The following is a 139,090-nucleotide window of genomic DNA, read 5'->3' on the forward strand; positions in this document are numbered from 1 at the left end:
AGTAGTTCATTAATTTTTACTCACCCCTAGCTATTTTTTCCGAAGACTATATCCAATAGCCATCATGTATGTCCCTTGGATATGAATAATTAACTAACTTTGGGCCTTTGTCTACATTCATCCACGTCACTATATTATGTCATTTAATGATTATTGATATTTAGTCATCATCAATACTACAATTCTTTTATTTTTTCTTTTAATGATATTTTATACTAATACATCACCTCACAATTAGTACCACGTGATCATCAAATCAATAAATTGTAACATTCTACGTACCCTCAATAAGTCAATAATAATGACCACCCAAATATTCACAAATATTTTATTATCTACTCCCTCCGTCCCACATAATTTGGGACACTTTGACCGGGCACGGAAGAAATGTAATAAAAAGTGAGTTGAAAAAGTTAGTGGAATGTGGGTCCTACTTTTATATATTAATTTTATAATTAAATGTGAGTAGGAATGAGTTAGTGGAATGTGGGGTCCATTATCAAAAATGGTAAAAGTGAAATGGGTCAAATTATGTGGGACGGTCCAAAATAGAAAACTGGGTCAAATTATGTGGGACGGAGGGAGTATCTATTTCACTCGTTACACGTCACTTTCTTAACTTTCATGACAAAAAAAAACGTGAACTAGAGCGGCGAAAGGATTGCAATATAGCTGAATATTTTGTACGGACATCATAACGTATACATAACATATTTGCATGATACAATTTTTCTCTCTTTTTTTTGTGGACGAATAATTATTGATGTTAATGGCTAACTGAAGTGAAAAAAACGTAGCTTTCATACAAAATCTATCACATATAGTTTATCATCGAAAAGATTCTAAACTGCACGAGTTCCCAATTTTCGTTAAAATCTTTTTCTTTTTTTAATTACTCAATCATTTTTTTTTGGAAATGTTTTGAGGATTACTAATAGTTTCAGAATTCCATATTTTCGTTTGCTAGAGTCATTTGGTAATGTTTTAAGAAATTATGTGCAATTTCAGTATATATTTATAAAATCATCCAATATCAATTATGCAATGTTTGATTGCAAACTTATACTATTAACAAATTATGGAATATTAGATATTGATCATAATGTCTTAAAGAGATTAAATTAAGTCACTTGTAACTTTTTTTAAAGAGCTAATAATTAAAACACAAGGACAACTTTATTTACTAGTAAAATATAGTCTCTCCATCTCCTAAAAATAAGATATTTTGAAACGACACACGTTTTAATGTAAAATTAAAGTAAGAGAGAGATAAATTAAAAGGCGTGTTTATAAAAAAAAAGGAAGTAATGAGTTTCTATCTCCCATTGATTTTGAATTTATGATCTTTAAACACAACTATTCACACTTTCAATAATATTTATTGTTTATTTCTTCCGTTCATTTGTATGCTATTTTGGTATACAGAATAGTCAATTTTTACTTATAAGTACTTATATTATCTTTAAACACCTATTTAAAGAGTATTACACTTTATACCCTTTCTCTACTCTGTTGATAAAATCAACTAATTTTATTAAAATTCATATGGCATATTTCTTGGACTATTTCTCATGGATGCATAATTAATTACATGTACTTTTCTCTTCCCAATCCTTTTAGTCAGTATATAGATGTCAACCCAACTACACTTGAATATTTAAGAGCATCCAAAGGGGGAGGACGGCTCGGAGGGGGCGACGAGGGGGCGATCTATAGTGGCTGGAACGTCCGCCCCGGGGCGGACGAGGTAGCGGCGGGAAGGGGGCGAGGACGGGGCGGTGGGGGATAGGCGCGCCGGTCTATAGTGGGTCGACGGCCTGCGCGCTTTAGCCCCCTCGAATTAAATTTTTTTTTCCGCAAAATTTCTCCTATAAATACCACTCCTCCACCATCCATTTTCACCATTTTTTATTTGTATTTTTTATAGGAGGAATCGGACTCCGCCACCGATTAGACGGTGGCGGCGTTTTTATTTGTATTTTTTTTTGGACGTTCGTTGTATAATTTTACATTTGCCAATACAACGAATATTCGGTCCCAATTACCTCGTTTTATAATTATTTCAATTCCGTTGATTTAAAAACGAAATGAAAAAATTAAAATGAAAATTGGTTATAAAATTTCGGAGCTATTGGAAGTATCCGCTTATAGTGGTGGAAACAAAAAATTGGGGCCGTGGACAAAAAATTGGGGCTATGGACAAAAAAAGGGGTGGAGCTATTGGGGAAGGCCGCCTATAGTGGATGCTCTAATTCAACACTGAATCAACACAACGATAACATGATTTTATAGTAAAATCCAAGAAGTATATGTCAGAAATAGACAAACCCCCAAACTTACACATTTCAAAGTTTTCATTTATTTATTTTCATATTTCAGTGATTGTGACTTGATACAATGTGGGCCAAAAAGTGTGGACAAGAAAATGACAGAAAATTAAGCTACGATTAAGTCATATTCTCGACTCAACCTAAACATCTCCCAAAGTTGGTGCGCTAAAAAGGCAAAAACTATGTGACCGCGATATACTCATATGAATGGTTCCCTTCTTTTTTTATTCCCTCTTCCTCGTGTTGCTCAATGCCAACGAGGCGGATAATATATATATATATATATATATATATATATATATATATATATATATATGGTCATGATCTATGGCAAACACCTCTTAACCATATAACTAGAGAACAAATAATAGCCACAAGATCAAAAAAATCAAGGGCAAGTATAATTTTTGAATTTAAGGAGAAATTAGTTCCCTCAATTACAAATTTACTCTACAATAACAAAGCGGGGGTATAATAGTCATTGACGGCCAAAATAAGGTTATGTTGCAAATTTCAATCTCTAAGGTGGATAGGATAATGCGGAGGTTTCGTCCAATCGCTCCGAAGCCGGCTTCCACCAACGGATCTGTTTCCGGCGGCTGAAGCTCCAGCTCTGCCTCGCCGGAGAGAAGCGGAGCGGCTTCTGTGAAGACCGGCCGCCGCAAGGGGAGGCATGCCGCTGTGAGCTGTGGTCGGAAGAAGAGGAGGTGTTTAGAAGATATGAAACAAGCAATTCAGCTGTCAACTCCAAATTTAGAAGAAGTGGGACATCAAATCACAAAACAATCGTAAATCTGCTAAAGAAGAAAGTCTAATATGTGTACTTAGCTGAATGTGATAATATAACATTAATTTTGATGACATTGGCTTCGAATTCATTAGAATAAGACATGATATAAAATATTACTAACAAAGATTTCCATTATATCATGTTAATTATATAAAAGGGGTTACAATCTCTAGAAAAAAAAGAAAGTGAGGACAATACTTGGTGGGTTTTAAAGCTTAAACGGTCATCAAATGGGTCTTGATTTTGAACTTCAAGCCCACCACCATTACTTCACTATTGTTCACAAAACACATCACTCTTACTCAGATTTTACTTCACTCTTGTTCACAAAACACATCACTCTTACTCAGATTTTACTTCACTCTTGTTCATAAAACACATCACTCTTACTCAGATTTTACTTCACTCTTGTTCACAAAACACATCACTCGTAGCATGACTTTACTTCACTCTTGTTTACAAAACACATCACTTTTATTGTGATTTTACTTCACTCTTGTTTACAAAACACATCACTCTTATTCTGATTTTTACTTCACTCTTGTTTACAAAATACATCACTCTTAGCATGATTTTACGTCACTCTTTTTTACAAATACATCACTCTTATTCTGATTTTACTTCACTCTTGTTTACAAAACACATCACTCTTACTGTGATTTTACTTCACTCTTGTTTACAAAACACATCACTCTTATTCTGATTTTACTTCACTCTTGTTAACAAAACACATCACTCTTAGTTTGATTTTACTTCACTCTTGTTTACAAAACACATCACTCTTAGTCTGATTTTACTTCACTCTTGTTTACAAAACACATCACTCTTAGTCTGATTTTTACTTCACTTGATTAACGAAGAGGTGGCAGCCGAGTCGTGGTTGGATGAACTAGGTTTTTTGAGCTTGCCGTTTTTCAATAGCTTCATTTTTTCCATGAGAGCGTAGGATCTGAGCGGGAGATCATCGAGAGCTGCTTGAATCGAAAGCCACCGCAACCGTCGTCTTCATCATCACCGACGGAGAACGAGAGGGTCGTGATCGGTTTTTGTTTGGATTGCTGAAAACTGCGAATGCTTTTGAATACAATGGAGAAGAAGATCTGTACATTCCGAGCTACTCGTAATTGATAGATACTCTGTATTATGTTGGAGAGGCTTTTAAGCTATTTTCTGGATTGAATGGAAAACAGACCTGCAATTAGTTATAGAGAGAAAAGCAAAGTAACGCCATTGATTTCATCAGAGCTTTATCAACACATGGACCTCCTCCTCCCCCCACCTCATTTCCTCCACCATTTCCATTCGTCACTCTCTTTAATAACTCCAACTCTCAACTATGGTTAAAAATCAAATCTTTGAATTTCACCATGAATGAAGCTCGCACAAGTGTCGTGGCTGCCCGCACCATCCTTGCTAAATTTAGAACATTTCCTCCCTTTATAAGATCCCCACCTCTCCTTCACCATTATATTCCCTCTCTCTACAAAACCAAAAAAGGAGAGAGATTTAATTTTCATGGAGAGAAACGGCAATGCGGCTAAGGAAGGAAGCAGAGAGATTTCCTAAAATACCCCAATACAGTTTTTATTAACTAAAAATGTTTACTTATTTTGGTCATTGGATTAAGATAATGAGTGGCTGAGATTTGTTCTCTAGTTATACACTTAAAATTAGTTATATCTTGATCACTACCCTATATATATATATATATATATATATATATATATATATATATATATATATATATAGGGTTTTGATCTATGCAAAACTAGATTTAAATACAGAAACGCAGAACAATATCATAATTAGGACACTTTTAGGTCATAATTAGGTAATTTTTAGGTCATGCTAACAAAGCATGACCTAAAACGATCTTAGCATGACATTAAACCTAAATATTATAATATGACCTAAAATTGCTTAATTATGACCTTCCGTGTTTTTGGTTAATTATTGACCATTAGATCATCTAATCCTAGGGCCAAGATTTGGTCTGCATTTCTGGATTTAAACACATACTTATTTTGATCATCTCCCTATATATATATATATATATATATATATATATATATATATATAACCCTATAAGGAAAATGATCAATACAAAACTTGATCTCAATACAAAATCCAGACCAAATCCTGACCATGAGATTTGACAATCCAATGGTCAATAATTAAACAAAAACACGGAGGGTCATTGTAAAGCAGTTTTAGGTCATATTATAAACTTTGGGTTTGAGGTCATGTTAAGATCATTTCATGTCATCCTTACTATATATATATATATATGGGTGTGTTAAGGTCCTTCGCAGCTTTTCAGTCCAAGCTTCTTTTTAATCACAACACTGGATCCTTGAATTGGATGGTTGTGATGATCTGCATTATTATACTATAATGGTGCATTATTAATCGGTATGCATTATTCAACTGAAAATCTGCATTATTACACTATAATGGTGCATTATTAGTCGGTGTGCATTATTCAACTAAAAATCTGCATTATTAAATGACACGTGGCATCAATCTAACCGTCGGATAACAAAATCGTGGGGCTGTGAAAGCGTATGAAAGTAACAGAGAGGCTCTTTCGTACGTATGCACAGAAATTGATCAATGCAAGCGCTCGGTCAAGACACCATGCTTCTTAAGTCCACTGGAGCACAGGGTCCAGGAACTCAAGAGAACATACAGTGCTTTAGTCGTTGGGCACTCTCAACTCCCCTTTCAAAAAATAATATAAATCCCTCAACCCGAATACTATGAATTAGTATAGGGAAGTGGGGTCGATCCCACAGAGATGGACTCGCAAAGTAGTGCTCAGAGGCTTTGGACAAACAAATGGCTGCTGCCACGCAAAAGGGTTGAGAATTTTAAACTAACTCTAGACCTAGGCAGGAAATGTAAATGCTAGACCTAGGACATATTAAACTTGTAAATTCAGACTTCAACAGCAAGAAACATAACCACTTCCTAGACAGTGTAAACAACTACCTAATCTAGCTAAACAGAAGATAACTGAAAGTGGGGACCATAATTCCAAAAGTGGCAAGTACGGAAAAAACTGCAGATAACAAACTCTGACGCTAGCTCGCAGCGAAATGTATCCTCTCAACCGAATTAAACTTGCAGATGAACAAAACAGAGCACAAAGCGAGATTCGAACAGAATATAGAAATTTGGTCGTCGGAAACTTGCCACAAAACGGAAACACATCAGATCTGCGTACACTAGACAGAATGAAAGAAAAACTCGTAAACTAAGCATGAAAATCAGATCGAAACTACTCAGATTCACGTCAGAATACTTGATCCACTCCGGATCCAAGACATCCGAACCCAACAACCAACAAATCCAGCAAATCCAACCAAAGTTCTTCCACAATCCAACTCCAACTTCCCAGATCTGACCATTAACCTATAATAACTCAGAAAATAGCTGCGAAACGCATCCAACTCAGACAATTTAAAACACCAAAATCTCAATAAACGAAGCAATCAAACTAGAAATCAACACAATCACCATAACGGAAAATCAAACTTGCATTTAAACCAGAAACTATTTGGTGAAAACAGAGAACCGAGCTTCGAACAACGAAGCTCGGCAGAGTAAGTAAAATACGGAAAGCGGAAAATAAATTGTTTCTTCGCTCCTAACAAGAGCGGTGTTACACCATATCGGAAGCTAAGATGAAACCCGAACGTGTGAACTGAGATCTCCTCAAACTAGTACCAAGTGTGTGTATGGAAAAATGAACTAAGCAATAGGCTGTGGTGTGGTCTCCACCGAGAAGATCCCTCCAGCTTGCATGCTTCTGCCTTTTATAGATGCGGACATAGCCCTTGAGTCTTCGTAGAAATCCCTATTCTACCCTTCAACTCTAGAGCTTCCTCCGTCGAGCAATTCTCTTCATAATCGTTCACTAAATCGCCAGTTCCTCGACCTTGTGATTTTTTGGTCTTCTTTCTTAGACCTGGCGAATTCCTTTACACACCTGGCTTAAAAAGTGCGTTAGCCCCAGTAAAATCACGAATTAAATCCCTAGACCCATGCATGAAATTAGCCTTATCAAACTGCTCACACTTAAACCATGCTTGTCCTCAAGTATGAAAGACAAGAAAAAGAAATAAGGCGAATTTCAATGCACGGTCCCCCCAAGTACTATTCCACAAACAAAACAGGCTCCTAGACCTAGACAACTACAACACGAAACACATAAAAATCACAAAAGAAAAGAAAACACATAAGCGCATAAACTGGTATTTTCCTAGCAGCCATCCCCACAAGTTTAAGGTCAATCCAAGCGTTTACAGCCTCAGATTCCTCCCCCTCCCTTCTTCTGTCTAGTCAAGTTGTCAGTTCGTCAAGATAGCCTTTTGACTTCCCAATTGTTAGAATCACTCGATCACTCATTCCTCACCAGGGATGTTAGGATCGAATCGTTCTTAAGTTAAAGTTACACCACTGATGCGTCGGGTTATGAGAGTTTCTCCTTCCTACAATCCTCCTTGTACTTTTATTTCCTGGGTCAGGTTACTACTGCTTCCTGCCCCTTAAATTTTTTTTTTTTTTTTTTCTCTGGACTTCGTCCAGCTTATACCTCCTTTTCCTGGACTTCGTCCAGCTTATACCTCCAGAACCCTATTCCCAATTTTTTCTCCTTCGGACTCTTCTCCCTAAACATCCAGTGGCGGCCCCCTTTTTATACATGTTAGCTCAAAGTGTTTTGGCTTATAACTCACTTTTATAGTAGGGCTGCACAACTAGGTTATCTAAGGCATCCTTTATCGTTCTTACTTCATCCAACTGACTTTGATTTATTAAGAGAAAAGGATTCACAATTTAGCATGTATTTTCTCTTCAATTACTCTCCCTAAGGGGCTTTTGCTATTTATTATACCAGTTATGCAAACACAGAACCTAAAAAAAAAAAACTGCAAACTCCTAGGCCTAACAGAATATGTACAAGACACTAACTACACTAACTGTTTCCCCCCCTCCCACTTCATCCATGCTTGACCCCAAGCAATCCCAATGAAGTGGAAAATAGGACAGTTAGTGGCGACATGAAACGAACACAACAAAACACAAACTTCTCACACTCAGACCAAGCATTGGGCTGAGTGGGAGAAGGGACAACATACAACACGAAACATGTTATGACATACAACCCCTTCTCACACTTAGACCAAAGATTGGGCTAAGTGTGGAAGGGTTCAACACGTATATACAGAACCTAGCATGCTGGCAGGTATAAACAGAAATAAAAACGAAAGCACTTTGAAAGAAAAGAAAAGAAAAAGTTACTTGGGTTTGAGGGGAAATTCAATTCGGTGTCTGGCCCCCGCGGGAGCCAAACTTTGGTGGCACCGTCGGCTGGGTCACCTTTGCTTTCTTACTGGCCGGCATCTCCGGCTTCTCTGGTCTGTCATCAGTGGGTCGGGGTATGGCTGTTCTCAGGATCACGGGTCTAGCAGAAGAGGGGGTGGTGTGAGGCCTCGGGCCTTGCGATGGCTTCTGCGCGGATACACTTCCTGGACTCGGCGTTGTAATGTTGCCGCTAGACCCAGGAATAATTTCTGATGTATCCGGGAACTTTTTGTGCAGCCATTTCAGCATTGTCGTCATTAAAGCAACACCCTCCGCCATCTTGTTGGTTTGCTTAGTTGACGAAGCCACCCAATCGGTGATACGTCCCCTCAGGACTGCGGCCTCTTCCCTGCTTCTTCCGAATTCCCTTCGGATCTCGGTCATTTCCTTGCGTACCCCGTCGATTCCTTTCCTTACCTCCTCAACTTCTTTCTGCACTCCCTGAACCATTAGCCTGACTTCGTCCTCAGCGGCTTGATCCTTTACCTCCACACCATCGGGTTCCTGCTTAATTTGTGCCTCTGACTTACCGACCTCATAAAAACACACCTCCTTCCCTCGGGCGATCAGCAACCCCTTGTTGAAAAAGAAGTCGAAATTGAAGACTTCCGGAGCTGAGCACATTTTTACTTCACGGCAGGCCTTGCTGATTTTGATTACAACGTTGCGCTGCAAATAGGCCCCGAGAAGATGGCACGTGTACAGATGCCTGGACGGGTTGGAGGTGACTTGATGGCAGGCCTGGGCTAACCAATAACCCAGATGAACTCGTACTCCTGTAGCCATGCACCACGTAAAATATAGGTCGGCGGTCGTCAGGGCGTTGTTGGCAGTGCCCATCAAGTTGTAGCTGACAAAAGTTTGGGCGAATCGCAGGACCCGATTCTCTATATGGTGTGCCTTCGAAAAACTTGTTTTAAATTGACCCACTCTTGAGTGAGTCAAGAACTCCCACGCGCCTTGTGCCTGAAATCCTGGCGTCAACTTCGGCGGACCAACCATTCTGTCGTTCCACAGGCCCTCATCATCTTCTGTTCTCGTTAGCAAGCCCATCCGCAAGGTCCACTCCCGGATACTCATCCTATGTTCTTCATTAAAAAGCCTGAAAGTTATGGATTCCGTATCCAAGTCGGCAGTGGATTTGAACCGGAATGTGGAAAAGAATTCACGGGCCGCGTCGAATGGAACTTCGAAAGTGCTGTGCTTTAGTAACCAATCAAAACCGATTGCATCTATAAACCCCCTGAACTCATCGTTAGAGCTAATATGTTTGAGCTCCGCCGGGTGGTACATCTTACCGGACTTCGCAACCTTTCCCTCAGCACTCTTTTCCTTGTATACGGCCACACGTTTTGGATCGTCAAATTTTCTCATATCGTCTAGCAGCTCCCTTGTAACCCAAATTTCCGTCGGCTCAAAGTTCAGAACATCTTCTTCTTGCTCCTCCTCTGAATCACTGGACCTGGCAGGACTCTCGGGCTCTGTGGCGTATGGTACCTTGGCGGGTGGAGGAAGTGGAGATTCAGTAGATTTCCCCCTCGCCTTCTTGGTCGAGGAGGAAGCAATTTGTTTCCCCTTCCTCTTCTTAGCCGTCGCGCGGCGCCCTTCCTCTTCACTCTTCCTACCACTCGGTCTGGGAGAGTCTTCCTGCTCAGACACGGCTGTCGCTAGGTCCAGCGTTTCCTTATCCTTTTGTTGTGCGGATTCGTCAATGTCATCAAGTATACTTCGACGTGTCCGTCTCCTTGTTCCCCTTAGATTTAGCTGCGAATCGGCCTCCTCAGGGACCTCAGTTAGATCCACTATCATGTTGAGTCCTGCATCAACAGTTTCTTGAGCATCCTCAGAATCGAGTGCTCCACCTTCCTCTGCTAATAATGGGGTTGCCCCCGCGATATAAACAGGGGTTTCCAACCCCTTAAGATTTCCTTCAGGTTGGGCATCAGTGCCCACAGACTTGTCGGGAGTCCTTCCCGCAACAACATCTTCCTCAGCAATTTGGGCTTCATCGCCCTCAACTATTTCTAGGGTTTCCCCTTCCACATCCTTCTCAGAAATTAGGGCGGCTTCGCCCACTTGAACATCATCACCATCAACAACGGCATCCTTCTCAACAGACGCCTCAAGAACAGGGGTTCCCCCCTCAACATCCTTACTAACAGTGATAGCGGTGTCCTCAACTACCGCCACAAGAACATTTACCCCCTCAACAACACTCTCCACTAAGCCCACATCAGAAATATCATCACCTCCATCCTTTAAAACGGGGATTTCCCTCTGAGAAGCAGAAACTAACCTGGGTTCACTTACGGCCAATAAATTCAGTCCCGCGGCCAGATCTGTCTCTACTTCGCGAATTTCCGCAATGGAAGGTTCTGGAACGGCGGGTACTGTAATGTCCTCCGGCCTGGTGGTGGTTTCTGGGACTGTGTCCTGTGCAGAGGTGGTTTCTTCTGGAATAATGGTAGCAGCCTCCGGTGCGGTTTCTTGTACAGCAGTGGGCGGTGTCTCGACAGCTTCCGGTTGTGTCACGGTGGTTGTTGGACCAGCTGGCATGGTTTGTCCCATTGCGAACATCGCGAACGCCTGCATCGCTTTATCGGCCCCTCCGAACTTCTGAAATAGTTCATTCATAAACTCCGCCGCACTCTTCTCGGCGGATCCAGAGGCGCTGCTAGCTTCTTGTTTGTTATCCATGGTATTCTGCAGAAATTTTTGAAAAGAAATTTGTGCGAAATTTTGCAGATTAGGGTTAGAAAGAGAGAGAGCGAAATTTGGGGTTTTTTTATTTGAGAGAGAGAATATTTGGAGAGAGAATGAGTAAAGAGAAGATAAGAATGCCAAAACCATTTATAGTGTAGGCATGGGAGAGGACATCTTTCTTTTGCAGGCGGTGGCAGGTGGTGACGCTAGCGACCGTACGCCTCCCCATAAAGTGCCATGTGAAATCCGAACCGGTGCCAATTCCCTCCAAAACTCCTTTACCCCACAATTCCTTGCTCAAGTAAATCCCTACTGCCAAAACACACTAAAAGAAAACATCAAACTAAAAAGAATGAAACGCCAAACTCCCCGGGCCTAGGATATGACAGCATCAAAATCATTCCCGATGGGTCTGGTGTTTCGAAAATATTTTTGAATTTTTTTTTTTTTTTAAAGAAAGCAATTAAATATTTACAAAATTTGTTTTTAAGTGTTCTCAAAATTTCCTGGATCAGGGTATGGTCAAACTTTTAAGTGCTAGACCCAGGAAATATTCTAAGAACACTTCTTTCCTAGACTGGTTAGGTGATATCAAAGAGTGCGCGTAGTGGCACTTCGTCCACTACACACAACTCCGAGCTATCCCTAAAGACCTTTATCCTATGTCCATTGACAAGAAAGGGTATGGAATTTGGTGCACTTCCCTGGATTTCAACTGCTCCGTTTGCTCGAAGTCCCACGATGATGTAAGGCCCAATCCATTTAGACTTTAACTTTCCAGGCATCAACTTGAGCTTGGATTGAAACAAAAGGACTTTCTGTCCTACCCTGAGTTCCTTGCCCCGGAGATTTTTATCATGCCAAAGCTTAGTTTTTTCCTTATACCACATGGCAGATTCATAAGACTCAAGCCGTAACTCTTCCAGTTCCTGGAGCTGCATCTTCCTCTCTTCTTCACAAGCCTGCGGGTTCATGTTGATCTCTTTGACCGCCCAGTATGCTCTGTGTTCGATTCCCACGGGCAAGTGGCACATTTTTCCGAATACCAACCTATATGGTGACATACCAATAGGTGTCTTATAAGCTGTCCTATAAGCCCATAATGCATCATCCAGTCTCTTACTCCAATCCTTCCTAGACGGGTTCACCGTTTTTTCGAGAATGGCCTTTATCTCCCTATTTGATATTTCTGCCTGGCCGTTGGACTGAGGATGATAAGGTGTAGACAACCTATGGTGGACTCCGTATTTCTTCATGAGAGCCTCTATTGTACGGTTCTTAAAATGGGTTCCTTGGTCTGAGATGACAGCCCTAGGGATTCCGTACCTGTTGAAAATGTTAGATCGCAGAAATTTGGCTACTTCTACAGCTTCGCAGGAGGTCGTAGCTTTTGCCTCTATCCATTTCGAAACGTAGTCCACCGCCACAAGTATGTATGTATTCCCATATGAAGATGGAAATGGACCCATAAAGTCCATACCCCAAACATCGAAAATCTCACAAACAATCACCGGGACTTGTGGCATTTCGTCCCTTCTAGAAATTCCTCCGGTCTGCTGACACCTTTCGCAATTCTGGCAGAATTCGAATGCATCCTTGTGTAATGTCGGCCAGTAGAGACCACTGTCTAAAACCTTCCTTGCAGTCTTCCTAGGTCCAAAGTGACCCCCACAAGCTAGAGCATGGCAATGATTCAGCACATCCCTTTGCTCCCACTCCGGAATGCATCTCCTAATTACCTGGTCAGCTCCCATTTTCCACAAATACGGATCGTCCCAAAAGTAGTATTTGGCTTCACTTTTTAATTTCATCTTCTGGGCCCGGGAAATTTCGTCGGAGCTGGGCACTTATTTAGTGACCAAGTAATTTGCTAGGTCAGCGAACCATGGTTCTGCATTCGTCTGGCATTTCCCTTTTTCAGCACCTCCTGGACCTGTCGCTGCCATTACTTCTTCAAAATCGATAGGTCTAGGAGAATCGTTAAGATAATAAAGATGTTCTTCCGGGAACGCATCAGGTATTGCTTCATCCGTCTCACCTTGGTGAATGCGACTCAAGTGATCAGCCACCTTGTTCTCCGTTCCCTTCTTGTCTCTGACTTCCCAGTTAAACTCCTGTAACAGTAACACCCAACGGATCAACCTTGGCTTAGACTCCTTCTTTGCCAGTAAGTACTTTATCGCAGCGTGATCTGTGAAGACTATCACCCTTGACCCGAGCAGATATGGTCGGAATTTTCCAAAAGAGTACACGACTGCCAACATTTCCTTCTCCGTGGTGTCGTAATTTTTCTGGGCTTGATTTAGCATTTTTGACGCATAGAAAATCACGTAACTTTTTCCGTCAACTCTTTGACCTAGCACCGCCCCTACTGCATAGTCACTCGCATCGCACATGATTTCAAACGGCAAACCCCAATCAGGTGCTCTGATGATGGGGGCAGATACTAATCTGTCCTTCAGCAGCTGAAAAGCCTTAATGCACTCCTCATTAAAAACAAACTCAACATCGTTGTGCAACAGATGAGTGAGTGGCTGAGCAATTTTGGCAAAATCCTTTATGAATCTCCTGTAGAATCCTGCGTGACCTAGGAATCCCCTTACCTCCTTTTGATTTGTCGGGTGGGGCAGTTTTGATATCACGTCCACTTTTGCTTGGTCCACCTGTATACCCTTTTCCGATACTACATGCCCTAGGACAATTCCTTCAGGGACCATGAAGTGGCATTTCTCGAAATTCAAGACCAAGTGCTTCTCTTGACATCTTTTCAGTACTACATCCAAGCTCGCCAGACATGAATCAAATGAATCCCCGTATACAGTGAAGTCATCCATAAAGATTTCAATGCAATCTTCCAGCAGGTCTGAGAAAATACTCATCATACACCGTTGAAAAGTGTCTGGTGCATTGCAAAGGCCAAACGGCATTCTCCGATATGCATACGTTCCGAACGGACACGTGAAAGTTGTCTTCTCCTGGTCCTCGGGGTCCACGTAAATTTGGAAATACCCACTGTATCCGTCCAAGAAACAGAAATATTGCTTGTCTGCTAATCTCTCCAGCATCTGGTCAATGAACGGAAGGGGAAAATGGTCTTTCTTGGTTGCCTCGTTCAATTTTCTGTAGTCAATGCACATCCTCCAACCGGTGACTAGCCTGGTCGGTACCAACTCATTCTTGTCGTTCCTAACAACCTGGATTCCCGACTTTTTGGGTACCATATGTACTGGGCTAACCCATTCACTGTCTGGTATGGAATAAATGATTCCTAGGGATAGCAGCTTCAATACTTCCTTCAATACCTCTTCCCTCATATTGGGATTCAATTTGCGTTGAGGGTCTCTGCAGGGTTTCGCTCCTTCATTTAGTCGAATGTGATGCATGCACAGATCAGGGCTAATCCCCACCAAGTCAGAAAGTGTCCAACCAATAGCGTTCTTGTTCCTTCGGATGACTTTCAGCAGCTCCTCTTCCTGTTCCTTGATCAAGTTGCTGTTGATAATCACCGGAAAAGTCTCATTCGCCTCAAGGTAAGCATACTTTAGGCCTGGCGGAAGTGTTTTCAACTCCTTCTTGGGAACATCTTTTTCCTGAGGCAAGGGGTTCTTTTCTGCTGCTCCAGTCGTCGTCCCCTTAGTCGACCCAGGAAGATCTTCCTTGCTTGCCCCATAAAGTGTCTCCCTCGATCTGGTTAGCTCGGGCTTGGTGCAAAACTCCAGAATTGCTTCTGCTAGCTCTTCATCCGACAACTTGCTCGTATTCATTGCTTGGCACCAACTGGCCACTTCCCTATCAACAGCATGACTCATCTCTGAGTTCTCAATCTGTCCCTGCATTAATTCAGTCTCGAGGTATTCCTGGACCAAGGGGTTAATGACATCTACGGAATGCAAATTTTCAACATCAAGTGGCTTCTTCATTGCCTCATCTATGCTGAATGTATATTTATCCCCATTGTAATCGAGACAGATAGTACCATCAAAGACATCAATGATAGTCTTAGCGGTTCGCAAGAAAGGTCTCCCCAATAATACTCCGCCAGACTCTTCAGACTCATTATCGCTCATCTTAATCACATGGAAGTCAGTCGGGTACAGGAAGTCGTGTACCTTGACTATTACGTTCTCGAGCACTCCTTCAGGGCAGATGCATGACCTGTCCGCCAATTGGATCACAACCTTCGTATCCACCATACCTACTCCCACTAACCTCTTGTATATGGACAGGGGTAACACATTTATGGATGCTCCCAAGTCACACATAGCATGCTCAATTTTTACATCGCCGATAGAAATGGGCAAAGTGAACATACCCGGGTCATTGCATTTCGAGGGCATCCTCCGCTTCTGAATCACCGCGGACACATTCTCGCCTATCAAGATTTTTCCACTAGGTCGAGCCTTCCCAGCTATAAACTCCTTGATGAATTTGCTGAAAACTGGCATTTTCAAAGCCTGTAAGAAGGGTAGATTTATCTCCAGTTTCCCGAAAATATCCATAAGATCCACTGGCTCATCCCTCTTTTTCTTTGCCTCTCCTCGGTTCGGGAAAGGTTTTGGTCGTTTCCCGGTTCCGGAACATTCACCTGCTGAAGATTTATCAACTCCTCTGTTCTCTACCAATTCCGGCTCTGGATCTAGGAAAAAGGGTTCGATTGTCCTGGGCAACTGTTTCTCTAAATCTCCTGCCCGAAGTTCATCTCTAACCGCAGGGTTGCTCTCAACCGAGTCCCTTGATTCAGTGGTTGTATCCTCTATTCCCTTATCCTTAATGGGGGTCGTGACCTCTCCGTACCTCATGACCGGCCCTTCGTACTCCTTCCCAGATCTTAGTGTGATCTGGCTAATATTGGCTCTGTCAGGTGGTCTTACTGATGCAGGAATCTTGCCCTCGTTTCCCCGCATATCACTCAAGGAAGTAGCTATTTGAGACAACTGTTTGGCCAACATATCCATTGCTGCCTTCTGTTCTTGCTGCGCATCCTGAAGTTTGTGGACCACATCATTGTTCGACTGTAAATTGTTCTGAATGTGCTGCTGGGAACTGACGAGGTCGTGAACCATCTCATCAAGGTTCCTTGGTCTAGAGCTTGGCTGACTGGGACCTGGCCCTATATTCTGGATTGTTCCACTTCCTTGGCCTGGGCGAATGTGCCCTTGACCTCCTGGATTGTTGTTGAAATTACTTCCTTGACCTGGGTAAGGTGCTTTGGCATTCCTTTGATGTGGTGGTACATAAGAGTTCCCTTGATAATTCTGATTCTTGTCTCCCCAGGTCGAGTGATCTCCTTGGTTACGGTTATTCCAATTTCCTTGCCCCTCATGATTTCTCCAGTTACCCTGCCTCTCGGGCTGCGGTGCGGACTGTATACTCAATTGGGGTGCTGGCTGGCTTTGCTCATTTTCAGACCATCTAAAGTTCGGGTGATTTCTCCAGGGTGCATCTCTTTGTCTTCCTTGGTTCCAACTTCCATCAGGATTCCAACTTCCCATCGCGTTCGCCTGGGCCTGGTAATCACCTTCCTGAGGTCCGTAATATTGCTGGAGTTGATTATCTCCTGGACCTAACATCTTAGCCGTTTCCTTTAGTGCGGCTGTATTAGTCCTTTCGATAGCATTCAGCAAGGCTTTCTCCAGCCTATCAATCCTTGCTTCAACTTTGTCATCCTCCAGCTCCCTCAATGCATTCGCAGAGCCTCTTCTCACAGCATTCCTCGTGCTGTCATACGCCTTCTTGGCGTCGATTAATCTTCCCAAAATCTCTCTTGCCTCGCTTCCTCTCTTCCTTGTAAAATTCCCCCCGCTCGAGGAGTTCATCAAATCCTTAGACTCGGGAGTTGCCCCTTCATAAAACAGAGAGTATGTCTCCGCCTCTATCATCCGATGATTCGGGCACGCGTCCAGCAATCCCTTGAACCTTGACCAGTATTGGCTCAATGACTCATCGTAATCCTGCTTGCATTCCACTATCTCCTTCTTCAGAGCGTTCGTCTTGTTGGATAGAAAGAAGTAATCTAGGAATTCCAATTTAAAGTCCCTCCAGGTGCGGATAGAATCAGGGGGTAATCTCAACAACCATGTATTTGCCTCCCCCTTTAGAGTGAAAGGAATCGCGCGCAAGCGATAGTCCTCCTCTGTCGCATCATTAGGCCTCTTTTGAATGCCACACAACTTGCTAAACTCGTTCAAAAACTCGTACGGGCATTCACTCCTTCGCCCAGAAAATGTTGGCAAGACGCCTAACACATTCGTTTTGATCTCAATAGATTTCTGACGTGGGTTCATCACTATTGCATGCGCTGGCTCTCCATCGAGATGAGCCGTTAGTGACCCTATTTCTGGATCTGGGTCTGCTACGTGCGCCATCTCAACTTTCTCTTCCTCCCCTGTTTCCGACTCTGTTTCTGATTCTGGTGGGGACTCCGGATCCTTTCGTCCTGAAGATTCCCAGGATTCGTCACTCAAAAACTCAGTCGGGAACAGATCTCCCGTCGTGAACCCTGATCTGGTAGTTACGGTGGAGGCTGTATCCTTGATCTTCCAAACGGACTGACCGTGTTTCCAACCAGACGAGTTACTCCGGTAGAAGCTCCTGCTCATGCACTAAAAGAAAACGAAAAAAAACAGTAAATTAAAATTATTCGTACCAACTACTCTAAGCACTAACACAAAGTACGCCATCCATCCCCGGCAACGGCGCCATTTGAAAGCGTATGAAAGTAACAGAGAGGCTCTTTCGTATGTATGCACAGAAATTGATCAATGCAAGCGCTCGGTCAAGACACCATGCTTCTTAAGTCCACTGGAGCACAGGGTCCAGGAACTCAAGGGAACATACAGTGCTTTAGTCGTTGGGCACTCTCAACTCCCATTTCAAAAAATAATATAAATCCCTCAACCCGAATACTATGAATTAGTATAGGGAAGTGGGGTCGATCCCACAGAGATGGACTCGCAAAGTAGTGCTCAGAGGCTTTGGACAAACAAATGGCTGCTGCCACGCAAAAGGGTTGAGAATTTTAAACTAACTCTAGACCTAGGCAGGAAATGTAAATGCTAGACCTAGGACATATTAAACTTGTAAATTCAGACTTCAACAGCAAGAAACATAACCACTTCCTAGACAGTGTAAACAACTACCTAATCTAGCTAAACAGAAGATAACTGAAAGTGGGGACCATAATTCCAAAAGTGGCAAGTACGGAAAAAACTGCAGATAACAAACTCTGACGCTAGCTCGCAGCGAAATGTATCCTCTCAACCGAATTAAACTTGCAGATGAACAAAACAGAGCACAAAGCGAGATTCGACAGAATATAGAAATTTGGTCGTCGGAAACTTGCCACAAAACGGAAACACATCAGATCTGCGTACACTAGACAGAATGAAAGAAAAACTCGTAAACTAAGCATGAAAATCAGATCGAAACTACTCAGATTCACGTCAGAATACTTGATCCACTCCGGATCCAAGACATCCGAACCCAACAACCAACAAATCCAGCAAATCCAACCAAAGTTCTTCCACAATCCAACTCCAACTTCCCAGATCTGACCATTAACCTATAATAACTCAGAAAACAGCTGCGAAACGCATCCAACTCAGACAATTTAAAACACCAAAATCTCAATAAACGAAGCAATCAAACTAGAAATCAACACAATCACCATAACGGAAAATCAAACTTGCATTTAAACCAGAAACTATTTGGTGAAAACAGAGAACCGAGCTTCGAACAACGAAGCTCGGCAGAGTAAGTAAAATACGGAAAGCGGAAAATAAATTGTTTCTTCGCTCCTAACAAGAGCGGTGTTACACCATATCGGAAGCTAAGATGAAACCCGAACGTGTGAACTGAGATCTCCTCAAACTAGTACCAAGTGTGTGTATGGAAAAATGAACTAAGCAACAGGCTGTGGTGTGGTCTCCACCGAGAAGATCCCTCCAGCTTGCATGCTTCTGCCTTTTATAGATGCGGACATAGCCCTTGAGTCTTCGTAGAAATCCCTATTCTACCCTTCAACTCTAGAGCTTCCTCCGTCGAGCAATTCTCTTCATAATCGTTCACTAAATCGCCAGTTCCTCGACCTTGTGATTTTTTGGTCTTCTTTCTTGGACCTGGCGAATTCCTTTACACACCTGGCTTAAAACGTGCGTTAGCCCCAGTAAAATCACGAATTAAATCCCTAGACCCATGCATGAAATTAGCCTTATCAGGCTGAGATTAAAAAAATAGTAAAACAAAAGATACAAAAAGGAAATGAATACATCCATTGACATTTATACAAAAAGTATAAATATATATATATATATATATATATATATATATATATATATATATATATAATGATTGCTCCTCTTCATTTAATAAAAAAAAAATTACTTGCCCCTCCATTGACATTCACACCGGCTTAAACCATTATAGAGTAATAGTTAATAAAATATGGGAGTCTCAAAGCCCAAATTTAAATATACAACCAACTATAAAGCCCTAGAAAATAAAAAAAGATTTAAAAAATTTTGTAGACAGTGACGGATGCCTTCTCTCTCGCGCATGATCCAAATTTATTGGAGTATAATAGTATATACATAGAGAGTCTTAAGTGGAGATCTTTTTAGCTTAATTGATAATTGAGATGCATTTTTAGCCATTCATCCACAATATTTTCGAAATGTCAATGGTAAGTAGATTATGTCAATTCGGGGGTATTATCATCAATAGCCTACACATCAAGTGTCAATAGTCTGCACATCAAATGTCAACAACTTATAGTTGACCTGAATTGTAGATGTAGTTGACATTATATGTATGTAGTTGACATGAATTATATATGTAGTTGACATCGATTGTATATGCAGTTTACATTATATTTTTGTAGTTGACATGAATTGTAGATGTGGTTGATATTATATTTGTGTAGTTGACATGGATTGTATATGTAGTTGACATTATATGTGTGTAGTTGACATAGATTATATATGTAGTTGCCATTATAGGTGCGTACTTGACATTAAAAAGGGAGATAGATAAATCTTGAATCTAACTCTTAACAACTAATTCCCAACTGGGGAATATCACCAAACAGCTAGAGTGCATTATGATTAAGCTTGATTCCTCAATCCAGCTCACGGTAATCCAAACCCTAAAACTTCCAATTCCGTAAACGAATCAATAATTAAGCTGGCAAAAAGTTCAAGTCCTATAACAATCGATTCTATCCCAAACTTGAAGAACCATATGAGAACAGGACTCAGCAATCTGAGAAGCAGCACCGGTGATGAGGATATTTTTGGGAGTAAAGGGTCGACGTTTTTCATTCTGCTGCAAATTAAAATACACAAATCAACCTGAAAACTAAATGTTCACTTAAGCCGTAGACAAAATCAAGTTTAGTTAGGAATTAAATTACATGATTTTGATTCGAAATCAAGCAAAACGAAGCTAAGGCAGTGAATTCTCCAACAGATCTAGCAAATTGGATCAGAAACGAAGCAAATGAAAGCAAAACTTACATATTGGAGTTGATCAGAAACAGAAACGAAGCAAATGAAAGCATCTGCACCAGCAGCTTCAGCGCGCACGAGCTCGCCTTGCTGCAGATCTCGTCGGAGACGATCTCCAGCAGCGATTTGAGCGGAGATGAAGGAGGCAGCGGAGACGCCGAGCTTGTCCTGGAGGTACTCGACGAGCTTTTGAGCGTCGGCGAGGGTGAGGTTCGAGATCTGGTCGCCGAGCTCGACGACTTTCTCCGGAGCATCGACGGCGGCGAGGGGGCGGAGGTGTGTGGTGCGGCGGCGGAGGTGTGGGGGGAGGTTTTGAGGGGGAATTTGATGGTGTGGCGGGGAAATGTGGGGGCAGGGTGAGCGGTGGAGGGAGTGGGGCAAGAGGGGGTGCGGAGGGTTACAGAGGAGAGCGCTGAAGCCATTACCGATGTTTCCAGCAACACTGCTGTCGGAGGTGGGGAGCATTGTGACTATCTGGAAAGTGTGCTTTCAACGGAGGTCTAGCTTAGAGACAGAAATGGATGCACTTGATCATGCCGCGTCTAGTGAATCTCGTCCTTCTTCTATTGCTCTGCTTTGTGATAATCGTGGAGTTGAGGAGGATAGAGATGCAAGCCTCGACAACCGACAAGTTCCATCTTTTGAGGAAATATATACATTGTGCGGCTCTGATGCTTTCTTGCCGGTTATCGAAAGGGATTTCAAGGTTTTGCTTCAAGGAAATGTATATGATAGCTTAGATATTTTGAAGTTGAGGAAGATGATGAACTCTTCTTTGTTAAAAGAGGACAGAAATGGTTTCTATGTGGATTTGCATATCAGTACTATTGCAAGTATGAATTATCGTCCAACATTGCTCGACGCAGATGCACGGTTAATCCCTCCACGGATGGACACGCGTTGTTTGAGCATTCATGGTCGCGTTGACGAGATCCTTGTTTTAGCGTTGAATTATCACGAGCCCACCTTGGTGATTTTTTGTGGAGATAATGAAGGGAGACGCTCAGCTGTTCAATGCGTGTTTGATCCAGGAGGAGATAGATCTCGTCAAGCTTATGTTATCAACGACCCTCTTCTTTGCTTCTTCGTGTTCCCACCTTGAGGACAAGGTGGATTTTAACCGTGGGGAGTTGATACGAGATATCTCCATATCTTTATATTTCGTTTTTTTCAAAAAAATTTCCACATTTTTCCACTTTCATCCGTACCAACGTATTTGTAAAATTTCACTTTTTTACCATTTTTTGTAGTGGACCGCATATTCCACTAACTCATTTCCATTCACATTTTATTATAAAACTAATACCCCATCCTTCCCACAAGAATATGTATTTTATAAATTTGTAACTTTTTTCTTTCTAATGATCTATTCTTTATTAATAATACTTTAATTGTTTTTTCTTTCTACTTCTTTCTTATTTTAACAATTGTACATTAAAATTCGTGTCCAACTAAAAATGCATACTCCCTCCGTCCATGAAAAATAGAGCACATTTGCTATTTTTGGTTGTCCATGAAAAATAGCACACATTTAAAAAAGAAAAATTTTCAACAACTTCTCTCTTACTTTTTATCCCTTCTTTCTTACTTTACCAATTCCATATTAAAACTCGTGTCTTCACAATATGTCATATTTTTCGTGGACGGAGGGAGTATTATTTTAGAATAGAGGGAATATATAAAAATAGAATCCATATTTCACTAACTTTTTCAACTAACTTTTCATTCCATTTCTTAAAACTCGTGCTCAGTCAAAGTGTGACAAAATTTATTAGACGAAAAGAGTATTTTATTCTCTCCACTTAACATAGTAGTACAAAATACGAGTAATGTTTTATAAAATCTCTTGTCAAAGAAATGGGTCATCTTCTTTGGAATGAGGGTGTAGTAATGGGTTTCTCTGTGCTCATTTTAATGTATAGCCCATGAAAAAAACTAATTTCTCAACTCTGCTAATAAAATCAACTAAATTTATTAAAATTTATATGGCATATTTATTGGACTATTTCTCATGGATGCATAATTACATGTACTTTTTCTCATCCCAGTCTTTTTATTCAACACACAGATGTCAACACAACTACATTTGAATATTTAATAGAACTCTGAATCAACACAACTATAACAATCATATAGTAAAATCAAGAAGTATATGTCAGAAATTAGACCCAAAAAAAAGGAACCATTACAACAAGAAATAAAAAGAGTGATGACAAGAATACATGAGAGTAGAGAGAAATGAGTAAGAATATACAATGGCAAATATACAATCGACACCAAAGAGAAGTACTTAATCAGACCCAGTTGCTAAAAGATCACCAAGCCACTGCGCGTCGATCGCTAAAGAATATGCCTACTCGTACACATATCACACACCGATGCCAATAATCCATCTGATACTAACCTATAACAAAATTGTACCCGTCTCGGCTGGGAGGGACATGATCAGCTAGGTGGCTCAGCAAGGAGAAGGGTGTGCCACCACCCACATGCCACGTTTCTCGCCACATGTCCATCCATCGCTACTTGAGAGGGAGTATTCCGATCAATCACGTCACCCAAACCAAGCTACCTCAACCAAAAACTTAATTAGTACTCAAGAATTCAATAGTTTGGAGGTTAATGGACAAAATAAGTACTATGTAAATGATGGTACCTGCCCATATTTGTTCCATCCCCAGCAAAATGTTTTGCCATCCTCTTTCATCAACAAAGCGAATGAAAACAATTAGTTTAGCATACACAAAACCACCATTTCTTTATGTTGAAACATATCAAAGCAGAAAATGACTATCAAGTAGCACAACTACTACTTTATTTTGATATCAAATCATTTACTAGTCCTTTCAGTGAGCCCTACTATATTACTTTGCAATTAACCGTATTGAAGTTGAGGTACTTGAGAAACAAGTTGACTCGCTAACTCAAGACTACTTTTTGTCTACTTCATATTGCTGCTATCATGTCTTAGGAAATGGAAGAAAATAATGTTGCATCAAATAGAACTCTTAGTTGTAAATTGTAATGCAAAGATTGACACACCTGTCACAACTGCACTATGGCGGGCCCCACAGGACACTGCTTTTGCATTGACGTTTTCCAGACTTGTAGCATCAAGGAGTCGAGGCAGAGTCTGTTAGCAATTCCGCAAGAACACAATGTTATTTAGGGTTGTAATTTTATAATATATGTGCAGGTTATAGAAGCACCAGAAGATTTTAACTTCCAGCCACCGAATCACACTTACTTTGTTAAAAAAAAAAATTCTAATGATATGGCATGCCAAGAAAACTGAAGTCCAGCAATTGGAAAGTGAAAGCTATTGTGCATACCTCAGCTTGATCACCACCGGTTCCCAACTGACCGAACTGGTTTCCGCCAAAAGCATAAACATCTCCATCAGCAGAAATGCAGATTGTATGCCAAAGTCCTGCGGCTACACCATCTATCTTGATCCCAAGTAATGAAGACACACAAGTAGGACTAAGCTCATCGTCTGTACTTCCTTTGCCACACTATATATCAAGGACAACGGAGAAACAACATCTATATGAGCTAAAGAGACACTACAGTCTAGATCGGGAAAAGCAGTTTGGCCAGGGGAAGCAAAAATATAAGGCTTGGTGCTAACAAAAGAAAATGCATCAAATTATTACACACATTTGTTGGAAATCTAGATGGAAGACTCAAGTCTAGAGGTAAAAAAATTATACTAACTTGCAAGTACTGCTCTAAGGAATGGATGCAGATAATTAATATCATCAATGGAATGGTCTTCCTTAACATTTACTTCAAGAATCTTGGAGCAACAACGTCTAATATATATCAACATTGAAATCTAACACTCAGGAGTAACCATAAATAACTTATACTCTCAAGTCTCACCTGCCCATATAATCCCCAACCAAAAGTTAGCAGTGCACCAGCATCTGTTGCAACAACAATTTACATCAGTCAACCATTGTCAATTTTAATACTGCACCTAAATGGAGTATTCTAGTATTTGAAATACCTGTGATGACTGCACTATGTCTACCTCCACAAGCGATTGCTTTTACATAGTTTCCGGGAACTCGAAATCCCTGGTTATCTGAACCCATGTTTCCACCAGAAAGGCCCAGAGAACGACCCTTGTTGAAGGATGAATCAATGCATGGTACAGGATGAGGAGAGGATACCATTCTAATTCGTGATCCCAAACCCAACTGCCCCTCACCTCCATAGCCCCAACCCCACACTTGTCCCACATCTGTAACTTTGACAAGCAAGACAAAATAACATCTCTGCTGATAAAGAAGCACTATATTGAAATTAAACAATGAACAAAGTGGGTACCTGACAATGCTAAGGTGTGTCGACCACCAGCAGCAACAGATGCAATCCTCATACCTGGGTTAAGAGCCACTAAACAAGGGAAAGCTGAAAGAGTTTCATCACAAGATGAGCTCTCAGCTGAATGCCTAGCTGGTGAAACACGTCTTCTTTTAGAAGTCTCATCAGCCCCTCTACCATCACTGGATTTCAGTCCATGAGAACGAGGACTTGCTGTAATAGAGTACTCTGCAATAAGTCAGTATGTGTAACTTGAATTCAGGAATTTGTACATCACTGGCCCAGAGACCATAAAGCAATACCTTGATCAGTCATTTGTGATTCCTTCTCTGTGTTTAAACCAGTGGAATTATCCCCAATGACCTTGCCAGAAGGTACACATTCTTTCCATCCCCAAGTGTAAACCTCCCCAATGACTGCATTCAACCATTCAATCATCAAGGAATTGATAAAAAAAAGTACAAAGTACATGGCTTACAAAACATCTGAATCATGAATACATGCCATGCTCTAGGAATAGGTATCCGTTTCTCCTTACTACTGAGTAAAATATTTTTAACATCCACTACTGTATAACTGCATTTGCTAGCTCAATAAGCTAAGGCTCATATAGGACACTGGATCTCCCTAAGTAGGCTAGTTAAGTTCTCTTTTCACATAAACACTTCATTTCTCTTTTTACATAAACACTTCATCTATACCTGTTGCAGAAACACAATGCGCCCAACCAGCAGCCGCTTTTGCTATTATGGCCTCTTCAGGAAGTGGGAAAGGCTCTGGCATTTCCTTAACAATATCGATGAACATAGCAGGTTATAGACAAGGTAATTGCAAAATCCAAACTGCAAGTAGAAAAAGGTATGTAACTTTCCATTACCCCATGCTTCCCAGATGTCACATAGCTTTGTCCCAAGTCATCAGTCGATCCCCATGTAATGAGTTTCCCTGAGTCTGGAAAAGGCAATGAACTTATGAGTGCTTCTTTTAATCATATGAATAAGGCAACTTTGATCAAGAAGCAAAACAAATCTTCAATACTGTTTTTCCAAAGATAAAAATTGGCATAATTTCACCAAGGAGTCCTTCATCCGCCACAAACTAATTACTAGTACAAAAAATGCTAAGCCGAAATTACCAAGAATTGAGAATTTCATTTATTTGAAAAAGAAAACAAAATTGAAAAGTAACAGAACTCTCAAACAGAAGTCAACCAATAGACCATAAAACTTTCGATGCAAAACTAACACATGAGATTAGGAAGGAAACTTCAAATCCAGAATTCAAACGGAGAAAGATAAAGTTTATTGCAGAAACAAAAGCTCCAAATCACCTGAAATAGCCATGGCGAAACCACAGCCCCCGCCACAAACATCCTTCCACGCATTCTCGCCGGACGGAAGCCGGACCACCACCGGCGACAAAATAGGCGCTCTCTGCGGCAATGCTCCTGGCAAATACCCACACATATACACCAACTTCTCCTCCATTTTCAGACCTTCACCTCCTTCCCCATCAACATTCATTCCTTTACGGCTTTACTTCTTCGGACTTGAATTGAATAAATTAATCTTCCTAATTTCAGCAAACAGCAACAAGTAGAGAAAACCAAAATCGTTGAGACTACAGAGAAATGACAAAGCTCAGCTAAGTTGAGAGGGAAAAGTGCCCTAAAGCAATGGCGAAAAAAAAAGGGAAAATGGAAAAGAAAAAAGAAAAATGGAGCATATCAATTTCGGGCAGGCAATGGTGACACGTCGGATACTATCGTGGCCTACATTCCACGTGGCTGACTGTGAGCCGCGAGATGCCTGAGCCATTCTCCTCCAGGAGTTGCAGGAAGTTTCTGGAAGGTTGGAAAGGATTTATAAGCGTCCACTTTATGAGATTAATTGAACATTCCATATTAAATATCACTCGCTCGTTTCATAATACATGACACACTTGGATAATAGTAAGAGCATTAGCAAAGGGTTACCCTACGGGACGCTCTAAACCTCGCCCTATGCACCGCCAAGTCAGTATTTTATCCTCCTACCCTTCCACCTGCAGTGGGGCGCCCTAAAGGCGGTCCTATAGGTTTCACTATTGTTTTGTTAATTAATTTAAATGTTTTCAAATATTTCAATGCAAAATAATTTTAAAATACCACGATTAATTAAAACGGTAAATCATACATTGATTAAAAAAAAATTTACACGAGTTAGAAATGAAAAAAAAAGTTACTACTCTACAAAAGTCCCAACATGCGGCGCAACTCATCGATCATCCCCTGGAGGAATTCGGCTTTGGTCGGGTCCTGACATTAAATGAGGGCGTTGTGCGTGTCCAACAACGTCCTCCGGTTGGCAACCGCTGCCAACTCCGCGTAGGCAAGTGCCGCCGGGGTCGGGATCGGCGATGGGGGGCGGCCGCGGCTTGCGAGGAGGATGTCGCCTTTGCCTTCCCCTTGTTCTTCGCAGCCTTGACGCCAATGGGACGTCGGGAAGACACCGGTGTGCCGGAACTCTCCTCCTCCCCGTACATCGTCCGGTTGAGGTCCACCGGATATGCGCCACTTTCGCTGCTTGTGTAAGCACCTGCTTCGGTGGTCCTCGTCCTCTTTGGCGCAACCGATGGCAGAATCCCGCCCTGGAACTTCTGCTTGTCCTTCAAGAGCGCCCAGATGTTGAAATGCTTGAAGTCGTCGTACATTAACTGGTACGACAACAGCGCTCTATCGCGCACATCGCTCAAGGTCTCACCGCTTCCCTGCTCCCTCGAGCACTTCTCGTACTCCGCCGAGAACAAGTTGACTTGCTTCTTCACCTGATCTCAGTGCTTGTGGAGCTGCTCCCTATGGCACTTGTACGCGCTCGCCGGTTTCGCTTCATTGTAGCGCTCGACGATGCGCTCCCAGTACGCAACCTGTTTTTTGTTGTTCGCGAATACCAGGTCCTCCGAAATATCCACCCAACACCTCGCCAAGACGAGGGTTTCATGCGGTTGGTAGTTCATCCTCCCGGGGGCGTACTCTTCATTCGTTTCTGGAGGTGGCACCTTGTACTCCCGGTGCCGGTTCCGCTTCTTTCTGGCGGGGCGGCGGCGGCGGAGGGGGCGGCGAGAAGGTACGGCGGGGCGAGTTGGAGACGGCTCCATGTCAGACAGACCGTACAAATCCGTACTGAATTCGGGATCGTACTGCGTGTTGGAGTTGAACGACCGATATTCGTCAGGGTCTGTACCCGGCCAACGTGCACCACCCTAAACATCGGACTATTCGGACTTGGGTATTCACTGAAATCTATTTATAGTGTAATTTGAGTGTGGAAAAGTGAATGGAAAGGTTACAAATGAAGGTGGGGTATGGGGTATTTATATAAATAATTTTTTCCGAATTAAAAAAAAAAACAAAACAAAAACGCGTTGCATCGTCCGCGCCATCGTCCGCGTCGCCCACAGTGGGCGGACGATGGCACGGACGATGCCCTATCGTCCGCGGACGATCTATAGGGCGCGGACGATGCATCGTGCATCGTCCGAGCACCCACAGTGGGCGGACGATGGCGCGCCCGAGGCATCGGGCGGCCAATCGTCCGCCCCATTGCGGATGCTCTAACACATAAATTTAGGAGATGTTGTTTTGTGTTAAGTGTTGAGAATGAGAGAGAACTTTTTCTAAATATAGAAATGTGACATCTTTTGTGGGATAAACTAGACAAACTAAAAAGGAAAGTGTAACATCCATCATGGAATGAAGAGAATTTTTTTTTTCATAAAAAACATTTCATTTATTTGAAAGATATAAAAAAATAAATAATTACAAAATCTAATTGAAGTTTGCTTAAGTGTTCAATGTATTCCATTTGTTCGCTATTAATCGCCATAATTTACCATTTTTGACTATTTTTAAATAGGTGTCTCACTTATTTTTTTATAACTAGTAATATTTTTGTAATGAACCCAAAAGTCAACTAATTTCTATCTTATTTATATTTTACTATGAAGGTCAGTTTTTGCCCTAACTATATGACACAATTACAAATCAGATTCAAAATATTTAATTTTTGAAAAACAAGTCCATAACAAATGAAATCCTTGTTAGAGTGGTCTTTTTTTTACGGTTCCGTCAAATAACTAACGGTTATGCCACTGTACAATTAGCGTTGACGGTTAGTTTTTTGACGGAGCTGTAAAAAACTACTATAGTAACATTTTCATTTGTTATTGACTCATTTTTTAAAAATGAATATTTTGGATCAAATTAGTATTTTTGTCATATATATAAAACCAAATCACTTTATATTTGATCATAAAAGTAATAATATTATAAAATAAGATCGCCTTCTATTATTTTTATAGTCAACTTTTTTACTTATATTTTTTAAAAGTCGAGCTAGTTCAAGTGAGCCTCTTGTTTGAAGGATGGAATGAGTAATTAATTTACTTAAAATATATGAACCCATCAGAGCATCTGTAACGCAAGTGGGCGGGCCGCATCTCGCGAGTCCCGGCCCGTCCCGAGCGTTGCACGGAGGAGAGTCACGGCCCAGGCCGGTCCCCGGGGCCGCGTTCCCGGCCTGTCGCACGTCCCGCGTCCCGGCTTGGGACGACGTTGCACGGTGACGTGCCGCAACTGTAGAGTCCCGGCCTAGCGTTACACGCTCCTCGGGCCGGGCCGCAACCAATTTTTTTTTTAATTCGAAATTTTTTTCTATAAATACTACTCCATTTTCATACACATTCAACTTCAAATCTCTTCCTAGAATTCGAAAAAATGCCTCCACGTCAAAGAATCTTCGAAGATCAAATGTCCCGGTCGTTAGCAGAGGCGCTACCGGCAATACAAGAAGAAATCAACAACGAAGTTGAACGCTACCAAGCTGTTATTCAAGCTTGGAACGAACAACAAACCCGGGTACCACGTACCCGGATGTATATTCACCGAGACCGTGAACAAGCTGCCTTGCGGCTTTTCACGGATTATTTTTCTAGAGATCCGCAATGGAGTGATCAGATGTTCCGTCGCCGGTTCCGGATGCGTAGGCCGTTGTTCCTACGCATTGTCAACGCAGTTGTAGCTCGTGACCCGTATTTCTGCCAAACTACCGATGTTGTGGGCCGGAAAAGTATATCGACGTTGCAGAAATGCACGTCTGCCATTCGTCAACTCGCTTACGGAACTACATCAGATATGTTCGATGAGTATCTCCATGTAAGCGATCCTACTGGCCGGGAGTCCCTTGCTAGATTCTGTCGGGCAGTCGTCGAAGCATTCAAGGATATGTACTTGCGAAAGCCAACGACCGACGACGTTAGGAAGTTGGTCTACATGCACGAGCGGGCCCACAGCTTCCCGGGGATGCTTGGAAGCATCGACTGTATGCACTGGCAGTGGAAGAATTGTCCAACGGCATGGAGAGGACAATACACTAGCGGGCACAAGGGCACACATCCCACGATTGTGTTGGAGGCCGTTGCCGATTGCATATTGTGGATCTGGCATGCCTACTTTGGTGTCGCGAGGTCCAACAACGACCTCAATGTGTTGAACGAGTCTCCATTGTTCAACGACTTGTGTGCTGGGCGAGCACCGAACGTAGAGTTCACGGCCAACCACCGTCGGTATAGTATGGGGTACTATCTGGCAGACGGGATCTACCCTCGACGGCCCGTGTTCGTGAAGACTATCACAGCTCCGACAACTGATCGGAGGGCAATGTTTGCCCAAAGGCAAGAGGCGGCTCGGAAAGATGTCGAGCGTGCATTCGGAGTCCTCCAAGCACGGTGGGCTGTCGTGAAGTGAGCGGCTCGTGGTTGGCAGCGGTCAAACATCGCCGACACAATGTATGCATGTATCATAATGCATAACATGATCGTTGAGGATGAGCAAGATAACGTCACTTTGTGGAGCGACGATCCGCTCGCCAGCACCGGGAGCAACTACGTTGTCACCGAGCCGCCCGTGCAGGGCCTTCCTCACGACATCCGCAATGTCATGGCCCGTTCAGCTGCGATGCGCCAAGAGGAACAACACACTCGCCTCCAAGCCGATCTAATCGAAGAAATTTGGACTCGCACCAACGTTTTCCAGCATTGACGTTATGTTTTTATATATTTTATTTTCAGTTTTAAAATATCTATGTTGTAATTTTGCAGTATTCGATGAAATTAAATTTTCCGTGTTATAAATTTCCAGCGTTAATAATGCCCTCACATCTTAGAAATTTGGACCAAGTTGGCTACAAGCTACAACCACTACAACCAATAACATCATGTAATAAGATCCTTCGATATCAATATTCAATAAGATCAAATTAATTTTAGGGCACTTGTCAACATTCATGTGGTGACACATATCTACACTGGTGTTGCCTATCATATTTATTAATTAATGAAAGGAATCTATTTAAGAATTTCCTCTACATAGAAGATTGATATAGTTCTCCCTCCAACCCTTCCAACCCACAGGAGGGATGCATTATTTCATTTGTAGTCCATCCACTGATAATATGTATACTTTTTAATTTAGGGAAAATAAAATTCTCTACTGAAGTGAGATTGATTATTCATTAATAACATTTTATTTACTTTTTCTCTTTATACTTTAGACATTGTACATTAAAACTCATGCAAATCAAAAAGTGCATACTTTTGTTAAATGAGAGAGTATATATTATTGAAGTAAACAACCAATTAAGATTTTTTTTAACTTGTGCAACATAATTAAATTACAAGGATGTGTGGAGTATTATTCACATGTATTATTAGCAGCCTGAAAACCCCACAATCTGCATAAAATTAAGCCATGTCTAATCTTAAAAATTGAGAAGAAAAAAATTGAATCTGGCAACAGTCACTACCATGTGGCAGTGGCATTGCCTCATTGGACGAGGCAATGGTATATGCCTTCCTCCTAACTCAAAATCCAGTGATACAGGTGTCGTGAGTGATACACTAAATTTAAGATCAAATAACATACTAATACTAGTAATTCAAATATCAGATTTTCATGTGAATAATCCAAAAAGAAGAAAAAAAATTCTTTCATGTGAATATTTCATTAGAATGTTAGTTGTTTTTGTCAATATATAATCATGTCTACTTGTATATATATATCTATATAGAGTCCCATTATTCACAAATCCACTCTTAAAGACCGAACCACCGAACTATACCAAATTAGGGTTTTTAAATCGAGTTTTTTATGGATGAGAGACACAAATTTATCAATTATTTTCGCCTTCATCACGAGCCTATTTTAATTCATCCGAAGGTAAATAAGTCATACTAACATGTTACGAAGATTTAACTTCATTCCAGTAGGTTTTTACTTCCTTCCAGTAGGTTTTTACTTCATTCAAGTAGGATTATTACTTCATTCTAGTACGTAAATGCGGTTTCGCCGTCGCGTGCCGTTCTTTCTCTCTACAATGTCTATCACCACCGCCACAACACTGATATGGTGTAATAAACACATGGAATGATGTAATAAATTATTGGAATGAAGTATGTGTAGAAGCATTTGAAGTCCTACTGGAATGAAGTAAAAACCTTATCCAATGAAGTAATAAGGTTTCTGAATGAAGTAATAAACGCACTTGAATAAATTGCATTTTTTAATGTAAATAAAGTAAAAACTCAGGTCAATGAATTTAAATGAAACATATGTTGAATCATTTCAAAACCTACTGGAACAAAGTAAAAACATGTTGTAGTTTCAAGGTATTACGTACGGAATGAAGTAATAAATCTATACAATAAAGTAAAATGGGCTTGTAATGAAGACCGAAAAATTTACACAGCAGCATATCTCATCAAAAAACTAGATCTAATGGCTCAGATTTGGTCTCTAGTTCGGTCTTTAAAATTGGTTCGACATTGATCACAACTCTATATATATATATATATATATATATACTCTTAACAAAAAATATAATAGTCATTTTTTTTATTTTGATTTGAAAAAAAAACATCGTCCATTTTTTCTCACTTGTCTCTCTTTTCTAATTATTTATTTTCAACTAATAAAATATTTCAATAATATTTTATATTTCTCTCCTATTTTATCAATTTTGAATTTAACTCAGGTCATTTTCCACCAAAGTTAGAGTATAATAAAACGATGTGACAAATACAAAACAAATTATGTTAATTTATTTATTAGAGGACAAATGATTGGGTCCGATGATATTTCGTCGTGGGTCACCCATTTTTGGACGGGTTTACCCGAATCAATCATTAAACCCGTTTCTTAACCACTCAATATTCAAGTGGCTTTCCGGGTACGGATCCGTATAACCACATGTTTAATTTTCAATTATTATTATTATTATTATTATTATCATAATTAAGGCTTGTTATTTAATTTAATGTTATGCCCCACCAAGTATTTGTATGTGTTCACTATTTTTGGTTTTTTGTGTTAGGCTCTAAGTGCTTTATGATATATAGTAAATTTGTGGTATTCTTTTTCTCCGTAAAAGAAACGATATATGAATCACAATTTGTTATGGACGAAATCGAATTCTCATAAGGTCAAATATTTTTAATATAGTGCCCACTTGTGATTGTGGGTGCAATTATTTTCTTTTGAAAAATATGATATGAAGTGGTTTTTCTTTATGTAGAATCCATAGGTGGGAAGTTATGAAAATTAGAGTTTTTGAACATGTTGCGTTGTTATTTATTTGATTTAATATGATCAATCCTTATTTTTCGGCACTTCTATATTAACTTGTGTTAGTTTTTGTGCCAAATAAAAGAATACTTACATTCGGGCAGTATAATATCGAATCGAAACATGTCAAATAATAGAAGAGGGTTAAAATTAATTGACAGGTGCAATAAAATACAGAGAAGATAGTATTATGAAAGTGGCGTGTGTTAGTGGTCATAATATTCACATTTCGACAATTCGAAAATTGAAAAAACAATTTGATGTTGAAATTATGCTCAATCGAATAATATGTGCTACTCTCTCCGTTCCATAATAGTGAAGTCATTTTGCCATTTTAGTACATTTTATGGTAGTGGAGTCATTTCCTTTTATAATAAAAGTCAACACATTTCTTCTCACTTACTTTACTCTCTTACTTTATTCTCTCTTCATCTCTCTACCTTTTTCATTTCCTACTTTATTCATCATTTACTTTACTCACTTAACATAAATTTTCTTAAATCGCGTGCCAAAAAAAAACGTACGTGGAACGGAAGGAGTACTTTTTAACGTGAGCAGAAGTGTGACAGTTTCAAGAAATAAATAAAGGCATTGAAAATTTAGGTGGTGATAGAGAAAAATAAAATAAAGTGATTAAGTGAGTGCGTGGATGTCAATGAGGCCTAGCTCCAGTCACAAATACTACAAACCGAGCACGGAACACTAAGCACCGATAGCCATCAGTATTTTCCGAGCAAATATTAAAAAATATCGATTATTTTAAAAGTACATTAATAACAGTAGTAATCTTCGAAAAATGATGCAATCAACAACCAATTTCTATCACGACTAAACTCAACGTAAATCATTATAAAAAGCACAATATCGTGCTTGGCAAAATTACATAATTTCAAGCACAATATGTACTTAGAAAGTTACACATGAACACGGTCCATGAGGTGTTGGTTATTACCGAGCACCACAATATGCTTAGAACCTCATTGTGTAGCGCTCAGAAAGTACTCAAAAATTTACCAACGAACCTAATGCAGAGCACTTTTGTTAGGTGATTTGTTAATCGAGCACCTTTGCCTTAAGCTAACTATTTTTGTACTTGATAAACACGGTTTTTTAGTCAGAATCGAACATAACAGACTCTCCGTAGTGAAAGGTTTTGATCATATATGTTTATAGCATTACATTGTAGACTTCTCATCTAGCTTGCTATAAATTACTTAATTCATATGATATAAATACATTTCATATAATTTTATAAAGGGATATATAAAAATATTTGTCTAGCCCGTTTTACAATTTAAATTCGTAAAATGTATCAATATATAAATCAATTTATTGTATATTTATGACTCATGAAAGTTAGTTCCAAAATTTGTATGTTCGTTACTCCATCCATCCCATAATAATTGTCACATTTCATTTTTACCATAATTAGTAAATAGATCTAACATTCCACTAACTCACTTCACTCACATTTTATTATAAAATTAATATAAAAATGTGAGTCTCACATTTCATTAACTTTTCTTACAAACTTTTCTTTATATTTCTTTAAATCTTTGCCCATAATAAAGTGACAATTATTGTGGGACGAGAAAGTATAAAATATAAATTAAGTCGCATATTATAGTATAACGCAGTACTTTTGAAAGTTATGTGGCTGACAAATGCAACAAATCGTATGGTTGTTAAATCGACAACAAGTAGTTATGATCATTGAATGGCTCCCGCCTCAATGTTGGAGAGGAGGTGTACACTAAATAGGATGGACCCTCCCGCATGGTAATGCCTGACGGACATATCTCCAATTAAATAATCCCTCCATTCACACACCAATTTTTGACAATCTCGTAAATTAAGAAAATTATTAATTATATTAAATTTTATATATATTGGCTCATAATTTTAATTTTGGAAAATTTATGTATAATATGACGGACATAAATACTATGCGAACAAAATTTTAACTATTTAAACAATGTCGTAACACATTAAATTAACATTTCTTTAGTTTTTACACATTTACATATCATATCATGTCAATAAATCATCCAGACACGTAAAATGCCAGAATTTATCACTGTAAGACAATTAAAAAAATTAATTAATCCAAATTAACTCAAAATTATCATATTTGATGAGCATTAACTTTTACATTATTGTCCCATTCACACTTCAAATTTACAAAATTTTTACTCTCTCTGTCCCATAAAAGATGTCACATTTGTTGGACAACGCGAAATTTTAGGAGGTTTCGTTTTTGTGTGTGAAGTGGAGAGAAAAAATATAATAATATCAGAGAGAACGTTTATCAAAAATAAAATATGATATTTTGATATTTTTAATATGACAAACTAAAAAGGAAAAATGAGACATATTTTATGAGACGGGGGAAGTATTTTTTCTAGTGTAACTATATTTTATTTGGAAAAGACACTTTTCGTGGACGAACCAAATCTTTTATCTGCTTGAAATCAATAATTGAGTGGGCCATGATAAAAGGTTTATTTACGTATAGGCCCATTTTGTTAGATATAAAAGGGCCACGAGGGCCCATCTAAAATGTTACGAGACGTGATAACTTTCCAAATGGTTTCTGAAAAAAAAAATCAAACTTTCAGTGTTGAAATATTTTCGAAGTTACTAAACTCGAAAAATGTTAGTCCTATAATACCGAAAGAAATTAGTTTACACAAAAGTTTGAGTCCACCACCACATGATTTTTAAAACTATTTTATTATGTTAACTAAAAAGAAACATTAGTGGTATTGAATATCAATAAAGGGAAAAATATTTCACAATATGTTTAAAATATAATATTTCCTGAACAAAATGTTCGCAGAAACCAAACACTCTATGTATTAGAATTTCCTTATCCTAAAGTCATTCCTACAACACACCAAAACTTTGTACTAATATATTACTTCTTTAGTATCTAACTTCTTCATTTCAATTTCATCCCTCCGATTTTATTAAATAGGGCAGCATTCCCTTGTTCAATCTTCCTGAATTTATTACTATTATTAGTCTATAAATGAACTCAAAATCTCCATGGTTATGCAACCAAGATTAAATTCTTGAAACCTAGCTCAAATCTCATTACTTATGCAACAAAATGACCTAATGACATATGCACCCTATAAAATCATCACTCCAACTCCAACTCCAAATTATCAAAGTCATATATATAAAATTCACTTAGTTTTTTAGGAGTACAAAATCTCTTCTATTAAAACAGAATTAATTAGTAGGGAGGAGGGCATGTTTGAGGAGCCCAAACAACATCATTTGACACCTCCGAATTATACAAAGCCGTCTCCGGCTTTGTTTGATCCGCCGCCGGCGCTGCCCCTTCACCGTCCTCGAGGGGCAGCCTCTCGTACACCGCATTCGTGAACGACGCTGCGATCACTGTCACCGGCACTGACGCCATCAGCGCCCCGACCACCGCGCCACCGAGGACCTGCCCCTGCCCGCCGGAAAGGAACACCGTGAGCCGGGTGGCCCCCGGCGGCGACGGCTCGGGCAGGAACGTCCCTGACAGCGACAGTATCTCGAACCGCCCCGGCAGGCTGATCACGCCGTCGGGGGCGGCCGGCTGCCGCAGCGTGACGTCCCTTACGGCCCCGCTGCCGCAGACAACGGACACGCCGCAGCGGCGACGGCGCACGAAGGTCGCGAGGCACTCGTAGACGTCGCTGCCGCTAGCGATCTCGAGGACGTGGCTGCAGAGGGCGTTAGGGCTCTCCTTGGCGATCACCACGGGGGCCTTCGGCCGGTTCTTCGACCCCGGGGGCCGCCCGCGAGGGCGGCGCCCGGTGCTCGACGAGGGCTCGCCGGAGACATCGACGCGGCGATCCTCGTCGGTTTCTTGGTGGTCGTCTTCGTCGGGGTTGTGATCGCCGGCATTATCATCTTCGCCGGAGTTTCTGTGGTGGAGAGAAGGCTGCTGCATCGGATTCGCCATTTCTTCCCACCATCTACTGCCCATATCCCTTTTCCTTCAACCCAAAAATTTTTCTCACCTTCCAAGAAAAAAATTAAATTAAATTAAAACCACAATCAACATTCGACATTCAACTTTCAACATCATCCTCTCTCTCCTAATTTGTTGAAGGATCCGGATCCTCTGCTGTGGCTTAGGCCACACAGCACAGCCGGCTGTGGTTAGAAACGGCGACGTTTTGTTTAGCATTCATCTCCTTTTTTAAAATTCTCTTCTTTCCATTCCTTTCGACTACTAGAGCACATTCCAATATGCAAATAAATATCTTAAAAAACTCTTTCTTACAAATCTTTTGATATATGCTAATGTAAATATTATAATTGGTTCAAACTTCGAGGAAACGATAATTAACTATTACTATCAAAATATACTCATTATAAATAAATAGGAATGTGAAAAGAAAGGGAAAAAAAGCTAGGAACACTACTACACACACGTCTTATATTTAATTCGCTCTTCCCATTTCTTTTATTTATATAGCATGACTATTTCTTAAAAAAAAAAAATTTTGCAATTTTTTTACTTAAATACTAAAATGAACATAAAATTAATTAAATTTATAAGTTTCTAGTCTTAATTTATCATTATTAAAATGTAATCCATCCGTGTCACACTTTACTTTTAGTTTATCCCACAAAAGATGTCACATTTATTTTTTTTAGAAAAAGTTTCCTCTCACATCAATATAAATATATTATTTTCTCTTTCCACCTATCATACAAAACATCTTCTAAAATCTCGTGTCATTCTTCAACTATGCCATCTATTATGGAACGGATGGAGTATAACTATATCAATGAATAAATTTAATTAATTTATGTTTATTTTAGTATTTAAAAATAATTGACGAACCATGTTCTCCCTCTGTTCTATTAAATATGAAACATTTTGATTTCGGCATGGAATTTTATGTAAAATTATTTTGTAAGTTAATAAAGAAAGAGTAAAGTAAGAGAGATGAAAAGTAGAAAGAGTATTGTTTCCATTTTTTAGAAACGTTTAATTTAATGAAAAGTTTAAAAATAAATTTTTTTTATGTGTAGTAAATAGAAGAAGTGAGAAGAGTGATGAGAAATAAGACATGTATGGAGTGTTCTTAGTTCTTTTTCTCTTCATTTTTTCATATTTCTGTTTTTCATGTTTAAATAATCTAATAGGTAGTACTAGATCGAATTAATTATGTTATGTATCAAAATATTTGTAAGAAAGAGTTTTTTAATAGTCTATTTTGCATATTGGAATGTGCTCCACTAGTTGAAGGAATGGAAAGAAAGGAGTACAGAAAAAGGAGATGGATATTAAACAAAACGGTTGAAGCCTTGAAGGAAAGGAAAGAAAAGAAATGGAGTTAAAAAAAAGGAGATGGATACTAAACAAAACGGTGCCGTTTCTAACCACAGCAGAGGATCCGGATCTTTGTTGAACTAACAAGCAAATAGTTCTTGAATACACCAACATCTACATTGGGCGAAACAACAAATTCTTCAAATTTTATTTTTCCAAATGGAAAAAAGGTTACAAATTTCTAGAAACCCTTTTTCTTCTATGCTGAGATCTAAAAGAAAAACAATAAAAGCTTCAAAAATCCCCAAAAACTTCTCAAATCATTCACTTCAAAACCCAGAAAGCCTTAACAAAAATGGTGAAAGAGAGAGAAAAAAGGAGAAACAGAGCTGCCCACATAAGGAAATGGAGATCTAAGCCCCAAATAAAGAAACCCTTTTTTCAGATAAACACAGAAAAAAAACCCTAATGTTTGACTAGCAAAATAGTACTCAAACTGGCAGTTTAATCGACGAAACAGTGTAAGAGAAAAGGTACCTCAAGAGATTTAGTTGGTACGAAGCTAGGGTTTGGATCAGATCCTTTGCAGGGAGAATTTCTTTGCTCCTCTCTCTCTCTCTCTCTCTCTCTCTCTCTCTCTCTGGGAACTGGACAGTGAGTACCGTACGGCGTGAGTTCTGAAGTCGAGGTTTTTAACGAATTGATGTAATAAAATTTTCTGAGGATTCGGTGAATTTCTCCCACTCTCTGGTTTATCTATTTTAACGTCAAAGTGAAGCTTGAAAACAAACAAAAACAAGCATCTTAAATAGAGAAAATTAGTTCCACAATGTTTTGTGGGATTCTTCTCTAGACACACTTATGTAAATTCTAATTAATTTGTTAAGGGCAGTTCAGTTAAATAGATTATTTCTCGATTTAAGTGTGTTATCATTGAATAGGGTTAGAGCATCCACAACCGTGCTCTTGCCAGCGGCACGGTTGTGGGCCCGGGCGGTACTATTCATGCCTGCTCTCTGGCAAGAGCACAACACCCACAACTATGCTCTTCCGCAAGGACGAGCACAATTAATATAAAATTCAATTACACAAAAACATTTCCATAATATTAAAATTCATTTAAAACCCACAATAAATATTACAAATGACAATGTGTTGACAATTCGCATGACAATGTGTTGACATGCGAAAGTATTCAACACGTGCGGACAATGTGTTGACAATTCGCATGAACAAGCGCTTTGACATGCGAAAACGGCGCCTGAAGTAATCTGCCGGAAACCGCGGCTGGTCGGCAAAGTAGTCGGCAACGAGCCTTTCGTGGGCTCCCTCCCGGTCACGATGGATGTACCGTCGATTTGATCTGGTTCGTTGAGGAGGAGGAGCAGGGGTATTCGCCGCGACATATGCTTCGTAAGCGGCACGATGTTGTTCGTAGTATTCTTGTTCTTCGCGTTCCGCTTCCGCCATAATATGGGTGAAATCCATTTGAGATTTTGAGTGGGGGATGAATGTGTTGATAGTTTGTATGAGAATTATGAATGAGAGATGAATGAGAGATGATTTGATGTGATAAATGGATGATGAATGTGTGTATTTATAGATGATTTTGGGGGAAAAAAATAAAAAAAATCAAAAAAATTCAGAAAAAACGGGGAAAAAACGGCCATATTTTTGGGATTTGGAGAATATTTTTTTTTTATTTTTTAGCATTATTTATAATTAAATACCGATTTTTAAAAATAAAAAATAAAAAAAAGTTTAAACACAACGGCTATGCCGTTGACGAATGGGAGCGCGCCACGTGTGCGTCCGCTGGCACGGACGTGCTCGATACATCGAGCAGCGCCGTGCCAGCGGCGCGGCTGCAGCGGCGGCGGTCCTGCGCCTTGCCAACGGCGCGGACGGCGGTGGCGTCTTTCGCCACCGCTGCGGATGCTCTTATGCTAATATTTTCGGTTTTGTTTCAATATTGTTGGATGGTGTCCTTAAAGGGATGGTATTATGTTGGATAGATAACAAATTAAATAGATTTAGTTTTATGAATATTGTTTGGTTGAGTGAATCTAACTAGCTATTTAATCTTAGGATTGTGCCGAATAGTTCTGATTTATGAGAATGTGGAAAAGTTAATGGAGTATTAGGTAATTTCACATTAGAATTTCAAGTCAATTTGAGTATTTGACCACAAGTAATCGAACTCTTTTAATTAAAGATTAAAACAATTTAGGGCACGCTTTGGTTTTATTAGTGTATGATTTATGTACACAACAAATTGCATATTTCAGCTGAGTACAGTGGAAAATTTTAGTAATTGATTTTTTAAGTAGTTAGACCACTATGAAGTGAACTCTAGCTAACATACATGTATTGTTAACAAATCAGATTTCAGATAATCGATTAGAGCATCCGCAGCGGTGAGCAGGACGCCGTCCGTTCGTCCGTGCCACCGGCACGGCACCGCTGTCCTCCGCTGCGCTCTTGTCGCCGGCGCGACGCAGCTCGATGCATCGAGCACGTCCGTGCCAGCGAGCAGCTGATGTGGCACGTTCTGATTGGCCAACGGCATTTCCGTTGGAATTTCAATTTTTTTAAATAAAAAATAATACCAAAAAATAAAAAAAAAATATATTTTCAGAATCCCAAAAATCTGGCCGTTTTTTTACCGTTTTTCTGGATTTTTTTTATTATCCCCAAAATCATCTATAAATACACACATTCACCATCCATTTTTTCACATCAAATCATCTCTCATTCATCTCTCATTCATATTTTTTCATACAACTTATATCTACATCTTCCTCTCTCACTCAAACCCTCAAATGGATTTCACCCATCTCATTGCGGAAGCGGAGCGCGAAGAACAAGAATACTATGAACAATATCGTGCCGCCTATGAAGCCTATGTCGCAGCGAATACCCTCACCCCTCCTCCTCAACCAACTAGATCAACTCGCCGATACATCCATCGTGACCAGAAGAGAGCCAACAAAAGGCTCGTTGCCGACTATTTTTCCGACCAGCCGCGGTTCCCGGAAGATTACTTTCGGCGTCGTTTTCGCATGTCAAAACACTTGTTTATGCGTATTGTCAACACATTGTCCACCCGTGTTGAATACTTTCAAACAAGTACAGACGCATCCGGTCGGCAAAGTCTTTCACCGTTGCAGAAGTGTACGTGTGACATCCGACAACTTGCTACTGGGCAAACGGCTGACCTCTTCGACGAGTATTAGCATGTCGGTGAGTCCACTGGGATCCTTTGCCTTAAAATTTTTGCGAGGGCGTTCGTTTAGCTTTCGGGGATGAATTCCTTCGGGCACCCACCACCGATGATTGCCAACGGTTGCTTCGTCTTCACGAAACAGTCCATGGTTTTTCCCGTGCTTGGCAGCATTGACTGCATGCATTGGAGGTGGAAGAATTGTCCGGCGGCTTGGAGAGGGCAACACTTAAGCTGCCATAAAGGCGGCGGCCCAACACTTATCCTTGAAGCCGTCACCGACTATCGCCTATGGATTTGGCATGCATATTTCGGTGTTGTCGGATCCAACAACGACTTGAACGTGCTCTATTCTTCACCCTTCTTCAATGATGTGTTGAATGGTATAGCACCGGCGATCGACTTCACCGTCAACGGAAATGTATACCACATGGGTTACTATCTCGCCGATGGTATCTAACCAAGGTGGTCGACTTTCGTGAAGACGCTCAGCAACCCGCAAGACCCGAGACGAGTTCTTTTTACGCAGCGTCAAGAGTTCGCTCGTAAAGATGTCGAAAGAGCTTTTGGGGTCCTTCAAGTCCGATTCAACATTGTGAAGGCCCCGTCTCGGCTGTGGTACGTGAAAAAGATCGCTGACAGCATGTACACGTGTATTATCTTGCACAACATAATTATATCCGGCGAAGGACCGAGGGCGGCTAGCTTTTACGACGAGGATGGAGCCGGAAGCTCAACCGCGAGGTCTCCCCCACGCCGAGGTGTGCATACGACGGTAGGTGAGAGGATCGAAACAAGGCACACAATGCGCGATACCCGAACCCACGTTGAGCTACAAGAAGACCTAATCAAACACATTTTGGCGAAATTCGGCCACGAGTAGTGGTTTTTTAAATTTTATGAATTTAATTATGTAATTTTTAATTTTTAGGATTTAAATTATGTAATTTTTAATTTTTAAGACTTTAATTGTGAAAATTTTAATTTTTAGGATTTTAATTATGCAATTTTAATTTTTTTTATAATTTGTAATATTATTCCGGTTATTTTTAATGCATTTTAATATTGTGAAAATATTTTTTATTTAAATTGAATAATAGAATGGTGGGACCCTTGAGCTTGTCATTGCGAAAGAGCACGGATGTGGGTGTTGTGCTATTGACTAAGAGCATGGAGTAAAAGTGGGTCCAGACCCACATCCGTGCTCGTTGGCAAGAGCACGGATATGGATGCTCTTATGCCCTTTCCGCCAATCAAATGGTGGATTAATGGGAGCTAACTTTTTGAGAATGAAGTGGATTAATGTGTAGTATACAAAGTCAATTTCTCCAAATAATAAAGTGTAGATATTCAATTAATTGTAATTTCTTCTATCCTATTCATTTGCACTTTATGTACTGAAGTACTTATATGATTTATAAGAGAGTACTTAATTTGATATATGATATTTGAGAGATTCTCATATTGGTGGTTTTCATGTGGGTTTTTATTTGTTTAATTTGGTAAGATATATATCATGTATGTATGAATGTTTATTCTCACTAAATCACATTTTTATTCAACTTTTGAATGTTTTGCCTTCGTGCCAAGCCTAATCCACTCACCAGAATACCCACTTTAAGCATATTTAATTGTTAGGGTTCCCATACACTTCATAAAAAAACAACAACTTGATTTTATCTATGTTAACTTTTGGTCCAAAGTTACTTCTTAATATTATAAGTAGCTATAAATTAATCAATTGTGATTAAAAGCAGTGGCGATTTTGGTCTCATGGAATGTTTATATTGTTTAATTTTGTGTACTTATATAAGTATTAAATGACTAACATATCGGCTTCTGTGCTTAAGTTTTTCAGAGTTAAAATCATAAAATAATATTCAAAATAAAAGAAAAGTCTCTAATAATTTTGTCTATTGTAAATAATCTTTTTCAAAAATGTTACGACACTAGTGCTCCATTATCTTTAATATTTCGCCTCGAACCGAACATATTGTATGTCGTATGATTTGTATCAGTATATTTACTATTGAGTCATTTAATTGGCTACAGCGTTAGTTATTTATCAATAAAAAGCAAAATTTCTAACCCCAGACAGCCGGTTCATTTCTTATTGTATGAAATTTATATCATTTTATTTATTTATTTTCTATTTTGCTATATGGTCATCGGAAATATGCTACCAAAAAAATCAAGAAAATGCTTTTTGTTATACAATTAAATTAAGTATCAAAAAACAAAAGGTTGAAAGTTGAATTCAGCATGTCTCGTTACAAACACTTAAAGAGAGGGGATACTTTTAGGCCTTCACCAATATTTTTCTAATTTTCTAATTTGTGGAAGTTATTTCAAAATGTTCATTATTTAACTCTTGTCGAATCGATGCCTAAAAATTACAAAAATAATGGAGCTTCTGAGATCTGACCTAACCATAACCAAAACCAAACTAAACAAACAAAACGAAATGGGAAAATGCTGATTATGATTTTATTAAATCGCATTGAACTGTATTAGCATAAAAAATAAACCCCAATATGGGTGTGTAGTTTAGTTTACACTTTACAATAAGATTGTTAGTTCTATATGTTAGAACCTCAAATGGTCTGTGACCCAATATAGTCTTCCAAGTTCCAATTATCTATAGATCTAGGTGTGCATGTAATATATTTCGGAAGCTAAGCTAACCTCAAATTGTTATAGTCTCCGAATTTCCACACCTTCGAATCCTAATTCTCATCGTTCGATGTCTTAAATTTCCATCTATGTCACAACAATGTCTCCTTGGGCTCTGCATATTCACAAATTGCATCATCAGAAACTAAATCAAATAGTAAAAGTGCAAAACACACACAAACCAAACTAAGATGCTCACTAAATTTATGACAATTAGAGTTTCAAACACAAGTTTTCAAGCTTCAAATCGCTCCCAACAAATGTAAACATAGCATAGCCGGCTCGACTCAGAATGATAAGTTAAGCTTTCATAACGCGATCAAACAAGTACAATCCACCGAATTTGCAACGAATTAGTACGTTCAGCCGGTAAAACGCGGTCTTTTTTGTAGTGTAACTATTTTAAAAATGATTAGTTAATTAACAATTGAATAAAACAACTAATAAACCGTAGTTATGGTGCAATTTTCCATTATCAAAATTCAAGTACTAACCTGATCCCACTCTTGCTGCTCCATTTTGGGCGCCAAGACTGTGACATTCTCGATTGCCATCGCATGGGTGAAGTCCTTGTTACATCCATTACTCATCACCCGATCCCCGGCCTTTCTGTAAGCCGTGACGGTCCTCTCACTTCCCTCCTCCTCAGCAGAGCTGAGAAAGAAGACAGCGGGCCGTTTGCAGGGATCGCTGCTCACAGGCCGCGTGTTGAAGGTGAAGGGCCCGTTGCTGAAAGTCCTCCATGTCTTGAATGTCTGCTGAGGCGTCTCGAGCTCCTTGGCTGTCAACAAAGCTGGGAATATCTGCACCGCGTAGCCCCATGAGACTGAGACTGACCAATTGTGGTTGCGGTGGTAGCAGAAGCATTGCTGGAGAGTTCTGGGTGGATCGGCCTCGTAGGCTTTCATCAGGGCGGTCACAGACTCGAGCTGGGTGTGGTTCGGGAGCAACGGCTGGATGGAGTTGAGATGGTGGAGGGAGACGAGAGGAGCCAGCGGATGTGCTGCTAGGAACCCGAAAGGATCCCCTCTTATGTCGATCTGAATGAATTAGAAACCAATGTTTTAAAAACTGTACCGGTAAGTAAACATACAACTATCAATTTATGGTTCGACCGATCTGTAGTCTAGCATAAATTGGTGGAACCATAAGAACAAACCAACTTCAAGAAAACACTTGATAATAAATTGATAATATGGTCGAACCATAAACCGATCTGACTACTGATCGGTTTAGAATAGTGTAAAAAAGATATAACTAAACTTATATAGAAAAATAATAAATTTAGTAAAAGTAAGTAAAAAAGACATTGTAGAACATGGGTCTTGAATCTTAATATCAAAATGTAACTTACTAGTCAGGTTTACAAATAAGTCCAAATATGAAACAATAAACAAAAACTTTTATCAAACTTTAAATTCAAAAGTTATGATATCAAAAATATGATTTGCTTGCTCTATGCCGAGGGCTTGCAACAAAGAGGAGAATAGTGCCGGTCAATTTTTCCGGTTCATAGTAGTTAAATAATCCAAATGTTTTTATATTTGAATCGAATCTGACAATGCATCTATTCACAGCCAAACTAGTCGAATCCATCGATCCGATTATATACTCCCTCCATTCCATAATAGTGGAGTCATTTCTCTTTTTAGTAAAAGTCAAAACATTTATTCTCACTTATTCTACTCTCTTACTTTATTCTCTCTTCATCTCTCTACTTTTCATTTCCTACTTTATTCTCATTTATTTAACTCACTTAACACAATACTATATTAGTTCAATGATCAAATTCAATATGAGACAGATATGGATTTAGGCCATGAAATGAGACACAAGTTTTCATTTTTGTATTCTTGAATTGGAGGCCGGAGGGTCATCAAAGAAGTGAACATCACTTCATTCTTCAAGGGTAAAAACATAGTACTACTCCCTCCGTACCTCTGTAGCTGAGTCGTTTCTTTTTTTGGCAAAAAGGAACAACTTTTCTTCTCTCTTCGTCTCTCTACCTTTTCCATTTTCTACTTTATTATATATTTAGTTAATTCAATTCACACAACTTTTCTTAAATCTCGTGCCGAAAAGAAATGTCTCTACTACAAAGGGACAAAGGGAGTACTATCTTGCATAAAATATACTCCAAGACATTCCAACCATGTAGACTAACTAAACCTTTTATTCATTTGGTTTCGCATTTAGGCTACACTAGAGGGTATGAAAAAGTGGTTTCTAGTCAGAGAGGGATCATCATTATATTTGCTAAATATTCGTTTAATTTATTGTCTGGAATAAGAACAAACCAGCTTCAAGAAAACACTTGTTTAAGAATTTTTAAATAACAGAGACAAATACATCAGTTTTCGACACGTCGCCGAAATTAACAATCGAAGTAATAATAAATTTAAATTCCCACCGCTCTCTACCATATCACTACCTAATAATTGAAAACTTTCAAATTAGAATACCTTTTAAAATATTTTATCATACAAACTCGGTAGCTATTCATAACTTCTTGTCTAAAAACGCAGATAATAGCAAAGAATACACGTGGCGGGAGCCCAGGTGAGTTGGATTTTACAGCCATGTGACGGCAGCAAAACCCACCACCAGCTTCCATTGATGCTGCCACGTGTCTTCATACAGTTGAGACACCAAACACACGACCAATCGAAAGCAACCAAGTTTACTGCTGAATACACTTTTTTATTTCCTAGGCATATCTTAAAAGCTGCCCGTCACAGAGTCCTGATAATTTGACCCACCGATCAACTATTAATATTTCTGTAAAAAACTATGCCTTTAAAATATTCTTATTAAATCCACCTAAAACATAACAAATTCATCTAATAAAAAAAAGAAACGCACCTGATGAAATCCGGGTTCGCGGGTTAGCCCGACACCGAGTTCCCCTACGCACGCCCAAACCCGCTGATCCGACCCGTAAAAGTAATGGTACCGGTCGAGGCACCCGTCCATAGACGCGGCGAGCTCCGCCGCTAGCGGATAGCTCACGGCGAATCCCCCGCCGCCGAACGCCATGTCGTAGGCATGCTCCACGTCCTGCTCCACACTCTCCGAGTTCCCGCCGACGTACACCATCCGCCGGTGATCGTGCCTCCCCAGCACCGCCGCCAGATTCTCCGGAAAAAACACCGTGTCGTCATCCCCCATCACGAACCACCTCACCCCCGGCAACCGGACCCGGTAAAGATCCGCCACGACCCGGGCTATCCTCACCGCCGACTCCAGCCCCTTCGTCCGCCGGAAGCGCCGCCACTCCGACGAGACCCGGTGATCTATAATCGACCCGATTAACCCAACCGACCCGACCGGGTCCTTCTCGAGGAAGACGTAGCCGCGGGTCGAGCCGGGTTTCCACCAGAGATCCGAGTAGCGCGCCCGGCTCGACCAGGTGGCGGTCGACCCGCCGATGCCGAAGGCGAGGTGGGAGACGTTGGTGGGGGCGTCGTCGGAGCCGAAGAGATCTGGGTCGGGTCGGGCCAACAATAAGGGTTGGGTCGGGTCGTGGATGGCGGAGTATGCCGCGAGGGAGATGGAGAGAATTGAGATTACGGCCACCGCAGCCTTTAACGACGTCGTTAGAGCGTCACCGGTCTTCTCTTTCGGTATTAATTTGAGCGCTTTAAATGGGTCTTGACCCGGTTTGGCAGACGCCGGGCACATTTCTATAGTTAGAAGGTGTGGTTTTGAGAGAGAGAGTTGAGGAGAATTTATTGATGGTTTTAGGGGGAGAGAGGGAGGTAAGAAAAACGTATGGTAGCAATGGAAATTAATGGTTTTTAAAGAGGGGAGTTTTGACACATTTATTTGTTAGTCTTGAAAGCACAAATGATGCAAAGTCGTAGAGATGTAATTATGGACGATTCACATAACAACGTGACTAAATTTTGTGTATAGTATTTTGTCAACAAAAAGTTTGATGGATTACGGGGATCAAATTTGAATTCGTGGGTCATGGTCATAGATTTCGGATTTAGATTCACAATATATGAATTTCCATAGTACTCCATGTGTTTATTAACATATTATTCTCATTATTATGAAAACAGAGATTGATTGAAGAAATCAGGCGAAATCAGTCAGAAGTTATAATTGTATTGAGCAATTGAGAAATATACAAATGGTGTGATTTGCTTTCTCCGTCCATAATAATTCGTCACAATTTGACCTGACACGAGTTTTAAGAAATGTAATAGAAAGTGAGTTGAAAAAGTTGGTGGGATATGGGTCTTGCTTTTATATAGGAGTATTAGTTTTATAATAAACTGTGAGTGTGAATGAGTGAGTGGAATATAGGGTCCAACACAAAAAATGGTAAAATTGAAAGATAATAAATTTTTAGGGATGGATGAAAAAGGAAATATGTGACAAATTTTTAGGAACGGAGGGAGTAATTAACTAAAAGTTACAGGATTGATGCCAACCAAATATTATAATTTAATACTAAATAACAATTTTCCTTTTTAATTTAACCAATTAATTTATTCTATAAAAAAATCTAGTTTTCCTTGATTATATAGCAAAAGACCAAGTGAAAATGATTCGTGTAATGATTAAATGGTTTGGAAGTAACTGCTCACCAAAACTTACCTGCCTCATATTTAATTGGTACTAATGTCCTTGAAACATCAAGTAAACTAAACAAGAATTTAGCTGTCATTTTGTCATGGAAGAAATATTGTCTAAGTCATTATGTCAAAAATAAAATATAGTTGAGTCGTCAAAGAGCATATAAATATAAAAAGAAAAATACAAAATATACATACAATACATTTTTTACTTGATATAGTACAACATCAAATAGTCAATCTATGTATGATTACGCAAATGTGTTCCTTAATAAATTTTAGGATTATTGAAAGTTTTCCAATCTTCGTGTATTTAATATGGATTTTAAAAAATGCTAAATTATTGAAATTTAATTTTCGAGATGGTGGTAAGTGGTAACCTGTGTGTTGCGGAATTTTTGTAATTTAATTAGGTTTTATTTAGCTAAAATCAATAGTTAGAAATATATTACGAGTATTTTGAAATGTGGAGCAAAAAGGAACTGAATTGGGCCAACATTTATCTACTGGATTTCAATAGGTTATAAATATGAAGGACCTTAAGAGGCCCAAAATACAAGAACTTCTTAAGGATAAAAAAGGAAAGAATTATTTTAATTTAGTTAAATTATAAATATTATTTTGTTATACTATTTCAATTTTTTCTGACTAACATTCCATATTTGAAGTCCAAGCAAGTTTTCCACATTTGATAGTCTAAGCAAATGTAAAATACTAGCCCAGACCAGACTCGGGTCAGACGGCTTGGGACAATCTTCGGCCCAAGCCCACTATCAAAGCAGGCTAGAATTGTGTTATCATAAGCATGTACTGTTGAGAGAGGGGAGAGAGAAGATGCAGCTTAGGATCCACGTCACGAAGAGACGCGTGTCGAGTGATATTCTCAAGACCGTCCAACGACGTTGACATGCGGTCCCTTACGTGTCTCAATCTCCACTCCCTACGTACTCTCTCTCCTCCCTACCTTACATCTTCCCACTCTCACACCAATCAATTTCTTCCTTTTTCATGCCCTTTTTTGTTTAATTTGGAAATGGTCTATAAAAGCATCCACAGTGGAGCGGATGTCCCGTCGTACTTCCAAAAAACACCTCTTGTCATGCCATAAGTACATCCCACTGCACAATGGGGGACATTCCCAAGGACATCCCGACGGACATCCCGACGGACATCCACAATAATAAAAATTCACAAATTCACGAATTTGTAATTTACGGAATTAAAATTTCGACACGAATATTGGGAAAATGAAAAGATTTTACTTAAAAAAAACATACATATTTATATTAAAAAAGTACATAGTTCACAAAAAAAACCATCCCAAACCAAAAAACGATTCAAACAAAGTACATGTTATGCCTTGAATCTCGATAGTTTCCCGCTAGCCGAGCGGGGTATGATATGTTTTTGTTTTAGACTTTCATTTCGGACGATAATACATGTGTTAGAGTTTTTAAAAAAGCGTATATATCGAGTTTGCAATGAGCCGTATATATAGAGCTTTTGTTTAAAAAAAATAAAAAATTGGAACGTCCCGACGGACGTCCGTCGCGGCACCGCAATGGCGGACGCCACGACGGATGTGCCGACGGACGTCGTCGGAAACCCGTGGATCTGCGGTGTCCGCAGCCGACGTCCGCGTCCGCCCCTCACACGCCTAATGGTAGACGTCCCGCGCGAACTTCCGCCGGAACGTCCTCCGTTGTGGATGCTCTAATCGATTAATCTCATTTCTATTCTTTAAAACCTAGTGTTTTTCTCCAAGATATTACTCCTAATTAATAAGCTAAATTTCAACGTTTTCTACATTAAACAATATATAACTTGAACAGTTTGAACTAGTAATAAGGGTATTTCCCTTATCACGATGCCGGAGACGATAAATAAGAAGTTTCGGGAGGTGGAATCTCGTCGACAACTCAAGGTTTAAACGAAGTACTAAAATAAAACAGAAAGAAGCGTAAATTCATATATTCATTGATTCGTTGATTGAAAGGAAAAATAATGACACCTATTTATAATGCTAAATACCCTGACTTAAGGAATAAGAAAATATTATAAATATATATGAAAAAAATATGATAAATTACTAATTAACTAATTAATAAAGATATAGAAAAAAATATAATAAATTACTAATTAATAAAGATAGGGAATATTTCAAAGATTTGCATGTATCAACTAAGTCAATAGCCACTGAATTCAATTTCATAAACAGTTTAGAATCACACAACAAATAAGGATACTAAATTAGCAGTAACAAGATCTCGCCACGTGTTGACAATCCTCGTAGAAAGGAAACACCTTTTTCCCCAAATAAAGAAAATTTGCCAAAAATATAAAATAAATAAATAAAGTGAATAAACAAACCACGGGCCGTGCTTCGACTCACAACATGCGTGTCAGTAAAGAAAGGCCCCCACTTCGCCCCTACGTGCTCTCCTCCCATACGCCCACGTGTATCACCTTCTCAAATCCGCTATACGTGTCTTCTTGATCAACGGCTCAGATCTCTTCTCTCGCATTCAGCGTCTCTACGTCACACCAACTGTGAGTGTCGGATCATTCATTTTCCCTCTCCTGCCCTAGACGGTGACGGGCAGCTGCCCCGCCCAATCAACTACTTGTATAATGTGCTTCCCTCTCTCTCTTGTCGTGTCCTTTTATGCTTCTGGTTGCTCTCCCCTCCACTTCCAATTTTTTTGATAATCTTCGATCTCGTTTTCTATCATTTTTGTAATTTTCCGGTGTTGAGCTTTGAGGAATATTGTTTTGTTTAGTTTTTGATTTGTGGATGGATGGCTGGTATGTGCTGTGAAGTGAATCTAGCTGAGACGGAGACGACCGCCCCGGTGCAGCCGACCTCGAGGTCTGCAAGGCGGAGGGGGATGGAAATCCATCAATTTAAGTTCGATTCCGCGTTGGCGCCACCGCTTTCTGGCGCTGGAAAGAGGAAGCGTCAGAAATTCGATACTGTTGTTCCGGTTTTGCCACCTAGAGAGTGTGAGATTCGGAGTGATCAGCTGGCCGGCGAGGCGGAGCCGGAGGCGAAGCAGCTGCGTGTATCGGTGAAGCCGTCAGAGGCGGCGATTGAGACGGAGGTGGCTCCGGATTATCCTAAATTCGGGATGACGTCCGTTTGTGGACGGAGACGAGATATGGAAGACGCTGTTGCGATTCACCCCTCTTTTAGCGGTCCAAACCCTAATTTCCCCGATGGAATGCATTTCTTCGGCGTCTACGACGGCCACGGCTGCTCACATGTGAGTTTCAACTTTCGATCAACTCACGCTTAATATTCGTTAATTTTGGATGATTACTGAATCGGATTCGATTGATTACAGGTGGCAACAACGTGCCGAAATCGGATGCACGAGATCGTGAAGGAGGAGCTCGAAGCGGCAGGCTCGTCGTCGTGGGAGCGAACCATGTGCGAAAGCTTCTTAAAAATGGATAAGGAAGTCGGCAGCTGCAGCAGCAGCCGAGACGGCGCCTGCTCCGTCTCCGCCTGCCGCTGCGAGCTCCAGACTCCGCAGTGCGACGCCGTCGGATCCACCGCCGTGGTCGCCGTTGTCACTCCGGATAAGATCGTCGTTTCGAACTGCGGCGATTCCCGCGCCGTGCTCTGCCGCAACGGCGTCGCGATTCCTCTCTCCGTCGATCATAAGGTTCGATTTCCCCCAAATCAAAATTCGATACACTCAAATAATCAAATTCTTAACTAATTTCTGTAAGTACTTCTCTTTCAGCCGGATCGGCCAGATGAACTTAACCGGATCCAGGAAGCCGGCGGCCGCGTCATTTTCTGGGATGGACCTCGAGTTCTCGGTGTTTTAGCCATGTCTCGCGCAATCGGTACTAAAACACATAACATCAAACCCTAATTACTCAAATCAGTTAATTAATCTCGAACAAATCAGTTAATTCGCTTTGATTTTGTAATCAGGTGATAATTATCTGAAGCCGTTCGTGATATCGGAGCCGGAGGTGACGATCACAGAGAGGACGGCGGAGGACGAGTGCCTGATTCTGGCGAGCGACGGGCTGTGGGACGTGGTGTCGAACGAGACGGCGTGTGGGGTGGCGCGTATGTGCCTGCAGTCGCGGAAGCCGCCGTCGCCGCCGTCGCCGCCGAGGTCGCCGGGGAGTGATATGACCGTTACAGCGGCTGGGGAGAGCTCCGATAAAGGCTGCTCCGACGCGTCAATTCTGTTGACGAAACTAGCCCTGGCCCGCCACAGCACTGATAACGTGAGCGTGGTTGTGGTGGACTTGAGGAGAAGCTGTTGAAAAATAATGGCGATGGGCTTTCTCGTAATTTCACTCTCCAAGCTAGTGGCATATATTTAGGGGAGTGATAGTCAAAGGGCGTTATTATATGGAATATTATGATATTATATGATTTTCAAGGATTAGTTTTTAGTAGATAGCTATTTTATTTGAGTTGTTTCAAGAATGTAATGATCAAGCTGATCAAATTCAGCTTTTCTCGAAATGAAATTGTAATATTTTCCATCTTATTTAAGTTGTGACAAGATAATTTTTAATAATATGCTTGTTTTCTTAGTATTGAGCATGACAGCTGTGAAATGTAGGAGTATAAAGTATTATAGTCGTATGATTCTTCGGGATTTTTATTCGGATTTGGATTTGTGAAGAAAAACAGAAGATATTTTTAGAATTACGTATCATTTTCCTATTAAATTCTTGACAGCATAATTGATAACAAGGGCATTCATGCACTAAGTTTAAATCTAATAATATATGATCTTAATTATTTTTGAATACTAGGATTTCTTAGATCTTTATGGAATAATTATTTCGATATTGCATTGATTAATGTCAAATGTATATCACCTTGGATGTGAATATTGCGTGTGGATAAAATCATGAATTATTATGTCAAATCACAATAATTCCGACATTCACATAAGTTCTCTTCACCACGCAGATAAACAAAATGTGTTGGTGTTAATGGAAATTGAACACTGTGTGAATTTCTTGATTTATAATCATGATTTTAGTTTCATATTTAGTCGATTGCTCAGAAAGTTTCAGTTTGGAATAAATTTTTTTAGTGACTAAGACCTATATAATAAAAGATTGATACTCATTACGAGTGGATTTTATTCAAACATAATTTAATTCAAATATAAATCAATTCCTTTGTTAATGATTTAGTAAATACGGAGTATATGCAAATTTTCACAATTGTTATACTTGGGTCAAATTATCATCTCTCATTGAATAATTATCTTATCTATTTGAAATAAACAGAAAGTTGTAATCATGTGGAGATTTAAACATTCAATAAGATCATTGATTATTACTACTACTAATTTAAATTAAAATACATAAAATTATTATTTTATGGGTGATACCGTATAGAAGCACATCTTTATTCTTCTAATATACTAGAATAGAGATGTAATTACATTTATTTTTCTGATCATTATGCTCCAAATCCTGAAATAGAAGCACCCATTATACTGAACTTTTCAACTAGTTAAGGAAAAAACTACTCCATAATATAATGATAAATAATCCAAGAGACAAATTAGGAGTATTAAAATCAACCAATGGCATCACCCCAACAATCACACACTTTCGACATTAAAATATTTAGTCAAAACCAAATCTCCCCATCCTAAATAAATTAGCAAGAAAAGATGCATCTAAGGTGGGTTAGTAGCGATGCCACGTGTTAATCAACCAATATCGACCATTTTGTCTCATAATTTATTAATCAGCCTTAGCTTCCCATGTTTAATCAACTTTGTAACATTGTTTAGTAGAAGATCAAAGTCGAGTTGTCGGAGAAAAATAATATTATTACTTTGTCATTATTTAATAGAAAAGTGTTGTACGATAGTCCAACCTTTAGTTAGGCAACAACCAAATTATATTCATTCCTAATCAATTGATGGCGACAAAACAGCTAAACGATTCATTGTTTATTTTGTTTGGGGTGTATTAGGCCGGGTTAGTGTGTTAATCTCGGCCCAAGAGTGTTACTATATATATATAGAGGGTTGTAATCAATTGAGATTTTTTAGTCTAATTGAGAATTGAGATGCATTATTAGTCATATTAAATAAGTGGTCCAGAATTTGCCACATGGAAAATATTTTTAGAATAATTAAGACTAAAGTCCCAAAATGGTCCTTAACATATAACGTTTTTTTGATTTTGGTCCAAAACATTATCTTTTGAATTATTCGGTCCCTCACATTTGAAATCGGACCACATTTAGTCCAAAATTGACGGAATAGTTAAAATGTAACGGAATGTAACGGTCCATGGTTGAAATGGGTGGAAGTGCCGGATTGCTTCTGCTTCCACCTCTGGAACGCGTGGGAGGAGCCGGAGACGAACGATCTTATTTCCTCCTCATCATCGAAATACTATTCCCCTAAAAAAGCTTCTCGATCATCGTCTCCACATCCTCCGACTGATACTTGATGTACTTATCCTCCTGCTTCGTGCTATCCATATACTGCCGGAACCTCCCCACGAATGCCCGGTACGCCGGGATCAGCACGGCTGCGATCGATATCCTCAGCTCCGACTGCAGCTGCTCGTCGCTGACAATCCACGCCGTCTGCGATCGGTATATCTCCTCGAACGTGGCCGTGAACACCATGAACCTCTCCTTTATCATCTGCTTGTTCGGCTTCCCGTTCACCAGTAGCCCATCCTGATTCAGCGTCTGCAGCACTCTGTTCCACATCTCCCGCTGGTAGTTCTTGTGGTACTGTCTCACCACCGTCGATCGCCGCCGGCACCACTGGTCGCCCATGACATCGAGGATTGGAGAGCGACCTCTCCGAGATCCGCCTCAATCTCCACCGCCCTATCCCCTCCGCCGACGATCAGGTCAACCTGGAGGCCGGTATGGTCAACCTCAACAAGCTCGGCAGGAAAACTCGCTACGCGTATCTCGCAATCGCCGAGCCGTGGCCGAAGGTCTCCGGCTTCGCGAAGGTCGACCTCATCACCAGAGAGACGAAGAAATTCCTCTACGGCGAGAACAAGTACGGCGGTGAGCCGCTCTTCCTGCCGAGAGATCCGAACTCTTAATCGAATTTTTGGTCAAAATTGATTAAAATTACGTTGACTGTTACATTCTGTTGTTTTTTAACTATTCCGTCAATTTTGGACTAAATATGGTCCAATTTCAAATGTGAGGGACCGAATAATTCAAAAGATAATGTTTTGGACCAAAATAAAAAAACGCCATATGTTAAGGACCGTTTTGGGACTTTAGTCAATAATTAATTATGAAATGGCATAATGGTAATTTCATGGTACATTTTATTTAATAAATATTTTTTAAAATTTTGATTTTTTAAAAAAAAAATTAATTTTTTTTATTTTTTATTTTGTTTATTTTGTCAACTACATATACAATTCATGTCAACTACACACATATAATGTCAACTACATGTACAATTCATATCGACTACACACATATAATGCCAACTACTATACACATATAATGCCAACTATAAGTTGTTGACATTTGGTGCGCAGGCTATTGACATTTGAAGTGCAGGCTATTGACAATAATACCCCCGAGTTGACATAATCTACTTGCAGTTGACATTTCGAAAATGTTGTGGATGAGTGACTGAAAATGCATCTCAATTAAGCTAAAAAATTTCAACCTAACAGGACCCTATATATATATATATAAGGTTAGGTTAGTGTGCTAACTAATAACTAATAACTTTCAATTCTGTATATTAAAATTATCAACACAAAGACATAATTATATAAATATAACATGTAAATTTAAATATCAATACAAAGACGTAATTTATCAACACAAGAAAGATGGAAATGATTACTGTAAAAAATTAGTATTTGATCACACATCTATCTATATATATGTATATATATGATGAAAGTGATTATATTGAAAGGAAGTTTGGGCTTTTTGGAATAATAAAATTTATCGAACTCCTCCAATTGTACATGATTTTACTCTTTTTATCTCTCCTGCTCGATCAATCTGAATTATGAAACATGGTGGTGACGGTCGGCTAAACCTTAGTCGCATCATTCCTTCTCTGTAGCATCCACATTCCCCTCCCCCCTCTCTCTTTTCATCCCCTTCTCTATTTGTTCCTCGATTAATCTGAAATGTAATTCTGGATGTATTTGTTTTAATGATTAGAATGTAATTCTGGATGTACGGTAGTAAAATTATGTTTATTAAATGTATTAAACTATTTCAACAGTAGTGTATGAGTATTAGTTGTTATAATTTCTTGATTGATTTTTATTCAATTTATTTAAAATTGTTATTAGTAATTCGCAATTCAAAAAATATCATTTCAGAGAAGTGCAATAATGTGAATAACTCAGTCAAAAATAGCTACTACATAGTGATTTAGAATATATATGGCCCTATATTAACGAGCGTCGAAATTACACCTAACTGTTGTATTTAATTTTGTTAGGTCAACAAGAATGCACATTTTAGTGATAAATATCCCAATGATTAGATTTATGTACAATGTTTCCAACTAGTGAAGTTTTACATCACAATATGCGATCAATTAATGGAACAGTGCTTTCGATAAATTAAAAAAAAGGACAGAAAGAGTACAAGAAAGTTATATAAGTTTCTAAAAAAATTAATTATCATTTGTAAACCAACATGAGAATAACCGTGGTCCTATTTCTGTTGGACATAATAGTATTATTAATAAAGAATATATTTTTATTTTCAATTTTTAGAATTGCATGTGGTACACATAATAATAAAAATATCAAAACATTATATTCTACGCATGCAGGACAATTGCACTGCATCTTGACGTGATTAAATCAAGTCCTCTTGTTATAGTATAAAATTTGATTTAAAATATAAATTTTATAATTAGATTAGTTAATTTTTTAAGAAATGAAATAAAAAAATGATTTTTACAAAAAAATACTAGCTGAGGCATACTATTAGTTTGGGTTTTTTTTTACACACACATCGGAGTTCGTGATACATTCGGCAAGCGAGCTAACCCTGACACACAGCCCCTCATGGCTCGAAGACTAGCCCTGACACACGCGGCCGCGCGCTCACCAGCCTGTGAGCAAGCCCCTCCTCAGGCTCGTTCTCTAGCCCCCCGTTCGACGGGTCTGGGGCAGCCGGGGTCGGGACCGTAAATTCTCGCCATCAAGCGGGTCGGGGTCTGCATGCTTGCCAAGCCCAAAGGCCCACATGGGAAATTAATCCCAAGTTGGGTCATCCAGGATTCGAACTCATGACCTCCTGGATGGGCGGTATCCTTGCCTCCCTTCTCAACCAGTTGAGCTAGAAGGCTTGGATATACTATTAGTTTGGGTTGTCCCACTGCAATTGAATCATTTCTTTTCTTTTGGCAAAAGCAACCCATCTCATTTTTCTTACTTTATTATTTCTTTATCTCTCCGCTTTATTCTATTTTCATTTTATTTTCTCTCAATTTTAATCCATTAAACTCATTTTAGTGGCCACCACGAATTTGACAAGAAGGGGAAGGCAAGTGGCGATCCAGTTCGCCCTCTTTCGATTCGTCATGCACTGCTCGCTCATCACATCATGCTCCTGCCACTCGCAACGCATCCTCCTTGTCGCCTCGTCCCAGCAGGAAACGCCCTCCACCCGCATTGATGATGCTTTTTACTTTTGCGGAAACTCACATGTTTTAGACGTCAACATCTAAGGGCACCTCTAGTCGGGGCAGGGACGTGTGGCTTGCACCTCCGCTAGTGCACATAAAGCACGGCGTGCTCTACCGTCTACTAGGCGGCGATCATGCGCCACGTGGCTCGTTGCGGATGCTCTAACGTGGAAATGCGGTTGATGCTTGGGTTGACGAAGAGACATAAAAAAATATATTTGGGGCCCATTTTGATACGAAATCCATTTCTCCAACTTTAGCTGGCAGCGACAACTCATAATGATCAAAACTTGAGCAACCAACATAGGTCATTAGGTGGGTGCGCCCTCGTCTTTAGCTATTTGGTCCACCACGATTGTGACCTCTCTCGTAACGCCACGTCGCCGTGTACCATAGTGACGAGATTGCCCTTGTCGCTCTCCTTAGCTGTTATGGATCGCGACGCCTAATTTTGGATTAGAAGATTTGAATATTTCCTAATTCGGATATTTATATGATTATATCAATCTATAGATATAATGGAAAAATAAAAAGAAGAATACAAGTCCAACTTCCTTTTTTCATAGGAATTTGACCACATGACATTTAGTAATATACTCTCTTATAATAGAATTGGTTGATTGGATTTGATGAGATAAATGGTTGTACCTAAATACCTTATGACAATATTTAAAATTTAGTAGTTTCATTTTGCATTAGTCCAAACAATTCGCCAAGTGTATTAATAAATGTAGGTTTTCATAGTTATAAACTATAGAGAGTCCCATCATAATTTTTTTTTGAATTTATTAATTTAAATTAATGACTAGGAGTATTAAATAAACTTGAGCACAATATAGTGAATAGTAATATATTTTAAAGTGGGAAAGAGAGTCTTAGAATCTAGACCTGATTATTCTTAGAGCATCTCCAATGGTGAGCACAAGCTCTCCGTCCGTCCTTGCCGCTGGCAAGGACACGCTTGTCCGCCGCTGCGCTCTTGCCGCTGGCACGGACGTGCTCTTAGCTAAGAGCACGTCCGTGCCAGCGAGCAGGGCGATGTGACGTGTTTCTATTAGCCGGTGGCATTTTTTTCTTTTTTTTGAAAAACGAAAATAATACCAAAAATTAAAAAAAATATTTTCGGATTTCCAAAAAATAAGCGTTTTATTACCGTTTTTTTTTATTATTTTTTAAAAAATTTTAAAAAAAATTAATCCCAAAACCATCTATAAATACACACATTCATCATCAATTTGGACGAAATTCGGTCACTTATGAATTTAATTATGTAATTTTTAATTTTTAGGATTTTAATTACGTACTTTTAAAATTTTAGGATTTTAATTATGTAATTTTTATTTTTTAGGATTTTAATTTTGTAATTTTTATTTTATTTGTAATTTGTAATATTATTCCGAATATTTTTAATGCATTTTAATTTTATGGAAATGTTTTTATTCAAATTGAATAATAGAATGGTGGGGCCCTTGTGCTCGTCCTTGCGAAAGAGCACGGCTGTGAGTGTTGTGCTCTTACCTAAGAGCATGCAGAAAAAATAGGGTTGGGCCACAACCGTGCTCATTGGCAAGTGAGCAGTTGTGAATGCTCTTAATCTTTAAATGAATTTTATACTGTATGACACTAGACACGTGTAAAAATTTCTTAATTTAGAACGAAAGTCGCCAATACGTGGCGTCAATACACCTAATTCATTGGACAGATGCGTGAGAAGAACCTACCTCACCACCCCCACCTTCGAATTTCTTAATTGCAATCTACTATATAATTTATATTTTATATTGAAAATAACTTTTTAAATAATTATAAAATAAGTACTCTTTCAGACATAAGTTATAGTACTAACATATGTATACACCATACCCAACACATTGCACACAACACTACACACATAATACATAAATTACACACACTACACGTTGCACGCATGCAAAACACAATACATACAACACTTAATGTGCACACAACTCAAAATAAATAGAAATTAATAATTGAGTTGGATAACGTATATAAATAAATAAAAATTGAATCAATATGAAAGTTTTAGTCATTTTTTCATTTATGAAACAAAAATTTGAAATTGAAGTACCTTTATATGTTCAATTTCGTAATATTGTTAGCAAAACACATTTCCATTATATTGATCAAATTACAAGAGCTGCATGGGCCATCACAATAGTCTCAACGTAGCTAATGGGCCTTCCAATAATAAACAATCTAATACAACTTGGTCCAATAACACTTACTCCTACAAAATTTAAATGATTAATAATATTTTTATCATTTATATCGTTGACTCAAGGATTAGGCAAATTCTCTTTTTCTCTCCCAAAAACAAGGATGAAAACATATTATTAGGTACACAAATCTTGATACAAAGTTAACTTTATTAAATGAAATTTGTAACAACAGATATTCATATAAACAAGAATTTAATATTTAATGCGACCATAATTACTTTGAAACACTTGTTGAAGTAACAATAATTAAAGGTTAAGGGAATACAAGAACCAAATAACAGCAACAAATGAAATTTAAAAAAATAAAAAAGGAAAAATGGAACCATATATGTTTTCAGATGTTTTAGCTATATGTTACAAAGGAATTGAGCCATGTAAATTGCAATATTACTGATTCTGAGAAGAAAAAGGCAACCTCTTATACCATTCCTTGATGCTCGCAGAGTAACTCTTTTTTGCAGATAATAGCGCCTCTAGTTACTGCAGCCGTGGATCGGTCCCGGAATGTACAACCACTACCTATGATGCCTTGCTTCCTCAGGCGCGTAGGAGGCGCTTATCACACGTCAAGATCCTATAACTGGCGTGAGGCCCTTCGGAGGTGTCCCTCATTGATACGTGCCAACCCAGAGCTTTTCCAGTCTCTTGAAGTTCATCCATAATATTGAGGGTATCGCGAATGTACACGTGCCCACCAGGCCTCAGAATTCGGTCCATCTCAAGCATGATGGTTGAGATATTGCATCTGCTCAAAAGAACCACAAAAACTTATGTGACATGCTAAAGGAAATTAAGTGTCTAGCTAAAGTCCCGTTCTCTACGAAAGAACCTACGATTCTAAATCAAGGAAGAACCACCCACGTGAGCAGCCAGAAGAATATTAGTATCATAACTAAAGCAGAAGTGTGAAGGAGTACCTTTTTCGTTCAACTGAGAAAAGTCCAGCAGCGTGAATTAAGTCGTAGGTTCTTGGGTATGTGTCAAATGGTTCGCACCTGAAAAGTTGTGTTTTGGTCATGCATTGTTTTTCAAAGGATGCTTCCGGTGTAAACAAGATACAAGAAGCTTCCAGATAAAATAATCCATCCATTCCTCAGATAGGCATATCATGTGTTAAGATAACAATGTTGAGTTCATACCAGTCATGCATAACTCCAATAAGACCACGGTCATATATGACGGGCAATGTATTAGGTCCACTAACAGGGATAACATTGAGCACCCAGCAATCCAGTTTGTTTTCGATCAGTGCTGCTGCAAAACTACATTTAAGCGAGTAATTAGCTTTGCATTGGACTAATGGACTTTATAATGGACAGCACAATATATACACTGCTACTTCTGTATTCGAATGATTAAATCAGAAACAACAAATAGCTAGAAAATACAAGTGCATAATACTCACCCTCCGAAGCCGGCCCTCATGTCGAGTACATTCCTAAGTTTGAACTTGCCCCAGTGCAAAGCACGTACATAACCCTGAATTATTTCTTTCCAATATCTTGATTCTGCCCTGAAAAGTTCTTTCCTGGATATGTAAGCATCAATTTGTACACTCTGAAGCCTATCTGGGGGAGTCTGTAAGCGTTCCGGCCAGGCTGTGATGTTTGACCCATATCCTTCCTCAGGTAAACGTGATATGCATGCCTTCAAATCGACGTACCTACAATGATATTTAGAAGGAAAACTCAGAAAGTCGAAGATAAATTTCCTTTACAGCTCTTCTAAGAAACATATTACTATAAGCTGCATCTAAATAAGTGTAACTAAGGGTCTAATTTCAAGAACATCAGCCTTTCTCCGTCTAATTGCTGCAAATTTGAGTCTCATTTCAAGAACATATCACTCTTGACTTCACATAGACAATAAGAGAAATACAATGCTTCTCACTAGTGGCTTCACTTCAAGATAAAAACATGTGCAATCCCATTTTCATAAGTCATGCCAATATTCACACACATCAGTACACAATCAGGCGTTGAACTGTTCAAAACACAGCATGATCTCTACATATCCCACTGAATCGGCAAGCTACAGATTATTAGCACCATGCATGCGGAGAAACATAAAAATGTATCATATGATTAAGAGATCGATATAACCAGCATTACATGTGAAGCTATGGCTGTCAGTTACCCTGGCCGTTGTCAGATCCTAATTTTTTTTTGCAAAGATGTGTATAAACAATTCACAAAAATAGGTAAAAAATGGACACCTACCAAACTTTGTCAGGATCATCATCGGGAGCACACAATGGTGGCAGTGTTCCTTCTTCGCGGCTCAAATAGCAGCTGTTATTTAACGGTTTCTGCCATATGGCAATGTAACCCTCCTTCTTCACAAGTGTCCAACAAAGTCGAGTTGTAAGATTAACCATCTCTGAATGTACCAAAAGACAAATTTTGATTAATTAATTATTCCCTGCCTCTTGCTCTTGTTTGGGTGGCTAACGGCCATAACATTATTAAATGAAAGTGCAGAGTCTCCCTAGTAATCAACCAGAGTTATGAGAAAGATAACACTATAACATTTTAAACAATTTGCCACTATTAGAAAACCATGTGTTCTAGGCATATTTACAAGAAATTACCTTCCCATTGTTCTTCAAGAGCTGCTTCATGTTTATAAACAGGCTGTGCGGCCCAAGCAAAATAACCACCTGCTCGGAGCATTCTATTGATCTCAAGTAGCAGAATCCCATCTATAGAACAGCACAAGGCAAAAGAAGGTAACCATGAATTAGCAAGGGTCATCTATCAGAGAAAGTTCTGATTTTCATACACTAATCAAACAAAAGTAAATACTACGGAGTACTATTTAAAACGACAAATTCTAATACTAGGAATATCTCATGAAAGAATGTCTGATTTAGATAATTAGATGTAGTAGAGTGCAAAATCAAGTTTTTAAGTAGCGCTTAAGGAAGTATCAGAGATAATTCACCATGGGCTTAAACTTAACACTTTCCCCCATTAGGACTTTTAGTTATTCACATCAAATCAAAATAATAAAATGTTCCAAGCATAAGTTTTTGATTTCATGGACAATATACATAACTTTCTTTACTGTGGAATTCCTTAAATTAAATTTTCTAATTTGAAAACTCATAAACACTTTTGCATTTTAAATATGCAAAGAAGGAAATTTGACAAGAGTTACTGAAAGCAATGGCATAGTTTTTTATATATAAAATCATACCATCTCGAGTCCAGTTGATTCTGCATCTTGAACAATGTATCAGATCAAATGCTTGACTTGGATAAAGCAAACGCCTTGTTGCAAATGCTGCAACCATTGCAGGCACCCCACGTTCAAGTGCAAATTGTATCTGGTTCTCATGGACATCTTTTGGGGCCACAGAGAGGGTGAGAACATTCCGTGAAAGTAAATAAGCACCAAAACTCGCAACACCACAACCAACATCCAGAGCAACCCGAGTATGTCGACCAAATGCGATTTCAGGGAGCATCTACACAGTTTTAGTCTCACGTAAGATACCAAAACGCACCACACACTCCTTTTTAATTCAGAAGCTACATTTAAAGATGGTAACAACTAAAACCTTTTCGAATTGATCCAAATATTGATCAGCTCCGTGAATGAACTGCGTCCCACCTCCAGGAAACTTAAATTTGTCCTTGTCAATGGCGATCCAGTTCTGGCCTCCTTTATCCTCAGCTAAACGAGCATGCGGAACATTGCTAAACCAAACCTGCATAAGATAGACTATAATATGATCCACCAAATGTCCATGATTGTTAATCAAACTTGTAACTTTTGTCATGCCTTATCATGAATTCGCCGATGCCAACTCCACCCAACCAACCCTAACAGGAAAAAAAGAAATAGGAGCTTCCTAACATTGATCAAGAATCAAGCTTTCACAACTAAATTACATCCCAATCATATAGGTATGGTTATATTAACTTCAAAAACATGATAGAAATGCCACTGCCCAAAAGCAAACACCAAAATTTCAAAATCTGATGCTATAAACCGAAACAGCTGATTCAAGCAACGGAAAATGTTACCTCATCACGGCTTCTGGGCCATGGGATTGGAGTTCTGTAACCTTTAGGAGCAGGGACAATACAATTCAAGCCATTCCCCTCTTCAGGGCAGTGCCGCTCAAATCTCTCCCCTTTCTCCGTTGAATCCAGCTGCTTAATCGCCTCCTCATTGTCCAAACAAGGTATATACTCCCTCATACTCTCCGCACACAGCGGGAACTTCTTCACCCTAACCCTAACCCTATCCCCTTTCCCATCGCTCTCCAAACCCTCACTCTCATTCGTCTTCGACCAATTCTCCACCAATTCCGGGTCATACTCCCCCACCTCAAAATCATCCATCATCTTCCCATTCTCATCCACCACCCCCATCCTCTCCACCGCCGTCGGAGGCGGCGGAGGAGGAGGAGCCGCGGCCGCATGCTGCGGCTCAATCTGGCCATTCTCCGGCGGCGGCGATGAGGCGGTCTCGTTCACAACTGAAGAGACATCGAAGGCTTTGCCGAGGTTGGGAGAGAGCCCGACGGCGGCGGAGCCTGAATCCTGCTGAGGGGTGAAGAAAAGGAGCTGCTGCGCTGAGCCGTCGGAGAAATGCTTGCCTACGTAGAAGAAGACGACTGAAATCAGTAGGAATCCTGAGATTCGGATCAGCGCGGCGGATTTGCAGAGATCGGAAATTCCGCCGCCGCCGCTGGCAGTAATCCCCTTCATTGTGAGGAAATCGCTAGATCCCAAAGCTGTGCGAAATTGTGTCGGTGTGAGCGTGTGAGAGAGATTGAGAGTCAGTATAACAACAAAGAAATGCGGCTGATTATGAGTGGATTGGAAAGGAGGAAGAGTGAGGGGGAAGTGAAGTAACAGAAACGGCGCTCTGGCATCAATGCCGCCGGAGCTTCGCGATTTGTGATTTCTGTAGCAAATCCAATTTCAATTTGGAGTTTTTATATTAGAATAATGCTATGCGGCAACGTTATGGCCAGCCATAAATTAATTAAATAATAAAAAAAATTGATTTTTTTTCAAATTTTTGGTTTAATACTACTTGATTTTACTTTTATATCGTGTTCATTATATGTTGCTCAATATGTTAGTGTTGCTCTTTCGTAGTTTTTGCTCAACTTATTACTACTGTCATTTCTTGATTGTTGCTCAACGTATATAGTAATTCGTGATATTAATGTGTTTTACGTAATGGAATTCAAAGATAAGTATCAACTCACAAGTCCATTCACACACATATAAGTTTATATCGGTAATTCTAATTTGTTTATACATGTAAATGGACTAAATTAACTCTTTATGGCCGGCCACATTATGGCCATTTAGCATCACTCTTTATATTATGCATGAATATTTTCATTCTCATCTAATTACGGCTTAATATAAATATAATTAAGTCGCTTCAGCCAAATTATTGTCATTGTTGAATGCTTTTAATCTTTACTTTTTTTCCTTTTTATTGTCAAAATTATTACTCCACAAAATAATGGTCAAACTCTCAAACTACCAATTAAATTTACCGCTAAATTAATAATATCTTGCAAATTATCGAAAATTTATTGTGATTTTACAATCAAACTATTGATGCAAATATTTTTATATTCACGTTCCACAAACTTTTTTTTCACCCGATTTTATTCACAAAGTAAAATACAGTAATTCTTAAACCTTGCATTGAATTACAATGGATCTTAGGTAATATACAACTTAAAATAATTTCTTCGAGCATATAAAATCCTCTGGTCATTTTTTTTAAGTAAGAAACAAACAAGTTTGAGGAGTTCATTAGCTCTACGTATTCTTATAGGTTTTCACAAAATGTAGTAACAGTAATCTCTTGATTTTTTTATAGGGTGAATTAATATTTAATCTTATATGTGGAACTCTAATTTCATTAGAGCACTTAATTGGAATAATGTATTTATATAAGTATAAATTAATCCATCATTTAAATGGAGATATTAATTTTGACTTATTTAAGTACTACTTATTTTGTGTCCCCCCAATAAATTTAGATAAATTCGTTTCCTTTATTAAACAGCTTTATGCATAATACACAGTTCTCCACATTTTACTATGATAAACGCAAATTTATTTCCTTAAGAAACATATAAGCCATCCGCATCTGTGTTTTAATATGTCTCTTAAACGTCTCATACATTCACTATTCATGGGTCTCACTGTACTTTTTACCGCATCTCTTAACTAAGAGACAACACATGCATCCCTCTATCTCTTAATCATCTCATCCCTTAACTTTCCATTCAATTTCATTTTTTATTTTTATTTCCAACAAATTTAATTAATAAAAACACACTTCATTAAATAAAAGAAAATTACAGTCTAAAATCCTAAAAAAAATAAAAATATATGTATAATTAAAATCCTAAGAAAATAAAAAACACATAATTAAAATCCTAAAAAAATAAAAAAGACATAATTTAAAATACTAGAAATTAAAAATTACACCCTTAAATTATAAAAACTACTCCGCCGTCGAATCATCCCCCGAAGGCGGAGGCGGTGCCCTCAAGCTAGGTGGAGGCGGAATACCAAGTTGATTTACCAGATACTCAATGCCGGCAAGATGGGCTTGATTCGCCTCGGCCCCTCCCCCTCCCCCTCCCTCTAGTCGTCTTCGTCGTCTTGTTCCCTTGCGGCCGATGTCGTGTACCGGAGGAGCCCCTGCATCGGATGTCGGGAACTCAACCTCTTGTGAGGCATTGGCTTCCCCGCCCTCACTAGACGAGTATTGGCCACTAGCCGCAGAGGCGGAACCAGGAATTGATGTGTGGAGGGGCAAAATTATATTATCAACAATTTTAGAAGTATTGAGAAGGGGCATTTGAAAGGAAATTTTAAATATATTTATAAATTTAAAGAAAAACAACATAGATATAATTTTTTAGGAGGGCATTTGCCCCACCATTGCCTCATGTAGCTCCGCCCATGACTAGCCGTATGCTTCGTGCGTTTCGAGCTCGAGCTCGAGCCCGTGGAGGAATCGACACCGCCAGCCCACCTATCAAGATGTTTGACCGCCTCCCAAACATCGGGAAATTTGAAATCTTTGTCGGTGTCGGATTTGAAGATTCGCAAAGCCGCTCTCAGAATGTCGGATCCACTGGCTCCGCTTCCCTCTTGTAGATCCCACAAAATCTTTTGACATCTCTGTCGGCTCGCTCAAAATGAGCGCGAAGCATCTTCAGGTTGCGGTGGAAGGCCCCCTCGGCTTATTTGTGTTATATACGACGGTGACCTTATCCCAAAAAACCTTGCGGTTTTGTTGATTCCCGAGGATGGGATCGTTCGACGTATTGATCCAAGCGTCGAACAGAGCCATCGTCTCCGCTTGTGTATGGATGACGGCCGACGTCGTCTCCATCCGGCACCGCCTCCAGAGTAGGTTCCTCCGGAATATCCTCCCTAATTTGGGATAATCCCTGCATTTGCGAGCTCCTCAAACCCAAGGGAAAAGATGGTGTTTGGTACTGTTTGGTACGCCGGCATCGCCGAGCCTTGGGTGCTTTGCGACGAACCGGAACCGAAAGCACCCAAAACGTTGTACATGCCCCCCAATCGGCAAACGCGTTCATGTCGTAGCCACCGCCCTCGTCACCGGACATTTTTGCAGAAATTGGAGAGGAAAGAGAGATGATGTTTGTGAGAGTGTAGTGTTTGTGGGTGGAAAAAATAGTGGGAGAATTGTTTGTGTAGTGTTATTTATAGATGAATGTGGGAAAAGAATAAATAAATAAATAAAAACGGTTTAAAAAAACGGGCAGAAAAAAAACGGTAATTTTTTTATTCAGAATTTTTAAAAAAAATTAAAAATATCAAAAAATCGATGCCCACTCAACCCACCAGTGAGTGGGCGTGACGCAGCGCGCCAAAGCTCGCCAAGTGGCGCTGGCGCTTGGCGGGCTGTCCCGCCATCCCTCCCCCCCCACCCCTACGAGCTAAGTGACGAGACGGAGCATCTACAGCGACGTCTTGCTGCGGGCTCGTCTCGCCGGGAGGAGACCGAGCCTGCAGCGAGACGCCGCTGCGGATGCTCTAAGTATATTATTGGCATATTTACTCAAACTAGTATTCTCATAGCTGTAATGTTGTATCAATTAATAACCAAACAAATGGATATTGTTCATCAAACTAAACAAAGAAATATAAGCAGATTAAAAAAAGATGTTCGTTGAAGTAGACAGTTCCCAGTTTTGTTAAAGATATGCTTGATAACAGAAGCAATCTAAAAGAATTTGGCTTATTTCAAGCAAGAAAATAATTTAAATTGAGAGCTAAAGTAGCTTCCTGGTGTGATGCATTAAATAAAGGCAGAATAGCATCATAGATCATACCATGAAATAGAAGAAAAAAGACCACCATTAATTAGCAAAAACACATTTCACTGTTCAAAGCTCCTTCATGTAACAATGGAGAAACTCAGTGTATACATTCAAATATTGAAAGACAAACACACTTCCATCCAAGTTCTTCCACATCAAAATTTCCTCCTCCTGTAGAAAATAATAAGAACTTATAAATTCACAAGTTCGGCTATCTTTGAAGGACGAAAAACTACATCGGAAGGAGGAATTGGTGCACGGCGAGTATTAAGGGGATAGCTGCGTGAGTGAATTTTTTACCAAAGCAAATCCAGACAGCAATATACAGTCACACTAGGGAACACTGACAAATTTCGTGACTATCAATTCGACGCTCCTTACACTCTGTTAAAACAACCTTAACAGTACAAATATCTTACTTTAAAAGCTCACAAACTATATAACAATATGTTATAAGCTCACCATAACTTGAGATTCAAATGAACTGACAATTAAACTCAATTCTTAGGATTTCCTTCCAGAGGGAAGTGTTTCAGTAAACTCGATTCTTTCAGGAATAATATTGAATCCACAGACTTCTCATTTCATTCATAGCACAGAGAGATGAATACTCAAACAACTATGTTATTCCCGATGTGGGATTTGGTTTGTACTCAACAAGAAGAAGCACACTTACAACATCTCTCAGGCTGCTCTAGAAAGAAAGATCTCATGCATAGATTCATCTCATGCATAGATTCATTCAAGTAATTGGTCATTTAGAAAGAGAATACGAGACGAATTAGCCAACTGCATACCTTCCATTAAGTCGGAATTTGGCTCCAAAATAATCGTCTCAACACAGTTGCAACAACCCCAGCGAGAGACCTGTCAACAAATCAACGAAAAACTGTATCAAAATCGAATATACAACAAATGCGTATTCCATCATTTTGAGGAACAGGAACTCAACTAACCTCATGAACACCACTCCCGGGCATTCTGGAACATACGTAGCCACGGGCTTGGGCCTTTCTTGTCCACATTCCAGCTCTTGGGATACCAAGGATACTGCCACATCAAGAAGCAACGTTCTGGATGAGGCATCATTGCAAGATGCCTACCATCTGGGGAACAAATTGCTGCCACGCCTAAAGGAGAACCATTCACGTTGAAAGGATACACTTCCGTGGGCTTCCCATTGTCGTCACAATATTTCACAGGGACCAGGCTTGATTCAAGTACACTGTTAAAAACGTCATCATCCGGGAAATAAGCTCTTCCCTCCCCATGAGCAGCCCATACACCTAATGTACTGCCCTCCATTCCTTTGAACATCAAAGCTGGTGAATTCTCAATCTTCACACTTGAGAAACGACATTCAAACCGTCCTGATTCATTGTGTATGAACCTCGGTTGTGATGGATCCCCATTCTCCCCAAGAACACCTCCAACTTTGGGGCCTGGAACCCACCCCAAAAGTGCCATGAGCTGACACCCATTGCAAACTCCTAAACTGAAAGTGTCCGGCCGCTCATAGAATTCTTGAAATTGAGCAAGTAGAGGCTTGTTGAATCTTATAGAAGCTGCCCAACCTTTCGCCGAATCTAGCACATCGGCGTAGCTAAATCCTCCGACAAAGGCAATACCTCGGAAGTCATTCAATGAGATGCTTCCATTAAGAAGGTCAGACATAGTGACATCCCAAGGTTCAAAACCTGAGGCATGGAAAGCAGCAGACATTTCTCTGTCACCATTGCTCCCTTCTTCACGAATGATAGCTACCTTTGGTTTTGAAGTAGCATTCATGTATTTCTCATCTGTATATGATGGAGTGAAGGACAGACGCCATGAAGGCTCATGGCGACTTTTGAGGCCTTCTTTCTCAAGTTCCACACAAGATGCCAATCTTTGCAATTTTTCCAACTCGAAGCTGGTTTCTTCCCACAAGTCTCGAAGCTCGGATGTTTTTTCAGTCAACTGAGAGATACCATCAATCTTTAGCTCAACTATGGCTGAGGATGTGACTTCACCAATGATCACAGAAGATACTCCAGCACCCACAAGTTTTTCCGTCACCGCACCTACACTTGTTTTGCTGACCTCAATTATAACGCCGAGCTCTTCGGCGAAGAGTGTTTCAAATACACAACAACTCTCAGGAGTAGTCAAATCCAAGTGAATGCCACAGTTCCCAGCAAATGCCATCTCAAGAACACTTACTAGCAATCCTCCATCACTGATATCATGACCAGCTGAAATCAAGCCTTCCTCAATCAAGTTTTGCACTGCATTGAACACACTTTTGAGATAAGAGACATCATCAAGATCGGGGCACTCATCCCCAACTTGACCATATACTTGTGCCAGAGCTGACCCACCGAGGCGCCGCTTTCCTTTTGCCAAATCAATGTGGAGGAGAAGACCATCATCACCAAGCTTCAAATCTGGTGTCACGGTTTTAGTTATGTCTGGACAAGTGACATAAGTACTGATAACTAGATTTCCAGGAGCCTTAACAACTTCTTCAGATGAACGGGCTGCCATAGAAAGACTATCCTTTCCACCATCAATAGCAATGCCAAGTTCAATCATTGCTTCTTCAAGAGCTATGGCAGCATCATACATGGCTGCCCCTTCACCGTCCAACTTAGCTGCATACATCCAATTGCCACTCGCCTTCACATCAGAGAGAGAAGTGACCTTAGCCCAAACAAGATTTGTCAAAGCTTCTCCAACAGCTAGCCTTGCCATAGCTCCTGGATTAAGAAGACCTTTGATTGGCTGCTCCCCAATCGAACAAGCACCTCCTGTAATGCCAGTATAACTCTGAGAAATTACTGCAACGTCAGAAAGTGTAATCTGAAGTGGACCCACAGTTTGCTGCTGTGCAACAAGACCTGTCACACACCTATCAACTTTGGTAGTCAGGAATCGTTTCGAAGCAATAGAAGGAAGCCTTAATACCCTTTTCAAAGAATCTATAACAGCTATCCCTGGAGCAATATCAAGTGGCTCAAGAGCATTTGCGACTCGGTGAAATTCAAAAGTTTTCTGGGGCATATCCCCAAGCACCTTCTCGAGTTCAAGATCCACAGCAGGCGGTGGAGGAGGTAGTCCATTTGAGTTGCATTTTTCCATAGCTAAACCATCCACAAGAGTGATCCGCCCTTCACCACTAATTGATCCAAGGACTGCCATCGATACTCTCTCTCTTTTACATATAGACTGTAAAAGGTCGCGACTCTCAGGATTCACCAAAATAGCATCTTGCTCCTGGTACTCTGCACCCCATATCTCCAAAACTGACATAGTGTAATCACCTACTACCACTGCCCTGATATCGATGGTAGCACCCTTTGGATATATAATTTCTTTGACGACATTACAATTTCCCCCGGCACCCTGATCATGAATGCTAATGATAGGATTGTCCTCTCCCATTTCAATACAAGCACGGACAACTCGATATAACTTTTGTGCCATCTCTGCATCTCCACGTTGCACAGCATTGAAATCCAGCTCAGCATCATTTTGGCCACTAACCATGCTGGATGCAGCACCACCGCCCATTCCAATACGGTAGGCTGGCCCTCCAATCTTGACAACTAGCATACCGATTTCAGGCTCCCCCTTAGTTACGTGGTTGTGGTCAATCTGCCCAATGCCTGCACTGAACATTATGGGCTTCAACCATTCTCGTCTTTCCCCATTTGGAAGCCTCATTCCAAAAGTCCTGGTATAGCCCTGAATCAATGGTTCACCAAATTTGTTTCCATAATCTGATGCACCATTACTGGCATCAATGAGAATCTTTAGAGGAGAAGCCAAGTTTGATGGATATGTGAATGATGAATCCTCCCATGGAGCATATGAGCCTTCAATATTCAGATTCCCAACACAGTAACCAGTTGTTGATGCCACAACATATGAGCCCCTACCAGTTGCATGTGTATCTCTAATCCTGCCTCCAGCGCCTGTCTCAGCACCAGGGTAAGGAGCCACGGCACACGGGAAGTTGTGGGTCTCAGCAGTAAACAGGATATCTAGGTCACGAGCACTCATGTCCAGCGGACACGTCAAACCTGGGTGGATTGGCCGCAACTGATTCACAGGAAACCCTCTGATTGCACTGGAGTTGTCCTTGAAGCCAATAACTGAATTGTTCGGGTTTGCTTTCAAAGTGCTCTTAACAATTTGCATAAGAGTTCTATCCACTTGTTGCCCATCTATAACAATCTTTCCAGTAAAAAACCAATGCCTGCTATGTTCACTGTTGGACTGGGCAATATCAAATAACTCAACATTCGTCGGATTTCGCTTGATGTCATCCATGAAAAGCTTGGTGTAATACTGCAAATCTTGCTCATCAAAGGCCAAACCCATTTCTTCATTTATTTCCTCCAATGCCTTCCGCCCCGTCTCCATCACATGTATATAACGGATTTCCTCAGGGGCCACTCCTCTTTCAAAAGATGTGAGCTTTTGATCATAAATACACTCCGTCATTCTGTCATGCACCAATGTAGCAAGTTCATTAATCTGACTCTCTACCAACGAAGCACCAGGGGCGAGGTACAGCAAGTATCTCCTTGATCTCTCCAATCTGCTTATTTCCGTCAAACCGCAAGCTCGGCAAATTGACACAGCATTGGAAGACCACGCTGTGGTGAAAGACAACCGAGGGCCAACTTCTACAACAACACTTGCATTTGTTCTCATCTCTTCATCAAGAAAACTCTCAGTCCCCAAATTCTCAGGCTCATAGGTTTCCCCCAAGAGCCATCTCAGAACTGAATGCTTGTCACTAGGAAGATTTCCGTCTACACCAATATTATAACACTGCTCTGTTTTCAGCCCTACAATTTGGTTCGAAAATTTCGTCTGAATCAGTTTCAGAAGCTCAGCAGCCTCATTATCCTGTAGTAAAGGAACTCGGTAGAAATGCACAACCTTCGCAGCAACCCTCTGAACCTTTTCCAGTTCTGCGCTCACTGAATTGTCTACATCCCTTGAGACCACTGCTTTGACCTTCAATTGCCTTGACACACGAGAAATTCTAACAGAAGGAGGCTGCTTTCCTGGAAACCTTCCCCATAGTAAGCAGTTCGCTTGCCTGAAGGAATGTTTAGGGAGAACCAGTTTCTGCCTGTACGCACCCTGCCGAGATAAAACACATGCACTTGTAACTAATCAGCCAAATAAAATCAAGTAAATTTAGCTAAAACTTATGACTAATATTGAAGTGAACAAACATACTTGTGCAAATCCGGCTGCTGTAATTTCAAAAGCGGCAGCCATTGCTCCTGTGACGGAACTATAATCACAGTAAACAACAAAATAATTAAAAAATTGCTATAAAATCCACCAAACACCTTGCACAACCCTAAACTACGCAAAAACGATATTAAGAGTAGTAAACACTAAACAAGCTCCTGAGACCATACCTTTTTCACAGTTTTCCGGCAGTGCAACGACGGAAATATGAGCGACGACGGAGGACTGCCTCTAAAAGGGAGGCAGCGGCGGCGGTGCAGGGAGCAACAGAGGCAGCGGGCTATGCTAAAGAAAAAAGAAGACAATAGTGCGGCGTCAACACAACAGACACAGTATTTATACAAAAAGAAAAAAGGCAATGTTTTCTATTGATTATTAAAACATTATTTCCACTAATCTATCAATCTATCAATAAATAAAACACAAGCTTTGGAAAAACTTAGTTGCCATTCAGGCGGGAAATTTTTTCTGGTGAATGAAGAAAGAAAAAATGATGTGTTAGCAAAAGAGTGAAAGACTGACTTCTTCATATTTTTTTTCAATTCCAATTTTTTTTCTTTTTAGTATGTTCAGTTGCAGACGAGAAGAAGAGCTCTGCAAAAAGCCAATCACTAGTTATAAGTCATAACTATTTGGACTTTGTGAATTGTGAGCTTCAGGTAATCCAATCCAATTCGAGCTCATAATATTTGGAGAAGTTTCCAAATTACTATGAAATACCCCAAATTACTTTAATCTTTCAGTTCAAATCAATGTAATCATACAAAAGGAATGCCATATATATAAAAATTTTACCAGTCTTTCGCAATGGATGTGAAGGTTCAAGCTTTTCAATATGTCTTCAATGGAGGATGGAGAAGGAGAGCTGACCAGGGGAAGAGAGAGAGTGGCGTGAACGCTGGAGAGTGAGAAGGGAGGTGTGACGGAGAATTAAGGAAAGAGAAATTCTAGGGTTTTTCTATTTTTCTTTTCTTTTCAGGTTACTTTCATAATAATAAAATTATTAGAGCATCTCCAATGGCGGCGTCGGCACTGGCACGCCGATTATTCGCTGACGCCGGTGCTGACGCTGAACCATTGCAGCCGGCGTCGGCGAAATCGACGTCAAAATCGGCGTGCCCACGCCGATTCTTGGGCTGATGCCGATCCGCACGGCATTATTGTAGGCCCCGGATCGGCGTCATACCGGCGTCAGATTTTTAAATTTTTTTTTAAAATTTTTCGAAACACTATACATACGCGCTTTGGACGTCATTTTCATTCGCACCACTTGTTTTAACGAGTACTCTCTCTATCTTAATTTCTGTACAAGATCAACAACGAGAAATGAGTAATGCCGGTGGTAGTGGTGGTGGCCGTGGTGGGGATGCTGATGAGTACGAGCGTATGATGAACGAAGAGTTAGATACCAATATGAGCAGTGAGGTTGATCGATGGCTGCAGAGTTATATGCAGCCGGCGGTACCTCGCCCACGACCAGTTGTCCACCGTCGAAAAGTGGTTGATCGTGATCATGTAGCTGCACATCAGCGCCTGTTCACAGATTACTTCGCAGAGGAGCCGCGTTTTAACGCCGACCATTTCAGACGTCGTTTTAACGCACATCAGCGCATGTCGTCTGCATTGCTGATATAATGTACACCTGTATTATCATGCATAACATGATTGTCGAAGATGAAGGTGTACAACTGACTAATTAGGTCAACGAAGATAATGAAACAGGTCCAAGCCACGGCGTCGCCGCCGCCAACGTACGAGGTGGGGTACCTCACGATGAAGAAGCCCTCCTCCAAGCACATGCCGACATGCGTCAAACAGATGCTCATATTCGACTCCAAAATGATTTAATTGAAGAGTTGTGGGTGCGGAGGATTGCAAGGCGTTAGTTTTTATTTAAAATTATGTAATTTTTTTAAATGTACTTTTTAATTTAAATGAAAATAGTATATTTTCGCGTATATGTGTCGTATATTTAATTCCGTATTTTGTGTGATTGTTAATTGTTTGTTTTTCATAATTGAGTGATGTGGCTGGGCTATTGCATGTCCAGTTACTTGTCTAGTTGCATGTCCAGATAATGTGGCAGGAGGATTTTAGTGCTGATGATGTGGTAGTGGCAAGGCCATGGGAGGGCTATTGCATGTCCAGAACCACTGGAGATGCTCTTAAAATGCGGCTGACGATTTTATTGATAAATACATGAAGTTAAAAACTTAATACTAGTAATACACTTCAACTCAAATAGGTGTGGGAAAAATTGAATTATTGATATGTAACCTTTTTCATGTTGTTTATTTGATTATTTCTAACAAACTGCAAGTTGGTGCCAAAATAAAATTTGAATAAAGTTGCTATTGTCAAAAATATAAAATAATTATTTCATGAATAAAAGTTATTGTGTGTTCCAAATGTAAGTAATAGTAGGTTGATGCGAAAATAATTATTGATCACACTTGTTATGAGCACAACTTTTTCTTTTTGTGTATCATATCGATGAAAGCATTATATTGCACATAGGCCTATTGATAGAAAATGAAAAAAATAACATCTATATGGAAACAATACCTCCTAACCCACATAACATGAGGAAACTATATTTGAAAAACTTCAGTCCATGGAGACTGGATTACTACAATCATAAGATGAGGAAATTACATTGGAAGTGGTATAACTTTTATTCATAATAATAATAATAATTTTTCATCTATTAACTTTCAATTATAAACATAATAACTTTAGACAACGTAAATTTTCATATGTAGTAACAATATTTTTTCCCTTAAAAATTAAGGTAAGATCGATTCCAACGCATATTTATTAAGTAAATTATTGTCAATATGTCCAGAGCATTTGTCCTAGCGGCAAGGAGCTTAGACATTATTGTATGAAGTGCGGAGTTTGAACTCTTTTGACATCAGTTGTAATTTTCTCCTTTATATAGGAGTTTTTCTAAAAAAAAATTATTGTCGATATCTCATGCAGACATTTTTCTTTAATGGGCTCACATCTTATTTCTTTAGGTGTTGTAATTTTCTCCTTGATATAGGAGTTTTTAAAAAAAAAAATTATTGTCGATGTCTCATGCAGACATTTTTCTTTAATGGGGCTATGCATCTTATTTCTTTAGGTGTTGTAATTTTCTCCTTTATATATGAGTTTTTTTTTTAATAAAATTTTTGTCGATATCTCATGCAGACATTTTTCTTTAATGAGCTTACATCTTATTTCTTTAGGTGTTGTAATTTTCTTACTTATATAGGAGTTTTTTTTATAAAAAATTTATTGTCGATATCTCATGCACATTTTTCTTTAATGGGCTTACATCTTATTTCTTTAGGTTTCTCAATTTTCAATAATATTTGGGCTTTTACTTACTTATTAGTCCACTACTCCACTAAACTAATCATAGTTACAAGAATATATCCCAACAATATTCTTTTCTTGTTATAAACAAAAGATTCACATACAAATACCGTATTATCTAATCATCATCATACATAATCCAATTCCACTCCTTCCTCAATCCTTCATATTGTTAATCGTCCAAAATGAATAGCCCCTTATAATAGTTCTTTAGAGCATTAGCAATGGGGCGCCCTAAGGTGCGCCCTATGGCGCGCCACATCATCATTTTATTGTTTTGTTTAATTAATTTAACTGTTTTCAAATAACAAGTAACGAGTAAATAAAAAACGGTCTAAATAACAAACGGCGAAGTTTTAATAAAAAAAAGTTACATCATTGAACTAATAATTAAAAAAAAACTAAGTCGGACCAATTCCCAACTTCCGACGCAGCTCATCGAGTAACGCCCGGAGATATTCGGCTTCGTCGGGGTCGGTACACTTCTTGAGGGCCCTGTGCGTCTGCAACATCGTCCTTGCCATCGACGCTGTTGCTAACGACTCAAACGCGGTGGCCGTCTGGGTCGGGAGCTCTACCGAGACCGGAACTTTGGTTGCAGCGGTCGACGATGAGGTCGCGGTCGCCTTCCCCTTGGCCTTCGCAGCCTTGACGCCGGGAGGACGCCGGAAGGACACCGGTGTGCCGGAACTCCCTTCATCCACGTACGTCCGGTTGAGGTCAACCGGGTGGTTGCCGCTGCTCGTGTAATCACCAGCTCCAGTGGTCTTCGTCCTCTTCGGCGCACCAGTGTGCAGAATTCCACCTTGGAACTTCTGCTTGTCCCTCAAGAGCGTCCAGATGGCCTCGTGCTTGAAGTCGTCGTACATCGACCGGTACGACAACAGCGCTTTAGCGCGCACGTCGCTCGCGCTCTCGCCGCTCCCCTGTGACCGCGTGAACTTCTCGAACTCCGCCGCGTACAAGTTCACTTGCTTCTTGACTTGATCCCAGTGCTTGCGGAGTTGCTCACGCTTGCGCTTGTACGCGGTCGGGATCGGGATCGTAATGAGCGTTGGTGTCGAACGAACGATAATCGCCGGGTTCTGTACCCGGCCAATGCCCCCATGCGCTAAACGTAGGACTATTGAGGCTTGAATCCATTTCGTAGTAATTATGTAATTGTAAATTTCGAAAATGAAATCGAGTGAAATGAAATGTTACAAATGAACGGTATTTATAAAAAAACGAAACCGCGTGCCATCGTCCGCGGTTGATCGCCCGCGACCTCCACAATGGGGCGAACGATGGCCATCGTCCGCGCTATCCTCCGCGACCGAAGTATAGGGCGCGACTATCGTCCGCGCCCTATGGCGCGCACCCGCAATGGGTGCGGACGATGGATGGCGCGGACGATGCGCACCATCGGGCGTGCCATCGTCCGCCCATTGCGTATGCCCTCAGCTTCTCTTTTAGCATAAAGTAATTGAAATTTTTTCTACATTTTTATTTTATAATTGAACTCCATATCAATATATGATACTATTATCTGATTAAGCCATTAATGTTTTGTTTTTAGAACCTTCCCAAACAGTCTCGTATAAATGCAACTATTTAACCCTTATTTGCACCCCAACGACAATACAATTCACAGCTCTTTAAATACACAAAATAAAATGGAGTCTATTATTTCTATAAACTCAACATAAAGCATGTAATGGACAACCAATAAATACACAAAATAAAATGGAGTCAATTATTTCTATAAACTCAACATAAAGCATGTAATGGACAACCAATGACACCAATAGCACATAAACCACACAATTTTATGGTACTAAGGCCATCCGCAATGGCTCCTAGCGCACCGCCTAGCCGAGCGCCGGCGCTAGGCGGTCCATTGCAACCACCCAGCGGATTTCGAAATTAAAAACCGCCGAGCGCTCGGCGGTTTCACGGCGCTAGGCGATCCGCTCGGCGCTATTGCAGCGCTCCGGATCGCCAAGCGCATCGACCAGCGGATTTTTTAATTTTTTTTCATTTAATGTTTTTTTTATGAAACTCATTATTGGTTGTTTCTCTTTTATAGAGACATCCGTGAATGTTTTATGTTCCACTTTCGATGTGGGACAAACTCATTCTTGGTTGTTTCTCTTTTATAGAGACACCCTTGAATGTTTTATGTTCCACTTTCGATGTGGGACAAACTCATTCTTGGTTGTTTCTCTTTTATAGAGACATCCTTGAATGTTTTATGTTCCACTTTCGATGTGGGACAAACTCATTCTTGGTTGTTTCTCTTTTATAGAGACATCCTTGAATGTTTTATGTTCTACTTTCGATGTGGGACAAACTCATTCTTGGTTGTTTCTCTTTTATAGAGACATCCTTGAATGATTTATGTTCCACTTTCGATGTGGGACAAACTCATTATTGGTTGTTTCTCTTTTATAGAGACATCCTTGAATGTTTTATATTCCACTTTCGATGTGGGACAACTCATTGATGAGGATGTTGTAATGTTATTTTAATTTTAATGAAGTGTATTTTTTTAATTAATGTACTTTTTAAAATTTTAATATTATTATTGAATTTTCCCGTATATGTGTGGTAAATTTAATTCCGTATTTTGTGTGATTGTTAATTATTTGTTTTATATAATTTTGAGTGATGTGACTGGGCTATTTGCTTGTTTTGATGATGTTGGAGGAGGATTTTTAGTGTTTATGATGTGACATGATGAGTTTGTGGCTAGGCTATTGCTGGACTATTGCTATTGTGGATGGCCTAATTAGTTTGAAATTGAATGGCACTCGCACTCGAGTGGGCGTGGGGCATTCCCACACACATTAATTGAACTATGATGCAATTTCACCTCTTCTTCTCAGCTCTTTTCATCACATGAAACTCATCATCCACATTTCTCCATCTCTGAAATCGAATCCTCGCAATGAACTTCCTTCCACCCTCTTTCCTCCCAGTCCTCTGACATTTCACATGTAAAAAGAATCAACAACCCATACCTCTTGAACATTTACAACACCAAAACAAACAAATGATGCCAATAAAAATCTCACCTTGAATTCCCACTCCCCTTTTCTCTGCATAGATGGTGCTAGCTTCTGCACTTTTCTCGACCCTTCTCCTTCTCCTCTCAAGCTCGGATCTTTCCCGAGCTGACGACGACTTCACCTTCCACGGCTTCAGAGACGCAGGCGCAAATATCACTCTAAACGGCGTCGCTGAGATCGAGCGCAGCGGCTTGCTCAGGCTCACCGACACAAGCCCGAGATTCGTGGGGCACGCTTTCTACGAAGCCCCAATTCGATTCAAGAACTCCACAGATGGTAAAGTTTCCTCCTTTTCGACTGCTTTCGCCTTCGCCATAGTTCCCGAGTATGAGAAATTGGGCGGCCATGGATTCGCTTTTGCAATTGCTAAATCGAAGGCTTTGGAGGGGGCTCTTCCGAGTCAGTATCTAGGGCTCATGAATGACAAAAATATTGGGAAAATTTCAAACCATGTATTGGCGGTTGAGTTCGACACTGTGAAGGATTTTGCATTTAGGGATATTAGTGACAATCATGTTGGGATTGATCTCAATAGCATGATCTCAAATGCCTCTGTTGATGCTAGCTGTTTCAGTAGGGATAATTCGAGGAAGGAATGGATTAGGTTGCAGAGTGGTAGATTGATTCAGTGCTGGATTGATTATGATTCCATTGTTGAGAAATTGGATGTCACTCTTTCTCTGTCATCATCAAAACCTAGTTCCCCAATTCTTGCATTGCCTGTGGATCTTTCCCCAATTTTTTTGCAGGATATGTATGTGGGCTTCTCTGCTTCAACAGGCTTGCTTGCTAGTTCACATTATGTTTCTGGATGGAGTTTCATGTTGAATGGGCAGGTAAAGCCCCTTGAGCTGTCTTTGCTGCCTTCATTGCCCGGTTCAAGGTCGAACCGGGTGAGGGTGGCCTTAGGTGCTTCCTTATCTGTTGCTGTTTTCTTGATTCTTGGTGTTGGGATAGCCTTGTATGCAGTGAAGAGGGTTAAGAGTAGGGATGTGGTTGAATCTTGGGAGCTTGACATAGGGCCGCATAGGTTAACGTATCACGAGCTCAAGAAAGCAACTAGGGGCTTTCGGGATAAAGGGCTTCTCGGGTTTGGTGGTTTTGGTAGGGTTTATAAAGGGACATTGCCTGGCTCTGATAAGCAAGTAGCGGTTAAGCGGATTATCCATGATTCTAAGCAGGGGTTGCAGGAGTTTGTGACAGAGGTCGCGGTTATTGGTCGCCTTAGGCATAGGAGTCTCGTGCCTTTGCAGGGCTGGTGTCGACACAGGAGCGATTTGCTGCTTGTTTATGACTTCATGCCGAATGGAAGTTTGGATAAATACATTTATGATGAGCCTGCAACTGTGTTAGCTTGGGATCAGAGGTTCAAGATCATCAAGGATGTGGCTTCCGCACTTCTTTACTTGCACGAAGAATGGGAACAGACGGTGATTCACAGGGATATCAAAGCAGCCAATGTTCTGCTCGACTCTGAAATGAATGGCAGGCTTGGGGATTTTGGGCTTGCTAAGCTGTACGAGCACGGAGCAAACCCAAGCACCACGAAGGTGGTTGGCACGTTGGGCTACTTAGCCCCTGAGCTAACCAAGACAGGTAAGCCCACCACAAGCTCGGATGTGTATGCATTCGGTGCACTGCTGCTGGAAGTCGTCTGTGGGAGGCGGCCAATTGAGGCGAAGGCCATGCCCGAAGAGCTGGTGCTGGTGGATTGGGTGTGGGACAAGTGGAAAGAAGGATGCATTCTTGATATCGTCGATTCAAGATTGAAAGGGGAGTACGATGAGATTGAGGCCGTCCTTGTTATTAAACTGGGACTGATGTGCTCCAGCAACGCCCCCGGAAGGAGGCCTAGCACGAGGCAGGTCTTGAGATACTTGGAAGGCGAAGCCCTACTGCCACAAGAGATGGCAGCGCCCGATCAATCTGATGATGGCAGCAAGAAGTTTGATAGTGGAGGGCGAATCAGCCCCAGATTCGAGGACTATGCTAATTCGTATCCTTCCTCGTCCAACTTTGAGAAAGTGAGCACATGGTCCTCGGCTTGTGATGGCGAAAGGGACGTGGATCTTGAAGCTGGTTCGTCGTCTTCGCCATTGTCTACTTCATAGCTGTGAAGTGTATGCTTTTAGTTTGATCATTTTGTCACAACTTTTTATGTACATCATAAGCTCATATTTGTATATAGATAATGTTGGTTTCTCTTGGTTTTTACGCGACTAGGCTCGCGTGCATCGGCCCGCGATCTCTTCTGGTTTTAGTAAAATGAGACATTTCATGGCGGACGTAGAGATTATCATTCATGTAGTATGAAATTCTAAAATATGATATTCATTAAAATATTTTTCATGAGGTGAACTACTATGCTTAGGTCAACATCAACTAACTAACAAAATCTGATCTCAAAATATATAAATCTATGACCCGCACATAGATTGAATTAAAGTATTACTTCAATCTAGTTAGATAGTTAGGATTTTTTTTGAATTTTAATGCTAAGTGCATGTCACCTAACAAAAAAAGCAAAATATTAATCAATCTTATGTCCTTTTCAACCAACACTATTGATGGCAATAGTGATGCCACACCATTTTCCTAACAACTTATCATTGTCCTTTGCAATTTTGATTGTTTAACTATGATGTTTCGTAGTGCTCGTGAATTTTGATTGTTTAACTATGATGTTTAAAAGTAAGTGTAAAACCTATGAATATATAGTGTAAACGAAATCTTTTTTTAGTATGCAATGTGGTGATGACGTTGCTTGCTACTAGCTAGTACATGCTAATTGCATTGTGTCATAGGTTTTAAATAATTAAATATAATTAAAGAAACAATTAATTTCATTGAACTGGATAAAACCCAATTTAAGAGTATTCGATCAAATTTGTACCATCCAATTCTAGTTTTGCAAATGCATGCTACAATTTCGGAGGGCAGCAGCAGCCCACATTAGTAATTAATTATTGATTAGAGGTTGATTAAAATTCCAATAATATTCCAAGTTTTTTTAATAAAAAATAGTCCTATGTGTATATATTCCAAATCAAAATATATTAAACCATAATTACAATATCTTGAGCCACCAATAAGATTGTTTTAGGAGCCAATTAGAATGCTAATCTATTGTTTAAAACATTTTATTATTTATACAAAAAAATTATAAAGGTAAAATAAAATATTAATTTTATATTATTAAATCAAATCAAATAAAAATAAAAATAAAATTAAAAACCCTAGTAAAGAGATTGGCCTTGACTACGTTTGGCGGGATTTCTATGGTGATTTTCCCGCCATAACCAGAGGAGCCCTAAACCGCCATTTAATCGATTCCTTGCAACATTTCAAGATCGGATAGTGTTTCTTCCTCACTGAGAAAAAAAAAATGGAGGGCAATGGATACTGCGTGGACGAGAAAGCAGTACACGTCGAGAAGGTCTTCTTCGACTTCCTCAAAACCTTCCGCGACCCCGGCGGCGGCGGCGAGGCCTACTACGAGGCGGAGGTGGAGGCGATGCGGACCAACGACTCCAACACCATGTACATCGACTTCTCGCACGTGATGCGCTTCAACGACGTGCTCCAGCGGGCCGTCTCCGACGAATTCCTCCGCTTCGAGCCCTACCTCAAGAGCGCCTGCAAGCGTTTCATCATGGAGCTCTGCCCTGCCTTCATCGCCGACGACAATCCCAACAAGGACATCAACGTCGCCTTCTACAACCTCCCCTTGGTGAAGAAGCTCAGGGAATTGGCCACCGCCGAGATCGGCAAGCTCGTCGCCGTCAGCGGCGTCGTCACCCGCACCAGCGAGGTCCGGCCTGAGCTCCTCCAGGGCACCTTTAAGTGCTTGGAATGCGGAAGCGTTATTAAAAACGTCGAGCAACAGTTCAAGTATACCGAGGTTTGTTTAATGGAACGGATGGATTTGCCTATATTTTGTTGTTTAGCGTTGATTATTGGTGTTTAGCCTCGTGAAATTTAAAAATTGAAATCGTAAATTAGGTATTTGATCTATATTTATATTGTTGCTTTTGTGCGTATGGTTTGTCTTGACTTCTCTAAGTAGCTTTAACTATATTTGCAGTATAATGAATCATTTCTGTAACTTTGGGGGATTTTGTAAAAGATTAAGTTACTGTTGGTTTATTTGCGCCGTTATTTTCTCTCTCACATTTTTGGGGTCTAGTGTTTTCAATTGATAACAAGTTTATTGCATTGCTCTTTGTTGATGAATTTCAACAAATTGCATGGTTATCTTAGACCAGCATAATGTATACATTGTATCAAGAAACACTACTCTGAAATTCCCCTTTTTCTTAGATGTACCTGTTATGATACTAATACTCTTAGTTGTAGACTAATTTGGTGCACTTGTCTTGATCTGCAGCCAATTATATGCATGAATGCAACATGTCAAAATCGGACAAACTGGGCTTTGCTGAGGCAAGAGAGCAAGTTTACGGACTGGCAGAGAGTCCGAATGCAGGAGTGTTCTAAGGAAATACCTGCGGGTTCTCTTCCAAGGTCGCTTGATGTCATCCTTCGCCATGACATTGTTGAACAGGCCAGGGCAGGAGACACGTATGGATCACTTGGAAATTTATTTCTTTCATGCTCATATCTAGAAGATGGTCATTAATTGGATCATGTCCTTTTCATGCCATACCATTGCAGGGTTGTTTTCACTGGCTCTGTGGTTGTTCTGCCTGATATTTTAGCATTAGCATCTCCAGGAGAGAGAGCAGAGTGCCGGAGAGAATCTTCCAGCCAGGCCAGGGCTGGCCAAGAAGGTGTCAAGGGGCTTCGTGCTTTGGGCGTGAGAGATCTATCCTATCGACTTGGCTTCATTGCCAACTCTGTACAGGTTGGTCACCTCACGCTCATAGTTATCATTCCATTTTTAATAAGGATGTTATTTGTGTCCATACTAGATCTCTGATGGCAGAAGGGATACTGATATCAGAAAAAAGAAAGATGCTAATGAAGATGTTAGTCAGCAGTTCACAGTAAGTTTCTCAAATTACAACATTATATATCTGTAACACTTGACTATTCATATTCAATGAATACCATATCTTCCTTATAGCTATCTCGTTACTCATCTTCTTGTATCCAACTCTAAACTATCTTCTCTACTGTTTGACTGATCTTGCAGGCAGAAGAGTTAGATGACATACAACGAATGAGGAATACTCCTGACTTCTTCAACAAGCTAGTTGATAGCATTGCACCAACAATTTTTGGTCACCAAGATATAAAGCGGGCAATTCTGCTAATGCTTATGTGTGGTGTCCATAAAGTTACACATGAAGGCATCAACTTAAGGGGAGACATCAATGTCTGCATTGTGGGTGATCCCAGCTGTGCAAAGTCCCAATTCCTCAAGTGTGTATTGTTTTAGTTTGGTTTTTATTGTGAGTTTGTTGGTTGATTCCACTGCTCAAATCATCTCCATGTTTCCTTTTCCTTTCAGGTACACAGCAGGCCTAGTTCCAAGATCTGTTTATACATCTGGGAAATCTTCTTCTGCAGCAGGGCTTACTGCTACTGTGGCCAAAGAGCCAGAGACGGGTGAATTCTGCATTGAGGTATGTTCTTCTTTTGGGCTGGGGACTTTTTATATGACATTTTTATCTTGATATGCTTCCTGTCATTTGCTCTCAGGCTGGTGCACTGATGCTTGCTGATAATGGCATCTGCTGTATTGACGAGTTTGATAAGATGGATACAAGAGATCAGGTAATTTTAACCAAATATTTTACTCCTCACCCACCCTCAATGCTGAGGCAGCTAATCTACAATTCTACATCAATAATTTGTGCCATTAACTTCTTATGTTTGAATCGTGAATTTACTTTAAGGTCGCCATTCATGAAGCTATGGAACAACAAACCATAAGCATAACTAAAGCTGGAATACAAGCAACATTAAATGCAAGAACATCAATCTTAGCTGCTGCAAATCCCACAGGTGGACGTTATGATAAGACTAAACCCTTGAAGGTAAACATGTAACTGTATCTGGCTACTAGGTATAGCTACATGCTACTGAATGCTCCCAACTTTGCTATAGTTTGCATACTTATTGTCCTTTATATCTTTTGCAGTATAATGTGGCACTTCCTCCAGCCATTCTTTCAAGGTTTGATCTCGTGTATGTGATGATTGATGATCCAGACGATCAGACTGATTACCATATTGCTCACCATATTGTGAGAGTCCATCAAAAGCGTGAAGATGCACTTTCTCCAGCATTTACTACCACACAATTAAAGCACTACATCTCATATGCAAAGACTCTGAAACCAAAGGTTTCCCTCCTGTTTCGTCATTAATGTGACTATAGTTCTGCATGAACCAATATGTCTTTGCTTGACATACTTGAATATTTTGCAGCTGACCCCTGAAGCTAGACAATTGTTGGTGGAATCTTATGTTGCCCTTCGCAGAGGGGACACTACTCCCGGTAGTAGAGTTGCTTATCGCATGACAGTGAGACAACTGGAGGCTCTGATCAGGCTCTCAGAAGCAATTGCAAGGTCTCACTTAGATAACCAGGTTCAAACTCGCCATGTGCGTCTTGCTGTGAGATTACTCAAGACATCAATAATCAGGTCAGAAATTAAGCAAAGACTTTTCTTGCCAGAAAGTGGCCTAATGCTCTAGTAAATTCATTTCTCGGTAAATAATGTTACATTTGATTTTCTTGCAGTGTGGAGTCAAGTGAGCTCGACCTTTCTGAGTTTCAGGAAGAGGAAAATGATGGTCATGATGGCGACGATGGTAGTGGTGGCAACGAAGATAATGCTCCTGGTCAAGGTGAGACGAGACTTACTCATTTGAAGGATGCGTATTGGGCTTATCTAAATGCAAGTAACTTATCTTTCTATATAATGATTATGCAGAAAATGCAGCTGAAGCAGCAGCAGAAAACCAGAAAGGAAAGAAACTAGTAATAACTGATGAATACTTTCAGAGGGTTACTCGAGCACTTATCATGCGACTTCGACAACATGACGATACTCTCACGCGCGAAGGTGGGTGGTTATATTCACCACAAAATAGATATCTTTTTCATAAAGAACCAAATCCAGTCCTGTTTTTAATGATATACTTGTGGCTTGTGTAGGATCTGGGCTAGCCGGATTGAGACAGAGGGAGTTGATACAGTGGTATATTAGTCAGCAAAACGAGAAAAACAATTATACCACTATGGACGAGGCTGCAGCTGAAATAAAAAAAGTGAAGGCCATTATAGAGGTAAAAATAACCTTGATATTTATATATATCACAACCCTCTCTCTTGCTTGCTCTCTCTTACGGCTTGTTTCGGTGCAGAGCTTGATACGGAGGGAAGGATTTCTAATAGTTGTGGGAGATGGAAGAGAAGAAGGAGCAGACGGTGAGAGCAACAAGCCTTCAAGAGATGACAGAATTTTAGTAGTGGCTCCAAATTATGTAGTAGATTGATTAGTTTGCATTTGACAAGGGAGCTTGGTAACTACTACAAGTAATGCCGAGATACACGGTGAAAATGCTTTATTATTTGCTTAGTAGAGTAGATCGATTCGAGAAGAATTTCCTGGATAAAAAGTGATGTACTGATATGAAACTTTTTACATATGAAAACTTAATATTACAATGGCCGCAGAGGAGATAGATTCGCGATGGATTCGGATCCGAGCCCCTGCAGGCAGCCTTATGCCAAATAAGAATCTAACTCAGTGCACACGCTACGCTATTTATTCTACATGATTGCAACAAGGCACGAGTTCGTATGAACTCCAGATTGCAGATAGACTCAGTTAAAGCCATATACGCATCTTATTAGTGCTCTCGATCAAACTATAAATACCCATCCATTCCGAATGGCAAGACTATAATGATTCATTCCCTATATTCTTGTTAGCAATATCTTCTTCACTATCATTTGCTGCTTCAAAAATTTCTGAATCATCAAAACCTGCAAGATCGAAAAATCATAATGAGGCCAAAGAAAAGATCACATCATACAGAGATTTATAGCGATAGCTCGCTTACCTGCACCAAGGGCCTGAACATCGTCAATCTGTGAGCCTAATTGCACAGCATTGACATTGACAGCAGGTGGATCAACATCCATCCATCCTTTTCTTGCAGGGTTATCTGAGCAAAATTCCTTCTCCGTTACCCAGTCCTCAACTAAATCGATGTGCTCATAAGAAATGGTGTCAACACCTTCGTGTTGTTTGTCACCCGAAGCCCTGTGAATTAAGTAGAAATATGATTATACATACTTTTGGTTTTTAACATTTTATAACAGAGGATTTTCTGCTTACATGTGCTTCAAGGACATGTTGTACTGAACATAGACAAGATCTTCAAGCCTTTTATGCTCCAACGAATTTGTCCTCTTATGCAAGTTTTCGAGAGAAATTTTATCTAGCTTATGCTGGATTAAGCAGCCAGTTTGGCTGAGAACCCGGATAGCCAAGCGAGCCAAATTTGGACATCCCCCACCATATGTAAGCCACCACTCAGCTAAAAACAGTAAAGTCGAGGAAATAATAAGATGGTTGCAGAATGTGATACATCAAGTAACAATAAGGAGACTCACTGGGAAGTAAAGTTTCTCTAGCTCTGATTGCCATCTTCCGCCCAAAGTCTCCGGCACCACTGTGGTAAGCGGCTGTTTCCTTCATAATTTTATCCACGACCTTTTGGTCAGGAACCAGCCTCTCTATGCAATCATATACTAGTGACCGAATGTGAAAATGTCCGTCTCCTTCAAGACTGTAAAAGAACTTAGGGTTCAAATAAAAACCAGCAGCATGAAGGGGATGCCTTTGAAGTTGTTCCCACCTGCGATCTATGATACTCCAATAGATTATGTATTCTTCCTTAGTGCCAAGCTCCTTCTTAATAGCTTCTTTGGCTCGATACATCCCCGCAAAGACATATCCCATGGCAGGCATCTTTTGACTTCTGACTATCCTTGATAGTCGCAGAAGTGGATCTATTAAACGTGTTATCGAGGCACATGAAGACCAGAATGATTGACTGCTAATAGTGTCTAGTACTGCATAAGCTTCTTGGTCCTTCGAGTAAGAACTTTCCATCCACTCCTCAGAAGTGACCATGGACTGCAAACTATGTCTGATATCGATCATCCTTTTTAATGTCATAAAATTTGTAAACGATCGTGTAGTTCCTATATCAACTAAATCCACTCCAAATGTGTACCGTCTCATCATGTTTATGACATCAGCGTTGGAATAGATATACCTCGATATTGATCTTGACTGGTCAAGAACCATCTTCACTCTGGGCAGTTCTCCTATGTCCTGAAGCATCAAATCAATACAATGGCCAGCACACGGGGTCCAAAAAATAGAAGGGAAAGTGTCTGTGAGTCTTTTCCCAGCAATAACATATCGATCTTCAATGGTGGTTACCACTTGCAGAACATATTTCAGGCCAACCTGTTCCACTATCTCCTTCAACAATTCATAAAGGATATCTGCAGAATCTATTGCACGAGATATATCGGCCGACCTCAAAAACACTGTACCTTCTGGACAGTATGCATAAAAGTTGACAAAGGTTATACCTTTTCCCGAATCCCATTCATCTACTAAAATTGAGCAACCAGTCCTTCCCCAAGCTGTGGTGCATTGATCAACATCATATTTCACTTCATGAATCACATTCCTCAGAATCGAGTTCCTAAGGTCATGGTAGGAAGGGCCAACAGCTCCTGCACCTTGAGAAGCTATTGCATCAATCATTGGTTGAAAATAAGGAGAATTAGCAGCATCTGCAGGCAACCCAACATCGAAGAAAAAACGACCTACTGCCATATTAACGACAGAACTAGCCCTCTTCGAGTTCCCAGCAGGATAAACAACCAGAGATGCATTACTCGAATTAAGCACATCTGGTGCTTTCCTGACCCTCCCTTTCTTCTTCCTAACACTGCTTTTCCCGCTCATACCATCCTCTCGGTCCCCATCCACATCCATCTCCCCGTCATGCTCAATCATCTCTGGGACAGGAAGCAGCACAAGATCACTATTCAAACCACAACTATTGTTCACTACTTCAACAATACTGTTCCCAGGGTTGCCAAAACCAGACATCTCCTCCGCAAGTTTCTGTTTTTTCCTCTTCCTCACAGCAACCCCGTTCAGACTCTCGAGCATCTGCATCCGCACATCGGCTTGAACCCTCAAGCAAGTGGCAGCATTCCCTTTTTGGCCAGCGAGGTGCTCTTTAATCCTATGAATCCCCCCTCCCTTAAAAATCTTCCCACAGTATATACACTTGAGCTGAACCCTATCCCCAGCCTTAAACATTTGGCAATGCTTCCATGCCGGGTCATGCTTCTGCGAATTCACCGCTACCGGCTCCATATTCGAAGCCATATCCTAAAACAACCACCAAACCAAGGTATAAAAATTCAATCTTTGAATAGTATGTGAGAAATATCCTCTGGTAATCATGACATAACCTATAAAACAAAAGGAAAATAAAGACAATAGACCAATTCCAGAATTGCAAAAGTGCCCTCATTGTGATAAAAATAAAACTACGAAACAACACGCGAATTGGGAAAGAGGGGAGATGGGTTCGAGCAAGTTTCGTTATTTTTTCATATGAATTGGCCAATTAACACACATTATTGAATTTAACAAACGAATTGAGTTCTGAAACATGCAGATGTTGTCATATCGGGTTTAGGAATACAATAATGATCATGAATGGGAAAAGATGCGGAATATGGGTTTTCAATAACTTACCTGAAATTGATAAGAAAAAATACTGCTTTTTGCTGAATCGATTCGAGATTTGGATAGAGGAGATTAACCGAGTTAGAGGGATTAGGTTTTCCGTATGAAAAGAAAGGGTAATGAGCCGGTTTGGGAATACCGGATACCCACTTTTTTATTTTTCTTTTTGCCCTTTATTAGAATAATATAAAAATAAATACACTATCATTATTAGTATTATGGAAATTGATTATTTAATTAAAGTATATTGCTGCAGCTATTGAAATTATATCATATCAATATTAGTAGTGTTGATTAATGGATTTTATTAGGTTAAGTTTTACAAATACTATTGGTATTATATTATTATTAATTGGTACTACTATATTGCATTTTCATAAATGAATAAATAAAATTTAATTCATAAATTAAATTGAACCTGAACATATAATAATTTAGCTATGCTAACACGGAATTTTCACCAAATTAATAACGTGGACCCAAAATACAATATTACTTGCCATAATTAGTCATTGCATTTACTCACAAATTTTATTTGCACCATTAATCCTTGAAAGTTGAAAGACTTAATATTGACGTTTGTTGCATTATTATTATTATTATTATTATTATTATTATTATTATTATTATTATTATTATTATTATTATTATTATTATTTTTTATTATTATTATTATTATTATTATTATTATTATTATTATTATTACTTTCTCTCTTACAATTTAACTAATTATTGTTCAAACTCAATTGTGCTAACAAAATTCGGCAAAAATAAAATACTACTCCTAGTCTCCTATCAAAGAATACATTTGCACCGACTCTAGACAAAAGATATTTTAATTTTTTTCATAAAGTGAAAACTAAGTTATAAATTTTTGAATCTTCATAAATTAATTTGAATTATTTATTACTAATATACGAAAAGTTGAAAACTGAATTAACTAACCGCAGCTCACTTCCATCTTCTTCCTCCAATCCCTGCAATTTCCTCGATCTTTACCACAGAATTCGAAGATCTACAACTCCACCTCAAAATCGAAGAAGACGCGTTGCTAATTGCCAGATTCAATAATCAAATCGCATGGCGCAGCAATACACGCAGCAGTTCCTCAACACCGCTCTCTCGCAGCGCGGGCCGGCGGCGCTGCCCTACGCCGAGGAGACGAAGTGGCGCATCCGTCAGCACCTGATGCAGCTCGTAGAATCCTACCCCTCTCTGCACCCGAAGACCTCCGTCTTCACCCACAACGACGGCCGCGCCGTTAACCTCCTCCAGGCCGACGGCACCGTCCCCATCTCCTTCCACGGCGCCTCCTACAACATCCCCGTCATCATCTGGCTCGTGGAATCCTATCCTAGCCGCGCGCCCCTTGTCTTCGTCAACCCCACGCGCGACATGATCATTAAGCGCCCCCACCCCTTCGTCTCCCCCAACGGCGTCGTCTCCATCCCCTACCTCCACTCCTGGCTCTTCCCCTCCTCCAATTTACTCGAATTGGCCACGAATCTCGCCCAATTCTTCGCCAGCGATCCGCCGCTTTATTCGCAGCGCAAGCCGAACCCTAACCCTAACCCTAGCCCTAATTTAAATTCCGCCTACGGCAGCATGAACCCTAGCCCTAACCCTAATTCGAATTCCGGCTACGGCAATGGCAGGATGGAGGATCCGGCGGAGGTGTTTAAGAAGGACGCGATTAACAAGCTGGTTAGGGATTTGAATGGTGATGTTAAGGATATCAGGAAGGGGAGCGAGGGACAGATGGAGGGCATGCTCGGGGCGCAGGCGGTGCTTCGGATGCGCGAGGAGGAGCTGAGGAAAGGGGTAAAGGAAATGCTGGATGAGAAGGAAGCGTTGGAGCAGCAGCTGCAGGTGATTTTGATGAACACGGATGTTCTGGAAGGATGGGTGAGGGATAATGAAGGGAAATTGGAGGGTGATAAAGTTGAGAATGTCGATTTGGATGAGGCGTTTGTGCTGTGTGATGCGTTGTCGAAGCAGAGGTTGGATTGCGCAGCTTCGGATATGGCGGTGGATGATACTGTGTATGCGTTGGATAAGGCTGTGCAAGAAGGGGTGATGCCGTTCGATCAGTACTTGAGGAATGTGAGGCTTTTATCGCGTGAGCAGTTCTTTCATCGTGCCACAGCTTCGAAGGTTAGAGCTGTCCAAATGCAGGCTCAGGTTGCTAGTATGGCTTCGAGGACGTCGATGCAATATGCTTTCTGATGCGTCTGTTCAGGTATGATGGTGGTGATGAAATGGATAGTTGAATTATAGTGTATGTTTTACACTCCCGTGATCTCAGTTCATGTGTACATATTCCTGCATTTTGGCTGCTCAATTTGATGTTAGTAGGAAGCAGAACTTGCCTTGGTTTGTATTCGCGAACATGGCCAATAATTTTGACGTGCAGTTCAGACAAAATGATATACAACTCGATATATTCATGCCATTTTTGTAAGGTTGCTTTTAGTCTTGTGTCTGCTGTTGTGTAAAGTTGTGATTTTGAGGCGCATGATGAAATTGAATTGTTATTCAGTAGTTTTATTGTTGTTGAAGTTGAATATGCTTGATGATATAAGCTTATGACTTGATATTCTTGACCCCTTCAGACCAAGTAGATGGTTTGAGTTAGTTTTGGTTGCTTGTATGAGAACAGAATACCTATGCAGTCATATCTATGTAAAGCAACATGTTGAATTTCTGTTATTTCTCTGTTACATTTCATTGTTTTTTATTTATATGAATAGAAGGAGAGTCGTTTGAGTATCATGTTTAGTTAACAGGTCAATCACTACTGTAAAATCATATAGTAATCACATTCTTCCCTTGTTGATGTGAGGGAGAGAGTATAGATGAGGAGTCCTTCGCAGTCTCAGCCGCTCTCCCTCTAATATTCGTGCAGTAGTCCCACTGCTTTTCCACTTGACCATGGCTACAGACTGTGAAACCAATCACCAAGGAGTAAGAATGTTCACTCTTGGTGAGATCCTTAGGCCTCTAATTTCAAAACATAGCAAACATCCTAAGTCCCTACCAACTCATTATTTAAATCAGATATCCATTATATTAATAGTATGATTTTTTTCCTTGTACTTTTTGATACATACACCCTTAAAAAGGTACATTTTCTTTCATATTTCATTACATAATTTTTTTTATTAATATGATCCCTTAGTTGTAAAAGTTAACACAAATTATAGACCTAACTAATGCCAGCACACCCGCACTAATAATTCTAAAGTTTAAAATCCAACTAAAAAGAAACTCCGAAATCATCAAACACCTCTTGAAATCACTCAATATATGCTTGAAGAATCACTAATTAAAACCATCTTTGGAAAGAACCACTTCCAACAATAATCATCCTAAGTCAAATTAAACAATAACCAAACTCTGAAATATACATAACTCAATAAATCATCATAAAATCACCCAAATGCAATCAATTGGGAGGGCAAAAGGTGATCACATACCTATTTGCCCTACAACTCTTAAGCCCACTGGCCTCATCAAAGGCATAACTATAAGCCCTAGGGCACACCCCCTTAAACACCTTCGAATACGTCGTGGCTCCGCACGTCGCCGCGGTCCCGAACCTCCCCGTGCAGCAGAACCGGTCCCCGCCCATCCCCAAGCACGCGCTCTTGCACGCCACCACGCGCCCTCCCCTCCTCACCGCCAGCTCCTCGGGGCAGCACCCGTTCACGTCCCCCTCGCACGCGGCCACCCCACACCCGGCCGACCCCCCGAGTGGGACCATCGACACGGGCAGGTTGAACCCGTCCACGAGGCTGACGTCGTAGTAATGCGTGGGGTTGCCCGGGGTACCCAGGGTCATCTCGACGACCGTGGTGGGCGGCAGCCCCCCCAAGCCCCTGCACTCGAGCTGGCCGCTGCAGTCGCCGCTCTGGCAAGGGGCCCCCCTGCCCGAGGCGTCGAAGCAGCAGCCCTGGCGGGCCCACATCCTGCCCGACCACCACTGGGGGGCGTCGAGCACGGTTTGCTGCCCGGGGGCGAGGGAGAAGCCGCCGTTGCTGAGGGTTCCGTGGCCCGAGTTGCCGAGGATTGCCGGCCAGATTTGTTCCTTGCAGTTGTTGGCTACGATCAGTTGAGTTCCATCTGTAAAATCAAAATTAGTCATAACAAAATGTGTAAAAAAAAAGAGAGAATGATGGAATTTGATAAAGGAAACGAATATACCGGTGGAGAAGAATGAGGTGAAGAGGAAGAAGAGGATGAGGATTGAAGTGGACATGTTCAATTGTTTCACTGAGCTTGTGAAGAAATTGGATTTGGAGATGGAAGTGGAGAGAGAGGTGATATTGATATAGGGAGAGAAGACACGTTGTTGGTTGCGGTTTTTTTTCGCACAATTCTCTTTTCGTGGAAAAAGGTGGGAAAGTGGAGGAATTTTTTTCACTACTGTTTTTGGTTGTTACAAATTCGACCAGCCCACTTCTTGATCATTTTTTTTCTTTTTTTTTTTGGGTTGGGGGTCTTTACATGTTAATTTATTGATCTTGTATTATAAAATCAATAAATTATAAGAAATTAAATTAATTGACCACATAATTAATTAAATGGCGAGTTAAATTGATGGTGCAAAATATGTATAGGATGTGATGCTACACAAATATTTATAGAACTTACAAGCTTTATTCAAGGTAGAGTGTGATTAGGATGTGGAATATATTAAAGTTGTGAGCAAAATAAGGAGGAAGAAAAATAAGAAAAGAGAATTGTGAAAATTAGAAATAGATGAATTATAGATATGCCAAAAAGAAAAGAAATGATTTGGATCCCCTAATCTATAAGATTTTTACATATAACGGTAAGAAAAGAAAACGTAAAAACCAAGTTTTGAGCGATCCAATTTATGGGTTGCATCAATTGGGGTGCATTGTTATAATTGATGCTATATATATGTCATTAAAAAATGGTTATTAAGAAGTGTAATTTGTTTTGGTCTTAAAAGTAGTATTACTATAATGTAAAAAGTATTAGTACTAATTATGCATATACTAAAGTTTATTCTTCGTCGTGTGAAAAGAACATTGCACTGAGAATACTTTACAAAGAAGACTAGGTTTTGGTATGTATAAAGTAATGCTTGTTATGTACATATAATAATATTAGAAGTAAGACTTAATTTCCAAGGATTCTTTTTTACTGAAACCTAATATTTTAATTTTCGTATAAAGTGTAAAATACTATTTCGATTAAAAGCTCACAATTAATCAAGTATAGAAGGACATTTTCAAAAGGGAAAAAAAAGTATTTCGTTTGAAGGAAAAAAGTCTACAACTTCTCAATTTACAATAAAATACTTTCACATGAGCCTTTTGGATTTAAATTAATGTTGCAAGTTCAATTCAATATGAATATTTTTCGAAATTGAATTGTTTGATCACTACTTTCTCAGCTTTAATAGTGTCTTCCTTTATATCTTTTCCAACTTTCATTCATAGAATAAGGTATTGACAGTTGTTCGGTTGATAGATTAGGCATGGAACAAATATATAATTTATTGATATCATCAATTTATGTCAATCGAATAATATTTTTGAAACATACAAGACAATTAAGTCATATACAAGTTAACATATATATTCATTCATATGAAGAAGAAAAACGTGAATGCTAGTTACGCGGATGATGAAAATAGAAACTTTTGTTATGGATTTGTTAGATGACGAGAAAAACGACGAACATTATTTGCCTAGAAAAAAGTGCATTTGACGATATAATAAAATGTTGTGTGCAGAAGAAATCTTTTTTAACGATGCAAAAATAATCAGTTTATCGGTCATATAGTATATAAATATATTGTTCAACACCAAAAATTACAAATTACTTTCAAATTTGTTGCTGCCCAGGATCGAACTGGGGACCTTTAGTGTGTAAGACTAACGTGATAACCACTACACCACAGCAACTTATTGGTATAATCTTGAATGATAAATTTAATATAGTATCAAATCTTGATAATAGCAACACCAATTTCGGGATTTTATTAAAAGAAAACTAATTCTTAAACTAGTTTCATATTCATGTCACGTAGATCATTATCCTTAAAAGAATAGAAATCCTTTTGGATCATTATTAAATAATAACTACGCAATTCCAAGGAAATTTTTATTGCATAATGCTAAAAAGAATTGATGATAATAAAATAAAATATTGATAATACACTCAAAGCCAATTTACAAGGAATAAAAAGTTCTCCATTTCTAATTTCTAGATATATAAATGTCATATAAATATACATCATATCCAAGTCATTATTCAACACTTCATAGCAACAAAAAAAAAATCCTTCAAACCTAAAAATCATAACAAAAAAAAATTCACCTAAAAAAAAGAATTATTAATTATACAAAACAATAAAAATACACAAACATAATCAATTAATACAGTATAAAACTGCCGACCATCTTCTTCAAAGCTTCAACAACTTCACCGGCCGGAGAAAATTTCCGATCAGCAACAATCCCATCATTTCCGGCGAGAATTCTGTACTTATCTCTCCTCGTGAAATTGGTGCACTCAAACCCCAGCGTCGCCGCCAAGATCCTCTGCACATAATTCGCCACATCGTGAGGGCTTTTTCCGGAGGCGCAGGTGGCCTCCGCCGGCAACTGGTTCAGAAACGTGACCTCGTAAACCGGCCTCGGGTTCATGAAGAAGAAAATCGGGTCCATCGCCTTCCACCCCCTCGCCGTGGTGGCGTGGAACATCCCCACTCTGTAATTCATCGCCACCGGCACGATCTTGTCGGTGAGCTCGGCGAAGAGGGCGCTGAACCGGAGGAGGAACGGCTCCCGGCACGTCGTCCCCTCGGGGCAGACGGCGAGGTCGCCCTTTTCTAATTGGGCCTTGATCCGCTGGGCGTCGACGTCGCGGATCCGGGTCAGCCGGACGGTGGGGATCGGGGAGAGGATCTCGGAGAATCGGGAGACGGAGTAGGTGACGGCGGGGATGCGGCGGCGGAGGACGGCTGAGAGGACGACCGGGTCCATCAGGGTCCGGTGGGTGCAGACGAAGAGGACGCCGGAGGTGGAGGCCGAGGCCGGCGGGGGAGGGTTTCCCCTGACGACCACGCGGGCCCCGAGGAGCGGGGAGATGCGGGTCGCCACCGACATGGGGAGGAGTACGCCGATGGCGATGCGGACGATGGCGAGTACGATGCCGATGGGGATCCAAAGGAGGATTAGGAGGGCCGTGGCCGGGGTCGGCTTTTTGGCGAGGCGGCCGTCGTGGAAGATCACTGGGAGCGGCCGGACGGTGTGGCGATCGAGCGTTTTCGGGGTGATTTGATGTGGGTGACATTGTTCCTATTAATTCACCAACAATTTTAGTTAGATTTTCATACAAACTGTTACTCTTTTCTACCATGAAAATTTTATTTTAATTTTTTTCCAATTCACTATAAAACAATACTATTGAATTTACTAACCGACTATTTTTAGACTCAATTGATTAATACAACTCCTATTATAATATCTCACATGCACGATATTTGTACAAATGAAATAAAATACAAAACACAACGAGAAACGACACCAACTAAATGAAAACCATGGTAACTCACCTTACACAATGGTAGGAACAATGATCCACAAATAGAATTAACCCTTCCAAGCCCCAACTTAGGATCTTGATCATCACCAAACAAGCAAGCAACTCTCTCACCAATAGATCCAACATCCTCCTCAACAAATCCAGTAGCATATCCGAATCGATTCGAGCCAAGCTCAACCCCGACAACCTCATCCGCACGCATATGCTCCTTCGCGAACCTCTCAACCATCACCCTTGGCATTCTAGTGACAACCACGCGTCTATCGCACGCGCTATACACTCTCCAAGCCTCCATATCCACGTCATCCAAGTAGAACTTCGGCAACACGGCCCTCGCCACCGCCTCAATCTCGGACATGGGGACCCCGGCCGTGGCCACAAAGATAGTGAGCTTAAGACCAATTTTCTCTCCCCCGGCCGCCTCAAGAAGGCGGATCACCGGCCATAAGGCCAACAACAACGCAAAACGAATAAGCCCGGATGCCTCGAATGCTATCAACATGAAGTAGGAAAACACATCATGTTCCTTCAAAAGCGTCCCTTCAAGCTCAGCAATGATAGACTCCATTACTTTGATCTTTACCCTAAAAACTTAGATTTTTTTTGTTTCAAATATGTTTCAACAAAATGTGCAAAACTGAGATTTTGATTTTAACGATGATTAGATGAAGGTGGTTATGGCTATCGTGTAATAGAAAGAGAAGGCTGTTTATCAGTTTACAACAAACTATTTTGCATGAGGTATTATTTATACACAACTTCAACTTGTTACTTTTTCTTAATGTTTTTGTGGGTTTTAATTTTTTTTGTGGGTCTACACGCCACGTAAGCTAGGGAGAAATTTCGATAACGTAAAGTTCAACAACTTTTGGCAGAATTGAAATCTTTAATATTTTTAGTAATCCAAGTGTCCACACAAAATTTGGGTATGTCAAAATTAGGTCACGTACTAATATGTGCAGCCGTAATTTTGAATGCTAATTTGAAATGAAAATATAATTAAAATGAAGATTTTATTGAAAAGTGATTCTAGGCTGTTCCACGTGTGTCTCTTTCCTATATTATTAGAAGTTTATTATATAAATAAATAAACTTATACGGAGTAGTACTATGTTATTACAAAATTCAGCAGATATTATGGACTAGTTGATATAATATCTTCGGTCAGCTAATTAATTGAGCTTAAATACTTTAAATTTATTTTTCTATTAATATATAATAAGCCATAAAAAAATTACAGACAGACAAATACATTAGTACACGCTTAGAATTCACTCGAAAAATATTTCACTGGCGATTTGCAGACAGACAAATACAATTGTACACACTTAGAAGCTATCAAAGTACACCCAAATTCCATCAACTAGATCTAAAATCGACAGCTAAATCAGCCCTATCCGAAATGTTAGAACAAACTTCATGTGTGCAACTGAAAATGGGAAATCTGATAAATCTTATTACTATCACTGTCAATAGCAAATTAACTTACACATATAATTTGTATCCATGTTTTCAAAAAGTCGAAGAGGTTTCATACGAATTTTCGGAGTCAAAGGTAGCTAAGAAAAACCTCTTTACTTGATTTAGTTGATGAGAAGAAATATTTGCCTTTGAATGTGAAAATCCAAATTTGCTACACTTTAAGGTTTAATTAGGTTGGAAATTTGTGGATTTCTTGATAATCAGAAAAGTTAAAACACCCTCGCCTAAGTTTCTTGATAATCAAGATTATGGAGTTCTTCATAATCAAAATTTGCGATATTAGAATATTCCAAGTGATTAATTTAATGGTTGGTTGGTGTCTTTTATAAATTATACTAGCAAATTATTATACTATATAAATTCACAAAAGTGACATATTACTATAAAATATATCAACATCTCTTTGGTAAGCTTTCCTGATGGTTCGTTGAGTGTTATTTATCCGACTAGTATTTTTGTTGTTTAAATGTGCATTAAAATGTAATTGCAGAATACCCTTCAAATTAAATGTTTTTCTTTTCGATTTTTTTTCTTGTAATCATGTTCATTGATCTGATTCACTAGATGTATACATTTTAACAAGCTATAGTTACACACTTAATTTAATAAATACACAAATTCAATTTTTAATGAACCATTACTCTTTGATGGAGGTCTCACTACTAATTAGCTGGGTTTATTTATTTATTTTTTTATGTGGGGTTATTTCTTTAAACCATATAGTACTATTAACCAATATTCAATATGAATTCATATTCTATTCTTATGAAATACGTAACATACTATGTAGACAATTTGAACATTTAGTTAAATAGTAATAATCATCATAACTAATCACCAATTATCCCAATTAAATTCCAAGAAACACCTCCAAATTTCCAATAGAATCATAACAAACATCATATCACATATTCAAAATCTCAAGAAATAACAAAAAAATGGCAACAATCAATCTCAAAAATCTATGGATCACAGCTGCTTCATCAGCTCTAATCCTTATTCTATACCTCACCCTCACCAAACCATGGCCGCTCCAATCCAATCCCCAATCCGACGTCGTTTGCAACCCCCAAGCCCGCCTCCCAGCCCGAATCCAAACGGGCCAGGAATCGAACGATACATCGTTCTACGACGACAACACAACCACATACACCACCGACGAGCCCGTGATCGACTGGGATCAGAAGAGAACCCTGTGGTTCAAGCTCCACCCCACGTTCTCGTCGCCCGAGAATCGCCTCCTCATCGTCACGGGCTCTCAGCCGTCGCCTTGCCCGAGCCCGTTGGGAGATGATCTACGTGGAGAATAATGGCGGAGGGTGTAGGAACGATATCGTGGGCCGTGGGCTTGAGGAATTGGGCGGGAAGGTTGTGGAGTTGGAGAGGCGGGTGGCGGCGCTGAGGCGGAGGCGGTGGGGAAGGGGTACGCGGTGCGGAGGAGGGCGGGTGGAGGAGGCCGTTTGTGACGATTTTTCGGTGTGCGGGAGGTGTAGTGGGGAGCATGATGACGTGGCAGGGTTTTGTAGCGTGGGGATGGAAAGGGCGCTTAATTTTGCGGATAATCAAGTGTTGAGGAATTATGGGTTCGTGCACCCGGACTTAGGGAATGCGTCACTTGTTGTACCTTTGTCGAGTCGTTACTTGAAACGAGCTCGTTTCGATCGCCTTATTTCTATGCGCGCGACCCTGTCCGTGCCATGTATAACTTTGGATATTTGTATTACAGTTAAATATTTAATCATGTAATTAAGGTGATAAACACTATTGGAAATTACAGTTAAATGTTGTTATTAGCAATATTATTATTGAACAATAATGATTAATTTATGAAATTTGATGGAATTCCAATAAATTTAAAACTTAATACTCAAAATAAAATGATGAAGTTTTAATTTTTCGTAATTATTTTATAAAATCAACATAAAAAACTCAAAATAAAAGTTGATATGACAAATAAAATGATGTTGTTTCAAATAACATTTAAAAAATGAAAATATAAATAATCCAAATAATCGTGCAACTTCCCTTCCTTTTTTTTTCTCTCCACTTTCTAAATCATCCATCGTTGCACAACAACATCCCTCTTTCAGCTACGATAATTGACACCATCATCCCTTTTCGACAAGAACAAACGCAGATTCCTACATTCCTACTAGTATTATTTTGGTTTGTAGGAATGGGGGGAATTTTTATTGAGAGCAAGAGAACAATGATCCAATTCCAAACTAACTGAGAATAGAAGAGAAAAAGATATAACTGGATTTATTTTGATTTCAATTGACTATAGCTGGCCGGGATATAAAAAAAAATCATGTATTCATAGCAAAACTTTCAATTCATATGCAAAATTATGATTGTATGAAATAAAGTTCATGTATTGTTGACCTTTTAACTAATTGGTGGTTACTAAAATGAAGGAATGCACACTCATGCTTAAACAAAAAAAAATACTCACATCTTAATGAATCGTTTGTCTACTTCAACTTTATACATCGATATTAATCTACATAATAACCCCATTTAAGTTTTCCAATTCGTAATTAATGATTAGCCAATTTGATTGTTAGTTAGAGACCAGCCGTCACAACTAATTGTGCACTTGTATAAAAATTGATAGAGGCTAGCCAATTTCACGGACTAATTTCTAATTAATTGAAAATGTGAGTGCCACAATTTTAATTAGAATAGACGTATCAAAAATTTGTGCTTATAATTTGTAATTTAAAATATGTAACCATATATCAGTTGTGATCTGAAAGAAATGGGCAGACATCTCCAAACGCTAGCAGCTGCTGTAATATTTCTTCTTCTTTCATGGATCTTCTTCACCGATCAATTTTCATCCTTCCCAAATCCAAACTCCGACATAGTCTGCCAGCTGCAAGAGCCAACGGCTCCCACATTCTACGACGATCCCACCGATATATACACCTTAGACACCCCCATGCTCCAGTGGGACAAAAAGAGAACCCGCTGGCTCCACCTCCACCCCGCCTTCTCTCCGCCCGAGAACCGCCTCCTCCTCGTCTCCGGATCTCACCCGTCCCCGTGCCCCGACCCCTCCGGAGATCACTTCCTCCTCCGATTCTTCAAGAACAAGGTCGATTACTGCCGAATCCACGGTCACGACATCTTCTACAACAACGCCCATCTGCACCCGAAGGTACTCATACTCATATAAAAATATTATAAATATGTGTGGAGTCTTTTTATAAGAATTAAGAAATATTATTATTATTATAGGTGCGGTCGGTGTGGGCCAAGCTGGCGGCCCTTCGGGCCGCGATGGTGGCCCACCCGGAAGTGGAGTGGCTGTTCTGGCTTGACTCGGACACTGTCATCACGGACATGGACTTCGTGATCCCGTTCGAGGGGTACGAGGGTTACAACATGGTGGTTGATGGTTGGCCGGATTTGCTAGTTAACCGGAGCTGGGTGGCGGTGAACTCGGGATCGTTTTTTATACGAAATTGTGGGTGGTCGATGGAGTTTTTAGATGTGTGGGCCGGGATGAGCCCGAAAAGCCCGAGCTACGATAAATGGGGAGGAGTTTTGCGGTCGACGTTAAAGGACAAGATGTTTCCCGATGCCGACGAGCAGTCGTCGTTGATTTATCTGATCCTCGAGGGGCCGAAGAGGTGGAGAGAAAAGATCTACTTGGAGAATCGGTACGCGCTGAGCGGGTACTGGCATGGAATCGTGGGCCGATTCGAGGGGATGCGGGCCGAGTACGGGGCATGGGGGGAGGGGCGAAGGCGGCACGCGGAGGTTGTGAGTGAGTGGTACGGGGCGGAGAGAGGGAGGGCAGCGAAGGAGGGCGGATGGCGGAGGCCGTTTGTGACGCATTTCACGGGGTGCCAACCGTGTAGCGGGGAGCATAACGTCGAGTACGAGGGGGATTTGTGCTCGGTGGGGATGAAAAGGGCGCTCGATTTTGCGGATGATCAAGTCTTGCAGAATTACGGATTCGTGCACACGGCTTTAGGGGATGCGTCGCTTGTCGTTCCGCTCATGCGAAAAGTGGAATGAGATCCCCTGCTGTGCAAGATGCCACAGCAGGGGATGCTGTGATGAATCAAACCACACATTTTTTAAATGAAAAATAATAATACAAGTAGGGGAAATTATTGTGTGGATTGATTAACCACAACATCCCCTGCTGTGGCATCTTGCACAGCCGGGGATCTCATTCCGCGAAAAGTGGACCATTAAATCTCGAGTCTCGAGGGGGTCAGTCAGTGCGTGCTTCTATATTTCTATGTTATACTATTAGGTTTCATTAACAGTGGAAAAAATAGCGTTAAAATGTTATGTTGTATATTACTTGAGAGTATTTTGTTCCTTTATTTCAAGTTGTCGCTATTTGTTTTGTCTTATACATTTAGCTTGATTTATCATTAATATTTATATCATTTGCAAAATTAATAATATTAATAAGAAATAGAAGATTCCAAAATCAAATTATGTTATTATGCTACATTCAGCTAACATATGATTTTTTATGTGTGTTGTTATTTTTCGGGCTGAAATCATAGAATTGTTGGGCTGAATCTTTTCGATATTACTTGTATTATTTTCTTCACATAATTGGGCCGACTCTTTTATTCGAAACCGATTCCATACATATCTATTTTACTAAATTTTTACTAAAATTGTTAATGCACCCAATCATAAAGAATAAACTAATAGTAGTATTAGATAATTTATTAAATATACTAAATATAATGCTAAAATGTCCATGAATGAGAAAATACTAATAATAACCATAGTGTGGATCCAGCTGAAAATAAGGGTACAATTATACCTTCAAATATAGTTAGTATGGTTAGCTAATTTTTAGATATTTAGCTACGGAGAAATGATATGCAACATATCTTATGTGAGCATCATTCTTATTGAACACATTTTTAATGTTGTTCGTTTCGATTTATATATTTAGTTTGATTCTAATGCATTAAAAATGTTATTGGAAATTTTAAATTCACAAGATTCATAATCAAAGCTTGATTTGTTAGTTTATTAATTTATTTGAATTTATAAAGAAAACGAGCACTTCGTCCCATAAAAAAATGTCACACTTCTTTTTTCACTCATCTTTTGCACTACGTACATTATTTTCTCTTACTTTACTATCTTTCCACTTAACTATTTATATGAATTATTTCTTTATTAGTCTGTCTCTGAAACATACGTGAACTTTCTAATTTTGGATTAGTTAAATAAGACATTATCCCTACACATCATTTTATTTACAATTTACACCATACACTACACTACTAATAATGTGTAGTTCACTCCCTACTAATACTACTTCTATTATCATTTATCTCTTTTTCTCTTACTTTACCATTTATACATTAAAATCTGTGCGCTTAGTCAAATGTTCATATTCTTCATGGATGAAAAAATACCATTTTTTTAAAAATGAGTGCAAAAGAGAAGTGTGACATATTTTACGAGACAAATGAAGTATTATACAATAAACATGTTAAATTGTTGCCTCTTTCCTGATTTTAATTGCTAGAACTTTGAATCTCCAAATCGTTGTAATTATTTGCTGCAACCTTAAAATTGATAAATTTAGATCGTCGTCTAAACAATAATAAGAAGTTTACAATTAAATTGCAAGAAATTACTAGTATGTCAATTCAAAGATATATACTTTTAGCAAAAATCTATTTTTCATATGTGGACCCAAAAGCAAAAAAAAACCTTATTCATATTGTGAAGAAAGCAATTCCCAATATTTTCCTTGTATTCATTCTCCTATATATCATGCCAACTCAGGAAGGTTGGTCAATGTTCCAATCTAAAGCAAGCTATAAGATTATTCAATTCATGAAAAAGAACAAAATAATTAGTCAACCACTATTACTTCGTTTTCCTACTTTAGTCATTTTTCTATCAAATAAAGTATGGTCCAAAGTTGGCACTACATCTTTCCTTTTTATAAGATATCACTATTGCTTTCTATGAAAAAAAATACTATAAATTTGTTATTTACAATTAACTTGAATGATTCTTTTGCCATGATAAAATTACTATGTTATCTTTCAAGGATTTTTGTTTATTGTTTTCTATAGTTAATGACTTATTCAAAAGTTGTGAATAGATCACAAAAGATGATCAATGATCTTATCTCTCATAGTTTTTAAAAACTGAAATAAAAATTACGATAAATGCAAATGCTGCAATGATCTTATCTTTTTTTTTTGTTCGAACAAAATACATGGTGATCAAGCTGGCGGTTTAATGGGATAATTACAAAAATCTAAAATTTCATAATTTATAATTTAGTTTTTCAAAGTCCATTTTTCTTGATTTATTTGTCAATTTGCTCTTGAATTTGTTTTTTTTTATTTGGTCCATTTTGTTATTATTTGGACTATCATCATTCTTGATATACTATGTTAATTAATTGTTGGCTTTGATAAAAAACAATGCCCATTGATTATTATTTATTATTTATTATTATTATTATTATTATTATTAGTATTATTTTTAATCTTAAAGTAGTAATACAGAAATTTTTCATGTAACAGTGCCAGATCATAACTTTTGGAATGACTGATTTTTATTTCTTTTCCATGATATTTTAAAGTTCATACAACATGATTCACGTGATATATATGGGATTGAACAAATTCTTGAAAATAAAACGCAAATCGAATAAATTACAACTCAAAATCATTCTGTTTAATTTGTCTGTTTATTGAGAGAAAACGTATTTAATTTGAACCGTTGATTAATCAATTGATTCTCTTTAAATTTAGCTTTTCTCCGCTGATTAATTAATTGATTCTGTTTTAATTTAGCTTTTCTTTTATTAAGATAAAAATACGTTACAGCTCAAAAGCTTCTACCAATTCCCAAAACTTTGTTATAGTGTTTAGAAAAGGCTGTCCAAAATGTTCCATTCTTGTGGGCTACATATATTATGCTTTAATATATAATTAAGATAATATAATCTAACCAACTTCGATAATCTTATGTTTGTTAGTTTATTTGGTTTTAACTTTTATTTTGTTTTGTTAGTACTAATAATATCAATATAAAAACCCAATGGAGTAATATAGTGGGCTGAGGTATCAAAAAGGTTGGATATAATGGTTAAAACGGTTTCATTTTTTTTTAATTTGACATACTATATGTAATACGAAAAATTGCTTGAAAATTATAGGTGTATGAGTTAAACTTTGTTGTCTATTGATAAAAAACGACACCATTTTTGTTGAAATATCAGCAATATATGTTACACATAGGTGGCCTGAATTTTTTTACTTTGAGATGATTGCGAATAAATTCAAACTTTATGATTTTTCGACTTTTTCAAAATTAGATCATAATTTGACTAAATTCTATGATTTATTTAATAATATTTGCATTTAAAGCGTCTTCAAATGCAAGTGGAAAATACACCTCAAGCAGACGATGTTCGAATCCTATACATCTCACTATGATTATTTATAAGTGATTTAATCTTGACATTTGACTTAGACTATATTTGAAATAATTAATTTCAAGTAAATAAAAATAAAGATAGAATCTAGTAGGAGTTCGTACTAGCAACCTAAATTGAAATTCCCTAAATTAATAATATACCAAATTCAAATTACATTAATTCGCCGAATGAGATCCGTGACTAGTTATGTCGATGCTTTCATACTAATCAGTAATCACTAATTGCAAACGATAATCAAAGTTATCAAACTAACGACCTCCTTAAGCAGCCACAGTCCACAGATTTTCCCAACTAAAATTAATTAATAATTAGGTAGAGTGTCACAATTCTTATTTTTTCTATATATAAATAATTCGCAGGATCAAGATCCTTAATCCCATATGACACGTTAATCATATTTTAATCATATATTGTACAGTTTGATGGTGGTTTGACTTCCTAGGTAGTTAAGCCTAAATCACCTACCAAAAGGAAATATCTACAATTTCGAATATTTCTAAGAATATTTTAGTAAATCTATGCTAACTAAAAAATGTCAAATCATTATTACGCAATTAGTTTTATTCAAAAATTTGAAATTAGTTTACCTTGTGACAATTAATATTTTATAAAGAGTACTTTAAACTGAATGATACTATCATTTAACGTTTTCTCCGAAAAACAATTATACAGATTATGAGACGATGATGACGTTTTTGGCCGACATTAAAGGAAAATTAGCCTCCCCTGACGATATAGCGGTATAGCCAACCGTTAGTCTTAGTAGTACAAAATATTTTAAATTGAGAGTTAGTCTTAGTAGTACAAAATTTCGAATTATTATACACCTAACTTTTCATTTAAAAAGTTAATAATATGGACTCTAATGTCAAGATTTATCTAACTTCTCTACCCCAATACAGTGTATCTATATCTTCTAAAACCACTTAAAAAGGCTAGATTTTTAAGGTAGCAAAGATGGGTACAAAAAGTAGAAACAAACACCACAAAATCATGTGAAATTGCTAGGAAAAATTAGGACCATAGTTTTAGTAACCATACTTTTGTGCCATTTGATTCAGAGACCACTCAGTACTCAACTTTGTTTATAAAATAAAGACATATCCTATATATTTCCTATTGAAGGACTATCAATGTTGAAATAAAATTCCCTAACTTTATTAGCTAAATTATTTTTTCTATTGTTAGTTGCTTTAAATGTTTGTGTATATATTTGATTATGTTATTTTGAGTTGGATATCACTTCAAATTTTCATAAATTCATAAAATAACTTCAGCTTTCAGTATGTTCAGTGAAATGTACGCCATATAAAATCAGGCAACGAAAAGTTGATTCATCTTAACTCCAGCTAAAAGATTGACTTTATTGGCCTAAGTAGCATCTATCATATCTCTTCTCAAGGGGTTGGATCCCCTGCTGTGGAGGAATCACAACAGGGAGATGCTGCCCCTCACATTTCAATTTTTTATATTAATTTTTTTTAATATTATATTTTTATTAATAAAAAATTGATATGTGAGGGGCAACAATCCCTGCCGTGATTCCTCCACAGCAAGGGATCCAACCCCCTCTTCTCAAATATGCATTCTGATATTTACATATTCTCATAATCTATTTATTTTTTATGTGTCTCAGTTTCATGACTTAGAAGCTTTAATAAGAGTTGTTCTTTTTAGGGTTCATTATTAGCTAGTTATCGGTTAATAGGTAATTGAAACGATCGATTACTAGAACAAATAAGGTCAGTTATTGGTTAACCGATGATCGAAATTCTTGTTATTGATCCAGTTCCAGTTAGTGTTTTACAAAGCTTCACTTGCCCATCAACATCTGTTTGTATGTTCCTTAACCATATTGTACCGTGAGTCTATTCCTCGTGGTACTCTATGTAACGTTAAGAACTTATAAAGTTATGACTTCTGAACGTTACAACAACACAACGAAGTCTACTAGCAATTATTTGAAATAAATCCAAGTAAACCAAATGCTAAAAGAATCCATGAAGTCCATATACATTATGCTTGAACTTCCAATTTTTATGAATCATGGGTTTCCAAATTGGTTGCTAAAGAATGCGACATAATAAATTCATAGCTTCAAACACATCTAATCAAATAATTACCCAACGTTTTAGGCCGAGTTCTGGTAAGGATGTAATGAACCAGCAACAACGAAAGGTACATGAGTTTAGGTCTTATTATTTATGACCAATAATAATGCATTTCTCTATTAAATCACACAATATTTCTTTGTGATTGGACACGATAGATACTTCAAATATGTTATGTAAAGTCAATATTATTTACTTTGCCTAAAGTTATTGTTCTTATAATTAAAAATAACTATTGTAAAGAATAAATGTTATTATTCTTATAAATAAAAACCTAAACAAAAGTAGAATTATTATGATAAACATGATTATTATCAATTTAAAATTTTAGTTCCCGATATGGTATATATGACCAAACCTAATACTATGCGTATTGTAAGAGCATTTATAATAGATCCGCTTCCAATGTCGCGAGAGGAAGTGTGCAACGAGCAGATTATCCCTCCCGTGGCCCTCCAAGAGTCGCAGCGCCCAGCGACGACCATCCACGGCCCATGGACATCCACATTGGAGGGGGACGCCCACCTCGCCCCTTCCGGGGAATTCACTAATATTTCAAATCTGGCTTTCTCTCTTAACATTGAACACAAATTCTTTATATTCATTATGTTATAAACGTAGTAATTTTTCCCTATTAAAGAAAGTCCAAATTTAGTTATAAAAAAAGACGAACTTATTTTTTGCATAAACTAGAAAAGAAACACTCTATCTTTAAGGCATCACCAAAACACAACCCCAATGATTAAGCATAATTTCCACAACCCGACACGTGTCCGAATTTTAAGCGTTGATCAAAAGCCAGCATCCCGACATAGAATACCACATTTACCCCTCCCTCACCACTCTATTTACCGTGGACTGCCCCCCTCATATAATCCCCAATTCGTCTCCCCAAATCCATTTCGTTTCTGGTTAACCTCAAGCTCGCCCCTTTCTCCCTCCCCCTCCCAATGTTTTCTCTCGCTTCTTGATTTCTTGAGAGAGAAAGAGTCCAATCTTTCAGATCTGAAACCGGATTCTTTCTTTCTGATTAATTTGCGTTTTCTGCGCAAATCGATGTCTTCAACCTACTGGTGCTACAGATGCAACCGCTTCGTGAGGGTTTGGACCCAGGGCTCCGTCAGCTGTCCCGATTGCAGCAGTGGATTCGTCGAAGAAATTGAGGCTCCGAACAGATCCTCGCTCTCCGACTCCCGCCGCCGCCGCTTCCCAGCTGCGGCGATGTATATGATGCGGACGCCTGATTCGGGCCCCGGCTTGGGGTCCGGATCCGCCACGGGGTCTAGCCCGAGGCTGAGACGGAGCCGCCGGAATGGGGGCGATCGCTCGCCGTTTAATCCAGTTATTGTTCTTCGCGGACCGAATGAGGGCGGCGGCGGAGCTGCCGCCGGAGCTGCCGGAGCAGGATTTGAATTGTTCTACGACGATGGTGCGGGATCGGGTCTACGGCCGCTGCCAGCTAGTATGTCGGAGTTCTTGCTGGGTTCTGGTTTCGATAGGTTGCTGGATCAATTGGCTCAAATTGAGACTAATGGGATTGGGAGAATCGACAGCAATCCGCCAGCGTCTAAGGCTGCCATCGAGTCTATGCCAACGATTGATATCTCCGACGATCATGTGGATATTGAGTCGTATTGCGCGGTCTGTAAAGAGGCTTTTGAGGTTGGGGGTGAGGCTCGCGAGATGCCCTGCAAGCATTTGTATCATCAAGATTGTATTATGCCGTGGTTGTCGCTAAGAAATTCTTGCCCCGTGTGTAGACATGAGCTGCCGACTGACAATGAGAGTGTTGGTGCTGGTGTTGGTCAGGATGTCAGTGAAGGGAACAGAGCGAATGAGGTCGGGAATGATGATGAGACGGTTGGCTTGACGATATGGCGACTGCCCGGCGGCGGGTTTGCTGTGGGGAGGTTTTCGGGTGGAAGGGGAGGGGGAGAGAGGGAGTTGCCGGTGGTTTACACGGAGATGGACGAGGCCTTCAATAACAATGGGGCACCTAGGAGAATTTCGTGGGGTTCTAGAGGTAGTATTTCGAGGGAGAGAAGTGGATTGAGGAGAGTCTTGAATCGTTTGTTTGCGTGTTTTGGCAGAGGTGGATCTTCGACTTCTACTGCCAGCTCAGACTCTAGGATGAGTAGGAGGAGCGGCAGTGGCTCGTTGTCATCAGTATTTAGTTCTTCATCGAGGCTGCGTAGAGGATGGGGTTCTGAAACTAATGAATGGATGTGAAAGGAGATGGTGAGTTTTCCAAATGTTGAACTAGAATGTGGTGAAGGATTGTGGAAAGGTAATAAATCCTCCATGATCCAAAGGCCTCTCGTGATTGAATTGTCTTCTTTGAAATGGGGAGAGGATTAATATCCATTCAATGTATCAAATTGCTTTCTAAATTCAAGAATCCTTTTTTTATTTTGCCTCACTTTGTAGCATTTGCACAATATGTAGTTACTTTGGTAATGCTATTTTATTTGAGATTTTGTGAATTAAAATATCTAAGTTCGCTTACAAAGCTCAATGAGAGTGGATTTTTTTTTGTGCGTTTGTGTCATTGCAGCAGCACATCTTTGGATTATGCTATGGTCTCTTTGATATGTTGATGTATAACATGTTAAGTATTGGTAATTGGTAACTGATGTTTTAAGTTCAATGAAGTTGATGAATGCTGGGATTAACTGCGTTTTTCCGAGATATGTCTATGTTGTGAATTTGCCATTGTTTTGTGCTGTTTGAATGTTTCCTGCTGTTCTTGAAGGTAATGCATTTGGCATGATGTTATTTATTGACCTCTGTTTGATACATCTGTTATAATCGTCTTCAGTTTTTGCCTTTTGGAGTGCTATGTAAGTATGTTTCCATACAAATTTGATTCATCTGTTTCGAAAATCATCTTCTTCAGTTTATGGAGTGCTATTTAAAGACTTTCATTTTATCTATCTGTTTACCTGTTTGATCATCCGGGTTTGGTTACTGGTTATGTTACTGCACCTAGAATATGATAGTTGATCACGGGCCTTATTTATAGGATTTGTATTGGACTCATCCGATCCCAGTTGCAATGGTCTTCTGATGTTATGGTCAAAGGTGGGAACTCTCTTCGAGTTCCTATGTGAATGATCAATGTCTTATAGTTTCCTCCTTTCTGTAGCATATCTTGTTGAGTTTCAGCTCAGATGGAAAGCAGAGTTGGAATAAATCTCATCTGATTATAGACTCTCTTTGGCCTTTCTTATCTCTCTGGTTAGTCCATCAGCTTCATTGTCTGCAGTTAAATTTCGTTGCGATTTCGTTTAATCTCAGCTTACTTTGCTTATATCCCTCGGTGCGATTTCGTTTAATCTTTTGATCTTGAAGTAGAAGTCTTCAACCTTTTTAGGAAGACATCTCTGGGTTTCTTTGCCGCCTGCTGTTTGCTAAAATACTCTGTGGATATGCCTGTGTGTTATACTAGTACTATTATATGTTGATTGCTTTCAGTTAATGAATATACAGTTGCCAAATTTTTTATATGCATACCTAACTGATTGATGTCACCAGTGATGCATGATGAATTTATTGAGTATATGGTTAGTTGAGTAGGGTATAGTGTTAATTCTTTTTTAATGAGTTCTCTTCTCTTGATATACAGTATTACCCAATTGTGCATTCTCAACTCTCAGATAGTATAGAATTTCTACCTTCATAGGTAAACATCATTTATCACATAAACCCTAGTTGGGACAAAGATGTCACCTTCCCATTTATTTATTACTGTATATTTTAATTATTTTTTCTCATCCAATAATGGATTCAATAACATTTTTTTGTTAACTTAATACATTAAATGCATCCCATAAAGTCATTGCCATCCAAGAGTGGAACATCTTTGCTCCCAAATTTTTTTTTTGGTATATCTTACAGAAGATATCACACTCATTTTTAAAGGCAAAACATTAATACATTTAAATATTTTTCCACTCTTTTTTTATTTATATATTCAGTTACATTTTCTGTCTTTACTTAATATTCTAAATACATACCATAAAAATCTTCGCCATCCAAGAAATGGGATGTCTTCGTTTTCCATTTCTCTTTATGGTTTGTTTAACGAAAAATGTCACATTCAAATCATTTGAAAGAGCAAAAACATCATTAATACATTAAGTGTCTTTCTTCTCTATTTTAATAAATATTGAATTATCTTTTTAGCCTTTTATTATTACATTTTCTCATTTCATTTAACATATTAAAAACAGTCCATAAAATCACTTCTCATTCAAAAAGTGGGACATCTTTGTTGGATGAAGTGAATAAATATAGACCAATCTATGTGATATACAAATAAATTCAACCTAATTTCACAAATATACAAATTTAAATTTTTGAAAAGACCAAGTCCACTAAATAAATTCAATAAATGTTGTAGGACTCGGAACCTTTGTGTTGTGTGGAGGAAATCGTGGAAAGAAGTGAGAATGTGTTGATATGAACAATCCCATAATAAAAACGAAGAAAAACCAAATTTTCCTTTGTATTCTTGCAAAGTTGTGAATCACAAGGTGGCTGTCGAGTTCTTGAATTTTTAGATTCTCATATTGAAAATTACAAAATATGGTCGTACACGTGGCTCCCTCTCCCTCTTAAATAGAGTCAGAGACATTTTATTTTTATGTGAGAAAAGTAATTATGTTTTTGATTGAAACGTGGTCTCGTTGATAGTGAAGTTTTTTTTCGGTTACATACATAAATACATGGATATGATAGTACTTATTAGAGGATCCATAATGAGACTAGACTTCACATGGCTCTCACACTGCCACATCATCAGCACTAAAATTCTCCTGCCACATCAGCTTGCCACATCAACTGGACATCAAATAGCCCTCACATAGCCTTCTCACTGCCTATCCACATCACTAATAACAATTATATAATTTAATTTACAATCGTATCAACATACAAAATTTAATTTACAAGACAAATACGGGAAATTCGAATAATACTATTAAAAATTTAAAAGTACATTAATTTTAAAAAAGTACAATAATTTAAAAAAAGTACAAAAATTAAAAAGTACAATTAAAAACAAGTGGTGCGAATGAAAATGACGTTCAAAGCGCGTATATGTAATGTTTTCGAAAAAAAAATTAAAAATTAAAATCTGACGCCGATCCGGGGCCTACAATGGCGCCGTGAGGATCGGCGTTAGAACCGGCGTCATCACACGAATCGGCATGGCCACGCCGAAGTTGACGTCGATTTCGCCGACGCCGGTCGCAATGATTCGGCGTCAGAACCGGCGTCGGCGAAAAATCGGCTTCGCGGTTTTGACGCCTCCATTGCTGATGCTCTTATTGATGGTGGATATAAAATATCAATTATATCCGAATCCAATTAATTCAAAACAAGGCTCATTCGAAAATTGGCCCAAATATTTATTAAAAAAATAAATATATAATTTCCAATTATTTAGTATTATCTTTTTCTTTTCCTTTTTCCAAAAATTTGGGACCTAATTCGATTCTTCGGATGGTCAATATGTGACATATTCAAGTTAAAAGTACAATAATAGTAATTGACAAAAAGAACCGTCAAATTTAAATTACATTAGACGTCGGTGAAATTTAAAATTATTAAATTCGGAATTACTTTTACATTACATAACTCGACGACAATGATTCATGGGACACAAACTACACACCTATATTGACTAGATTTTACATGCTAAAAAGTCAAGCAATCCATACTTTTTCCTACATTTCTCTTTCACTAAATTTGGCTTATAATGCAATTATACAAACGTGTTGGATGGTTCGAATTCACGACTTGATAGGTCCAATGAGTTCTATTTTAGAATTTTAAAAAAAAGTTTTACCTATTTTGCTGCAACTTTACTATACAGTACAGTACAAAAATTAGATTTAAAGAAATCGAATGAATTCTGAGATTTGTATAATTTATGTTTTTTTATAACTAAGCATAGTTATATGTACTATGCATGCAAAAGTATCGAATTTAAAGAAAATATTCTATGTTATAACTTATAAAATATACTGTACTAGGTTCCATTGCCACTCGATAAGAGTTTTTAAATTGTGAAATATTTAGGTGTAAAAACTTAGTGGATCATGTATAATTTTTATAATGAAATTTGAGTGAAAAAATAATGGAATATAGAACACACTTACTAGTTATTGTAAAATATAAATGTGACACCATAATATTGTCTAATGAAGTAAACATGTTGAAATTAAAAACTGATTTGTCATCTACACTTTAGTAGTAGTATTCCTGATCTTGAAATAATTAATCATGAAAATACCAACTGGATTCAACTAGTGGAATATAGAAAAAACACAACCAAAGGACAATAATACATTATTCACATTTCCCAATCTTCTTTTGTTCTCATCAACCCTATGCTTTTGTCCCATCGCTGCCTCTCACCTTCACACCATCTTCAAATACATAAATTCGACGTCTTATTAGATTTTAGAAGGAGTTGTTAAGTGAAGACGTGTAATAAATAGAAAAAAAATACTTGAATATTGTAATAAGGAGAAAAGGAGAGATTTATTTCTAAATATAAAAAATAGATATTTTGAATGTGACAAACTAATAAAGCAATATGAACATTTTAAGTGGGATGAAGAGTGTAATAAGAACAACAATAATAATGTATAGCAACGATAATAGGTGGATTGTAGCTGAGTCATTTTTTTTTTTAAAAATTAACTTATTTCTTCTTTTTTATTTTATTAATTGTTTGTAAGTCCTTTGACATTATTTACTTTTGTATGCAAGTGAATGAGACACGAGTTTTAACGGAAATGATTAATTGAACATAGTGTGAGTAGATTCTCGCTTTAAACATAGTGTTTATATTAAGTAAATCAATGCAATTAGCATAATTGATCGAAACTTCAAGTTAACTAATGCTAGTGTTGATTTAAATATTACTGGTATAAATCAAAGGTACCTATATAGTACATATTTTAAAATTGAGGCAGATAAATATGGAGTGGAAAATCTGACTTCCCACACCCCAATCTAATTTTTATATTCATAGTTTCATACTGACATATATACTATGCTTTAACCTTACTCTTATACACTCTTATTATAATGAAGGAGTACTAAGAGGGAGGAAAAGGTAGAGAAAATAAAGTATAAAGTAGAGAGAATAAAGTAAGAAAGAGAAAAAAATTGCCTTATATGAAAATGACTCAACTATGAAGAAACTTCCCGAAATGGAAAAATACTCAACTATAAAGAAACGGACGAAGTACTATCTTTTATGCTCAGCGAGCATTTACCAAGCAAAATTTTACTCGAGAAATCTGAAACCACTATACATCTTCGATGCAAGTAAATTAATTACACAACGATAAAAAAAAATCCGCGTCTGCTCGTAAATTACAGCCCCAACTTTTGCGCGGCCAAATCGCAGCTGAAGTCGGCGAGGCCGAGCCGGGACTGGGACAAATCGAATTCCATCCACAGATTTTGCTGGTGATGGTGCCCTACAATGTAGGCCTCCACCCCCAAAAGATCCGAATTCCCAAACGTCAAGCAATAAACCGCATCACTTCCCCGGGTCATACCCGCGACCCGGTAAAGCAGCTTCTCCCCTCCCACGCTCATCTCCACCCCTCTAAACATCAGCGCCACCGCCGGCAGCATCGCCGGCGCCGCCCTCCTGCTCAGCTCCACCCTGAAGCACGCGTCCATCGCCCCCTGGAACACGAATTCCGGCTCGTCCAGTGGCCGGAGAATCCCCTTCGTCTGTCGTAGGAATTCGGCTTTTAAAGCCGAATAAACCGGCCCGAGCAAGAACGTGAATTGGGTGCCCGAGTCGACCATGGTCTGACCGGCTCCCGTGTGGTCCGGTTCGTATATGGTCTTTTGAACCGGGAGTAACCGGTTCCCGACCCGGACCCCTTCTAACCGGACCGTGTACGCGGTCCGGTCGAAGTACGGGAGCCGCGTCGCCGCCGGCATTTCCACCAGCGGCGTGTACTTCAGCGGCGACAGCCAGGGGAAGTCTGCGTCGCCGAAGAGCAGCACGCCGCTGGAGTCTTTGCCGGATATGCAATAGGAGAATTTGCGAAAACCAGCCTGGGTTATGAAGGATAACCCGCCCCGGTTCAATCCGACCAGACCGGTTGTTTTTAAGTCCTCTGGATTGGAAGATGAACCGGTGTCCATGCAGCCGAATGTGACGTTATCAAAGGAATTTGACCGATCGAGGTGGAAAACCTCGGCGGCTAAGTTGCCCTCGACGGAGGAGGCGTCGGCGTAGGAGACGGCCACGTGGCAGAGGCGTTTGGCGTCGCAGGAGGCCGGGATGGGGAAGTCGCGGGTGCGGGTGGTGCAGGTGGAGGAGGAGCAAGGGGTGGGGCGGTAGGAGGAGGAGAGGGAGGGGGAGAAGGATGGGGAGGCGGCGTCGGGGGTGTTGCGGCAGCGGAGCCAGGAGAGCTCACTGCCGGTGTCGAGGACCATGGTCGCCGCCTGAGGCGGCGAGCCAACGGTGAGGGAGACGGTGAGGGAGATGTTGTGGTGGAAGGAGAGCTTGTTTGAGGGGTGGGGGATTAGCTTGGCTTTGAGGGGGAGGATTAGGGATTGGGAGGAGAGGGATTGGGTTGAATGCATGAAGAAGAAGATTGCTAGTATTATTTGTGTTGATATTGTGAGGAGATTCATCTTTGTGTGTGTGTGAGATTTTGTGAATAATCTATGGTTTGAAATGTTCGAGGAAGTGTGTGTACGTGTGTATGTGAATGAGAGGATGTATGGTTGGGGCTTTGAAGTTTATAAAGTTTCCTACTTGTAGTAATAGATAAAGACAAATCTAATAGATAGAATTCGTGGGGTCAGACATAATGAAGATGGTCATTGTCGCTTTGTCGATGTAAAAAATGAATAGAAAATGTATCGACTGACTGGCACCGACATTGGATGACGTGAACCTCAATCTCAAAGAATTGAAGCGAAATTAGCCACGGTAGGATTGACGACACCAAATTAACTCTGAATTATCCAGGCGGAACCGGGTATGATAGTCTCGATGGTAGTTCTAATTTGTAAAGACCAAATTTAATAGAGCGTTTCGATCCTGCATTTACTGTGTAGTTTGTATGTTTGGTGAAATAGAATATATGTGATGCGTCAAGGGCGTGCGTATTAGAAACTTTGTAATTTAAGTTTCGGTCACCTAATGAAACCAATCATATATTGAAGAAAATTAAGAAAAAAGGAGGTTGGGTAGATCATAATTTAAATGTTTATTCTTATATTGTAATTTATCCAAAGACAGCCGTCACACCCGTGCGATATAAGCATTCATGTAGAGTAATCAAGTGAAAAATAGCTAATTGTATGGTACAACAAAATGTATTTTGCATGATATGTATTGAAACATTTTATGAAAAATGTTAGAAAAATTTTAGAGTTTTTTTATAAAATTAGAAGCTGGAAATATTTTAAATATGCTAAAAGTTTAGGACAAAAAACTTTTGATTGAAAGCTTTTCATACAAAAATTTCAGCTCAAATGAATGTGCATTTAATTTGTATTTTCATATTCTTTTGGAGTTTTCTTAAAATTGTTTACTTGTAAAGCAGAGCTATTTTGTACTGCAGTCTGCAAGGTAACAAAACAATCGTGATAGACTTTTTAATTTTAACCAAATTTTATTTTTTGGGTTAATTTTTCAATTTAAATTACAAATCCAGTATAAAAATGGCTAAATCTAAAATGGATAATTAAAAGGAAAAATACATCACGTATTTTTCAAGTTGAGGAACAACCAAATTTGAAATAGGTTGTCAGCCCAACAACAGAAAAAGACAACAATGGTTGAATTTGCAGAGTGGTTTACAGTTCTGCAAATCAAACAAAAAATATTTATAAAACATCAATTTCTCGAAAACTGCATAATGTAAATTTAAATATGTGAACACAAGGAAATTAGGTGTTGAAAAATGAGACTTTTTGTCTTTGTAAGCAGCAAATCAGACAATTGTTTTTTGTTTTTTATTTAACAATCTCTGCCTAACTATCTGCTCTTATATTTATTTGAAGCTGGTGTAATAATTGAGAGGTTAGGAACTTTTTAATTTTATCCTTCTAAGTTATTTTATTTTGTAATTTTATGTTAATTAGGTCTACTCCTAGATTCGTAGGTCAAGCCATCATGAAAAGATAAACTATTGTGTTTATATTATTCGGATTCGGATTCGGATTAGGGTCAATTTGTAAAGTTTTGATTAGTTTTGGTTTATTAAGTAAATTGGATGTGTATTTAGCTGTCAATGAAATCTCTGTCTTGACTTCGTAGCTAGTTAATTAATGTAGTAATGAAATATGAGTGCAGAGATTTAGACACATTTAAGTCGTATTATAATCGGGTCCAATTATAAATGGTCCAAACTTGATTAAAGTTGAACATAAACACAATACTTAATTACTATTATTTGTTCATCTAATTATTTGCGCTTCCGTGAGAGCGCGTTCACGGGCGTAAAAGAAATATGTGGCACGAATAATGTTACGATACAAATAGAGTAGTACCTTTTTACTGTCGTATAGTATAATTTTATTTCGCACTTATATTAATATTTCTCTATAAAACATTTGAACAACTTATAATAATTAAAACTATCTATCACTATCTTATAAAAAAAATTAGATTTAAGTATCACATTCACGGTAGTTGTTCTATCAATTTAAGTAGGGATGTTTTATCGCATTAATTATTTTTTCTTCTTTCAAAAGGAATATCAAATTAATTAAATTTTCATCTTTATTATTAAAACAAATTCCCTAAAAACAAAATTAGCATTGGTACAAAGCCCATTTAAAAAAGGCCCACTAAATTATACAAAAACCAACAACAAATTTGGCCCAATAATGTTCTCTCTCTAATTTCTTCTTCTTTCTCAAATTTCCCGGCGAAACAGAGAATTGCCGCCGCCGCCGCCGCCACCGTGTCTGCCGTCGTAAACTTCTGAGCTGAGTTAAATTCGGCCGTATTTCATGGTTCCCCTCGTGTTTATTCGTCTTAGTCAAATCTGCCGCCGAAATGCAGCACCCACAACACTCCTCAATGGCGTCGTTCCTCTCTCTACCGTCAGACCAATTTCTCACGCGGCTGTAGCTGATCACAATCCGGAAGCCTCACCGCACACCGTTATTAAACGAGTCTGCTTTTGGGTTTGTGATTCATACTACAATCAGCAGAAAAAATCGACTCATTCCGATTCAACGCGCCCTCTTCTAAATTTACCAATAGACGCTGATTCCTTGACGGCGGATCAGGCAATTACCGTAATCGCTTCATTGGCTGATGAGGCCGGATCGATGGTGGCGCTGAGTTTCTTCCATTGGGCAATCGGGTTTGCGAAATTCAAGCACTGTATGAGGTTTTACATTGTCGCGGCAAGCTGCTTGATTAAAAATGGAAACTTTGAGCGGACCCATGAGGTTTTGCGTTATATGCTGTGGAATTTCGCTGAGGTGGGAATGTTGAAGGAATCAATCGACATGGTTCTCGAGCTGCGTAGCCATGGATTAGTTTTGAGCTCCCACACTCTGAATTGCGCGTTGAGCGTGGTGAATGGGATGGGCTGTTTTGAGATTGCGCAGAATGTGTTCGATGAAATGTGTGAGAGAGGGGTCATTCCGGATGCTTACAGTTTCGAGTCGATGGTTGTTGCTTATTGTCGAGCTGGGAGGGTTTCGGATGCTGATAGATGGTTGAGTGATATGTTGAGCAGAGGCTTTCTTGTGGATAAGGCTACTTGTAGTTTGATTCTCAATATGCTATGTGCAAATGGTCGTGTGAACCGAGCGTTGTGGGTGTTCAACAAGATGGTTGAGATTGGACTGAAGCCGAATGTGGTTCATTTTTCTTGTTTGATCAATGGGTTGAGCAGCAGGGGAAGTGTTAAACAAGCGTTCGAACTGCTGGAGGAGATGGCGAGGAGAGGGTTGAAGCCGAATGTGTATACTCATACATCATTGATCGATGGCCTTTGCAAGAAAGGTTGGACGGATAAGGCATTTAGGCTTTTCTTGAAACTTGTTAGGAGCGACAATTACAAGCCCAACGTGTATACGTATACTGCCATGATTGATGGATACTGCAAGGAGGAGAAGCTGCAACGAGCGGAGATGTTGCTGGAGAAGATGAAGGAGCAAGGACTGTCTCCGAATGTGAATACCTACACTACCCTTATTGACGGTCATGCTAAGGCTGGGGAGTTCGACAGAGCATATGAATTGATGGACGCGATGGAGAAAGATGACTTGGCTCCTAATACTTGGACGTATAATGCTGTTATGAACGGCTTCTGTAAGAAAGGAAGGCTTCCGGAAGCTTATAAATTGCTGAAAGTTTGCTATAGGAATGGGGTTTTTCCTGATAAATTTACATACACAATTCTGATATCTGCTAGCTGCAAGCAGGATGGTGATGTTAGACGAGCTTTCGCGATTTTTAGTGTGATGTTAAAAGAGGGGATTGGTGTTGATATGCATACTTACACGTCGTTGATCTCATTGCTTTCAAGGCTAAGGAAAATGGGAGAATGTGAGAGAATTCTTAGTGATGCTGCGAAAATGGGACTCAACCCAACCACACAGACGTATACATGTATGGTTTCTGGGTATTGTCGAGATGGAAACATTGAAAAGGCAATGAAAGTCTTCAATGAGATGAGTGAATATGGCTGTGCACCCGATAGTTTTACTTATGGTGCGCTGATAGGTGGTCTTTGCAAGGAATCAATGCTGAATGAGGCTAGAACACTTTTTAGTGAAATGAATGACAAAGGTTTTTCGCCATGTGAAGTTACTCGAGTGACGATAGCTTATGAGTTGTGCAAAAAGGGTGAATCTTCAGCAGCAATGGCTTTGTTAGACAGATTAGAACGAAAACTGCGGGTTCGCACTGTTAGTACATTAGTCAGGAAGCTTTGCAGTGAGCAGAAAGTAGACGTTGCCGCACAGTTTTTTGATAAACTGTTAGATGCAACCAAGACTGTGGATCGTGTGACGCTTGCAGCATTCATGACTGCATGCTACGAGAGTAATAACTATGCACTCGTTTCTGATATGTCTACGAGGATGACAAAAGAAAAGGTCAGCTTCCATAACATAACATACTATTCATCTTGTTAACAGGATAATAGTTATTAAATTTGTTTCAGGTGGCTCGGTAACACGATGAGGATGTGATTTGCTTGTGACAAGTTAGAGCAGCACCTCATGATCTCGGCGCATTTGAAATGCTTGCAGCAGAAAGGTATGATCAGTTAAGCAATTACGAGGCTTGAGATATCAATTGGCTGTTTAATATGGATCATAGGTGGTGTTGATAAGAGATTAGTTATTCAACTTGTCTTAGGTGTCTCGTTGACAAGTACGATGATATGATTCTCGTCACAACAAGTCCAGGCAGCACTGCGCCATTTCAAACAATCAAAAGGCAGATACCGCGGAAGCAGACTGCAGGTTATATTTAGGGGGAGTCGATGAGGCTTACCGGCGCCCTCATCTCTGGTTGAGGTTGCGCCAATTCTTCTCGTTGCCGATGAAGTTGAGCTCATCAATCCTCGCGCTGCTTGCCTATGTAAGTTTTATTGTGATTTTATTGATGTTGTTGATGTGGTGTTTGTTACCATTTTTAGCCGAGTTTGCTAGCATTGTTTTTGCATGTTCCAATGTTTCTATCTATGTGAATATTTTTACCCTATTCCAAATCAGTTATATTTTATGGTATAAATGGTTATGTTATTCACATTTTTATACATTTCTTATCATAGAATCGGTTGTATTGTATATCTCGAATGATGTTGTGATCCAATTTTAACAGGATTGAGTGGCAGCAGTTGCAAGAAGTTAACCAATGATTCTCATGTGATAATGACTCACGGTTTACTTTGTAAGACATTTTTCATCGAACCAATGATAAGAAGCTCGAGGGTTCGAGTAACCACAGCTACGAGGGTAAATGAGATACTATTACCGATCCTCTTTAAAATGAAATTTAGTTGTTTAGCTGATTAGACATACAAAGTGTTTTGCAATTTGCATATTAATTTTATTTTATTGAAGCAAAACGACATCGTAGCAGCACGTTGTTTTGTTACGATCAGAGAGGTCAGTCGGACACTCCACCCGAGTTTGAGCCGTCCATTCGGATTGTCGAGCTATTTTGGTTGCAATTTTTTCAGATACTCCTCAGGCTTCGGTATAATACAAACATACAAGAGCCACATTAGTAATTTGAAAATCATTTTTAACAATTTCTTCTCTATAATGTAACTGAAATCATCTTAAAATGAAATATTAATAAAATCGTCAAATTATCATTAATAAAATATAAAAAGTCGAAACCAACCGATTAAAAGTGAAAACAAAAAGGTAAAAACAAGAAGGAAGAAAAAGTGAAATTCCAAAGAAAGAGGTGAAATTCGAAAATAAAAGTGACAAAATTTCTCATTTTAGTTCAACGTTGCGCTTTTATTTTCTTCTTTAATTTAATCATTTTATGCGTCGATATTCAAAGAGCTCCAACGTGTCCGAGTCCACTCGCTCCTCTCTTTTCGTTTAACTCGCTCGACTCAGCTGAGATTAACCAATTACTACTTCAGCCAAATCAATCTTGTATGATAGATTGTTTGCGCTCTGATCCAACCACACAATAATCACTGTAAGTGAGATTTCGCCCCATTTACCTTTTTTGAAAAATCAACACCTTTTATTCTGATGTGTCTGCTGACATTTATTCATTCTCGGATTCGCATTTTCGAAAATTAATCGCAGATATTAATCTATGTTAGCTCTTTGTGTGAATGGTTTCGATTTTCCTGTTCGAATTTTGATCTAAACCGATTTGTTGTAGATATGCTTTTTTGAATAGGTAAGTGGAGTGCTTTCTATCGTATTTTGGGGTTTTCACGAATGTAGGGAATTACATTGAGTTTTCGTTCATTCAACACCAGAATTTTGTCAGAAATGGGAAGATTTGGAATTTTCCTTTTTTCAGCAGAACTGCCTTTTTTTCCTGCACTATAAGTATCACCAATTGATAATCTGATAGATTCCTACAATGAGAATGCATCACTTACCCAATTTGATGGATAGATCACTTCAGATCTTCAAAAAGTTGTGATTCATAAAATGGTTATAGGTATGGATTTTTGAAAATCCAGGCATTCTTGAAGATATTAGAAATTTAGAGTATAGATATCTTTCAATTGCTCTTGAATGGGAGGGGACTAAAAATGTTGAATCAAAAGTTAATAATCAGAACCAATAATCTTTTCCTTTTCGGAATTGTTTCTCACTGTATATAATCTTTTGGCAGCAGTCCCAGGTGCATTTGTAAATAGTTCATTCAGTGTTGAAGTTGTTCGAAACCATGAGTTTTGTTTTCAGAGGTACTAGAGGAGATATAGAAACTGGGTTCCCGGGACTTATTCCTGAACGGCGTGCAGTGGTTAGTCTCTAACCTTTTGTTAATATTTGTTCTTGTGATCATTCTCAACTCTCTTAACATAGTGATCTTATTGCTGGTGATCAGCGAGTTCATGCTACTCGACCGGTCAATACCAACTCGTTAGCTTTTCTTGTCACAGGTAACATTATTTTGATGGTCATTTAGTGCTGTATTTCTCTTTTATAGTCAGTTTACTAACTGCAGTATGTAACTGTTTTTTAAAACTTGACAGTGCTTTTGCTGTTTATGATTCTGAACTCGCACCAAATGTCTCCCAATTTTCTGGTTTGTATTATTTGTGTGTTAAAAATTATCTTTATAAAATTGACCTCTAACTTTCGATATATTGGAAAGCTCTGGCTGGTGCTTGGGGTGTTTCTGATGGCAACCACTTTAAGGATGTATGCAACATGTCAGCAACTTCAAGCCCAGGCACAAGCGCATGCTGTCGCAGCTAGTGGTCTTCTTGGTCACACAGAATTAAGACTTCATATGCCACCATCTATAGCTCTTGCCACCCGGGGAAGGTTGCAGGGTCTCAGACTCCAGCTAGCACTGCTCGATAGAGAATTTGACGACTTAGGTCTGCATATATTATTCCCGAATTTGGCATAATGCTTGGATTTGGTTTTTATTTGTTATCTACTGCAATGATTCCAACCCAGTATGGTAAGAATGAATTGAGGACTCTAACCATGAAATATCATGGCATTCGGTGCTCTGTGCAGATTATGAAACTTTGCGAGCACTGGATTCTGACAATGTCCCTACCGCATCTATGACTGACGAAGAGATCAATGCTCTGCCTGTCCACAAGTATAAGGTTTCTGGCCCACAGGGGTGAGTACACCTGTTACAGTCTATTTCGTTTTCACTGTTGTTAATGTTGCTGCATTATATTATTTAGTTTCTCTGCCTTTGAAATGTGTGTTACGTTGGCAATAAACAGAAAAAGACGCAGTTTTGGAAATTTTCTGCATTTATTTGTTATTTGACTGGTATCTCGTATCTTGTCAAGATTCACTCTAAATAGATCTTGGTATTCTTTTCTTACAGTGTGAACTCATCGGCGCAGCAGGGTTCTTCTTCAGCCTCAGTTGAGGTACTTGTCATTTTCTACAGTCTCTTGAAAACATGAAATGAAACTATAATCAGTTTGTCTGAAGCAACACTGTACATTCTTCCTCAAAAGTTTAGTTGCTAATAACATCTTGCGTTGGTTCTCGCATATTCAATCATTTCTTGGTGGCTATGCATGAATTTAGACATGAATGCTTCATATTATTAGTTACAAGTGATGATTTCACCATATATTGCTAACCTCACTAATGTTTAATGCTATTTGCAGAAGAAGCAAGATCTTCCAAATCCACAAGTTGGATTAAAGACCTCTGATGATGATCTGACTTGTAGTGTTTGCTTGGAGCAAGTCACTGCCGGAGAGCTCATTCGCAGCTTGCCGTGCTTGCATCAGGTTTCTGTTCCGCGCCTTTCCCTTTATTTTATAAGCTTGATACATTAACAAGATATTCGATCTTATGTGCGTTTCTTTGCAGTTCCATGTCAACTGCATCGATCCATGGCTGCGGCAGCAAGGGACGTGCCCCGTCTGCAAGTATAGAGCTGGATCACAATGGTCGGAGATCGCTCAAGGAGAAATCGATGCTTCAGACATGGTCTAAGTTTCAAACATAGGGGAGTATCATCTTTGATTTATACAACAAACCACCAGTATATGTATATTTATAGTGTATGTATTATGTATTACCTACTTGAAGTTGAGTCACTCTCCTTCATGGTGCATAAAAGAGATCTGATTAGGGCATATAAATAGCAATTTAGACGTAGTGCTGTAAACATTGCTGGATACTGGAATTTGCTATATATGAAATATTGCCTTATTTAATCATTGTTTTGAGAAGTACAAACTTGGCAAAAATGTTCATAGATGCAGTATTCATAGAAACAAACTTGTTTTCACCATTGTTGCAGAAAGATGAAGAGGGAGCAGTTGCTATATAGTTTATATAGTGCAGCTAGTTAAGCCTTATTATAGCCATCTCCACATAACATCTTTTACTTGCCTTTTCCCTTCCCTTTCCCTTTCTTGGCGTCAAGTTTGGCTTGAACCCTAGCAGTTGCGGCTGCTTTCGCTTCCTCCCTTTTCTTCTTCTCTTCCTCCTTTACTGCAGCGGCTGCTTCCCGTTGTTTCTTCAGCTCACTAAACAAACACACATTATATCTCAGAAACTTTATATTGCAGTGGCTGAGTTTAAGCATATTCAATAATAAATGTGTGGATTCCATAGACTTACTCCAGCCTTGCCCTCTCATCGGAGGCGCTGCTTAGACTACCCTTGCGAGGTTTGCAGGCGACCAGCTCCACCTCAAAAATAAGAGTCGCACTGCAGCAGGAAATCCAAATAATTAACCAGAGTGATCTGATTTTATATGTTTATTCAACAAATAGGTGCTTCTCAAATGGTATCCAAAGAAACAGCCAAACCGATGAATCCAGCAAGACGTTTGAGACGACTATCCTAACGCACAGTTTATAAGAGTAACTGCTCAAGCAAAACAATCTTCTCACTTTTTAATGTCATTAATCAGTGGAATTATGCTAGTAGCCTAGTATAATTGCATAAGTTCTGTTCATTAGACAAATATCAGCTAGAAAAGAAAAGGATCTTACTCCGGGGGGATCTCAGGTGGGGAACCGGCACTGCCATAGGCATACTCTGGCTTACATGTAATCCTAGCGACTTCACCAACCTGCAAAGCAAAATAAAGGAACGAGAATTAAGGAGGTATTGCATAGTATTACAGTATTAGCTATAAAAAGAATAGTTTACCTTCATGGTTTTCAGTGCAACATCCCAAGCTTTGATCACATTTCCACTGCCTACTTCAAACGTGAAGATAGTATTGTCTTCATGTGTAGTATCAAAAACTTCACCAGTTTCAGCTAGAGTGCCTTCATAATGAACTGTCCCAAAAATAAAATAAGGTAGAGTTACAAGTTGTAGTAGCAAGAAAGGGCGATACAAGCAACCTGATAAAGTATATTCACTAAGGTGAGGAAACATAAAAATTGATAGAGGTCTAGAATAGAAACATAGAGTCCCACCAAAGAAAAGGGCGATGTAAAGGTCCGAATTAAGCGAAAGAGTTGCACAAAAGAGACTGGAGTTCATGTGTGTAAAATTTACATAAAATGAGGGAACTTTTGGAAGAATCAACTCAAGAAATAAGACACAGTTCACTAAAAATCAGATACAGTTGTTGCCTAAAATGTTCAAGTACACTTGTTTTTTTTTTAAAAGCACAGCTGCGTCAAAAGCAACACAAATTTTCCAAAACCATATTAAGACTGTTCAAATATCGTCTCAGAAAACTGACAATTCTTTAATTTAAACATACAAATTGCTACTCTTGAACATCAAATTCTGAATTCCCCCAAATCACCCCATTAAACTTAGTTCTTACAATGTAAATTTACATGACATACAGTAAAAAAGTGAGTGGCTGTTTAAACATACCGTCGACAAGTGGAATACTCTCTGATGGACCAAGTGCATCAGCTTTTGCTTGGCGTACAATTGTCTTTAGGACTCCTCCATCCCCGGTCAAATCAATTGTGTCACCCATGATTCTGATCACTCAACTTGCTGCTGGAACACAACATTCATGGGATTACCTCAAGGTCTGAAAGCAATTTGCCTCGACTTTCACACAAAAATGACAATAAGGCATTACAGTCTATGTTTCAAGATGAAAGATACAGAGCAAACTATATTTTTTGGTTGTCCCACTATGAAAGATTGTGTGATGCTTATATAGTTATCTCTCTATTATACTTTGAGATTTCCCGGTATCAAAGCCCAAGGGAAAAGACTATAGCTAATAAACCCAATGTACGGATAGTCTACGGTCTTCCTGGAGTCTAAGACCTAATGAGAATGACAGTTAAGTGAAATGTTCCGATTTTCAAACGTTGTAATCCAAAGAGCAGACTACAGATAAGAAAGAAATGAATTGGTTATCCATAAATCAAAGATTAAAAAAAATTAAAAATGCTTACAGTTCTTGATTCTAAATATTAATAATCTGAGTGCATCTATTATTTCCAATCTCAAGGGTTCAACAATTACCAGAATTTAATTTATTCAGAATCACAAAAAAGTAAAAAAAATTGAACAAGAACACGCATTAGCTGAGATATCGAATTGCCAAAAATAACAATGAAACTAAAACGAAAATCAAACCTTTACCTATTCAACCTTCACAGAAAGCGTCAAAATATCAAACAACCAAAAACCCTAATCCTTGTTCTACCCAATTCAGAAATCGAATAATTGAACAAGAAGAGTACAATAGCTATTTAAAGAGATTAGTATCTATAACTGAATAACCGCCTTAGTCAACCAATCACTAGCTGTAACTGTTCTTCCTTTGCCTTCTTCAATCAATCCCCAACTCCAATTGTTCTTCCAATCAAAACGAGTGTATTGAAACAAATTCGTACCTGATTGAAGGATAATAAGCAGACGGGAGAGCGGGGAAGACGGCGACAGCAGATATGCAGAAGAGGGTTTCGGCCATAAAGATTCTTCTCTGCTCTATCTTTCGCTTTGAATCAAAGTAGCTCTGGTTTGATGCTCCTTTTATTCCTTTGCTACTCCTTTTGTATCCTATATGTATTGTGATTATGCAACAAATAGAAACAAATGGTTTCGTGGTGTAGTTGGTTATCACGTCAGTCTAACACACTGAAGGTCTCCGGTTCGAGCCCGGGCGAAGCCAATTAAATTGATTTTTTATTTTTATTTCAATATAATCAGTAGTAAATTATTGATTTGCATTGGAAACTTATTTATAGGAAGCCGTTAATTTCAATTTGTTTTGGAAAATGTACACGATTAAAGGCATTAATCATGGTATTAAATGTGATGCTTATGAATTATGATGTTAATTAAGAAGATTTAAATATAAATCTTAGGTTTAGAGTTGTATTATGCGCTTCTGTCAACACACACAGATCGTCTTCACCAACGCGTAAAATTGTTCGAATTTCAAATTTCATTTCCATGATTTTTTTTTTATAATGTTCTGCCTATTCTTGAGTTTTTGATTTTTTTTTCCCTGATTGCTTCCATGGTGATATTTAAATCAGATTACTACTTTAACATTGCACTTTTATTTTATAATTGATGTTGAATAGATATGAGCCTCTGATGAATTTTGATTTTTGGTTTTACTCTTTAACTTGTCAAGTAGTATTTGTATTTCTTTGAAGATTGCATTTTTTGGTTTTCAAATTGGATTTGAATGGATATGGGGCCGATTATTTACCACTACGAACACACTCTTGTATGTGTTTTTTTAATGGAGTTTAATTTAGGCTATGAAATCTTTCTTAAATTTCTCAGCATTGTCACAATTTTGAACAAGAATTTGGGTGTGCATTTTGGTATCTGTTTCTGTTCTACATTTGTCTTCCTATCTCTCATCGATATAATGACGTGACAAATTTTAGTGTGTCAATTAGTGTTTGATAACATTATTTCACTGTTTTTATTTAACATTGCTTCATTTCATGCATCTTGTTAGGCATCGTATATGTATTTGAACAACAAAATTGGGTTGTGCACTTGCCAATAAGAAGCTCAAAAACTGAACAATAAAAGGGTAAAGGTAAGTGCTGCAGAAGTAAGATAGATGCATACAAATTCTTGAATACATGAAGATACATATATCAGCCAAAATGAATTTTCAATGTCTGAGAATCTCATAAACTGACCTAACAACTTATGAAAGAAACTGCAGCATCTATTTTTTTAAAACACTATATACGACGACTGGACACTTATTTGATCCAGTTTTTCCCATGTGAATGCCAATATAGTCAGCCACAAAAATGTATCATCAAAATGCCAGTCAATGTAGGTTCATCATCCATGGATAGTTATTTGATCTCCACGAAGAGGCTGGCCTGCGGATGCAATCCTGCTTCTTTCAGTGACGAAGACAGCTTGTCTTCGCCATATACAGTGCGGGGGAAGTTGGAGACCAGGGTGTAGCCGTTGACATCCAAGCAACCTAAGGAGTCGACATAGTCGTATAAAGATTGTATTGTTGCTGTGCAATGAAACCTCCTCCCCTTGCGATCTCCAGATGGAAAACGTACTAACACCTGATACGTTGAAGATAATTGAATACCATCAGTCAAGAAGTATAACACAGCATTTACACCATAGAAACTGAACATAGAAATATTCAGCGAAATGCTGGCAAGGCCAATTTTACGCCATTAGATACTATTTGTCATATACTGGAGGCTGTACTACACTAACCATAACTATATGCTCATTTGTTTCAATACCCTTCTGAGATCAACATTGAACAAATTGGATGATTAACTTAAGCACATATATTGATGCAAGTAGAAAACGGGTAAGTCTCGTGTCAACCCGTCAGATGGTGTGCCCATAATCAAATCCAAACAACTGAAGACCAACTAAATTACCAATTTAATGGAAAGAATACAAAGTATGAGCCTTACTTGAGTAACATCAGGTCCTTTCTCAGGTTCTGGACCCAGTGCCAAAGCTTTTGCCTCGCGCATCTTAGCTAATTCGGCTTCTCTCTCAGCAGCTTCTCGTGCTGCTCTTTCACGAGCCTCTTCTTCTTCCTTCCTTTTCCTCTCAGCTTCAGCAGCTTCACGTTCCAGTCGCTCCTCCTCTTCTTTCCTCTGACGTTCACGGGCCTAGAAAAGAACATTAACAAAATAATTAAGTGATAGTCCTACTAGACAGACAATATAAACAACACACAAAAAGAATATACAGCATTTCTAAACTAAAAAACAAAATTATAGGAAAAAGCATACTTGATCGGCCTCAAGTGCTGCCTGATAAGCAGCATCCTGTTCCTCTCTAAGACGAATATTGGTTCTTCTTTCTTCAGCTTCTACCCTTGCTGAGACAAGAACAGGAGCGCTTTCTTCAAGCACCCTCTGCAATAATGTTAACAATTCTTCAGGAGATTTTGGTCCCTCAACCTGCACAAGTGAATAAAATATTACATGAGACCCAGCTTATGCAATGACCAGAAGAGACAAAAATGTGATCAATGGGAAGGTCATAAGTCATAATGAGCGCAGTGACTACCAAGTTAGAAAATCAGTAAAATTAGAGAACAAAATGAAGTGTTTGGTGCGCCTTTTCCCACAATTTAGTTTGTTCATCTACCCACAACATAACCTTACACCGATATCCAGACAACTAAAAAGATGTTTCAGAACAAACATCCCAGTGTATATACTTAAGTTTCACTTTGGAAGATAATTCTCCGGAGATAGCAGGCATGCATATTTAAATGATAAACATGGCGGATTATATTATGTATCAATGTGTACAGAACATGTTTCCATCCCACTGTGTAGATAGAGCATGTCCAATTAGTGTGTACAGAAAAACATTTTGCATTTGTGTGTACACATAATGATAGCCTAAAACAAGCATCTCACTGTATATCATTAAGTATCACTCAGTTACAAATTCCTCAAAGGATTGCACACATATAGAGACAATGAAGAAGTCTAGATGATTGTTTAGTCAAGTGCAAGATACACGGACATATAGTAGATCTCCAAGTAGAAAAAAAAGGTTGCGGTGACAAAACATTTCACCTCATAAAATGCATCAAAAGATCAGACGTGCTGCCTCATCAGTGATTTCCTAACAACCTAAATAATATAGCAAACAATAGCAGTCCTACAAGTTGAAAAACTCTCAATGTGAATGTTGGGGTGTAAATAAAATAACTTGGGAGTGTTTTTGTGAAAACAGTTACAAGAAATAATTTGGTGGACTCTACTACTAATATACAGCCCTGTATACTTCCTATCCTTTTTCTTGGTGGATGTTGGGGTGTAAATAAAATAACTTGTGAGTGTTTTTGTGAAAACAGTTACAAGAAATAATTTGGGCTGTAGGCCTGTAAATTATGTGCAGATATGCCACCTCAGAAAAGTCCACCAAGAAAAAGGATAGGAAGTATACAGGGCTGTAAATTAGTAATAGTAGAGTTTCCACAATAGAAAAACCCCAACACAACCACACTTAGACGCTTCCCTTTCCAAATGACCAAATCAACTAAAAAGCAAGACAGCATCTCATGTGCCAGAGGTCAAAGCTGAAACACTCCTCTCTTAACCATTCCCCTTTCCTAACCTCTATCATCCCTTCAATTGGATACCTCAGAAGAAGCATCTCTAATGTGTTGCCTCCATTCCACTGAAGGATGTCCATAATATAGAGTTTAAATCTTGGCCATCCAAATATATTACTAGCATATTTCATCTCATCTTCACGAAGAGAAAAAAACCTCAAAAATAGAGCATGCACTTGTATAACCCAAGGGAACACGTATGAGTAACAATTGGTGGATAACTTAACCAGCTTCATTTAACACAAGATCCAAAAGAGATAAGAGGGTGGAAACTCTTGCCAAAGACATTATTCTTAATACCATGCTAAGGATGAAAAAGGAGTGGGATGGGGCTTCCCTTCATGCCATCGGGTGACATGTTGCATTTCAAAGAACACCGAACACAAACGTCCTATAAAATTTGCCCAATGAAATCCAGCTAATATCTGTTTCCCCATTCAAGAACCCAGAAAAACAGAATCCACATGCACATTTCTTTACTAATCGACAATCATGAAAAGATCAACTCTCAAGTAGAGACAATCACTTATAAAAACAATTTAATATAGGCGTGCGCTAGGAAAAAGCTCAAATCATCTACCTGTTGCAGCAATGCAATCCTCTGGTTAGTAGCAGCCATAACCACAGCACAAAAAGGATATCTCGACGCCTTCAGACTATTACTCATCTTAAACCCTTCACTAGCCTTCACACTCCCACCCCACGACACAAAATTCTCATTCAAAAACGCTGCCAACATCTCATTGCACAGAGTGCCATCACAAAACGCCGGCGTATCAGGATGTTCCGGCGAGTGCAAGTAAACAAACAACAGCTTATACTCATGGCGAGACCTCTGCAGCGCGTCCATGAAACCCTCAGTCACAAAATGCGGCCTCACCCTCCCAAAATCCAGCTCAAAGCTAGCCACAAAATCCATCGCCTCAGAAACCGCCGGCGAAATAGTCACCAACGGCGTCGTTCCACCGCGCGAAGTACCACCCAGCCCAACCATCCCGAGAGAGTAGGACAAAACCCCTCCCGCCGCCCACAGACCGAACCCAATCGCACCAGAAATCAACCCTAGGCTACCGGAGATGATGGAGAACGGAAGCGTGACGACTTTCCAAGCTAAACCAGGGGGCTGATTACCGCCGTTGGGGGCCAGAACAAGACCTCCATCCCGATCATCCGGATTAGCGGTGGTAGGGGCGGCGGAGGCGTCGGTGGAGGAGGGGCGGCTGCCGTCGGTGGCGGTAATTGAGGAGATGGCCGATTCGAGGTCCCAATTATGAGCGGAGAGAATCTCGGTGCACAAATCGGCGTCTTCTAAACCGGTGATTGCTTGGAAATACGCCAATTTATCAGCCACGTCTCCCATTTATGCGATGTGACGGTGTGTGTGAGTGCGATTGGTTCCAGGAGTGGGAGAGAGTGAGGCGATTGGGTGAAGTGGAAGAGGGGATTTTGGAGATTTGGGATCGAAGAATTTGGAAGAAACTGTTTGATGAAATGTGTAGAAGGTGGGGAGTGGGGAGGGGTTTTGATTATGGGCGACGGAGAGGGAGAGGGAGAGGGATGGTTAAATGACGGTTGTGTCGGTGGTTACTGTGAAATTGGAATTGTCTTCGTTCCGCTCAAAATTGGCGATTTTCGATTTTCTTCAGATTCTAATAAAGTAGGTTAAATGAGTTATGTAATTGAAGAATAAAGTAAGAAATGAAAAATGATAGAAAGATGAAAAGATAATAAAGCAAAAGAAAGTAAAGTGAGAGTAAATAAATATATTGACTTTTGTTAAAAATGAAATGGGCGTAGTATTATTGAATGTACAAAAATAAGTGTTATGAAGATTTATAGAAACATTGTTGAAGTATGTTGAGATGCAATTTTTTTTGTGTGTGTTACTCATGCTAGTTAGTAGAATATTTTGCTGTTGTTAGTTTTGAGGAGCATTGTGATGCCAGCGACGTTGAGACTGAGGGTGGCAGTGAGGATGAGGATGAGGGTGGTGTGTGGGTTCTGGATGACGTCCCTTGCGATGTTGGGCTCGATGGATATAAACTATTCATCGAGCTTGATAATGAAGTCGTCGTGCTTTCGAAGCAATCTGCTATGCTACTATTTGGACGGCAAATCTGCCTTCTTAAGCCATACAGACACATGATCACCATTATGCCGTTAGAATATTTTCATTTCCATCATTGAAGTGGAATGCTCGTGTTCTCAAGGAGATAGAAAACAATGTTACCAATCTTACACTTGGAAAACAATAAAGGCAACGTTCTTGCCACTTTCTATTAGTTTTTGAAGTTTGCTTTTGTAAATTGTAATGATACTCAACCTCTTTCTATTAGTTTTTGAAGTGAGTTTGGAATGATACTCAACTTCATCTTTCTAATTGTATGTGCTATATATTACTCCATATCAAATCTAGTTTGACTCGGGAACAATGAGTGTTCACATATTAGATTTCATAATTAATAATAATAATACACATGTCATACATGTTGAATACAATAGATAACAAAAGCTTAAGCATATCCAATTATATACCCCAGAGAAATAACAGTAGATAACAAAAGCTTAAGCATACGGGAACGTAATATATCTTACCGATGTAATTATAATTATTTCGGTAAACAGATGATTTGGTTTTATAATCCAATTTCTATTAATATCCCATTGTTTAATATACTAATGTCTAACTTTGTGGCTTGTGCTAAATCTTAATATTAGTAACATTTTCAAGAAATATCCTAAACAAATGTCAAATAGGAAAGCTAAAACTTGAATTAAGAGAACAGAACAAAGTAACAAATCGAAAAATAATACTCCTACAAAAAACTATAAAGTACATAAAATATTCTTATTAAATGAAGTACTTAATTATTACAAAAATAACTCCTAACTAATAAACGCCTACTAATACTTAATGTCGAATATTGTGATTCCTCATCTTCCATTTTGAGTGAAACAATCCTCATCGCATTGAGTGAAACAAAGTTTGGGGTACAAATAATTATACTAGGTAACATATAATAGGCGCAGTGTTTAAGAACAACATGTGTCGCAATATCTTCAATGTGTTTTGAAGTAGATGAATAGATTCGATTCACAATTAAACAACAAGTCACCATTTGCCAAAACTTTGATTGGTCTAAGATATAAAGACATTCCTGTATATGCCATCGTCAGGGTTCGGTTGAAGTTATATTCTACTGTCCAAGAGTTTTTATCTTCATAGTTGTTCATCTTCCAAATAACAATTGTTGTAGAATATGCTAAATCGCACAAACATAGTCGACCATCCAAAATGCATAGTCAATAGGACCAAGATAATTCAATCGCTTTTTTGCCGTCTCGACGGGTAGGAAGTGAAAAACAGGTGAAAAGATCAGTTTCAAGATCAAAGCAACTAACCATGAAATTATTCTTGAAATCACGTGCCAACCAATGAAATGAGCGAAATAAAGTTAGTAGAATATAGTTCCGCTTGTAAATATTACTATTATGTGAATGGAATGAGTTAGTGAAGTGTATGGCCTATTTATTATTTATAATAATTATAAACCGAGACCTATATTCGTAGACGGATCATAATGGGAAAACGAGACCCACATCCACTGATAGGAGGGAGTATCTGTGTACAACAATATGAACTGCTTGTCAATTATTGGGACCAACGATTTATGGTTCATTATTTTTGGACAGAAACTTAATCGCCCAATCTTCAACGTCGATCATAGTTCCGTAACAAAACTATGGTTATCCATTTCGGATCGACGATTCTGATTGTAATTGACATCACTAGAGGGGACTTCAAAAATGATTGATTATTCCTATTAAAATTGGCATCACTAGGGTGGACTTCTTTTTAAGTAGCATGAAAATAAAAAATAAAAAATGATTGATTCTCTTGGGAAAATGAGAATATTGGGTGGGCTCTAGTCCCAAAAGGATAGCAAAATATTAATGCTATATTTAATAAAGTACACTTTGTCCGATTCATAGAAGTGTGTAATAGTATGTTCAATAAAAGTTTGTTCATTCCTTTCTAGAAACAATTGCTCATCAAAGATGGTCCAGCCTTCAAAGTGGGATCGACTCTTCATCAATCAACACATCCTTACAACCAAAAGTGAAATTATTTATCCACTTCAAATTACTACTAGTAATATCTACTGCTCAATAAATAAAGTAAAATTAGTGAAATCAGGGTTAATTTAGTCTAACATTAAATTAATTTCATACAATATGGTGTAAATATTCATTTAAAGAGAGACGGGTCAGGGGACCTCCGTAATTATAGGCCTACCTCCTCTTTCTGTGATTTCCTCCATTCTTGGAGCACTTCTCTTGCTCTGCGCATATTCTGTGGCAGACGACTTCTCCGTGTTCAGTACAGCTGTCAACGAAGTCCATGCTTCCGATGGCTGCTCGTTCACCCAACACGTAATGAAATATATCTTCCGGTCAGCAGACTTGAGCTTGGCTTTTAGTTCTGCCTTTCTCGTCTTGAGCAGTTTCTCTGACTTGAGCTCTCTCTCCGCAGCCTGGATTAGCCTCTGCATATCGCATAGTAAGCAGATTAAAGCATTGCGTCCAAGATGA

The 139,090-nt window shown here is 39.2% G+C and overlaps 20 protein-coding genes and 2 non-coding genes across 30 annotated transcripts in view; 9 read left to right on the plus strand and 13 right to left on the minus strand.

Annotated features, from left to right (window-relative positions):
• Positions 1-22,803: 22,803 nt before the first annotated feature.
• On the minus strand, positions 22,804-26,696 carry LOC121763553 (ultraviolet-B receptor UVR8-like). Of its 2 annotated transcripts, none has more exons than XM_042159595.1 (11): positions 26,356-26,696; positions 25,903-25,976; positions 25,727-25,811; positions 25,328-25,441; positions 25,029-25,238; positions 24,706-24,942; positions 24,579-24,622; positions 24,026-24,208; positions 23,736-23,826; positions 23,350-23,393; positions 22,804-23,261 (listed from the first exon to the last, which is right to left on the minus strand). In XM_042159595.1, the coding sequence occupies exons 1-11, from the start codon at positions 26,546-26,548 to the stop codon at positions 23,139-23,141; spliced, it is 1,398 nt and encodes a 465-aa protein (XP_042015529.1). In that variant the 5' UTR covers positions 26,549-26,696; the 3' UTR covers positions 22,804-23,138. The 2 variants fall into 2 exon arrangements, with proteins under 2 accessions (XP_042015529.1, XP_042015527.1); XM_042159593.1 differs by having other exon boundaries at positions 24,706-24,948.
• Positions 26,697-36,848: 10,152 nt separating this feature from the next.
• On the minus strand, positions 36,849-39,798 carry LOC121764724 (AT-hook motif nuclear-localized protein 23-like). Its single transcript, XM_042160735.1, has 2 exons — positions 39,506-39,798; positions 36,849-37,703 (listed from the first exon to the last, which is right to left on the minus strand). The coding sequence occupies exon 2, from the start codon at positions 37,667-37,669 to the stop codon at positions 36,923-36,925; it is 747 nt and encodes a 248-aa protein (XP_042016669.1). The 5' UTR covers positions 37,670-37,703; positions 39,506-39,798; the 3' UTR covers positions 36,849-36,922.
• A 4,884-nt stretch (positions 39,799-44,682) lies between these two features.
• On the minus strand, positions 44,683-48,627 carry LOC121763985. Its single transcript, XM_042160075.1, has 3 exons — positions 47,727-48,627; positions 45,359-45,904; positions 44,683-44,979 (listed from the first exon to the last, which is right to left on the minus strand). The coding sequence occupies exons 1-3, from the start codon at positions 48,543-48,545 to the stop codon at positions 44,878-44,880; spliced, it is 1,467 nt and encodes a 488-aa protein (XP_042016009.1). The 5' UTR covers positions 48,546-48,627; the 3' UTR covers positions 44,683-44,877.
• Positions 48,628-52,057: 3,430 nt separating this feature from the next.
• On the plus strand, positions 52,058-53,962 carry LOC121765529 (protein phosphatase 2C 37-like). Its single transcript, XM_042161716.1, has 4 exons — positions 52,058-52,713; positions 52,795-53,118; positions 53,200-53,305; positions 53,397-53,962. The coding sequence occupies exons 1-4, from the start codon at positions 52,249-52,251 to the stop codon at positions 53,738-53,740; spliced, it is 1,239 nt and encodes a 412-aa protein (XP_042017650.1). The 5' UTR covers positions 52,058-52,248; the 3' UTR covers positions 53,741-53,962.
• A 7,607-nt stretch (positions 53,963-61,569) lies between these two features.
• On the minus strand, positions 61,570-66,263 carry LOC121765449 (probable methyltransferase PMT11). Its single transcript, XM_042161617.1, has 9 exons — positions 65,387-66,263; positions 64,918-65,067; positions 64,554-64,824; positions 63,946-64,056; positions 63,575-63,734; positions 62,761-63,018; positions 62,495-62,617; positions 62,273-62,350; positions 61,570-62,100 (listed from the first exon to the last, which is right to left on the minus strand). Exons 1-9 carry the CDS (start codon positions 66,074-66,076, stop codon positions 61,893-61,895), a joined length of 2,049 nt encoding a protein of 682 aa, XP_042017551.1. The 5' UTR covers positions 66,077-66,263; the 3' UTR covers positions 61,570-61,892.
• A 3,464-nt stretch (positions 66,264-69,727) lies between these two features.
• On the minus strand, positions 69,728-75,909 carry LOC121765448 (probable phosphoribosylformylglycinamidine synthase, chloroplastic/mitochondrial). 2 transcript variants are annotated; one of them, XM_042161616.1, is made up of 6 exons: positions 75,760-75,909; positions 75,135-75,244; positions 74,947-75,004; positions 70,665-74,847; positions 70,506-70,575; positions 69,728-69,879 (listed from the first exon to the last, which is right to left on the minus strand). In XM_042161616.1, exons 3-4 carry the CDS (start codon positions 74,986-74,988, stop codon positions 70,666-70,668), a joined length of 4,224 nt encoding a protein of 1,407 aa, XP_042017550.1. In that variant the 5' UTR covers positions 74,989-75,004; positions 75,135-75,244; positions 75,760-75,909; the 3' UTR covers positions 69,728-69,879; positions 70,506-70,575; position 70,665. The 2 variants fall into 2 exon arrangements, with proteins under 2 accessions (XP_042017550.1, XP_042017549.1); XM_042161615.1 differs by having other exon boundaries at positions 75,135-75,249.
• Positions 75,910-81,169: 5,260 nt separating this feature from the next.
• On the plus strand, positions 81,170-83,579 carry LOC121763302 (L-type lectin-domain containing receptor kinase S.4-like). The gene has a single exon (XM_042159296.1). It carries the CDS (start codon positions 81,416-81,418, stop codon positions 83,486-83,488), a length of 2,073 nt encoding a protein of 690 aa, XP_042015230.1. The 5' UTR covers positions 81,170-81,415; the 3' UTR covers positions 83,489-83,579.
• Positions 83,580-84,683: 1,104 nt separating this feature from the next.
• Positions 84,684-89,018, plus strand: LOC121763299 (DNA replication licensing factor MCM6-like). Its single transcript, XM_042159294.1, has 14 exons — positions 84,684-85,278; positions 85,765-85,958; positions 86,052-86,241; positions 86,309-86,383; positions 86,533-86,762; positions 86,851-86,965; positions 87,042-87,116; positions 87,239-87,379; positions 87,484-87,687; positions 87,773-87,990; positions 88,089-88,195; positions 88,282-88,413; positions 88,506-88,636; positions 88,715-89,018. The coding sequence occupies exons 1-14, from the start codon at positions 84,763-84,765 to the stop codon at positions 88,844-88,846; spliced, it is 2,460 nt and encodes an 819-aa protein (XP_042015228.1). The 5' UTR covers positions 84,684-84,762; the 3' UTR covers positions 88,847-89,018.
• On the minus strand, positions 88,955-92,279 carry LOC121763301. The gene is made up of 5 exons (XM_042159295.1): positions 92,155-92,279; positions 89,973-91,782; positions 89,695-89,896; positions 89,417-89,619; positions 88,955-89,339 (listed from the first exon to the last, which is right to left on the minus strand). The coding sequence occupies exons 2-5, from the start codon at positions 91,777-91,779 to the stop codon at positions 89,254-89,256; spliced, it is 2,298 nt and encodes a 765-aa protein (XP_042015229.1). The 5' UTR covers positions 91,780-91,782; positions 92,155-92,279; the 3' UTR covers positions 88,955-89,253.
• A 790-nt stretch (positions 92,280-93,069) lies between these two features.
• On the plus strand, positions 93,070-94,686 carry LOC121763344 (protein ELC-like). The gene has a single exon (XM_042159345.1). The coding sequence runs from the start codon at positions 93,226-93,228 to the stop codon at positions 94,369-94,371; it is 1,146 nt and encodes a 381-aa protein (XP_042015279.1). The 5' UTR covers positions 93,070-93,225; the 3' UTR covers positions 94,372-94,686.
• Positions 94,687-94,828: 142 nt separating this feature from the next.
• On the minus strand, positions 94,829-96,644 carry LOC121763345 (thaumatin-like protein). Of its 3 annotated transcripts, none has more exons than XM_042159346.1 (3): positions 96,349-96,644; positions 95,622-96,267; positions 94,829-95,143 (listed from the first exon to the last, which is right to left on the minus strand). In XM_042159346.1, the coding sequence occupies exons 1-3, from the start codon at positions 96,401-96,403 to the stop codon at positions 94,951-94,953; spliced, it is 894 nt and encodes a 297-aa protein (XP_042015280.1). In that variant the 5' UTR covers positions 96,404-96,644; the 3' UTR covers positions 94,829-94,950. The 3 variants fall into 3 exon arrangements, with proteins under 3 accessions (XP_042015280.1, XP_042015282.1, XP_042015281.1); XM_042159348.1 differs by having other exon boundaries at positions 94,829-95,087; positions 96,349-96,634; XM_042159347.1 differs by lacking the exon at positions 94,829-95,143 and having other exon boundaries at positions 95,421-96,267; positions 96,349-96,631.
• A 1,367-nt stretch (positions 96,645-98,011) lies between these two features.
• TRNAV-UAC lies at positions 98,012-98,084 on the minus strand. Its single transcript has one exon. It is a non-coding gene; the product is annotated as a tRNA-Val (tRNA).
• A 266-nt stretch (positions 98,085-98,350) lies between these two features.
• On the minus strand, positions 98,351-100,431 carry LOC121763977 (glycerol-3-phosphate acyltransferase 5-like). The gene is made up of 2 exons (XM_042160069.1): positions 99,740-100,431; positions 98,351-99,482 (listed from the first exon to the last, which is right to left on the minus strand). The coding sequence occupies exons 1-2, from the start codon at positions 100,295-100,297 to the stop codon at positions 98,556-98,558; spliced, it is 1,485 nt and encodes a 494-aa protein (XP_042016003.1). The 5' UTR covers positions 100,298-100,431; the 3' UTR covers positions 98,351-98,555.
• Positions 100,432-103,972: 3,541 nt separating this feature from the next.
• On the plus strand, positions 103,973-105,240 carry LOC121764487 (putative glycosyltransferase 7). Its single transcript, XM_042160499.1, has 2 exons — positions 103,973-104,374; positions 104,455-105,240. The coding sequence occupies exons 1-2, from the start codon at positions 103,973-103,975 to the stop codon at positions 105,238-105,240; spliced, it is 1,188 nt and encodes a 395-aa protein (XP_042016433.1).
• Positions 105,241-111,668: 6,428 nt separating this feature from the next.
• LOC121765715 (probable E3 ubiquitin-protein ligase RHC2A) lies at positions 111,669-113,273 on the plus strand. The gene has a single exon (XM_042161922.1). The coding sequence runs from the start codon at positions 111,841-111,843 to the stop codon at positions 113,011-113,013; it is 1,173 nt and encodes a 390-aa protein (XP_042017856.1). The 5' UTR covers positions 111,669-111,840; the 3' UTR covers positions 113,014-113,273.
• Positions 113,274-117,921: 4,648 nt separating this feature from the next.
• On the minus strand, positions 117,922-119,930 carry LOC121763615 (aspartic proteinase PCS1-like). Its single transcript, XM_042159675.1, has one exon. It carries the CDS (start codon positions 119,461-119,463, stop codon positions 118,177-118,179), a length of 1,287 nt encoding a protein of 428 aa, XP_042015609.1. The 5' UTR covers positions 119,464-119,930; the 3' UTR covers positions 117,922-118,176.
• A 1,739-nt stretch (positions 119,931-121,669) lies between these two features.
• On the plus strand, positions 121,670-124,883 carry LOC121765301 (pentatricopeptide repeat-containing protein At4g19890-like). Its single transcript, XM_042161391.1, has 4 exons — positions 121,670-123,903; positions 123,972-124,066; positions 124,169-124,393; positions 124,637-124,883. The coding sequence occupies exons 1-2, from the start codon at positions 121,798-121,800 to the stop codon at positions 123,981-123,983; spliced, it is 2,118 nt and encodes a 705-aa protein (XP_042017325.1). The 5' UTR covers positions 121,670-121,797; the 3' UTR covers positions 123,984-124,066; positions 124,169-124,393; positions 124,637-124,883.
• Positions 124,884-125,274: 391 nt separating this feature from the next.
• On the plus strand, positions 125,275-128,174 carry LOC121765302 (E3 ubiquitin-protein ligase SDIR1-like). 4 transcript variants are annotated; one of them, XM_042161392.1, is made up of 9 exons: positions 125,275-125,476; positions 126,134-126,265; positions 126,350-126,404; positions 126,498-126,550; positions 126,620-126,848; positions 126,994-127,105; positions 127,322-127,367; positions 127,614-127,739; positions 127,822-128,174. In XM_042161392.1, exons 2-9 carry the CDS (start codon positions 126,188-126,190, stop codon positions 127,945-127,947), a joined length of 825 nt encoding a protein of 274 aa, XP_042017326.1. In that variant the 5' UTR covers positions 125,275-125,476; positions 126,134-126,187; the 3' UTR covers positions 127,948-128,174. The 4 variants fall into 4 exon arrangements, with proteins under 4 accessions (XP_042017326.1, XP_042017327.1, XP_042017328.1 ...); XM_042161393.1 differs by having other exon boundaries at positions 126,137-126,265; XM_042161394.1 differs by lacking the exon at positions 125,275-125,476 and adding an exon at positions 125,547-125,686.
• LOC121765303 (peptidyl-prolyl cis-trans isomerase FKBP20-1-like) lies at positions 128,141-130,928 on the minus strand. 2 transcript variants are annotated; one of them, XM_042161396.1, is made up of 6 exons: positions 130,791-130,928; positions 129,805-129,933; positions 129,118-129,251; positions 128,958-129,037; positions 128,581-128,670; positions 128,141-128,486 (listed from the first exon to the last, which is right to left on the minus strand). In XM_042161396.1, exons 2-6 carry the CDS (start codon positions 129,911-129,913, stop codon positions 128,342-128,344), a joined length of 558 nt encoding a protein of 185 aa, XP_042017330.1. In that variant the 5' UTR covers positions 129,914-129,933; positions 130,791-130,928; the 3' UTR covers positions 128,141-128,341. The 2 variants fall into 2 exon arrangements, with proteins under 2 accessions (XP_042017330.1, XP_042017331.1); XM_042161397.1 differs by having other exon boundaries at positions 129,805-129,936; positions 130,791-130,892.
• A 66-nt stretch (positions 130,929-130,994) lies between these two features.
• On the plus strand, positions 130,995-131,068 carry TRNAV-AAC. Its single transcript has one exon. It is a non-coding gene; the product is annotated as a tRNA-Val (tRNA).
• An 855-nt stretch (positions 131,069-131,923) lies between these two features.
• LOC121765671 (plant UBX domain-containing protein 10-like) lies at positions 131,924-136,110 on the minus strand. The gene is made up of 4 exons (XM_042161882.1): positions 135,078-136,110; positions 133,155-133,325; positions 132,828-133,031; positions 131,924-132,458 (listed from the first exon to the last, which is right to left on the minus strand). The coding sequence occupies exons 1-4, from the start codon at positions 135,855-135,857 to the stop codon at positions 132,231-132,233; spliced, it is 1,383 nt and encodes a 460-aa protein (XP_042017816.1). The 5' UTR covers positions 135,858-136,110; the 3' UTR covers positions 131,924-132,230.
• Positions 136,111-138,658: 2,548 nt separating this feature from the next.
• The window catches only part of LOC121765925 (zinc finger HIT domain-containing protein 2-like), a 2,995-nt gene continuing 2,563 nt past the window's right edge, over positions 138,659-139,090 (minus strand). The window contains exon 5 of the mRNA XM_042162220.1: positions 138,659-139,090. This exon is cut by the window's right edge and continues 556 nt beyond it. Coding sequence (XP_042018154.1) covers positions 138,766-139,090 — 325 coding nt within the window. The 3' untranslated portion in view covers positions 138,659-138,765.

Source organism: Salvia splendens, chromosome 14, assembly GCF_004379255.2.
Source record: "Salvia splendens isolate huo1 chromosome 14, SspV2, whole genome shotgun sequence".
NCBI lineage: Eukaryota > Viridiplantae > Streptophyta > Magnoliopsida > Lamiales > Lamiaceae > Salvia > Salvia splendens.

Coding starts and splice junctions, on each gene's coding strand:
- LOC121763553 (XM_042159593.1), bottom strand. CDS start 26,548: ATGAATGTTGATGGGGAAGGAGGTGAAGGTCTGAAAATGGAGGAGAAG. Junction 25,977..26,355: donor TTTCGCCATGGCTATTTCAG/GTGATTTGGAGC, acceptor TGCCTTTTCCAG/ACTCAGGGAAACTCATTACA. Junction 25,239..25,327: donor ATCACAAATGACTGATCAAG/GTATTGCTTTAT, acceptor ACTCTATTACAG/CAAGTCCTCGTTCTCATGGA.
- LOC121764724 (XM_042160735.1), bottom strand. CDS start 37,669: ATGGGCAGTAGATGGTGGGAAGAAATGGCGAATCCGATGCAGCAGCCT.
- LOC121763985 (XM_042160075.1), bottom strand. CDS start 48,545: ATGTGCCCGGCGTCTGCCAAACCGGGTCAAGACCCATTTAAAGCGCTC. Junction 45,905..47,726: donor GCGAACCCGGATTTCATCAG/GTGCGTTTCTTT, acceptor TAATTCATTCAG/ATCGACATAAGAGGGGATCC. Junction 44,980..45,358: donor AGCAGCAAGAGTGGGATCAG/GTTAGTACTTGA, acceptor GTGAATATGCAG/AGCCCAAGGAGACATTGTTG.
- LOC121765529 (XM_042161716.1), top strand. CDS start 52,249: ATGGCTGGTATGTGCTGTGAAGTGAATCTAGCTGAGACGGAGACGACC. Junction 52,714..52,794: donor ACGGCCACGGCTGCTCACAT/GTGAGTTTCAAC, acceptor GATTGATTACAG/GTGGCAACAACGTGCCGAAA. Junction 53,306..53,396: donor AGCCATGTCTCGCGCAATCG/GTACTAAAACAC, acceptor TTTTGTAATCAG/GTGATAATTATCTGAAGCCG.
- LOC121765449 (XM_042161617.1), bottom strand. CDS start 66,076: ATGAAGGGGATTACTGCCAGCGGCGGCGGCGGAATTTCCGATCTCTGC. Junction 63,735..63,945: donor TCTTGAAGAACAATGGGAAG/GTAATTTCTTGT, acceptor TGGTACATTCAG/AGATGGTTAATCTTACAACT. Junction 62,351..62,494: donor ATTGGAGTTATGCATGACTG/GTATGAACTCAA, acceptor ACAACTTTTCAG/GTGCGAACCATTTGACACAT.
- LOC121765448 (XM_042161616.1), bottom strand. CDS start 74,988: ATGGCTGCCGCTTTTGAAATTACAGCAGCCGGATTTGCACAA. Junction 74,848..74,946: donor CAGCAGCCGGATTTGCACAA/GTATGTTTGTTC, acceptor TTATCTCGGCAG/GGTGCGTACAGGCAGAAACT.
- LOC121763302 (XM_042159296.1), top strand. CDS start 81,416: ATGGTGCTAGCTTCTGCACTTTTCTCGACCCTTCTCCTTCTCCTCTCA.
- LOC121763299 (XM_042159294.1), top strand. CDS start 84,763: ATGGAGGGCAATGGATACTGCGTGGACGAGAAAGCAGTACACGTCGAG. Junction 87,117..87,238: donor AGATGGATACAAGAGATCAG/GTAATTTTAACC, acceptor ATTTACTTTAAG/GTCGCCATTCATGAAGCTAT. Junction 88,637..88,714: donor AAGTGAAGGCCATTATAGAG/GTAAAAATAACC, acceptor GTTTCGGTGCAG/AGCTTGATACGGAGGGAAGG.
- LOC121763301 (XM_042159295.1), bottom strand. CDS start 91,779: ATGGCTTCGAATATGGAGCCGGTAGCGGTGAATTCGCAGAAGCATGAC. Junction 89,620..89,694: donor AACATGTCCTTGAAGCACAT/GTAAGCAGAAAA, acceptor CTTAATTCACAG/GGCTTCGGGTGACAAACAAC. Junction 89,340..89,416: donor TGTTCAGGCCCTTGGTGCAG/GTAAGCGAGCTA, acceptor TCGATCTTGCAG/GTTTTGATGATTCAGAAATT.
- LOC121763344 (XM_042159345.1), top strand. CDS start 93,226: ATGGCGCAGCAATACACGCAGCAGTTCCTCAACACCGCTCTCTCGCAG.
- LOC121763345 (XM_042159346.1), bottom strand. CDS start 96,403: ATGTCCACTTCAATCCTCATCCTCTTCTTCCTCTTCACCTCATTCTTC. Junction 96,268..96,348: donor CACCTCATTCTTCTCCACCG/GTATATTCGTTT, acceptor TTGATTTTACAG/ATGGAACTCAACTGATCGTA. Junction 95,144..95,621: donor AAGAGTTGTAGGGCAAATAG/GTATGTGATCAC, acceptor TTGAAATTAGAG/GCCTAAGGATCTCACCAAGA.
- LOC121763977 (XM_042160069.1), bottom strand. CDS start 100,297: ATGGAGTCTATCATTGCTGAGCTTGAAGGGACGCTTTTGAAGGAACAT. Junction 99,483..99,739: donor TGTTCCTACCATTGTGTAAG/GTGAGTTACCAT, acceptor GTGAATTAATAG/GAACAATGTCACCCACATCA.
- LOC121764487 (XM_042160499.1), top strand. CDS start 103,973: ATGGGCAGACATCTCCAAACGCTAGCAGCTGCTGTAATATTTCTTCTT. Junction 104,375..104,454: donor ACGCCCATCTGCACCCGAAG/GTACTCATACTC, acceptor TTATTATTATAG/GTGCGGTCGGTGTGGGCCAA.
- LOC121765715 (XM_042161922.1), top strand. CDS start 111,841: ATGTCTTCAACCTACTGGTGCTACAGATGCAACCGCTTCGTGAGGGTT.
- LOC121763615 (XM_042159675.1), bottom strand. CDS start 119,463: ATGAATCTCCTCACAATATCAACACAAATAATACTAGCAATCTTCTTC.
- LOC121765301 (XM_042161391.1), top strand. CDS start 121,798: ATGGTTCCCCTCGTGTTTATTCGTCTTAGTCAAATCTGCCGCCGAAAT.
- LOC121765302 (XM_042161392.1), top strand. CDS start 126,188: ATGAGTTTTGTTTTCAGAGGTACTAGAGGAGATATAGAAACTGGGTTC. Junction 126,849..126,993: donor TAGAGAATTTGACGACTTAG/GTCTGCATATAT, acceptor TGCTCTGTGCAG/ATTATGAAACTTTGCGAGCA. Junction 127,106..127,321: donor AAGGTTTCTGGCCCACAGGG/GTGAGTACACCT, acceptor CTTTTCTTACAG/TGTGAACTCATCGGCGCAGC.
- LOC121765303 (XM_042161396.1), bottom strand. CDS start 129,913: ATGGGTGACACAATTGATTTGACCGGGGATGGAGGAGTCCTAAAGACA. Junction 129,252..129,804: donor GAGTATTCCACTTGTCGACG/GTATGTTTAAAC, acceptor TTTTTGGGACAG/TTCATTATGAAGGCACTCTA. Junction 129,038..129,117: donor TTGCACTGAAAACCATGAAG/GTAAACTATTCT, acceptor TTTGCTTTGCAG/GTTGGTGAAGTCGCTAGGAT.
- LOC121765671 (XM_042161882.1), bottom strand. CDS start 135,857: ATGGGAGACGTGGCTGATAAATTGGCGTATTTCCAAGCAATCACCGGT. Junction 133,326..135,077: donor GGATTGCATTGCTGCAACAG/GTAGATGATTTG, acceptor TCACTTGTGCAG/GTTGAGGGACCAAAATCTCC. Junction 133,032..133,154: donor CAGCACTTGAGGCCGATCAA/GTATGCTTTTTC, acceptor GTTCTTTTCTAG/GCCCGTGAACGTCAGAGGAA.